The sequence below is a fragment of the Lissotriton helveticus genome, chromosome 7 (assembly GCF_964261635.1).
Source record: "Lissotriton helveticus chromosome 7, aLisHel1.1, whole genome shotgun sequence".
In the NCBI taxonomy this organism is placed as follows: domain Eukaryota; kingdom Metazoa; phylum Chordata; class Amphibia; order Caudata; family Salamandridae; genus Lissotriton; species Lissotriton helveticus.
Window position 1 is genome coordinate 340,580,470 of NC_136068.1, and position 144,179 is coordinate 340,724,648.

The following is a 144,179-nucleotide window of genomic DNA, read 5'->3' on the forward strand; positions in this document are numbered from 1 at the left end:
ATCCGTACAGGACTCTAACCTGTTTATAGATATAAAACATGTACCCCTACAGGACTCTAACCTGTTTATAGGTAATCATGCACCGACGCTACTCTGCCCTTCATTCAAGCTTGGATATAACTAATACTCTTATCACAGTGAGTTTTATGGAAGGCGCTTTGTCCCTATTCTCATGCTGCTCTAATTTCTTAGAAAACCCTCACTTTACAAGATTCACACCTAGCCCTAACACTGTGCTGCTCGGCGACAACACTATGGTACACGGCGATACCTCTTGTGATACTCGGCGATATCACTGCAAACAGAACAGATGACTTGCGTGACTAATTTCTCGCCACACAATCTATACCGGTATAGCTTACAGATAGCACGAAAAACAAACTCAACATGTGTTAAAACATCGATCCTATTTCCATACCATAACACTTTAGTAACCCTTAGCAACCAACATATTACCTTGGTTACCCTTAGCAACCATCAATTTCTGCTACCAGAGAATTGATCCAGCGGCCTACAGAAAATATATCATAAATAACGCTACCCAACTTCATAACCTATAAATAAAATTCTACACTAACTTATGGACCCATTTATAAACATGACATATTTGGGCCTACTGAATCAGGTGGTCAGATTAAATCTATATACACATTATTTACAAATAATATACAATTTTATACATCTGAACCATTTAAACGACCACCATTGGTGATGAGATCTAGCTAATAGTAACCTACACTTTTGAATAATCAAGACCAGCTTGTTTGTCAAAAGTAAGATTTTATTACTAAATTATGGTATTTCAAAATGAAAATTTATAAATGCAATGTTATTAGTATTAAAGTAAGCATGTATGAAAAGCTTCATGAGAATACAGTTTAAGTAAGAAATTCAAAATTTAAGTAAGGTTTTAATAGTTTAGCATTTCTAAGCCTAAGTCCCTAGCTAAGCTAATTAAATGGAAAATAAAGAAGAGTTCTTTGAGGATTCTTACGTGCTCCAAGCAAAGTCCAGCAGCACTTCACCCTCATCGGAAAGTCAGAAAGCAGCAGCCAGCCCATCCCTAAGGGCATGACTTTTTATACCTTTCTATGCTAACTAAACTAAGCGAAGGAAAGTTTTCAAAAATCCATGAAGTCCCATTGGTTGAGAGTGACAAGTAACATGTCACCCACATTTCAAAAGTTCCATTAGGTCACGTTTCTTAAAGACCATTGTCTTTTCCGAATCCAACCAGAAACTTCCTTGGTTTGCAACAATTGTAAATTAATGTTCTCACAGTGTTCGTTTCACTTCCGCGGGTGCCAAGTTAGAGCTGACAAAATTGTCCTTTATCACTTGCTTCCGACCTTGGCCACGTCCGACAAAATGGTGACAGCATGTCAGATTCGTATAATGAATACAGCTTTGACGAACACTTTTTTTTTTTTTTAGAATGGGCTTCTCATGACTTGTGCAGAAGTAAAATTCAGCTTTAGTAAACTCGAGCAAACTAGGCCCAAAAGTAGTCAACTTATGCTTTCTATTAATAAACAAAAACAAGAAAAGTATTAATGTAAGAAATAATGTTGATTCTGTATCCACCCTAGGTTTACTAATTAATTAACCCTCCCAATTAGTCTAATGTTACCTAGCAATTGCAAACATATAAAGCAGCGTTTATATCTACCAGTCTTCATGAATCCATATAATCTTATGTGCACCTAGAATAGTAGAAATGACATTACATAGACAAGGGAAAGCAAAATAAGCACATGCCTCTTTTATTTATGCTGCAGTTAATAATGACAAAAACAAAAACAATAAATTATTTTATTATTTTGCACGAACAAAAAGATGCAACATTTATGCACGTTTATGAGCACACATGTTAGTTCCCCCAAGTGTAAAGTTTAATCTAAGTTGTATTAGCACAATACATCACAAATTATTAATATTATTATTCATGTTATGGAAATGTGACTTTGCGAGTTTAAACAAAATTTTGTTTTCTATCTCGCTCCATCAATGACTTCTCTGTATTTTGCCCCAGACCCGTTCTGGACTCAAAGATCTGGGAGAATAAATCCCCTACTTCACCCACTTGTATCCACATGACGTTGCCATGCAATGTTTGTTCCAAAGAGATTTTCCATATGTGAAAACCACTTTTGTCTTGGTGTGAGGAAAAAAGGTCACTAAAATTCACTACTGTTTCAAAGTCACGCATAGAGGTCGGCGAGCCACTGGTTTGAGCCTGAAGCCTGGTTCTGGTTCAGGTCAAGGTCCTGTTGAATCCTCAAGCCAACAACAAGCTGTGCTTTCATGTGGCTTCTGCCTTCCTGCCTCCCTCTACCCAGGATCAGCCGCGGCCACTGCAGGTAAGAGCGTTGGGGCCAGGTGAGGGGGGATTTCCAGAGACGACCACGAGGGGAAATTAAAGAAATAATTCATTTTCCCTCGTTGTCGTCTCTTGAAATCCCCCCTCACCTGACCCCACTGCCCCACCACTCTTACCTGTGGCAGCTGCCCAGGATGTGGTGTTATGGCCAGAGCTGCTGTCTTTGGATCTAGGAAACCAGGAAGTCTCTTGACAACATACTGTTATTCTGGGCAAATCACCTAATCTCCCCAGTGCTGAAAAAATATATCTAAACTTGTGTAAAATAACCAGTGCTTGTGTAAAGTGCTCCAATACCTCAGGTAGAAATTGTGCTATAGAAAAACTACAGAAAAATGCACAGAGAGGTAAAAACAAAGCCTTTACATGAAAAGGAAAGACTAATAGATACTCATTTAGTGGCTAATTTGTACAAAGTGGAACCAGAACACCTTGATAAATTACGACTTCCCCGCTTAAACTGAGTGATCTTGGCAAATCTTTTATTTCACAATGACTCCTTTTTCTTCATTATTGCATTTGAAAGCACTTTCACATATGGGCGTTCAGAATACCAGTTATATAAAAATCTATTGTGTTAATTTAATCGACAATAATGTTGATCTATAATAATCTGGGCCAGTACAGGTTTTACATGACCACGGGCGTGCCTACGTAGTTCACCAATGGTTCATGTTTGAAAACTTTTAATAAGTATTTCTCAGAGAAGTGCTATTTTAAAGAAATACACATATTTTAATTTTGAAGGGACTTTATCATAATTTACATGATATTTGTCGTTTGATTTACATAGCAGACATTTTTAAGGCTCGTCTCGTGCACCAGCTCTAGGAGCCAACCCAGACACTTAGCTTGGCTCTCCCAGTTAATGTGTTGGCTCGCCCACCTTTATTACGAGGAAAACAGTTGTATATGAAATTTGCAAGTAAACAACACATTCATTTTCGATACCAATAATCCCTCATGAGGAAAGGTTGCAAAACGCTAAGGGGCATATTATCAAGCAGCAGCGATAATTATCGCTGGCCGCGCTTAGTGCGTATTTTCTTATCGTCGACTATCGCTGGAATTTATTGCATGCTAGCGCTGTATTAAAGGCGAGTAGCGCAATGGCGTTAAATAGTCCACCGATAGCGGGGTAAATGGGCCAACATCGCTGAAAAACCAGCGATGTTGCATGAAAAACGGCGACAACCTTGCTGATACAGCCCTGTGGTCGTATCACCATAATCCACCCCCATGTAATGTATACATAAGTCATGATTTTTGCAGACGTTAGAAAGCAGCATTAATGCAGAGTTAGCGTGAATATGATTATTGCTTCGCCAGACGGGGCCTTGTTGTAAATATCGCGATGCCCCATTAGCGATAGTATTCCATGAAGTTTTGTGAGGCATGCCTCCTTTGCATCTCATTAGTGATGCGATGCGAGGCATGCCGTAAACTGGCGCTAAGTTATTGAAACATGTGCTAGCATGTCCTTGTAAATAATGCGATAAAATTAGCGCCGCTTTACGCTCAAAAACTGACGCTAAAGCGGTGAAAATTGTATCGCCAGCCCTTGATAATATGCCCCACGGAAAAATAACACCAGTGGGGATATGTAAGAGAATTAGGAAACTCGGAGAACTGCAAGCATACCAATCGTGATGGATGCTATAACACTGTCCGAGTAATAAAAACTATGCACAGCCATGGTCTTTATATTGTTTTTACTTGGAAATATATATCTAAAATTCATAATGGCAAACATGCCTACCTACATCCCTATTCTATAGAAACAGCTTCCTCATAAGGGTGGAAGTACCCGTTTAATGTTTTCTTCACCTTCGTTTCTCTCATTCAATTAGACATGAACATTTTTGAATAAACTTATTAAGTTATTTTTTTAAATCAATATTCATTGTGACGCTTGCCTTGTTATGTTTTTAAGAGCTCTAATCCTTGACCCTTTCCCTACACCCCGGGGAGTGTCTGCCCGTGTGTGATATACAATCCGGTGCTAGGTGAGAGCTCACTTCTCCCCTTGTTTATTTACAAGAGGCCTTCGTTTATGTTGAACTTGACAGCCAATGGGCCTGCCTAATGCCAAGCTACTAATTCCAGGCTGCCCTGACAGGCCTGGCGTGCACACCTGAAAGTCGTTAGCGCTCGGGCCCATTTTCTTCTCACATTTCGAGGCAGTGACCCGCAGCCGTGTACAGCTTCAGCAGGCACTCTGTCAACCCCCTGTCATCAGCAGGAGCCTCGCGCCCGGGCACAGCTCTCAGCTTGCACGAGGGCTAATGAGGGCGCGCGGAGCCTGGCCGCGTGCGCACTGCTCTCCGCAGCTCTTGTTTTACCATCTCGGCAGCGAATCAGCTCTCTTAACTGGCAGAGGAGTAACTCTCATTGATATATCAGGCGCAGTGATACCAGGCCGACTGCTCTTCAACTTTGTTTTAATAAGCAGTAAGCGGCAAGTTGACCCAATTTTTAAATTTTATTTCTTGCTTTGGGGCTCCTTCCAACACACACTTGCTGTGCCAATGCCGACTGCCTACAGTTCTGTAGTTCGGTTTGAAATAGTGGTTTCAAAAACGTATCTTGCCAGAAATTGTGAATTAAATAGTTGCTGCAGGTTGTTAGGGGACGTTTCTCCCATGGCACTAAATTTTACCATCATGAAATGCGATTTGTAATCCCATTTACAGCAATATTAGTAAAGCCAATGGGGCTGGCGTTGGCCACCAGCATTTTGGCTATGTAAATGTTTGTTTTTTGTTTTCTCATATTTTTTGCAAAACTTCATTGCAGGAGAAGCTTCCTGGTCTTAATCCATCAAAAAAATGCATGGCCATTAGCTTTTAAGGGAACTACTTTGAGTGGGAATGTGCTTCTTCTAAGAGGGCAAAATGCTGTCACTCAAAGTGGGTAGTCAATGTCTGCACTTGGCTGACCCATTACTCCATGCTGTATGCCATTGTGGGACAAGAAAAATGTGAATGACACAATAACAGAACAATAGATGAAGAGATCTTGCTGAAACCCATAAATGTAATTTATATATTTCATTTCAGTAAAATCAAAAGGTCTTGGTTAACAACACACCTAAGACCCATAGGTATTTCTTTGATAAACATCTATGGAGTTTTTTTTATTAAATGTGATTTCTATGAGAGACCTTAAAGTGTATTCGTAATGTTTTTTGGGGTCCTAGGAAAGAAAGGTTTTGGGCCCTCTGTTCTGAACAAGTTTAAATTGTATTCAGGTTTGCTGCTAATTTATGCCTGCATGATGGAAAACAATATTGAATTATGTGTTAAACTTTTCAAAACGATCTCACACAAAAACTGCAGAAATGTGTCTCGCCCTGTGGTGTCTAAAAATCCTTAAGAGGACACTGGGTAGTAAGAGACATAGTCAAAGGTTGAGGTAGGATGAAAGAGGGAGAGAGGCTGAGGTAGAGAAATATACAGAGCTGAGATAGAGAGAAAGTGCACTAGTCTGAAGAAGGGGGTAGTTTGGGGCCCTGGGTATTTGCCCACTTTCCCATGCCTTAAAATGTCTTTGATCCTATAGGGGTCAGGTGACTAGATTCAAAGGGGCATAATGTAGCTACTTACAGCTCTTTTCGTGTGAGGGTACCAACTTGACGAGAAGCCTATATATTTCTGAGGAAAGGTGTGATTTAATCTATAGCAAGTACTCAGTATTTTACTGTGGCCCATTAAGTTTAGCTTCATGCCACTGAGGGTGTGGTACATATGTGCCACTTACCCCAGATTCATCATTGTCCTCTTTTACGAGTCCTTAATAGCGATTAAGGAATTGCTATTAGAGACTAGCAAAACGGGATGCATGTAGAAATCGCAATTTATTTTGCGATTTCTACTGCTTCCTTATTTGCGATTCGCTAATTGCGAATCGCAAATAAGGAATGGCTTGCCCATTCATTCCTATGGGCCTCAAGGCCCGTAGGAATGAATGGGGAGTCATTCCTTATTTGCAATTTGCAATTAGCGAATCGCAAATAAGGAAGCGATTTCAAGGGTGCCAGGGTGTCCAAAGGACACCCTGTAGCACCCCTGAAATTCAAATGTACACTGGTGTTGCGCACACACATGTCCAAAGGACATGTGTGTGTGTAACATACAACTTAAAAAAATGCACTAAAGTGCATTTTTCTAAGTTTTCGCTATTTACCATGAAGTTACACTTCGCGGTAAATAGCGGCCCCATATTGCGAATTCGCAATTTTAAAAAGGTTCATGAATAGCATTTAAAGAATCTCTAATTGAGATTCCTTAAATGCGATTCTTCGCAATATAGCGATTTCTAGTATAGCGATTTTTGCATTTGGGATGATGAATCCCAAATGCAAAAATAGCGCTCGCAAAGGGCCAGATTCTCAGAATCTGGCCCTTTGCGAGCCGATTTCAGTATGATGAATCTGGCCGCATATCTATTATTTATGATACCTTCAATAGAAATCTCAGGTTTTTACATGTAAGAGATAAATAGCTCATTTAGCAGGTGCTCTAAGGAAAATATTGGAGAAGTATTACAAGAAACTTACTCCTAGGCAAAAAGTTGCTATATGGAACATATATCATTGCTGTGTCAAAGGAGGGCTTCTGTTGGTCTACATGCACGGTAAAGTACCTATTTGGTGTAATGTAGGCCTATTGCCTTTGCAAATGGTTGCATGTCCCGAAGTAATATTCAGAGCAGCAGCTACCGAGGGGAGGAGGCCACCCTTGTTGAACTCCTCATCAGCATGTGTCACACTTCATGACAAATCATGGCTAATTACAAAGAGGGAAGATGGGAGAGGAACGCAAAAGTCCCACCTCCTGAATTCAGCTGTTGTACCTTGCACGATGCCTGTGCTCAAACAATTATGAACCATGGAGAGACTGCGCCAGTGTCAGCTTTAGTGAAGTGCAACTGGTGCAGCTGCACCTGGTGCTGAGGCGAGGGGGTAGGCTGTTATGAAAGAACTTATGAGTTTTAAAGCATTTCCTGCAGAGTTCCTTGTGTGTCAAGCAGTTTTCAGGCAAACATAAAAACGTCAACATAACACTGGTGATTAACCCCGTCGCTGCGGCGGCTATTCCGCCGCAGCGCTATGGGGGAGGCGGGGCCACGCGGCGCTCCCGTACTCGTGACGGAACTGCTCCGTCACGGCCCTCAGGTGAGCTGTGCTTGTGATGGAACGGTTCCGTCACAGCCCCACCCGCTCTTTAGAATGTCAGCGCAGGCGCGTAATTCGCGCCGCGCAAGCGCGGCGAGTGGGCCGTGACGGAACCATTCCGTCACCAGCACAGCCCACCCTAGGCTCGTGATGGAACCATTCCGTCACGAGCATGGGAGGGGTTAATGTTCCTATTGTAGGGAGATTGAGTTTTATCTATTGGCAGTTTTGACGCATCAAAAAGTCATGCAGCAGTTAATATGCCTGCTGCACAGAACATGTACCATGTAGATCACAGAACTGTATTTTTTGTGGATAGCTCATTGGGTTACTGCTTTATTTTACAGAGATCATTTTGTTACTTGCAGTTCATAAATTGCAAAACACAGTGACTTATGACCTGTCATCAAAGAACTGTATGCAAACTGCATAGTGTAGATTAGAAAGATTCCCCCCCCGAGTCTTTCATTATCCTAATGTTGTTAAAAAAAGGTTGGTTAGGATAGATATACATTCTTATTCGTAAAGACAATCCCAGACACTGTGGTATGTTTTAAATCCTAAATGTGTGCCTCTTTAGACCAAACACTCTTAAAATACACTCCCTACTAGTATTGGTGACATGTGATTCCATTACCTTGTAACCCTCGTTTTCTTATGCAACGTTTCTTTTACACTGATTTACATACTTATGAGTCATTATCTCTGTATAATGTGTATTTGATGGACAGTGCTCTGACACCCAACACTGGTATGAGTAGCACTAGTAAACAAATAAAATGCTTGTGAGAGAGAGGCAATGGAGACATGAGGGGCACTGTTGGATGGTGGTAACGAGGGAATCCGTGGCAAAGGTCATTGGGTTTGCGCGGTAAAGCATTGTTGCACCGGCCACCACTAGCGCTAAAGCAGACCCTGCTCTGAAGCTATAAGAACTCAGCATAAATAGTGAGCAACATGTGGAGCACAGAATGGCAGAATACATTTTGTAAGCAGTGGTGAACCAGGGTTGATAGTTGACAGTGGAGTGGTGCAATGTGGTTATTGATGTACACAGGGCCTGTGGTGTTGTGTAGCTTTGCATTATTCATATCTCCTTCGTCTACCAGTACTATACCACCTACGTGAGCAGCATGTGTTGCTCTCTTGTTGCAGCAGGGGGATGAGGAGCATACAGTAAGTGCTTTTAACAGTGACAGTACACAGCATATGCCCTTGTGTCTCCTGAAGAACCGGATTAACCCACTTACTGAGTCTCGGTGGCGGGGGAACCACCCAAGCCTTCCAAACCCTTCATAAGTAGTAAAAGGAGACACAGGAGCCTTCGTCTGCAGGAGGAACCCAGATTTATTCAAATAGCCCGGGCTATGGAACAGAGTCCCAAGCTCGTCAGAAACAAGACAGAGGAGGCTGCTGCTTTACTCCGCAGCTTACAAGCCTTTTATACTTTTTCATCTCAGTCTTTTGGCTGTTAGTTCATTGTTCAATCAGGGCAGTGTTTGCAGTTGATAACCAGATCCAGACGACGTTTGTTGATGGTGACCTGGTCAAGGCTTGGTACACAAATCATTGTTCACTCGGCTTGATCAAGGCTCAGTCTTTCAGGTCATTGTTTAATCACCTTGATCAAAGCCCGGTCTTTCAGGTCATTGTTTAATCACCCTGATCAAGGCCCAGCAGTCAGACCATTGTCCAGATAACCTGATCACGGTGTCAAGGATGTTTACCAAGCTGGGAGCAGGAGATGGAAAACAAATCATTTACACAGGGTGTGAGTGTCTCAGGCTTTCTGTTGAACTGCAAGAACAGGGGGGATTGGGTGTGCGACAGTTCCTGGGCAGAAAAGCAGACTGCAAGATGGCTGTTGTCGTGTTAGTTAGATTTTCCTCAGGCATCAGCAGAAACGACCAGGTGGGTCGTGTGGAAGCGTTTGACACGAGATGGCAATGAAAAAGCAATGGCATCTCAGTACAAATGATGCCGATCAGAAGAACACTTTTGCTCACTCCCACCCTACGCTGTACAGAGCAGATTATGGTTGATATGGGGGTCATGGGCCCTTTTCCGCCTCATCCTCACACATGGCCTAGCTGGGGCTCAATATCAGAAGGGGCTGCATGACCCCACAGGCAGTGTCAAGCACCCATAGCCTTTGCATGCAGAATTCCTAGTTTATTTTTATATTTACTTGAAATGTATCAAAGCTTTATTTCGATATAGAAATATCTTAAAAGCACAGAACAGTAAAAATACAATTCATGTTATTAGTTAAAACACTTAATAAATAATTAAAAAGACAAAATAAAACAGCATTAAACCATTTACAGCTTTGAATTAGTTAAAAAAAAAACAGGGGATCGCCTGAGCAAAAATTCATCACATAGCTTTGAATCTAATCACCCACGCTCAGCTAAGAAATTTAGCTACCCCACAGGCCAGTACTGTATTAGGATTCGATTGTAAGATTCTTAACGCTGGGGCATAGCCTTTAGTCTCAAGTAGGCGACAGACTGGTTTTAGCCATTTGGATCTGGGCTTGTTATAGGCACTGCAAGCAAAAAAGACATGTGGGATGGTTTCCAGTTCAGCGCTGCAGTGCGGGCAGGTAGCAAGCGTCTGATGGGGGGGGTTTCCATTTAGAGGTGCGTTCACGGACTGGTAGAGTTCCCATTCTAAACTGGATATATAAGGCCCTATCTTTAGGTTTTCTAATGAAGTCCATATAGGGTTCAAGCAAGGGTACTGTCTTGTGCAGACGAAACTCGTCTGTGAGTCTACCCAGATTATCCGCTCTAGATTCTTGGGCATCGACCCACAACCAGTATGTCCGCTTAACCTCCAGTTTAGATATTAAAGCACCGGACTCCCATACAACCCACAGGCCAATGGCCATTAGGAGCTCCTTCACTTTAGAGAGCCAAGCAATTTTGTGAGACCCCTGCAAGTTCATGACTTCTCTAAGGCCGTCTGCATAGCTCTCTAGCTCCGGTGTGCACCACAGGCGGGCCCAATAGAGAAGCGGACGCAGAATTATAAGATCTTTGATAGATCTGCGTCCAAGATCGTATTGAATGGGTTTGCTTGGGGTACTCCTAGGGACAGACAAGAGCTCCTTATAAAATTTATTCTCGGCCATTACGAGGGAATCAACATTATTAAAACCCCAGAGCTCTGCTCCGTACAGTCCACTGCCTACTGCTTTTGCAGAATAAATCTCCAAAGCAGGAGCTATGGGTCTTGATACTGAGGATCTATGCTCCCTGCCTATGGCGCCCACAACCCGTTTGTGGTTTAATGCCATTTTTTCAATATGAGAGTTCCATTTAAGTTGGTCGGATATCCTAATCCCAAGATAGTCAAACATTTTAACCCGCTCCAATGGCTCTTCATTAAGTGTGAGCGGGCGATTGGCTTTCCTACTGGGATTAAAATAGAGGAGCTTGGTTTTAGAAGTGTTAATAACCAAGCCCCTTAAATTACAAAAAACACAGAACCGATCCAGCTATTTTTGGAGCCCCATGGGCGTTTTGGAGACTAGTAGCGTATCATCAGCAAAAAGCATGACGGGGACTTTCACACCGGCCAAACTAGGGGCATCAGCATTAATATCAGATAAAAAGGAAACCACCCCATTAACAAATAAAGAAAAGAGGGTCTGCGCCAAGACACATCCTTGGCGGACACCTCTGTTCACTGGGATTTTTGCAGTTTTCTCCTCCTTCGTGCCCCACCGAATGCATGCATACGTTCCATCATGCATGCGGGCCAACAGGTTCAGAATGAGCAAAGGAAACCCCATCTCATGAAGAACCGCCCACAGGCGCCCTCGAGGGACCAGGTCGAACGCGGTCTTCAAATCGATAAAGGCCAAGTACAAACTGCCCTTACCGATTGAGACTGTCTTCCAATGGAGTAATAACAGCCTGAAAGCCTGGTCTACAGTGCTTGTACAAGCCCTAAAACCCGCCTGGAAGGGGGAGATAATATTGTTCTCCTCTGCCCAAGAGAGGATCCTTTCCAGAAGGACTCTGCCAACCACCTTCCGACCAGCGTCGATCAAGCTGATCGGAAGATAGTTGGCAGGGTCACCCCTTGGCCCCTTCTTGTAAATAGGTATCACTTCAGCCCCCTTCCATGAGCTTGGGACTATAGACCCAAGGAGGAGGGCATTAATCAAGAGGAAGAAGAACTTGGCCCATTGCTTAGGGCTGGCACAGAACAGAACACCAGGAATGCCATCCTGGCCCGGTGCCTTGCCTGGGACAATTTTGCTGATCGCAGACTCAACCTCGGTCTGCCCTATAGGATCAATAAATGAGGGTGTATCGTACAGGGGTAATATACATTCTGCTGTCAGTTCGCTGTTCTCGGGAGCCCCTACCCCGGCGTACAGTTTCCTAAAGTGATCGAACCATTCCCTGTCCGTGATATGATTGGGTAATAAATCTAAGCCACCATCATTAGTTTTACTTACTAAAGCCCAGAATCGTTCACCGTTCCTGTTCTGGCTAGCCAGTTTTAGCTCTTCCCAGTGGGAATCATCCCAAGCCCTCTTTGCCACTAATAGTGCGCGCCTGTACACAGCTCGGGCTAAACGAACCTCGGTTGGATCTCGGGTTTTGATGGCACAAATCAGTTTGGACTTAGCCCCTCTGCATTCGTGGTTATACCACCTAGCTGTGGGCTTCCTACGCTTCAATTGACTTGCCCCACGTCCGTCAAGGAAGAGAGCGGCCATCCTGTCAATTGTCTCCACATAGACCGTGTTAACCTGGACAGAACCTGGATCATCAGTACAGAGTGCAAAAAGCTTCTCGGTTTGATCTCTTACGATCTCCCCCAAGGCATTTGTCTTTTGCTCGTTAATGGCAAATTTATGCTATTTAATGAATCTTTTACAATTCGAGGATACTAATTCACTAGTCGCCATTGTTAATCTATTGCTGAGCGGGGGATTCCCCACGGTTATCAGGTTACACAAGCTAAGGGATAGTGGGTTATGGTCACTATGGATAGATGGAATAACTGCCATATCTGACACATATCTCCACAGTCTCTTATCAACCAAAATGTAGTCTATTCTGCTGGGGCAATTAACCCTATTATAGGTACAAGCACCCGAGAATTCAGAAGGCGTGCGACCATTCACTGCTACCAGAGCATGCTCCAACACCAAGGCATTCATTTGGATAATGACAGGTGTCCATTTTTTGATTGGCACAGTCGTCAATTGCGGGATTCCCCATCTCGCATCTTCCTCTAATAAACCTACCGCGCCATCAGCGGCCGACGGTTCGAAAGTGCAATTGAAGTCGCCAGCAATTAACAGCAGAGTGTCTGGGGAACAATTACAAAGTGAGTCTGCAAGTAAGGCAATGGTTGGAGATTTACCACCCCCTGGTATACCTCTAGCATAGATATTAAAAACTTCCTGAGTCACAGGGGCTTGGGGAACCCAGATCGTTAACCTCATCATATCGTGGGAGGTATTGGGAGAGTATGTGATCTTATAGTTTAAAGAGATTTTAACCCAGACGAGCAAGCCGCCAGACGGGCGACCCAGTCCAGAGGAAGTAGCTGAGACATGGAAGGTGGTATAACCAGGCTTGTACACCGGTTCCAAACATCATGTTTCTTGGAAGATGCACAGGTCATACCTTCCAATTAATTCATTCCAATCGGGAAGTGCTGTTTTATTCCCAAGACCTGCGACATTCCAAGAGATGACGCTCAAATCGCTATTCTGGCCGTTGGTATGTAATGTGACAGGTTCATTGCCATGACCATCGGTGGAAGTCGGAATGCTGGGATTAATGGGAACTATAAGCTGCTTATGCCCAAAATTACTAATATTCAGCGGGGCCGAGTAATCCACCTCAGTTCTCACACATGAGGTATGGTCAATACCCTGGGCCTTAGGATTATCATCCCCGCTTACCAAAGAAGAGGGCACTGGGAGTGGGTTACCACAATCTACATTTAACCTATGTGGGCTACTGGCTATATTTTCTGTAGTCGGGGTTGGAACTATAGGAGGCTGGGAGACTCCTGGGGATTCCAGGAGTCAATCGACGGCCTCCAGTGCACTGTACCGATTGTGACAAGGAATAAGGGGTGGAATAAACTGGGGGCCATACTATTCACCACTACACTGATTACCACCATAATTAGGCCTCCCTACTCTGCGCTGTATCAAGTTCCATCCTTCAGCTCCACCTCCACCTTGGGTAAAGTAGTTCAAGTCCCTACGCACCTCATGCCTCCTCCCTCCCCAGACATAATTGTTGTCCCTCATCCAACTCCAACCATTATCCAGCTGCTCCCCGGGCATGTAGAAATAGGACAATGGTCTGGCCACAATCGAAGTACCGTTAGTTCCAGGTTTCCCCATGAAAATGTACTCCACAGTTCGGGGATCCTCAAAAGTCACTACAACACAATCCCCCTGCAATACTTTTCTATTGGGGCCCACCCAAGGTGCTCTCTCGATCATCAAGATGTTACTACAGGTATTAGGTGGTAGTGGGTGATTGTTAGCTAGCCAGTGGCATACCTTGTTATTGAGCGCCCGGAAAGGTTCTAAGGATAACGGGGCCAATTCCGGTACCCCTGTCAAAACGATCACATAGCGACAGGCATCTGGCGGTAGGTTAATATTTCGACGTTTCTGGCTCTTTGTAGGGTGAGTTAAATCCGGATTTGGAGTGGGGGCAGCATGTCTATTCGGCTTTGTTTGGTTGGTAGACTCAGCTAGTGCGTGGGGCTGGACACTCCCTTTTTTGCACTCAGGGGTGGGGTGGTTCGGCAGTGGAGTCTTGGGTTGTGTTATTTTTTGCCACTGCTAAACGTTTGTTCACTTGCTGGGGATTACTAGCTGGGGCAGTTGCATGGGTTGCCCTATTAGCATGGTGAGTTTCCTGGGGTCTTAAGTCCTTATGTAGTTCCTGGAGCTGTTTTTCTATTCCATGAAGCCTAGCTTCTAGGGGGGCAAGTAAGATTTTAATAATATTTGTCAGGGCGTGGACTAAGGGCTCATCCCCACCAACTATACCTACTGGTCTACCGGCTCCCGACCTATCAACTATAGGGCTATCTTCAAGGATAACAGCCAGGGTGTTATCCAAAATGGTGTCATCGAGTATGCTCAAAGGTAATCGCAAAGTCTCAGGTCGGGCCTCTTCCATCCCAGTGTTGCTCACAACAGATTCACTGCTAAATTCCCTCACCTCTTCTATGCTGTCCCTCTCACTAGTGTTAATGCTAGTGCTTCCAGGTTTTACTACACTGGCATTCTTGGATTTGGGGATGATGGTATTGGGCTGCCTACATTTGGGAATAGCCCCCTCCCGCTTCCCCCTCTTTCGAATAATGGAATTCTCGGCTTTGGAATCGGCCAGGGTAGCTATAGGGCTAGAGTCAGTTTGGGTTTTGGCCTTGGCATCAGAAGATTTAAAGTCTAGTGCTGTTGGCTGACTACAGGTAACATTAAGGAGCTCAGGTTGAGTCAGCATAGAGTTAGTAATACTTAAGGAGGTGTCGGGAGTATGCACAGAACCAATATGGCCCAAAGAGGACCTTTTTGCTGATGCAAGTTCTTGGGAAACCCTTCTTTCCATTAGTACAATTCCTTGGTCTATTAAGGAATTAGTGCGAACAATAAAATCGTCAAGAGTTCCAGTCAATTTTTTAACGCCCGCTGCAGCCATACTTCTAGTTTCGCGGCATTCCATTGACTATGCAAGATACAGAAAAGGGTAAATCTAAAGATTAACAGAGACAGGACCCACTTTAAATACCCTACTGCGTTAGTAATGAACAACAATAAGGGTCCCATGCAGAAGCTACCATAGGGACATAGATATAACCAATGCGGGCTTACAGTTCTGATGAATAAAATTCGGTTGGCGACCAGGGGCTATGGCCCAGTCCAATCTCTTCAGGCCTCTGTGGGCCACAGAGGGCCCACCCTTTGCCCGGGCTTAGCCCGGCGCGACCCGCGTGCGATCCAGTGACGTGGGCGCGGAAGTTGTGGTGGCGGCTTCCGCCGCGAAGCCAAGCAGTCTGGGGGATGTAGTCTCCCTCCTCTCGGCGGCCGCTAGGTGTCAAGCTGCGGTGGCGGGAGGGAGACCGAGAGTGTGTAAAGGTGCCCAGTCGTCTGGTCTGGCCAGGAATGGTTCCCCACAATAGTTCTGGCAAGTATGAGACAGCGCCCGCTCCACCGGGGCTGTCGTTGGTTTAAAGCGCCTCCGGGTGCGGAAGTTGCGGTGGCGGCTTCCGCCGCGAAGCCAAGCAGTCTGGAGGATGTAGTCTCCCTCCTCTCGGCGGCCTCTAGGTGTCAAGCTGCGGCGGCGGGAGGGAGACCGAGAGTGTCTAAAGGTGCCCAGTTGTCTGGTCTGGCCAGGAATGGTCCCCCACAATAGTTCTGGCAAGTATGAGACAGCGCCCGCTCCACCGGGGCTGTCGTTGGTTTAAAGCGCCTCCGGGCGCGGAAGTTGCGGTGGCAGCTTCCGCCGCGAAGCCAAGCAGTCTGGGGGATGTAGTCTCCCTCCTCTCGGCGGCCGCTAGGTGTCAAGCTGCGGCGGCGGGAGAGAGACCGAGAGTGTGTAAAGGTGCCCAGTTGTCTGGTCTGGCCAGGAATGGTTCCCCACAATAGTTCCGGCAAGTATGAGACAGCGCCCGCTCCACCGGGGCTGTCGTTGGTTTAAAGCGCCTCCGGGTGCGGAAGTTGCGGTGGCGGCTTCCGCCGCGAAGCCAAGCAGTCTGGGGGATGTAGTCTCCCTCCTCTCGGCGGCCTCTAGGTGTCAAGCTGCGGCGGCGGGAGGGAGACCGAGAGTGTCTAAAGGTGCCCAGTTGTCTGGTCTGGCCAGGAATGGTCCCCCACAATAGTTCTGGCAAGTATGAGACAGCGAATATTTACTTATTTCAGTTTTATATAGCCAGAACTCGACCAGAAGGTATTGGAGCACTTTACATGACCACAAGTTTCATTACACAAGGTCACATTCATGTTTTAATGTTTTATTTTTGGGAGGCACAGGGAAGTCAAGTGATTTCTCCAGAATCACAGGATGTTGAACGGATGCCGAAACCTGAACCTGGTTACCCAATTCCAAAGTTGGAAGTTCTGGCAGAAACACAACAACTTCTCCCTAGTTGACCTGTTTCACACTGATCTTTGCTACAAGTACATATGAATGCAACTTTCTGTGACTCTGACTCATTGTTCTGTACACTGGAAGCGGCCCAGACACACTTGAGCATAATATTTTCTTTTTTAAGTCTTATTTCATCAAAGTCACTGGAGTAGGGTTTGAAATGAGAGAAGAAGTGTGGTGAGGGTTCTCTCAGTTTCTGGGTTCCAATTTTCTGGGAAAAAATACAAGAGGAACAAATTCAGTTTTGTTGTTAAATTGGAACTGTCAACATTAAATGTCATCTGATCTCATCCTTTAAAATGTGATCTATTATTCGTGAAGTATTATTTTTTATGTGTTTGTTCATCGAGGGTGCCAAAGATAATGGGCGGTGCAATCACTTAATCACTAAATATTTGCTTACTGCAGAAAGTTTCTGCTACCTTCTTGATTCAAGTATGTGTCTATTACAGTGCCTGAACTTTTCCAATTAAAGTAAAAGCGCCCTGTGAAGATGTGCCAATGCTCTCCATTGCTGGTATGCAGAACCAACGAAAGGTGTTGTACCATTCCCACAATAATTACAGCAGCCTCTTGAGTCATGCTGATGCCATCTATTACCAACATAACTACTGTGTCGAGAAATGTGGTACCGTACATTACTATTACAACAGCTCTGATGAAAAGTGCTGGTGATTAGGGGTGGGTGATGAATTCCACTCTGCTGGTGGAGTTCTCAGAGTTTTACCCACTTCGTGCAGAGTTCCACAAAACTCCGCTAAAGTGGCGCAGAGCGGAGTTTTTCCTCACACGCAGCTCACCAATATTAAGTTGGCGAGAAAGAAAAATTATACTCTAGACTCAACTAGGGTGGTCGTGGCAGGCCGCTACCTCTCATATTAAGAAACCTGCCGCTTGCATTGAGGAAGCTCTCAATTGAGTAGAGCATCTACTCGAGTGGCAGAAAGAAGCAGCACCCTCTTATCCTGCTTGTGGTGCAGTTTACGCTGATTTTACAGCATAGGACAAACTCCCAGCACTAAACATTCCGCATGAGCAGCGTGACTTACTGCACTCTGCTGCTCCCAGAACTCCGCTGAGCACGGCAGAGTGTTTTCGCCGCTTTGCGGTGTTCAACGTAGCAGAACTCCGTGAACTCTGCCCAGGCCTACTGGTGATATAATATTTAAACTATGCACAAGTTGAAATGTACCAGTACGTCTGTAGGAAAGTCATATGACACAATGACATACTAGCCCTGCAGTTAGTAAAGTTTCCATAATGGCTACTTGTTATAATGGCTCTGTTGCTTACTTTTATGTAAAGCCCCGGAGGGGGGTGAATTTTTCAGGAAGTAAAATTGTAAGCTGCTTATTTTTGTTTAGGGAAAATGTGTTTGTTCAGTAGAAAAATATTAAGAATGTTAAATGTAGGCTGGATTGATCTTACCGGTCTTGGGCTGTGGTTGTTGATCGGTTTGAATCATGCAAGGAGCCTCTCATGAGCCTGATTTCACACTGCCGTTGTTGATCATTTTTCAAACCCACAGGATCGTTTCCTGAGTTGAACAGCATTTGGTCTGCATCTTGTGCAGGGGCAGTCAGGATTTCTGCACGTCACGTGCATTAGAGGAAAGTACCTAGGCTGACATTTTATATGCTCAACACATTGACCATTTTGAAGAGTTGAGAATTTTGCTTCTATATTAGGTGAGTGCAGTAGAGCATTGATGAGGCTTACAAAGGGGAAGAGACTTTGTGGCAGGAGCTAGATCAATCACACCAATTAGGTTATTGCCAATTACAGAACAAAAAGAGCCACCAAGACAGAATGCACTGGATAGAAGCAAGGTTAAAACTTAAAGAAGGCAGTGAAGCTTTGAACATTTTCACCAACGTAATGTAATTGAGGGGTGTTATTGCCACCTTCCACAGAACGAGAGGGTTGGTTTGGAAGTGGCCTGACTACTTTAACACAGTGAATGTCCTAATCCATGTAACGCTAGAAATAATGTAGGGCATGCTCAAATATCGAGCCTTGCACAGGGGTAAGGAAGAGGCAGAACAGGGCATGTAATATAGCATCTGTGAACCTACAACTCCACACAACTTGTAAATTGATGATTTTATAGAGGTATTAATGTACTACTATAAAAATATACCTTTGCGTATTTGTCTATATCTTGGCTCACCTCTGCCAGCGATGATATGATTACAGAAAATTCAGAATGTTACTGCTAGACTCCTCCACGTAAAACCCGAAGCGCACATCTTCCATGCCTTGATGGTCATACATTGGCTACCAGTTGCCAGAAGAACCTCCTTCAAGATGCTTTGCATCACATGTAAATTGATACATGGAAAAGGACCTCTCTTCATCAGGAGGAAAATCAACAAATGTGTACAGCAAAGAAACCTACTCTTGAGAATGGCTCCCCACCACAATGTTCCTAGAGTCAAGAAATAAACATGGCTGGAAAACCTTTCTGTTCAAGCAGCCAAACTCTAAAATTCACTACCTTCACACATAAGATCAACTGACAACCATCTTAGATTCAGAAGATTACTCAACAGTCTACCACTACAGTATACTCAGACATGACAACTATGCTTCTCACATTATAGGCATGAAGTAATTGTTATACATGTATCACTGTACATTGTACTATGTTTCCTGTAACAAGCAGATAGGTTTGTATAAGGAAAACAATGTATTACACAACTAGAGACATGTGTACTAAAGACACTGTCATAATTGTTGCTTCTATGTATATATAGATGTACATATAAAATACTTTACACCTGCTACTAAAACGCTAAGAAATGTAATTGCAAAATTTGTAGACTTCACCAAAAAATAACTGTGCACTTCAGTCCATATTAAATATTCCCCCTTCTGTGCACATATGGGTAGTCATATAGAAGCTTCTCTTCACCAAATACAACAAGCGGCATGTGTGTGTATATGTTAAGTTAAGTTTTGTCTTAAATAAAATTGCTTCTTTCATCCTTTGTCCCATCCCTCCTCTCTCTGGCCCACCCCAAACCTTTCTGACTGCTATGAACCCTCAAACTTGCTTCTCAAAGTTCCCCTCCCTTCTTACCCATAACACCCACATTAGTTGGTTGTAAAAACTAACAGACTAAGACTACTTACAGTCATTCATTCTATCCCTTCTCTAAAGTCTACTTAACACACAAGAAATCAAGAGCACACACCTAACAGAACAAATGCACGGAGGAAAGAAGAAAAAAATGACCAATCTAATAACTATTAACCTCTAATCCTGGGCTCTGGTGTAGCGTGCTACTCACCACAAAATGTGTTAATGCCTCATCAGGGGTAGTAAGTGTTATATAAATAAGATTTACAATTACATGCTTCATAATACATTGAAATATTTTGAAAATCTGATTTATTTTATAGTTATTGAAGTCTCCTAATGTACTAAGTAATACATTAAATAGTAGTGAGATATTTGTATTGTGTGCTTGCTACAGTAAAGTCTGTACTGAGATATTTGTATTTCAAATGTCTAATTTACATGGAATTTTACTAAGCCCAATGATTTGCTGGGCCTCTGTGACACATTCCTGTTTAGAAGTGTTCCATGTAATACAGGAGCTGTTGGCTACAAAAACTCTGCCATGTAAACACACTGATCTAGTTGTAGAAGAGAAGCAGAGCAGGGAAGTGATTTCCTCCAGATGAACACAGACATGCCCATCACTGCTCCAAGACCTCAGAAAATATTTGTCTCCACTACTCAGTGGGGCTTGCACAACAGTTATTAGCAGTACTGGAACCTCTCAGTAGGTTCTACGATGTATGCATTTACAGGGAAAGGTGGAGATGACTGCAAACTGCAATCACACAAAAGGTGATGGGAGAAATGCTTGCAAATAGTCTAAACCACTGGAATTCTCCCTTGATAACATTCCACTTCAGCATATTTTACCCACGGTGCCACTCAAGAGCGAAGACTGCCTTATGCAAATTAGTACTGTCCATTCTCTTCATGGGAAAAGTCCACCCTGATCTTCCAGGCAAGGCCCCCTCCAGAAGGAAACACAATTGATTCCAGGCTGGTTTTGATCTTACGAGATCTTGTAGGTAGGTATAGCTTGGATCCTATGCAAAGAACAAGCAACTGGCCTACATCTAGAGATAACCTTAGCTGCTTAGAGTGCTACATCAGGCACACAAATGGTGATTGGAGTAAATCCTGCATAGAGTATAAACCCCTGGGGTAAGATTAATCAGGGGAATGCCTTGTCCTTTCATCAGCAGGGTGTTCCAAGGGTAACGCAATCCCTAAGTCAGATTTAGCAAGCAGTGCTAGGCCATCTTCAATCAATCAGAGTACTTGTAAAGCGCGCTACTTACCCGTGAGGATCTCAAGGCACTGAGGGGAGAGGGTGCCGCTACTGCTCGAAGAGACAGGTCTTGAGGAGTTTTCTGAAGGCGAGTAGGTCTTGGGTCTGCTGTAGGTGGGTAGGGAGGGTGTTCCAGGTCTTGGCGGCGATGTAGGAGAAGGATCTGCCACCGGAGGTTGTTCGTTGGATGCGGGGGACAGCAGCGAGGGCGAGGCTGGCGGAGCGGAGCTGGCAGGTGGGATGTAGAAGCTGAGTCTGCTGTTCAGGTAGGCTGGTCCGGCGTTGTGGAGTGCTTTGTGTGCGTGGGTGAGGAGCTTGAAGGTGATCCTCTTGTCGGTGGGGAGCCAGTGTAGGACTATCAGGTGGGGGTGATGTGGCTGCGGCGGGGGACGTTGACGATCAGTCGGGCGGAGTCGTTTTGGATGCGTTGTAGTCGTCGTAGGTGTTTGGCTGGGATTCCTGCATAGAGTGCATTGCCCTAGTCCAGTCTGCTGCTGACGAGGGCCTGTGTCACCGTTCTTCTTGTTTCGGTCGGGATCCACTTGTAGATCCTGCGGGCATGCAGAGGGTGTTGTAGCAGGAGAAGGAGATGGCGTTGACCTGTTTACACATGGAGAGGGAGGAGTCGAGGATAAATCCTAGGTTGCGTGCATGGTCGGTGGGTGTTGGTGCTGTTCCCAGTGTGGTCGGCCACCAGGAGTCGTCCCACGCTGAGGGGGTGGGTCCGAGGATGAGTACCTCCGTCTTGTCCGAGTTTAGCTTCAGACAGCTGTTGCTCATCCAGTCGGCGACGGCCTTCATTCCCTCGTGGAGGTTGGTTTTGGTTGTGTGTGGGTCCTTGATGAGGGAGAGGATGAGCTGGGTGTCATCAGCGTAGGAAATGATGTTGAGGTCGTGTTGGTGGGTAACTTGTGCGAGGGGGCCATGTAGATGTTGAACAGCGTCGGGCTGAGGGATGAGCCCTGGGGGATGCCGCAGGTGATGTCGGTAGCTTCGGATCGGAAGGGCGGGAGGTGGACGCTCTGGGTTCTGCCGGAGAGGAAGGACGTGGTCCAGTCAAGGGCCTTCTCTTGGATTCCGGCTTTTAGGAGGCGTGTCTTTAGAGTGCAATGGCAGACTGTGTCGAAGGCGGCTGACAGGTCCAGGAGTATGAGGGCTGATGTTTTGCTGTTGTCTAATTGGCGCCTGATGTCATCTGTGGCGGCGATGAGGGCTGTCTCGGTGCTGTGGTTTTGTCTGAACCCGGACTGGGACGTGTCAAAGATGTTGTTGTCTTCCAGGTGGCAGGCCAGTTGCATGTTGATGATTTTCTCGATGACCTTTGCTGGGAACGGGAGCAGGGAGATGGGCCGGAAGTTCAGGAGGTCTTTGGGGTCCGCCTTGGGCTTCTTGAGAAAGGCGTTGATTTCGGCGTGTTTCCAGCTTTCCGGTAATGTCGCTGTTTCATAGGAGATGTTGATGACCTTCCGTAGTTGGGGTGCGATGGCTGCGTCTGCTTTGTTGAATACTTGGAGTGGACACGGGTCTGACGGAGATCCTGAGTGGATGGAGTTCATGACCTTGCGTGTCTCTTCGTCGTTGACATTGGACCAGGAGGTCAGGCGGTTGGCGCTAGTGGTGTTCACAGGGGAGGTGGGGTCTGGTGTAGTCGGGGCGGTCATGGTGTTAAAGCTGTCATGGATGTCAGCGATCTTGCGGTGGAAGAAGATGGCTAGTGAGTCGCACAGTTCTTGTGAGGGCGGTATGTCGTTGGCGTTGCATTTGGAGAGTTCCTTTACGATGCTAAAGAGCTCTTTGCTGTCGTGTGCGTTGTTATCCAGGAGGTATTTGAAGGAGGATCTCTTGGGTAATCTGATGAGGTGGTGATGTTTGCGGGTGGCGTCCTTGTGGGCTGCGTGGTTGTCCTTAGTGCGTTCGTGGAGCCATATCTTCTCCAGTTTCCGGCATGCGCGTTTGGAGGTCTGAAGCTCGTCGTTGAACCAGGTGACTCTCTTGCTGGCATGGTTGTTGGAGGATTTCTTGAGTGGGGCGAGGGTGTTGGCACAGTCGTCGATCCACTGTCTGAGGTTGCGGGCTGCGGTGTCTGAGTTGGTGGGGTCGGTGGGTGGGTTTTGGGCGAGGGTGGTGATCAGCTGGTCTTCTGTGACTTTTCTCCAGCAGCGGCGAGGTAGCTGTTGGGTGCGGTGGTGCGTGGTTGGTTTCTTGAAGGTGAAATGGATGAAGCGGTGGTCGGTCCAGTGGAGTTTGGTGGTGTGGTTGAAGGCGACGTGGGTGCCTGTGGAGAAGATGGGGTCCAGCGTGTGGCTGGCGGTGTCAGTGGGTGCGCTGATGAGTTGTCTGAGGCTGAGGTTGGCGAGGTTGTCGATCAGGGTGGCGGAGTTGGCGTCGTTGTTGTTCTTGAGGTGGAAATTCAGGACCCAGAGGAGGATTTAGTCCGTGGAGGCGAGTGCATGGGTGCTGGCGAGGTCGGAAATGGAGTCGATGAACTGAGCTCGGGGTCCAGGGGTCTGTAGATGAGTGTTCCTCTGAGGGTCGGGTTGGGGTCGGTGTGGATACGGAAGTGCAGGTGTTCGGCGGTGTTGAGGGTGTCATATGCGTGGGTGGTGACCTTGAGGGTAGATTTGTGGACGATGGCTATTCCTCCTCCGATTCCGTTGGCGCAATCCCTGCGGGTGATCTTGTAGCCATCCGGGATGGCTGTGGTGATGTCGGGCGCCGAGGAGTCGCTACACCAGGTCTCGGTCAGGAAGGCCACGTCTGGGGCGGAGGTGTCGAGCAGATCCCAGAGCTCGATGGCGTGTTTGCGTGTAGAGCGGATGTTGAGGAGTATGCACCAGAGGTGGTTGGGTCCAGTCCTTGGAGGTTTGGTGGCTCTGTCGCAGGTGAAGCTGCAGGTGTGGCAGGAGAAAGTTCCGTGAGTCCATTTCGGGCGGCCTGGAAGCAGGTGTGGTGTCGGCCGGTGTTGAGTGCGCAGAGGGTGCTGGCATCGCAGCGCAGTCTGGTGTTGTGGCATTCGTGGGGTCCAGGGGTTTTGGAGCTGGGCGCGGTCCAGGCGCGGACTGGCACAGACGGGCTTGCCTTTGGCGCGCTTTTGGCGCACCAGGGGTGCGCCCGCTGCGCGCGTCTGCTGCGCCGCCTCCATAAGAGAGGGAGAGGGAGGAGCAGCTGGGAGGCGGGAGCGGGGTGGCCAATGGGAAAGCAGGGGTGCGGGGCCACAGAGACGCAGCGGCGGGAGGAGCTGGAACGGTGGGAAAAGGCAGGCAGAATCAGGCACGAAGCAGCTGGCAGCCGTGTGGTGGCGTGGGGAGCGACCTGCCTGCGAGCAGGGTCAGAGGTCGCCCTGTGCTGCTTGGTAAATCTGGAGTAACGCAATGCAGCACACATCACTGCCTTATGATAATCTGCCGTAGGAAGGCGTTCCATGGGTGGAGAATGGGTGTTCCAACGCATCCACCCATGGATTTTGGCGAATCCCCAGATTTACAAAGACAGGTAAACCTGGGATGCGGCAAAATACTACACCTCCCCAGGAGTAGCACAGTGAGGAGAAATCTTAATTTCTTCTCATTGTTTCCTCTTTCTAATTGAGCAGCCTTCTACAACACACTTAGAAAGAGGAAACCACCTCTAAGTATTGCTTTTGTGCTGGAAGGTTCTGCATCCGGGGAAAAAACAATCCTGCCTGCAGGACAGGCACTCTTTCACCACAGCGCAAGGATGCTGGTATTGGAGCAAGGCATCACATTGTGCACCAGTGCAAGGAGAGGACAGGAATGCACCATATAATGTTGAATATAGTACAGCCCTGCCCTTTCCCTTTCACGTAGCACAGCAAGGTGACTTGCTTTGTTGCACAAAAGTATGATAAATATGTCCCTGGATCATTAAAAAAAGAGAACAATGTGAAAATATTTAGGGGAGGCAACATGGGACAGAAGCAACACAGAAGACGCAGGTGGGAGAGGGACTGCATTAGGATGCGGGTATCGGTTAAGCAACACAGGGGCCTGGAAGATGGTATCAAATGTTCAAAAGACAGCAACCAGCAAGTAGTATGCAAAAAAGAACATGCACCAAAAGGCACTACAGGGAGAGCGGGGGAGAAGCACAAAGGTGAGAGAGAGGCATACAGTGCGCCAAAGAGGGGGGGGAAGAAGCACACAAAGGCGGCAGTGGAAAGCCACATACTCTCACATAGTAATTAAACCAAAGAAAAACGTAGTACTTGAGAACAAAGTAAGGACACAGTAATACCTCTGTGCTCCAGGAGTGGGACAAACATAAGAAGAGGAGGGAAAGCCCACACAGCTAATGAATTAAATGGAAGCAAATAATATTGACAATGAAGCCAACTGATGGTTAGTAACCGGGAGCCACTGTAAGGTAACAAATTGTCTCACAGTGCATTTAGACTAGACCTAAAGGGGGGCTTGTTGTTATTGGTTTTTCTTGGCAATCTTTACACAGGATTCCTGATGTGGCTTACAGAACAAAATATAATATGGAAAATGTTTCCTCCAGAACCGAACATAGAGCCTACAAAATGGCCCACATTACCCCCTTTGTGGAAACCAAACTAAAGAGTAGGTCTCTCAAAGCACTCCAAATGATATCTTCTGAAATAAATACAGTACTCCAGATATGATCTCCAGAACTGGACACAGAACATGTGAGACTGACAAAAATGGACATATGTTGCTGCCAGATATGGACAGTCAGAGGCTTTCACAATACACCCCAGCTTGCATTTTGAACGAATGAAATACAACAGTCTAAATATGATCATCAGAAGTTAACACCATACCCAGGAAATGAAATACTTTTACCACTGAAAAATGTAAATACCGCCAAAGCAAACATGCTGACATTGTATGACCAATACTGGCCAGAATGTCAGAGGAAGGAGATGGGTCCTAATGGCCTGTTGCTAACTTTGGAACTGGTCTTGGAACTGGGGAACCATGTTTGAGTCCTTGCATCAGCTCAATATCCTAGGCAAATCCCTTAGTCTCCACATGCCAAAAAAAAAAAAAAGATGTGACCCTGTGTAATGAAACCAGGTGCTCATTTAAAGCACCCTGATGCCTTTGGGTCAAGTTCGTACAAAATAAAACTGCAAATAAATACTGCTGAAAATGTATATACCGCTGAAACAAAACTGTTTATGTAATAAGGCAGTTCTGTATTAAAACATTATCCACTGTGTTGAGTTTGTGAGCAAACCTAAACCTAAGACATAGAGCTGCATGCTAATACAGAAGTGTAAAATGTTGATAGGAAAATTATCTTCTGTGTGCCTTCTGCATATCTACCAAAATTGGTGGAAAAATCCAGCACTGGTCTATGGTGATACTGCTCCAGTTTAGCAAAATCTACATAGGTCTTTGGCTACCTCTATAAACTGTACCTGCACTGTAAGGAAAACGTTCTGTAATTCATCCAGAAAATCAAAATAATTGAGGTTATGAAAGAAAGAAACAAAAACTCCCTCTAGTCACTCCATATCAGGTGATACCTTTTAACTCTCTGTCCTAACTCGTAAGCTCAAATCATTATGTATGCTGGCTATTGAAAGCCAAAATCTTAGAGAACATACGAGAAATGTTACTGCAAAGCTCAGTAAGTAAAAAGATATTTTTTTCCCTCTAGACACCTAGGCGGAGATTTACTAGAAATTTTACGCTGTATTTGCGTCACAAAAGTGGCACAAATAGGCACAAAATCTTTTTTTTTAAATTTACTTTCCAGTGCAAAACTTGTATAGCACTGAAAATAATGTGAAAGTAACGTGATAGCACTGCTTTGCATTACTTAACGCCAAGGGGACGTACCATGGGGGGTGAATGTGCATTCCCATGCAACCACCCAAGGTTTCTGACACTAAACCCTAATTACTAAATACAAAAGACAAGGTTTATCATCAGAAAACAGCGCACTTTTGAAGTAGGCGGAAGGAAGGAGAAATTCTTTCATTTCTCCTTCCTTTTCCGACTTTGTAAGTGTGCTGCACTTTACAGCACACATACAAAGAGGGAAATGGTTGAAGTTAGTCTAAGCATGGTATTTTGTACTGAAACATTATCCGTCCAGTACAAAACCTATGCTACACTCACAGAGATATTCCTTTCACTATGATGCAAAGGTGTCTTTGTGGCACACGGCAGCTGATTTCAGCCCCAGTGCTAGGGTAAGGGGAGGTGAGTGCCATATTTAAAAATATGGCACTCTTCTTCTCTTTCCTTTTCACACAGCGCAGCATTTGCGGCTGCTGCACTGTGCTGTGTGAATAAGTGTTACATCTCGCCCCCAGTTTCTGGAACAAAATCAATTTTTCCATCAGGACCACCCCAAAAATGCTTTAATATAGGAAAGAGGTAAAGACAAAAAATATTATGTAACAATGTATTATCAGTTCACAAAGCACCGACCTCTCCTACAGATGTTGACTTTATGCCAGGCCTTTGAGGTTATACAGCACTCTGCTACCTTTTGGCTAGGTTCACTTAATAGAAATTCTAGATACATTTCTACACACATACATACATAAACGCAAAGACTGGCTGAAGGTACGGTTCATGGCACTTCAGTTATGATACATCTAAATTACTAGAAGCATTGTTCAAGCTGGAAAACAAAAGTGTTGAAAGTGGAAAGAAAACAGGACAGGTGTCAAGGATCCCCCAAAAATGTGACAATTAATCAAAGATCTCCCTGGTAAGGTTTATAAAACGAGTACTTCTGTGAATTTCCTGGACATATATAGGAATAAGCGAGCAAGTAAGTAATTAATTCAACCTAAATTCCGTGAAGAAAATTTTCTATCTGAAGGTGTGTACTCACTCGGTTCTACCTTTAGCATAGATGTCGCCAGAACTTTAGATATAAAATAAAGTAAGCACATTATTTTAGTTAATGTCAAGTCATACTCAGGCTGTAAAAACCAACCTCGCTAGATTTTTCAAAATTAATAATAAAATGAGGCTGTACAGAACAAGCCTTCTCTGCAGACAACAGGGAGGAAAGGGACATGGATGGATGAACTTTATTCAGTTCTTACCCATTCTAATAAAGTTGCATGCATTTACTAATATTCTGCATCTTTTATAGAGATGTTTAATATCGCTGGCCAAGAGAACACCCACCCATAGCAAGAGGGATCCCGTGGAGACACATATTAGGCTATTTAAGGGTCTGTGAAAATCAAATATGGAAACGATTTAGAAGCCTAATTTTCCAATAAATTTTGATGAAGAGATCTTAAGTTGACCTTTGTTAGGAGGGAATATTTCACCAAATCGAATTGTAATCACATTCTGGACCTTGATGTTTGGATTTCATCCTTATTAATATTGGACTAAAAAACATAAGGATGAAAGAGAGAAGCATTATTTAAAAAGCTATAAAATCTTGCTGAAGGACGGCATGAAAGCTCTGCAGCTTGGGGTAAAGTCTCTCACTGCATTGGAAGTGTCTGAGGGGCATATTAACAAGGAACAGGTAAAATTAACGTGAAGGACGCTTAGCGTTAATTTTTTTAACACCCCCTATCGTTGGATAATATCGCCTGGTTATCGCGTTATTAACAACGCTAACCGCCTAGGAGATAAAAAATCCAGCGAAAGCAGCATTTTGGGAGATTATCGCTGGTAATGTAGCGATAAAACTACAAGGTTCGGGATATCCTTGTTGTTAGCCCATGGTGGATTTAGCTATGTAATCCACCTCCCATTGGATTAAATGGCTAAATCTGAAAATTAGCAGACGTAAAAAGGCAGCGTTAACCTTCATTAGCACTGCTTTTTTTGTCTCTAACAGGGTTAGCGTGAAGCTTGATAATAGGAGAAATTTCGCTTAGCGACATTTCTCCTATTATTTTGCACTGGAACGCTCACTTTGCATCTCATTAGAGATGCAAAGGGAAGCGTAGTGAAAAAGGGTGCTAACATGCGATTTTGCATGTTAGCACCCTGTTTTTGATAGGGCGATATTTTTATCTCTGCTGCTTTGGCTTTTAAAGCCAAAAAAGCGGAGATAAAGCCCAGGAGTGACCACTGTGCATTTAACTAGGCCGGGTCACCCCTCCTACTGCCGCCACCTTTCTGCCTGCTGCCACCGCTGTACCGAGCGACCCAGCCGCCGCTGAGCCGCCCGGCTGTGCAGATTTCCCGCCGCTGCCTCTCTGCGGCCCCGCCCACCACCAGGCCATTGGACGACCCGCTCCCGCCTCCCAGCTGACCCACCCTCCCGGCTCCAGATTTATGACGCCCCCAAAGCGACCGCGCAGCGGACGCGCGCAGCGGGAGCACCGATTGAGCGCTGAAGGTGCGCCAAAGGTAAGCCCGTCTGCGCCCGTCCGCGCCTGGACCGCGCCCAGTGCCAGGACCCCTGGCCCCCGCAGACTCCAGCCCTCCCGACGGACCTACGCCGCTGCCGAACTCTACGCACTCAACGCCGGCCGAACACCGGGTTGCTACCGAGCCACCCCGAGACGCACCCACGGACCCTTCATCTGCCACTCCTGCAAGTTCACCTGCAACCGGACCCACGCTACACCAGCACCCACCAAGCCGAACTCCAGCAGCACCCACCTGAAGTGCATCCTGCTCAACACCCGCTCCGTCCACAGACACGCCGTCGAGCTCTGGAACCTGCTCGACACCACAGCCCCAGACGTCGCCTTCCTCACGGAAACCTGGATGAACGCCTCCTCAGCGCCCGACATCGCCATTCCGGACGGCTACAAGATCATCCGGAGGGACCGCGTCAACCAGACAGGAGGAGGCATCGCCATCATCCACAGGAACACCATCCGCATCACGACCAACGCCGACGACACCATCGCACCCACCGAACACCTGCACTTCCAGATCCACATCAACCCCAAGACCACCCTCAGAGGCACCCTCATCTACAGACCCCCGGGACCACGCACACAATTCAGCGAGGACATCGCCAACTTCATCAGCCCGCATGCCCTCCCCTCCGCGGACTACATCCTCCTCGGGGACCTCAACTTCCACCTGGAGAACAACAACGACCGCAACACCACCACCCTGCTGGACAACCTCGCCAACCTCGGACTCAAGCAACTGGTGACCTCCCCCACCCACTACGCCGGACACACACTCGACTCCGTCTTCTCATCCAGCAAGGACATCACCTTCAGCCACGCCACCGGACTCCACTGGACGGACCACAGCTGCGTCCACTTCAGCTTCAGAAGGACCACGCTCCACCATCACCAGCAACAGGTTCCCCGCAGAAGCTGGAACAAGATCACTGCAGACCAGCTCGCTACATCCCTGAGCAAGAACCCTCCCACCAGCACAACGAACCCCAGCCAAGCGGCCACCAACCTCACGAAATGGATCAGCGACTGCGCAGACGACCTCGCACCCCTGAAGACCCCGCCGAGCAGACCCGGAAGCAAGAAAGCCCCATGGTTCAACGACGAACTCAAGAGCTCCAAGAAGAACTGCAGAGCACTCGAGAAATACTGGCGCAGAGACCCAACACCGGACAACATGACTACCCTCAAGCTCGCCACCCGAAGACACCACCATCTGATCCGCGCCACCAAGAAAACTGCATTCAAGGAACGACTGGACAACAACGCACACAACAGCAAGGAACTCTTCAACATCGTGAAAGAGCTCTCCAACCCCAACGCCGGTAACAACGACATCACCCCTTCGCAAGACCTCTGCAACTCCCTCGCCTCCTACTTCCACAACAAGATCGCGGACATCCACAACAGCTTCAGCACTCAACCGACGTACGCCACGACCGAACCACCGCCCCCCACCACCACCCTCCGCGCCTGGACCCCGATCAGCACCGAAGACACCATCCGCACGATGAACTCCACCCACTCCGGATCTCCGACAGACCCCTGCCCTCACCACGTCTTCAACAAGGCCGACGCTGTCATCGCACCCCACCTGCGGGACATCATCAACACCTCCTTCGACTTCGCCACCTTCCCGGAGAGCTGGAAGCACGCCGAACTCAGCGCTCTTCTCAAAAAACCATCAGCCGACCCCACCGACCTCAAGAACTACCGCCCCATCTCGCTGCTCCCGTTCCCGGCAAAAGTCATCGAGAAGACCGTCAACAAGCAACTGGCCGCCTTCCTCGAGACGAACGGCTCCCTCGACCTCTCGCAGTCTGGCTTCCGGGCCAACCACAGCACCGAGACCGCCCTGATCGCAGCTACCGATGACATCCGAGCCCTGCTCGACAACGGAGAAACAGCGGCCCTCATCCTCCTGGACCTCTCCGCGGCCTTCGACACTGTCTGCCACCGTACCCTAGTACAGCGCCTCAGCAACGTCGGAATCCAGGAGAAGGCACTGGAGTGGATCATGTCCTTCCTCGCCGGAAGGACACAGAGAGTCCGCCTCCCCCCGTTCAGATCAGAGGCCACCGAAGTCATCTGCGGCGTTCCTCAAGGCTCCTCGCTCAGCCCAACACTCTTCAACGTCTACATGAGCCCCCTCGCAGCCATCGCACGCCAGCACAACCTCAACATCATCTCCTACGCCAACGACACCCAGCTGATCCTCTCCCTCACCAACGACCCCACCACCACCAGAGCCAACCTGCACGAAGGGATGACAGAAGTAGCCAAATGGATGTCGAACAGCCGCCTGTAACTGAACTCGGACAAGACGGAAGTCCTCATCCTAGGATCCTCACCCTCCGCCTGGGACGACTCCTGGTGGCCCCCCGCCCTGGGCAGCGCACCCAAACCAACAGACCACGCACGCAACCTGGGCTTCATCCTGGACTCCTCCCTCTCCATGACCAGACAAGTCAACGCCGTCTCCTCGTCGTGCTTCAACATCCTACGCATGCTACGCAAGATCTTCCGATGGATCCCCTCCGAGACCAGGAAGACGGTCACCCAGGCCCTCGTCACCAGCCGTCTGGACTACGGCAACTCCCTCTATGCCGGAACCACCGCAAAACTCCAGAAGAGACTCCAGCGGATCCAGAACACCTCAGCACGACTCATCCTGGACATCCCCCGCCGCATCCACATCTCCGGACACCTGAGAGACCTTCACTGGCTCCCGGTCAACAAGAGAATCACCTTCCGGCTCCTCACCCACGCACACAAAGCCCTGCACAACCAAGGCCCAGGATACCTCAACAGCCGCCTCAACTTCTACGCTCCCAAACGCCAGCTTCAATCGGCCAGCCACGCCCTCGCCATCGTCCCCCGAATCCGAAGAGCCACCACAGGAGGAAGGTCCTTCTCCTACCTGGCCGCCAAGACTTGGAACTCCCTCCCGACCCACCTCCGCCTGACCCAGGACCACCTCGCCTTCAGGAAGCAGCTCAAGACCTGGCTGTTCGAGCAGTAGCGGACCCCCCCCCAGCGCCTTGAGACCCTCCGGGTGAGTAGTGCGCTATATAAATGTGTTGATTGATTGATTGATTGATTGATTGTTAATATGCCCCCAAATGTCTACCAATCTCTTTTCTGAAAACAGCACTTGCGGATAATGTATACTACCAGTGGACTCCACCTTTTGCAGGTAAAAGGTGAGACTGAAGGACTATGGGCCCTTCTCCTGTAGACACTGCACTACAGACAGAGGACACGCACTCCCTGAATGTTATGTTATGTTATGTTAACTCCATTTTTTAAGCGCACAGCTGCCCCAGCTAAGGGGCGTCCCGGCGCTGCGTCTGGAAAGGAACACAACACAATCAGAACAAAGAAGGAATCAATCCAAAAATAAAGAGAAGTTAACAACTGTTTGGGAAGATATAAGTTTTTACAGCTTTCCTAAATGTCAGGAGGTCATCAAGGGCACGAACATGGGGAGGAAGAGAGTTCCAAAGTTTAGGGGCAAGCACTCTAAAAGAGCGACCGCCGGACCTACTTCTCAGAAAGCGAGGGACTACAGCTACATTTTGTCCACAGGATTTCAACTGACGGGAAGGAATGTAAGGGAGATTAAGATGCTCTAATATCTGAGGAGAGACAGATTTTAGTATTTTCAAAGAAAGACATAAAGTCTTAAATTCGATCCTCTGAAGCCCAGGCAGCCAGTGAAGCTTGACAATAGTACTTCTAGCAGAGCAGAATCTGGGGAGACCAACTAAAGCCCTAGCTGTAGCGTTCTGAACACGCTGCAATCTCGTAGTTTCGGCCTGATTGGCTCCAAGCAACAGCGAGCTCGCATAGTCATGCCTAGACAATATACCTGCGTTGATGATCAATTGTCGAGTCGGAGCGTCAAAGAATTTCAACACCGGCCTAAGTCCACGTAAGATGCCAAAGCAGGTCACGGCTACTTTTTTGGTGTGGCAGGAAAAACTAAGCGTGGAGTCCAGCCAAACGCCCAGATTTTTCACCTCAGCAACAGAAGTAGGGGTAGGGCCAAGATGAACTGGCCACCACTTATCACACCAAAGATTACTCCGTTTGCCGACAATCAATACCTCGTTTTTTTTCGCATTGAGCAGCAGGCAATTAGCCGTCATCCATCCAGCCACCGCACTGAGACCCTCACGAAAATTGGAGGCCTCAGGGTCAGAGTCTCCACTGAGTGCAACCGCAAGCTGCGTGTCGTCAGCGTAGGACACCATTGTAAGGTCCCAACGCTTGGCGACAGCAGCCAACGGCTGCACATAAAGATTGAAAAGCGTGGGGCTCAACGCTGATCCCTGCAGAACTCCCTGTTCGATGATGTGGGATTTAGACTCGAAAGGGGGTGTAGAAACCCGAAAGGTACGATCAGTAAGAAACGATCGAAACCATTCCAGCGCCAAACCCTTGACACCCGCCTCTCCCAGCCGCTGCAGAAGTATTGCATGGGAAACAGTGTCAAAGGCGACACTGAGATCAAGAAGTACCACAGCCGCCGTTTGACCCGCATCCAGCACAGCGCGCAGATGTTCGACCATGGAGAGAAGAGCTGCCTCAGTGCTGTGCCCAGCACGGAAGCCATTCTGCAAAGGTTCTAGAATGTTAGCAGATTGAAAATGATTGGACAGAATGCCGTTTACATGGGCTTCTGTCACCTTCGCCGCCCACGGGAGGAGGGAGATAGGACGGTAATTTTCGAGTATTAGAGGGTCCAGTGACGGTTTTTTCAGGATGGGAGTAACGTGAGCTTGTTTCCATCTCAAGGGGACTTTACCCGATGAGAGGGATAGATTTATAAGATGACAAATAGGGGGCAAGCAGAAGGCAGCTGAGTCTTTAAATTGGGCAGGTCAAAGTGGATCCACAGGAGGTCCAGATTTCACTTTAACTGCTAATTTCTCAAACTCCTCCTCCGAAAGTGCTGGAAGTGTCGATAGAATCAAATTGTTACAAGAAGTGGAAACCAGATCCTCACTTGCCAGCATAGTACTAGGGAAGGAGCGGTAAATATTAGTCACTTTTTCCACAAAGAAAGCTGCAAGAGCCTCACAGTGAGATGATGAACAGACCTCAGGCATTGAGACTCTATTAGCAGTGAGATCTTTCAAAACTTTGAAGATCAACTTTGTGGGATTAAGGCTAACATTAAATTCGTGTGAATAATAAGCTGCACGAGCCCTGCATACAGCTCGGTGATAGAATTTAACTTTCGCAAGATAGAGAGTTTTCAGTCCCACCTCATAAGTCTTGCGCCAAGCTCTCTCTGCTTGTCTGCAAGAAGCTTTCAGAAGCCGTAGGGAGTCATTATACCATGGACTGGATCCTGACCGGCGGCTCTTACTCCACGCCGCAGGTATCAAAACATCAAGGGCTTTAGTGATCCAATCACAAAAGACGGTATATCCAGACTCAACGTCGTCAAATGGGGCCAAAGGAGAGGACTCCAGATAATGGTGAAATTCCTCAAGTTAAAATTTTTTCCAAGGACGTCTAAAAATTGTTCTGTCAGATGTTTTAAACAAAAGGTCCTTAGTAATGACCTGAAACTCGATCAGATGGTGATCACTCCAAGCTATAGGTCTCGGCAGACTGACCTTGACCGCGCTCAAATTGGTAAACAGTGGGTCCAGGATATGGCCACACTCATGTGTGGGGTAGAGGATCAGCTGCGAGAGCTGAAGAGCCTCAAGGTCTGCAAGAATGCCACTTATCACTGGAGTATCACTCTCATTGGAGTAGAATGCACCTATTTAGATGTGTGGTGCCGCTTCACCCTAGGCGCTACAGTGGCACGCTTCTGCACCTGTGTCTGAATGATGTTTGATCCATTTATTTTTCATTCAGAGACAGTCCTGTGATGAGAATGGAGAGGCATATGGGTTACCCGTAGCACATCATCAAATCCTTGTGGCATGTGTCCATGTCATCGCAGAATAAACCACAAATACAGTTAATAGTTCAGAGCTCAGACATCAATCCCTCCGTGAGACACGTTTTCCTTTCTGCCTTTGCAAAGGCAAGCAGTGAGGTCATAATTTTGTGTGTGCTAATATATGCTAAATATAAATATCTGGAAACAAGAAATGGCAACCCAGGGAAAAACAAAATCTAATCTCCGCAGCTGATGTTTTAGTTAAAAGAGAGCACTCCGTAGATAGTAAGGTTGTGCTACTGAATTTATCGCAATGAATGTACCTGAAAGCACACTTTGTCATTTGGCATTCATAATCGGTTTTGTTTCGCAGAACAAACATCTTATTTATAGATGAAAATAATTAAACAATCAGATATTTTAAAGTGTATAAAAAGATAAATATAACTGATTAAATTGTAAACCATTCAGATTTAAGCAAATAGTTTAATGCAATGACACAGAATAGGTTTTAGTCACTTATATATTATGCAACCGGCCAATATTGATGCTCAGATGGGAAGCGTCTCAGCTTCTTAGCTGCTCAGGTCTAATGATTTTTAGGGGCCTGAGCATGAACGCAAAAGTGTGAGGGCCCTTTCATTTGCATATGAACAAGCATCACAGTAGGTGACATCGCTTGAACTTTCAAATAGGTTGTGCCTTAACTCAAAGGCCTAATACTAAAAATATGTGACAAAACTAAAGTTTCTACTTACAATACATTATGGAACTGTGGATGCCTGTGTACATGTTGATGTTAAACAGTTGCCATCTAGTTCTATTTATATTTTCTCTAAAAACTGGAGATTTTGAAAGAGTTGCCATATAGTCCTATAGACAATTTCTATTGAAAAACTGGAGATTTAGGAAGTGCAGATATTTATTTCCAAAAGTTAATTGAAAATTTGGAGACATACATTGTCATACAATATATAATTGCTGGGCGACTCACATATGGTTCAAATAACAGTATGATTGTATGCATTGTCAAAATTGTGTACACTATTCTACTCATTTCAGGAATATGTGTAAGGTTTTTTACATACTACGGAGTGTTGTCCATAGGGCATGTTAATTCATGCACTATAATTGGCTAATGCATTGAAATGAAGCTGTGGAATTTAATTAGTTGCCTTAAAAGTCTGTGTCAAATGAGGTATTTCACAGACATATCTCATTAAGGTAAATAATATCCAAACACTATTCTTGAATTGCATTCAAGGTTTAATAAGATGCTGATGCCATTAATATCTACACGGCCATCACATTTCTTAAACACTTAATGGCAATTCAAAAAAGCATAATATGTACTTAATGTGGATTATGTCACAGATATGCTTCATGGACTGCTTGTTCTACTTGGTGTGAAGGGATACTCACATTAATACTACAGATGTTATGGAAAACTACATCTTCGTGTACCTTGCTGAATACCTTCCAGTATGAAAAGCTTATAGCAAACTGTCATATCCATTAATGATGTCATTTAGCATGTTATGAGTGATGTAACATGTGAAGTCATAAGCAGTGCCTTTAGGGGTACAAATTATAGTTTGCGCAGTAAAGCATAAGATGAATTTCAGGGTTTTTTGGTTTTTAGAATTTTTTTTTATACTATTACAAGACCTAACTATAATTTCACTTTAACCTTTCTTTTTACAGTGCATTTTTAGTTTTTTATAAATAAAAAAGCATAAGCCTAAATCTTGTTGCCTTACCTAACTATAACATCACTTTCATTTTTGTTTTTTCAGTGCATTTCTGAGGTTTATTTCAATGTAAAGTACGATCTTATAACCATACTTAACTATACCACCTCTATAACCTTTGTTTTTTCAGTGAATGACTGTTTTTAAAAAAAATCAAATTCACCTAACCCACTGTGCATAGATTTAGGCCTGTGGTGAGGCCCTGCGCTCAACCCCCCATCAGTGGCCAAAACTCTAGCTGCTCACAGCCTTTGGCCGTGAACAGAGTGGGTTTAGGCCACTGGGCCTGGCCTGTTGCCAAGCTCTGCATTCAACCCCTCCAGCGTGCAACCGCCCGCAAAACCCACCCAACATTTTTCTTGTTTATTTTTTTGGGTGGAACATCGGTACAGCTGAGATACCGCTGCTGAAGCACCAACAGTGGTACCACACGACCATGTAAGCAGCACTTGTTTTAGCTTGAGTTGTCTCCTGATACCACGACTACTGCAGGAGTTCCAAATAATACATGGAGGATGTGCTGTGTCCGATAGGAGTACTGCTGCCCATCGGCACAGAGAAAAAATGCTCACCAAACCCTTCCCCTTTGTATACCTGAGTCCTCAAATGGCAGCTGCAACATTTTTCTTCATGTTGAGCCAGCCAATCAGATTGATTGATCCTGTGGGACCAGTAAGGCGGCAAAGGACAAAAAGCCCTCTCGGCCAATCAGAACGCTCTATTTTTAAAATTCGCAAATCCATGTGAGTAGGGCGGGACCCCTAAAGGGCCAAAAGTCTAAATATCATCATAATTTAAACACAGATTTCTCGGGAAAGGCTGAATGGATTTAAACAATGTCACAAAAGGCACAAATTCTCAGTAAAGCTCTACCTATCTGCCAAATTTGGTGTAATTCTGTTCAACCGTTTTTTTCTGCATCGATTTAAAACATTCCGGTGGAAATGAACATGAGAATCAGATGCTTTAGGACCCCTGAAGCGGAAGAACGTTTTGGAGAAAGTTTTGTGACATACTGCTGCTTTCTAAGCAATCACGCTCTGAAACAGTTGCCAATGAATTAAGACATCTACAGCAGTCGTAAATTTAATTTAGTAAAATGATGCATGACAATCTGATTGGATATTGTTTTAATTCACAAATTAATTGTGTTTGTGTTTATTGAAGCCGAGTGGAATTTGATGCTAAACCCACTCCAAAATGTCGCTCATCGTTAGTCTATGCCATGTACAGCTAAGTCCGCTGTTTATTCTCATGATGAAATGCATATGCGCATGCGTGGATGTATAATAAAATGGCGCTATGTTTTCGGTAAACATTGTGGTCGAGGAAGGCCAGAGCCGAAACGCGTTCCGCTTTTGTGTTGTAATAAATGGATGAATTCACCCGTGTGTGCAGCATCTTCTTTTTCTTGGAATTAGAAGCGCGAGCTGATATTGACTTGTGGTCCCGCTGCCACGCTACAAGCCGCACCCATTCCAGAGTGCTGATTGCGCATCCCGGTGGACCGGAGCTTAAATAAATAAATATATACATATATATATATATACTAGCAGCCCGTCCCGACGTTGTCCGGGTATGAAATAGAATGTGTGTAATGTGTGCATTTGGCAAGGGCAATTTATTTTAAAATCTCGCGGTAGACAACATTTTTTGTTTCATTAGAATAGGGACGGAGAAGGCCCAGCTGCAGCCCTGGTTGATGTTAGCAGGCACGTGTAATTGGTGTAGTGATCCGCCGCCTGAGCCCCGGTACAGCCCTGGTTGATGTTAGCAGGCGCGTGTAATGTCATTGAATGAGAGAGTTATCAGCCGCGGGTAAATCCGTTTAATGAGAGAGTTGAGTGACAGCGAGTAGGAGAGGCTGCAGTAATTGTCCCCGCAGACACGCTCATTTGCACGTTCCCCCGCTTGAGGCCCAGATGCAGAGCTGTGTGATGTTAGCAGGCGCGTGTTCCCCTACTTGAGGCCCAGCTGCAGCCCTGGTTGATGTTATCAGGCGCGTGTAATTAGTGTACTGATCTGCCGCCTGAGCCCGGCTAGAGCCCTGGTTGATGGTAGCAGGCGCGTGTAATTTCGTTGAATGAGAGAGTTCAGTAACAGCGCGCAGGAGAGGCTGCAGTAACTTTACTTACCAGGCCTCCAGGTGAACGCTTTTGTCACGCCCCCAGCACACGGCCACAGCAGACGATCTTCTGATTAATATATGACCCACATGGCATGAAGGGCGGAACGTAGCACACGCCCCCAGCGTTTCTCACGCCCCCAGCATGCCCCTTGATGCTGCGCAATTGCGTTCACATGGCATGAAGTCTACACACACGCCCCCAGCGTTTCTCAGGCCCCCAGCGTGCCCCTTGATGCTGCGCAGCAACGTAATTGGCGCTTGTATGTACGACTCACATGGCATGAAGGACGGACACACGCCCCCAGCATTTGTCACACCCCCAGCGTTTGTCACGCCCCCAGCACACGCCCACCGCCCACGATGTGATGGCCGTACCACACGCCCCCAGCGTTAGTCACGCCCCAAGCCCACGCCCACAGCACAGCCCAGACACGCCCACAAGGGACTACTTTGCTGGCACAGTTCTTTTACCTTTTAAATGTATAGAGGAGTTGGCCTAACGGCTAAGGCGCTCGACCTCGGACCTGGGGATCTGGGTTAGAGTCTTGGTAACGACGCCAAACATCCTGTGATTCTGGGCAAATCACTTAATCTCCCCGTGCCTAACAAAAATGAATGTGTGTCCTCATGTTACGTAATTGGTGCTATATAAAGCGCTCTGATACCTGATTCAGTTCGGGTCAAGTTTGTGCTATATAAAACTCTACAAAAAAATATATATATATGGTGGCCGTCTGCATAGCCTATGTCCTTCTACTGCAACTGCTCTTTCCAACACTGTATTGGGTGTTGTGATTGGTGCTGTGGTTACTGATATTACCCGCCTCAAAGATTTGGGCTCTCTCTTTATAATATTAGTATGGATATGAGCAAGGGTACTAGGTACCCGAAATGCATCAAGTTCGAGGTTTGTGCACATAAATAAACAACTTGCCTCTCATTGCTGGCTCCGTGTCTCTGTTCACCAGCAAGCCCGGAAGTGCAGAGATTTAGGAACATGTTGATATATATATATATTGTGTTGGGTCACTCGTAATAAACAAGATTTTTGCCCACATGAAAACCTCGGAGGTCTGTGTCTCTTTCCTCGCCTAATCCACCGTGGGTGGAATCAGGAAGTGATTCAGAAAAGGGGGTGGTGATGAACAGAGTGCCTGAATTAAGCAGACCACTCTTACCCAGTCCAAAGATCAGGGCTTGATCCATCACCGTTTTTTAGCTCACTGCACCATCCCAGCTCAGAACTTGGCTATATGCAAATTAGTCTGTTCCTGTCCCAGTGCATGATGGGAACAGGGCAAACCAAACTACCAAGCCAATTCTTATACTGGGAAGGAAACAAGCTTCCGGGGACCAGTTTCTGCCATTTCAGGCGTCGTCGGCCCGGCTTGCTTGAATCCTGATGGTGCAATGAGCAAGGGACTCACATCTGAGTATACCCTTCCACGCTTATGGTGGACAAAATGATTCAGAAAAGGGGGTGGTGATGAACCGAGTGCCTGAATTAAGCAGACCACTCTTACCCAGTCCAAAGATCAGGGCTTGATCCATCACCGTTTTTTAGCTCACTGCACCATCCCAGCTCAGAACTTGGCTATATGCAAATTAGTCTGTTCCTGTCCCAGTGCATGATGGGAACAGGGCAAACCAAACTACCAAGCCAATTCTTATACTGGGAAGGAAACAAGCTTCCGGGGACCGGTTTCTGCCATTTCAGGCGTCGTCGGCCCGGCTTGCTTGAATCCTGATGGTGCAATGAGCAAGGGACTCACATCTGAGTATACCCTTCCACGCTTATGGTGGACAAAATGATTCAGAAAAGGGGGTGGTGATGAACAGAGTGCCTGAATTAAGCAGACCACTCTTACCCAGTCCAAAGATCAGGGCTTGATCCATCACCGTTTTTTAGCTCACTGCACCATCCCAGCTCAGAACTTGGCTATATGCAAATTAGTCTGTTCCTGTCCCAGTGCATGATGGGAACAGGGCAAACCAAACTACCAAGCCAATTCTTATACTGGGAAGGAAACAAGCTTCCGGGGACCGGTTTCTGCCATTTCAGGCGTCGTCGGCCCGGCTTGCTTGAATCCTGATGGTGCAATGAGCAAGGGACTCACATCTGAGTATACCCTTCCACGCTTATGGTGGACAAAATGATTCAGAAAAGGGGGTGGTGATGAACAGAGTGCCTGAATTAAGCAGACCACTCTTACCCAGTCCAAAGATCAGGGCTTGATCCATCACCGTTTTTTAGCTCACTGCACCATCCCAGCTCAGAACTTGGCTATATGCAAATTAGTCTGTTCCTGTCCCAGTGCATGATGGGAACAGGGCAAACCAAACTACCAAGACAATTCTTATACTGGGAAGGAAACAAGCTTCCGGGGACCGGTTTCTGCCATTTCAGGCGTCGTCGGCCCGGCTTGCTTGAATCCTGATGGTGCAATGAGCAAGGGACTCACATCTGAGTATACCCTTCCACGCTTATGGTGGACAAAATGATTCAGAAAAGGGGGTGGTGATGAACAGAGTGCCTGAATTAAGCAGACCACTCTTACCCAGTCCAAAGATCAGGGCTTTATCCATCACCGTTTTTTAGCTCACTGCACCATACCAGCTCAGAACTTGGCTATATGCAAATTAGTCTGTTCCTGTCCCAGTGCATGATGGGAACAGGGCAAACCAAACTACCAAGCCAATTCTTATACTGGGAAGGAAACAAGCTTCCGGGGACCGGTTTCTGCCATTTCAGGCGTCGTCGGCCCGGCTTGCTTGAATCCTGATGGTGCAATGAGCAAGGGACTCACATCTGAGTATACCCTTCCACGCTTATGGTGGACAAAATGATTCAGAAAAGGGGGTGGTGATGAACAGAGTGCCTGAATTAAGCAGACCACTCTTACCCAGTCCAAAGATCAGGGCTTGATCCATCACAGTTTTTTAGCTCACTGCACCATCCCAGCTCAGAACTTGGCTATATGCAAATTAGTCTGTTCCTGTCCCAGTGCATGATGGGAACAGGGCAAACCAAACTACCAAGCCAATTCTTATACTGGGAAGGAAACAAGCTTCCGGGGACCGGTTTCTGCCATTTCAGGTGTCGTCGGCCCGGCTTGCTTGAATCCTGATGGTGCAATGAGCAAGGGACTCACATCTGAGTATACCCTTCCACGCTTATGGTGGACAAAATGATTCAGAAAAGGGGGTGGTGATGAACAGAGTGCCTGAATTAAGCAGACCACTCTTACCCAGTGCAAAGATCAGGGCTTGATCCATCACCGTTTTTTAGCTCACTGCACCATCCCAGCTCAGAACTTGGCTATATGCAAATTAGTCTGTTCCTGTCTCAGTGCATGATGGGAACAGGGCAAACCAAACTACCAAGCCAATTCTTATACTGGGAAGGAAATAAGCTTCCGGGGACCGGTTTCTGCCATTTCAGGCGTCGTCGGCCCGGCTTGCTTGAATCCTGATGGTGCAATGAGCAAGGAACTCACATCTGAGTATACCCTTCCACGCTTATGGTGGACAAAATGATTCAGAAAAGGGGGTGGTGATGAACAGAGTGCCTGAATTAAGCAGACCACTCTTACCCAGTCCAAAGATCAGGACTTGATCCATCACCGTTTTTTAGCTCACTGCACCATCCCAGCTCAGAACTTGGCTATATGCAAATTAGTCTGTTCCTGTCTTAGTGCATGATGGGAACAGGGCAAACCAAACTACCAAGCCAATTCTTATACTGGGAAGGAAACAAGCTTCCGGGGACCGGTTTCTGCCATTTCAGGCGTCGTCAGCCCGGCTTGCTTGAATCCTGATGGTGCAATGAGCAAGGGACTCACATCTGAGTATACCCTTCCACGCTTATGGTGGACAAAATGATTCAGAAAAGGGAGTGGTGATGAACAGAGTGCCTGAATTAAGCAGACCACTCTTACCCAGTCCAAAGATCAGGGTTTGATCCATCACCGTTTTTTAGCTCACTGCACCATCCCAGCTCAGAACTTGGCTATATGCAAATTAGTCTGTTCCTGTACAAGTGCATGATGGGAACAGGGCAAACCAAACTACCAAGCCAATTCTTATACTGGGAAGGAAACAAGCTTCCGGGGACCGGTTTCTGCCATTTCAGGCGTCGTCGGCCCGGCTTGCTTGAATCCTGATGGTGCAATGAGCAAGGGACTCACATCTGAGTATACCCTTCCACGCTTATGGTGGACAAAATGATTCAGAAAAGGGGGTGGTGATGAACAGAGTGCCTGAATTAAGCAGACCACTCTTACCCAGTCCAAAGATCAGGGCTTGATCCATCACCGTTTTTTAGCTCACTGCACCATCCCAGCTCAGAACTTGGCTATATGCAAATTAGTCTGTTCATCACCACCCCCTTTTCTGAATCATTTTGTTCACCATAAGCGTGGAAGGGTATACTCAGACATGAGTCCCTTGCTCACTGCTCCATCAGGATTCAAGCAAGCCGGGCCGACGACGCCTGGAATGGCAGAAACCGGTCCCCGGAAGCTTGTCTCCTTTCTGGTGAAGAATTGGCTTGGTAGTTTGGTCTGCCCTGTTCCCATGATGCACTGGGCCAGGGACAGCCTAATTTGAATATAGCCAGGTTCTGAGCTGGGATGGGGCAGTGAGCTAAATAACGGTGATGGATCAAGCCCTGATCTTTGGACTGGGTAAGAGTGGTCTGCTTAATTCAGACACTCTGTTCATCACCACCCCCTTTTCTGAATCATTTTGTCCACCATAAGCGTGGAAGGGTATACTCAGACATGAGTCCCTTGCTCACTGCTCCATCAGGATTCAAGCAAGCCGGGCCGACGACGCCTGGAATGGCAGAAACCGGTCCCCGGAAGCTTGTCTCCTTTCTATTGAACAATTGGCTTGGTAGTTTGGTCTGCCCTGTTCCCATGATGCACTGGGCCAGGGACAGACTAATTTGCATATAGCCAGGTTCTGAGCTGGGATGGGGCAGTGAGCTAAATAACGGTGATGGATCAAGCCCTGATCTTTGGACTGGGTAAGAGTGGTCTGCTTAATTCAGACACTCTGTTCATCACCACCCCCTTTTCTGAATCATTTTGTCCACCATAAGCGTGGAAGGGTATACTCAGACATGAGTCCCTTGCTCACTGCTCCATCAGGATTCAAGCAAGCCGGGCCGACGACGCCTGGAATGGCAGAAACATGTCCCCGGAAGCTTGTCTCCTTTCTGGTGAAGAATTGGCTTGGTAGTTTGGTCTGCCCTGTTCCCATGATGCACTGGGCCAGGGACAGACTAATTTGCATATAGCCAGGTTCTGAGCTGGGATGGGGCAGTGAGCTAAATAACGGTGATGGATCAAGCCCTGATCTTTGGACTGGGTAAGAGTGGTCTGCTTAATTCAGACACTCTGTTCATCACCACCCCCTTTTCTGAATCATTTTGTCCACCATAAGCGTGGAAGGGTATACTCAGACATGAGTCCCTTGCTCACTGCTCCATCAGGATTCAAGCAAGCCGGGCCGACGACGCCTGGAATGGCAGAAACCGGTCCCCGGAAGCTTGTCTCCTTTCTGGTGAAGATTTGGCTTGGTAGTTTGGTCTGCAATGTTCCCAAGATGCACTGGGCCAGGGACAGACTAATTTGCATATAGCCAGGTTCTGAGCTGGGATGGGGCAGTGAGCTAAATAACGGTGATGGATCAAGCCCTGATCTTTGGACTGGGTAAGAGTGGTCTGCTTAATTCAGACACTCTGTTCATCACCACCCCCTTTTCTGAATCATTTTGTCCACCATAAGCGTGGAAGGGTATACTCAGACATGAGTCCCTTGCTCACTGCTCCATCAGGATTCAAGCAAGCCGGGCCGACGACGCCTGGAATGGCAGAAACCGGTCCCCGGAAGCTTGTCTCCTTTCTGGTGAAGAATTGGCTTGGTAGTTTGGTCTGCCCTGTTCCCATGATGCACTGGGCCAGGGACAGACTAATTTGCATATAGCCAGGTTCTGAGCTTGGATGGGGCAGTGAGCTAAATAACGGTGATGGATCAAGCCCTGATCTTTGGACTGGGTAAGAGTGGTCTGCTTAATTCAGACACTCTGTTCATCACCACCCCCTTTTCTGAATCATTTTGTCCACCATAAGCGTGGAAGGGTATACTCAGACACGAGTCCCTTGCTCACTGCTCCATCAGGATTCAAGCAAGCCGGGCCGACGACGCCTGGAATGGCAGAAACCGGTCCCCGGAAGCTTGTCTCCTTTCTGGTGAAGAATTGGCTTGGTAGTTTGGTCTGCCCTGTTCCCATGATGCACTGGGCCAGGGACAGACTAATTTGCATATAGCCAGGTTCTGAGCTGGGATGGGGCAGTGAGCTAAATAACGGTGATGGATGAAGCCCTGATCTTTGGACTGGGTAAGAGTGGTCTGCTTAATTCAGACACTCTGTTCATCACCACCCCCTTTTCTGACTCATTTTGTCCACCATAAGCGTGGAAGGGTATACTCAGACATGAGTCCCTTGCTCACTGCTCCATCAGGATTCAAGCAAGCCGGGCCGACGACGCCTGGAATGGCAGAAACCGGTCCCCGGAAGCTTGTCTCCTTTCTGGTGAAGAATTGGCTTGGTAGTTTGGTCTGCCCTGTTCCCATGATGCACTGGGCCAGGGACAGACTAATTTGCATATAGCCAGGTTCTGAGCTGGGATCGGGCAGTGAGCTAAATAACGGTGATGGATCAAGCCCTGATCTTTGGACTGGGTAAGAGTGGTCTGCTTAATTCAGACACTCTGTTCATCACCACCCCCTTTTCTGAATCATTTTGTCCACCATAAGCGTGGAAGGGTATACTCAGACATGAGTCCCTTGCTCACTGCTCCATCAGGATTCAAGCAAGCCGGGCCTACGACACCTGGAATGGCAGAAACCGGTCCCCGGAAGCTTGTCTCCTTTCTGGTGAAGAATTGGCTTGGTAGTTTGGTCTGCCCTGTTCCCATGATGCACTGGGCCAGGGACAGACTAATTTGCATTTAGCCAGGTTCTGAGCTGGGATGGGGCAGTGAGCTAAATAACGGTGATGGATCAAGCCCTGATCTTTGGACTGGGTAAGAGTGGTCTGCTTAATTCAGACACTCTGTTCATCACCACCCCCTTTTCTGAATCATTTTGTCCACCATAAGCGTGGAAGGGTATTCTCAGACATGAGTCCCTTGCTCACTGCTCCATCAGGATTCAAGCAAACCGGGCCGACGACGCCTGGAATGGCAGAAACCGGTCCCCGGAAGCTTGTCTCCTTTCTGGTGAAGAATTGGCTTGGTAGTTTGGTCTGCCCTGTTCCCATGATGCACTGGGCCAGGGACAGACTAATTTGCATATAGCCAGGTTCTGAGCTTGGATGGGGCAGTGAGCTAAATAACGGTGATGGATCAAGCCCTGATCTTTGGACTGGGTAAGAGTGGTCTGCTTAATTCAGACACTCTGTTCATCACCACCCCCTTTTCTGAATCATTTTGTCCACCATAAGCGTGGAAGGGTATACTCAGACACGAGTCCCTTGCTCACTGCTCCATCAGGATTCAAGCAAGCCGGGCCGACGACGCCTGGAATGGCAGAAACCGGTCCCCGGAAGCTTGTCTCCTTTCTGGTGAAGAATTGGCTTGGTAGTTTGGTCTGCCCTGTTCCCATGATGCACTGGGCCAGGGACAGACTAATTTGCATATAGCCAGGTTCTGAGCTGGGATGGGGCAGTGAGCTAAATAACGGTGATGGATCAAGCCCTGATCTTTGGACTGGGTAAGAGTGGTCTGCTTAATTCAGACACTCTGTTCATCACCACCCCCTTTTCTGAATCATTTTGTCCACCATAAGCGTGGACGGGTATACTCAGACATGAGTCCCTTGCTCACTGCTCCATCAGGATTCAAGCAAGCCGGGCCGACGACGCCTGGAATGGCAGAAACCGGTCCCCGGAAGCTTGTCTCCTTTCTGGTGAAGAATTGGCTTGGTAGTTTGGTCTGCCCTGTTCCCATGATGCACTGGGCCAGGGACAGACTAATTTGCATATAGCCAGGTTCTGAGCTGGGATGGGGCAGTGAGCTAAATAACGGTGATGGATCAAGCCCTGATCTTTGGACTGGGTAAGAGTGGTCTGCTTAATTCAGACACTCTGTTCATCACCACCCCCTTTTCGGAATCAGGAAGTGGTTCAAGTTTCCAGGATACATATATATATATATCCAAAGAAGCAAAACAGGGTCCTTCGGGGATCCTACTCCCTAGTCAGGTGGCGCAAACGATTTGGCGGACCACTCACAGCCAAATTAAAGTATTAGTCCAAGGTTCGCTTCAAAGCAAAGAATTGCGCACTCGGGAAATATGCAGCAAAGATGGTTTATTTTCAGTTACACGCTACGCATTTCGACACTCCTTGTGTCTTGATCACACGTGAACCACACTGGTAAGTCGGGCATGTTTATACAAATTAGTAAACATAAAAGAGGTAACATAAAGATAAACATGTGAAACTCGTTACATAATGCCTGTAAACGATATCGCCATCTTGTAATGGAGTGCCAAACATATATTCTGTACAGATAAATAAGCCACTGATGGCAAACCACAGAAAACCAATGACTAAGGAGTACACAGTCACGGAATTACGGACAGGTGTCCGTGATCATTCCAAAGGTATCACGTCTAGCCCATAATATATGGTAACGTTGCATGATGTTGTAAACATGCAAGCTGAAATGGCTAGACATCATCACAAAAACGAAAATGGAATCCATTCGGTCTAGTGCCTAATAGTACCTAAGTGATGTGATGCCATGCAAAGGAATAACATTTGCGGAAATGTCATATTACCTCTTAAAGGAAACTTCAGTAAAAGACAGGCCCTACAAACACAGTATAGAGTGCATATTCAAGTGAGGTGAAGCTCTGCTTTCATACAGGTGAAGGTGTCTTACATCCAGGTGATGGGAAAAGAAAAGGTCAAAAGACCGTGAAGTAAACGTGACAAAAGTGACATCTTTCTTCCGTTTCTCCTACAAAAAAGCATAAACATACAATTAACATCTCTTCAATACAAATGGCTTATAAAGAGTTTCCACAATTATAAAGCTTATAAACACTCATGAGCATTATATTTTTTAATGATGCATGAACCAGTTAGCATTTCATCTTTGAGGAGTGAGAGCGTGAGTGGGCCAAAAGGACCACAATAGTCAGAGTTATGATCAGGGAACACAACAGATCTCATCAAAAAAGAGAGGGCCTAATCCTCGTGAAGATGTGTTGCAAGTTCTTCATCGAGGTTATGTCCCCCAGGAAACTTAGTTTCGAGCTCCATTATCCATCTTGATTCTTTCTTCCTAGGGGCTAATTCCCGATTCCCACCCCTCCTTCCTACATTCACTTGTTCTACAGCGTAGTATCTCAGAAGGGAATTGTTGGATTGGTGGTACTCCTGAAAATGTCGCGCAATAGGGTATCTGTTGTCTACATGTGTGATGGCTCTAAGATGTTCTTGAACTCGTTTTTTGGCCATACAGGTAGTGGTCCCCACATACTTGAGTTTGCAGGGGCACTCAAGGACATAGATGACAAAGGTAGTATTACATGTCAAGAATTGTTTTATCACTCTCTGTTCGTTTCTGCCTGGGATATCTATCTCCTTGACCATTACACTGGCTTTACAAGCCTTGCAATGGCCACAGGGATAAAAGCCTTTAAGGCCTTGTAAATGTTGTTTCTTTTCAGTGATATCTCCCTTGACCAGAATGTCCCGTAGGTTTCTGCCTCTTCTGTAGGTAATTTGCGGTCTGTCCTTCAGGAGGGAACCCACTATGTTGTCTGCTTTTAGGATTTTCCAATTGTTAGCTAGAATTTTCTGGACCTTACTGGATTTGCAGTTGAAAGTGGTTATGACACGAGTCGCATTGTTAGCGTCGGTCTCAGTGGCTTTGGGTTTGAGCGTATCAGTTCTATTGACATCTGCTATTTTCAGAACTGCTTTCGACAGAACCCCTTCAGGGTAACTCCTTTCTCTGAATCTGTCCAGCATCTTCTCTTGTTCTATTGCAAACCCTTCGTCACTGCTGCAGTTCCTCCTTGCCCTCAGTAGCTCACCGTATGGAATACTCCATTTGAGAGGGTAATGGTGAGCACTGAGGGCATGGAGTAAGCTGTTGCCGGCTGTGTCCTTCCTGTGAAGTTTGGAGACTAAGTTGCCCTCAACCACTTTGATTTCTGTATCGAAGAATTCAACACACTCAGGACTGATATTGTATGTCAGGTGGATATTGTAGTTATTGATGTTGAGTTTCTCGATGAACAGAATGGCTTCTTCTTCTGTTCCTTGCCATACTAGGAACAGATCATCGATATACCTCAACCATGTGGTGACCTTGACAAACTCTTTCGCTAGGTTGGCATCCTTTCTGGAATTAGAAGCGTGAGCTGATATTGACTTGTGGACCCGTTGCCACGCTACAAGACGCACGCATTACAGAGTGCTGATTGCGCATCCCGGTGGACCGGAGCTTATATATATATATATATATATATATATATATATATATATATATATATATATATATTACCTACTGGCGGTCACCAGTAGGTAGTTATAGTTAGGATTGTTTTCCATAGGGAAATCGCAACATTCTATTGGGAATAACTTTGGCGCCGGTTGAGGAATCTGCCTGAAATTTTCCTCAACTTTGCCTCGCGGCGCTCCGCTCCTTCCCTGAAAGTTTGGGGGGCATTCGTCAAGCCTGGGCCGAGATAAAAGGGGGGTCCCAAAACGTGTTTTCCCCATGTTAATTTCCATAGGGCGGTCGAACTCACTTTCAGCCCGAACGGCTGAATGGATTTTCACCAAACTTGGCAAAATTATAGGGACTGGTAGCCCGATGTGCCTTTGCTATGTCTCAAGATATGTGCTCCAGAGGATTTTGAGTAATTTAGGTTCAAATAAATATATATCTATAGCTGCGCCCCAGTACGCGCACCGGGGAGCGCTCCGGGCGCGCCACCCGACTTGCACACGGAAAGCTGATTAGCTCTCGGGTGTCTGTAAACATTCCAAACAGTCCGGAGCGGCCGCCATCTTGTGTCTCGGTAGGATCAAGACACAAGAGGTGGCAAAAACAAAGGGGGAAATGACCAAAAGGGGGCAGGGTAGACCCCCCTGACCCCCTAGGTTTGATGTGGGGGCCACAAAAGGGTCCAGCGGGTGGAAACATTTTTTAATTTTTTTTCGATTTTCGCGGGGGGAGCGCCCGGTACGCGCACCGGGGAGCGTACCAGGGAGCGTACTTTGGTGAAAAATAGTGAAAATAATAGTGTAAAATAATCATTTTGAGTGATTACAGGTAGGGTAGCTCTGAAAAGAGCTTTTGGGTTCTGTGGCTGTTTTAGGTACCTACAAGTACGTCCCACACACACCCACACGCACACAACCCCACACCTCCACACCCACACACTCCCTACACATACCTCACACACGCACACCTCCACCCACACGCAAACACCCCACACCCCCACACCGATACCTTACACATCCACACCCACACCCACACATCCCACAGTCACACACACACCTCACCCCCCAACACACACACACATGCACACACAGATACCTCACAGACATACCCCACACATCCCACACACACACCTCCCCCCAGACACACACACACACACACACACCTCACAGACACACTCACACATCCCACACATACACACACATCCTACACACATACCCCCACACCCACACACACCCCACACACACCTCACACACCCACACCTCCACCTACACCCAAACACCCCCCATACCCACACACACACCTTACACACACACATCCCCACCCACACCCACATACCCCACACACCTATACACACCTATACACCTCACCCCCCCCAGACACACACACACACACACACACACACACACCTCACAGACACACCCCACACATCCCCCACACACTGCCCCCCCACACAAGGGGGAAAACTCAGTGAAACAGGAAAATAATAATTTAAAGTGATTAGAGGTGGGTAGCTCTGCATAGAGTTGTTGTGTTGTTTGGGTGTTTTAAGTACCAACATGTAGGTACCAATGCTGAGTCTTAAATTTAATGTACACCGTTTCCTCTGAAGATATCTTGCATGTTGTTACAGAAGTTATTGTGGTATATGGAATCCATATCATAGTCTGTCAGGAAAGCAGAAAGAACATGGAGGCAGGAGATGAAAAAGAGATGTCAAATACACATTGGAGATAATATAGTGGGAGAAAGGAAGTAACTATGAGCAAAATTACTATGTAACATAAATAAGTTGCACAGTATACTATAAGTCTGAATTTACATTATAATCAATTTGGTACCAGTTTATGAATTACATATAAAAATGAATAATGTCTCGAACAATTTTTGGTTATTAAATATAAATTTATTTTTCTGATTCTTTTTCCAAATTTAACAGAACTTCTAACAACACATTGTCGGAAATGTCCTCATTTTCAATTAGCGAATCTACTGCTTCTACACATTGAACTAATTCATAGTCCCGTGATTCATCCATGAAATCTAAGTCTTCATTATCTACAAAAAAAAATTCACCATTGTTCTCCAGAACAATTTTGAAGGAAATATTCTGCTCTCCTTCCATTTTCTTGCTGTAATTTGCATAAAAAATAAATATATCAGTAGAGATAGGGCACTGTTGGGTTTAAGTTCAGACAGGTAGTTTTGATTTTTTAACAGTGAAGTTATCTTTGGGCAGTGTATGGTATCAGGCTGGAAGTAGAAATATAAAAAAGTGTATATCATAAAGCCTAAGTAAATTCATAATTATACAAGACAAGCCTAAGTCCATCCATAACTATAACAGAGAAGCCTATCTCAATCTATAACTATTACAGAGGGACAGTATATAACTATCAGAAAATGTTTTCCAAATTAACTTAAAGTGCACAACATATTTCCGTTTTCAAAATAACATCTTACCTTTGAAAAAGAAGTTTAAGTTCTCAGTGAAAATCCTTTTGAAATGTACTTTAGAAAGTATTATTCAAAATGGCTGTGTTTCCCTCTCTTTCTTTATATATATTCATGTGCATAACCAATCAAATGTCATGAAATAATAGTAGAAAATGAAAGTAACATTTTAATTGGTTGTAAACACTTCAGATGTGTTTTTGTCAAGTAATTCACCTCAGGATATTTAGAGAGGGCTACAGGCCAAATGGCTCAATGGAATTCCACGAAATTTGGGAAAATGGTAGGGACTGGTATGTAGTATGGCCTATTCTATATTTGGTGAAAGTGTCTCCAGTGGTTTTTATGTAAATTAACTTTTTGAATTTTTGGGAGCGCTTCCTGGTGCGCGCCCCGGTACGCGTACCGGCAGCGCTACGGGAGTCCTCCATTTTGTGTTTCGGTAGATTTGAGACAGAAAATGGAGGACAAACAACGTTGGGAATGGGTATAAGGGGGCATGGTAGGCACTCCCTGACCCTCTAGGTTTTCTGAGGGGGTCTTAGGAGGTCCATATAGGCGAGGACATTTTTTTTTACTTTTTCGCGGGGGTAGCGCCCGGTACGCGCACCGGGGAGCGTACCGGGGAGCGTACTTTGGTGAAAAATAGTGAAAAAAGTTAGAAAAAGAAAATCATTAGAGTGATCAGAGGTAGGGTAGCCCTGAAAAGAGCTTTTGGGTTCTGTGGCTGATTTAGGTACCTACAAGTAGGTACCAATGCACAGTCTTAAATTCAGGAGGAATATTCTATTATTATTATTATTTTAATTTAAAATACATGTTTTACTAATTATAACTTATTTTTTCTTCTCTCTTTCACAGATACAAAGTATAGTAAAAACATGTAATTACGTTTACATTAATTATATGGTAAGTGTCTCTAAAAAAATGTAGTTTGTCATCACCCTTTGCTTTAACCTCACTAATATTTTCTCAACAAACCTCACTCCTGTTTCTTTACTCTGCTTCCCTCACTTATTCTCCATGTTTACTCCCCTTTCCCTATTTCCCCTCTCATATTCAACTTCTTTCAGTTCCCATTCTTTACCTCACTTACCCTCTGTTCCCTTCCTTTACTTCACTCATTCTCTTTTTCTTAATTATTTACTTCACTCCTACACACACACCTCATCCCCCTCCCAACACATAGACACACGTCTGACATACACCCCACACACACAGCACACACACACCTCATACACACACACACACCCCCACACACACTCTTCACACACACACACACATTCCATATACACACATACATCCACACACATACACGCCACACCCACACACCCCTCACAGATATCTCACACACCCTCACCTCCACCCACACCGAAACACCCCACACACCCACACCCACAGACACACCTTACACACCCATACCCCGAACCAAAACCCACTGACTCCCTATAAGTCACACACACTGCATTACTTACCTTTCTTTGCTGTTTCACTCAAACCCATTCAGGCAGTGTTTTCTTTACTCTCTTTGTCCTTTCTCTTTGTCATTCCCCATGTGTTATCCTAATTCAATTTTTCACCCTCTTTCACACCTCTTTACTTACACTAACTGGTCTTTTCTCACCCTCCTTCACCGTTCTTCATTTATCTCGGTTCCGCCACTACCCTTCATTCTCCATTTTTTACTGTTCTTTTTTTTTCTTTCAACACCCACTCACATTCTCCCACTATCTCTACTTTAGTCTTCTTCCTCTCTCTTCCTTTCTTTCGCTCCTTTAGTCATTTTACTTTTCTCACTTTCACCCTATTACACCTTCTCTGTTTTTTACTATGTAATAAACAATCCCTGTGTTTCTCCCTGTAGCTCTCTTTCTCTTAACATTACTCTCTTTGTGTTCTTCCCTCATGCTAACTCCTTCATTAATTTTTTTTTCTTTTTTTTTGGGTGCACGCCCCGGTACACGTACCCTAAGGAAAAAAAATTGACAGAGATTCTTCAAAAATATAGGTTTATTTTTATAAATTAAAGGTAGTTCTAAAAAGAACAGTTTTTTTTCTTCTTTTTGTTGTTTTATATTTTTTCTATTGTTTTTTTGAACATTTTGTACTTTTTTTGGCTTTTCAAAACAGTTTTATATTGTTTTGTATTTTTTATGGGGAGAAACAAAAAAAGGGAATTGAAAATGGCTCAACTGGAGCAAAAAACAAAAAACGGAAAAAATTAGGGTTTTTTGGGGCAATTGTGGTTGTCAGCAGCAAAGACGATGAGCTTTACGCTCTTTTCACCATACGACATGAGCTTACCACAGTAAAAACATGTTACTCTAAAATCTGCAAATCGTTGTTGTATGCAAGGCATCGTCTCCGTTGTTTCTGGTCCCGATGGAGTGGGTTGCTTTCTTTTGGAGGTGGTCCTTATAGAGTGGGGGAGGTTTCTGGCCAGTTCCCTCATCTCTGCACGAGAATAGTTGTTTGGATGCTTGCGGGTCATATGTCTAATCATGGTATTATTACCAAAGGAATATTTAATGTTTGGGTTGCCCCTTGAGAGTTCTTCGCCACAGATTAGGCAAGTTACCTTGGCCGCATTCACTTTTTTCTTGCCCTCTGGGATTGAAAAAACTCCCATACAATGTGTGGCCTTGGCTGGTATGGGGTATTGTCTTCAGCCAGCCATCTTCTCCCCTCCTCCTCTTCCTCTCCCTCCTCCTCCTCTTCTTGACCACCAATGTACTGTTGTGGAGGTCCTCTTGGTGGTGGTGGTGGTGGTGGTGGTGGTGCAGATGCTCCAGCTGCTGCTGCTACTGTAGCCATTTTAAAGTACAACATTATTCTCTTTGTTGTTGTAACAGGTCTTTCCCAGTCAAAGGACAAAGTCAGAATAAGGAAAAAAGGTGGAGTCTTTCATCATTTGGAAAACAGAACTGTTCTTGACCAATGAAAAGTGTTATTTTCAAGTCACATGATCCGGGCTTACATCATTTGGAAACCAAAACTGATCTGCACCAATGAAAAGTGTTATTTTCAGATCACATGACCCGACGCGCTTACGCTACGCGCCCCGGGGCGCACCCGTAGTCGTGCTCCGGGGCGCGCCCGGGGGTGCGTAGCGTAAGCGCGTCAAGACGTTGCGCGATCGTATGCGCTCCCGTGCTTCTGGGTGCGCTTACGCAGTGCGTCATATGACGCATCACGCGGCTACGCCAAACGTCACAATGTTGTTTTCGTTCGCAAGAATAGCGCTAACGGGACGCTCCCCGGTTCGCACCCCGGGGCGCGCCGTAACATTGCGCTTACCCGTGCGTTCACCGGTACGCGCCCCGGGAGCGCCCCAAGGCAAAAAAAAAAAACATAATTATACAATATAAAACTCGTTATAACATTTTTTACTTTTTATACCTATAGAAATTTGCTATTAAAAAAACATTGAAATTCACTGAAAAAACCATAGGTTTCACACCAGTTATAGTTAGGAATTAGCATTTAAAAAACCTATTAAATTCACTGAAAAAAACATAGGTTTCACTCCAGTTATAGTTAGCTGGAAATTTTACTCGCATAAAACCATTGAAATTCCCACGTTATAGTTAGTTGGACTCACTATAACTTGCGCGTGCAATGCACTGCTGATGACGTCACATATTACATCACTCATGACATCACTGATGACACCATCCTTGTGACAGAGTGACAGACCTCCTTTCACTGTAATGTAACCTTTGAAACACATATTCAAAAATAGAAACTAAAATGTTCAAAAAAACTGGAGATACCCATACCAGTTACAACAACCAATTCAGTAATTCCACCATCTATATACACATCCACTCATTCACCAACAGTTCTATGTAGTCACTCATACATATACTCACTCATCATATATAGTGATACACCTATATATCCTGTTACACAACGACAGTCATCCAAAAGTTACTCACACACATACTCACATATGCAAAAAAACTATTGAACATCCATTTATTTGCATATACAGCTATACACACACTACCACCTTACTTCTAAGAAAACATACACATATTTACTCTGTTAAACAATCACTTATAGAAAAACATACTTATTTAAACAGGAACTCTTACAATCCCTCACTCTCACATATACTCATTTATATACATCAATATTCACATATACTAGATTAAAACATATGTAGTGTCTGATAAAGACACTAGTGAGACAGTCAGTCACTCACTAACACACACATATACACACTCATCCACCCATACAGTCCTGCACATATGCTGTCTTTAAAACACATACAAAGAGAGAGTCAGTCATTCATGCATCTATGTGCTAGGTAATACCCCCACCAAACCATACAAACACTCATACTGATACTAAGAAAAATATGTAATAACCCATATACATACACATGTAGCTACTCACCAACCCATGCAGCCACTTATACACAAAGTGAAACACTAATACATATATTTAAATATTGAAACATTACTCACTAATATATGTATTCACTAAGATACACTTAATAAGCCAGTTAACCAATCAACATGTAAACACTTATTTAAACATTTATTCTTCCATCAACTTTTACATATACATATATAAAACATATTTATTTTTCAGAAAGACACACATTCACTGGATGGTGTCATCAGTGATGTCATGAGTGATGTCACTGACCATGTCATGAGTGATGTAATATGTGACGTCATCAGCAGTGCATTGCACGCGCAAGTTATAGTGAGTCCAACTAACTATCACGTGGGAATTTCAATGGTTTTATGCGAGTATAATTTCCAGCTAACTATAACTGGAGTGAAACCTATGGTTTTTTCAGTGAATATATATATATATATATGAGCAAGGGTACTAGGTACCCGAAATGCATCAAGTTCGAGGTTTGTGCACATAAATAAACAACTTGCCTCTCATTGCTGGCTCCTTGTCTCTGTTCGCCAGCAAGCCCGGAAGTGCAGAGATTTTGGAACATGTTGATATATATATATTACCTACTGGCGGTCGCCAGTAGGTATATATAGTTAGGATTTTTTCCCTATGGGATTTTTGAAAATTCTATGTCTAATAACTTTGGTGTTTGTGGACGGAATTGGCTGAAATTTTCTGGAAAATTGAACATATTGTTTCTGAGCAGCCCTTGAAAATTTGGGGGGGGTTCGTCAAGGGGGGGCCGAGAAAAAAGGGGGGTCCCAAAACGTGTTTTTAACATTGAGTTTTCCATAGGGCGGTTGGCCTCACTTTTAGCCCGAACGGCTGAATGGATTTGCACGAAACTTGGCAAAATTGTAGGGACTGGTAGCCCGATGTGCCTTTTGTAGGTCTCAATATATGTGCTCCAGTGGATTTTGAGAAATTAACGTTTAAAAAAAGATATATATCTGTAAGCGCGCTCCGGTCCGCGCCCCGGTTCGCGGACCGGGGCGCGTACCGGAACTTCGCGAAGCGAAGCTGATTGGCTTTCTGGTGTCTGTCAACATTCTAAACAGTCCGGAGCGGCCGCCATCTTGTCTCTCGGTAGGATCGAGAGACAAGATGCGGTGAAAAACGAAGGGGGAAATGAAGGAAAGGGGGCAAGGTAGACCCCTCCTGACACCCTAGGATTGATGAGGGGGATATTAAAGTGCCCCGCGGGGCAAAAATTTTTTTTTGCGATTTTTCGCCATAGAGGCGCGGCCCGGTACTCGAACCGGGCAGCTAACTGGCAGCGAAACGGGAGTCCGCCATCTTGTGTTTTTGGAGCGTCCGGTTCGCGTACCGGGTAGCGTCCCGGTAAGCGTAACAAGAGAAACAGTAAAAAAAAAAAATTAATGGAATAGATTATCAAGAAAACTTTGAAAAATTGTAGGGACTGTTTGTTTGATGTGCCTTTGCAAGGCCTCAAGATATGTGCACGTGTGGATTTTGTCTAATTAAGGTTAAAAAAAATATATATATCTGTAAGCGTGCTCCGGCGCGCTTACGTTACGGGTTTTGTTTGCGCTGCAGAGCCGATATCTCACGGTTATGCGACGCGTCATGAGGCCTCTCACGTGGCTACGTGATACGTCACGTAATAAAGAATATATTTTACAGATACAGATATTAGCTTTTGAAAAACCATTGAAATTCACTGAAAAAACCATAGGTTATAGACCATATATAGTTAGGAATTAGCATTTACAAAACCTTGAAAATTCACTGAAAAAACCATAGGTTATAGACCATATATAGTTAGGAATTAGCATTTACAAAACCTTATTTTACTCACACAAAACCATTGAAATTCCATATATAGTTAGTTGCACTAACTATATATCGCGCACCCGCAATCCACTGCTGATGATGTCACATATTACATCATTCATGACATGGTCAGTGACATCACTGATGACATCACTGATGATATGGTCTATAACCTATGTTTTTTTCAGTGAATATATATATATATGAACCAAACAATCCACCTCCCACAGTAACACCATGGAAGGAAGCACGGACACGAAGTGGTTAAGGATTGGCATCTATTTATTCGTTGATGTCGCCCTCAATCCCGAGCACAAGGAGAGACGCGTTTCAGCCACTAAATGGCCTTTGTCAATCTAGTTTGGTAGAGATTTTCACAGGTATTATATAGCCCCACCCACTGGATTTATAAATAAACATGGAAAACATACTATCATGTATGCACTCCTGTTTCACCAAAGTTACGTCGTGTGCAAACTCTTTACAGCCAAGCTAATAATAATAATAATGCAGGTACATCACAACATCACAAAATATTGCGCGAATATCAGATTATAATTCTACATTTGTAACATACCTAAAATGCAGACCGCACAGACGATTAAGTCAAAAAATCAATTCAAACATTGAACACAGTGGGAATACGTGTGGGCATTATACCTCCATAGCCAAACTCTACGTCCTGTGTTGCCTTAATGAAATTAACAATTTAAAATAAACAATTTATATATATATATATATATATATATATATATATATATATATATATATATATATATCTCAACATGTTCCAAAATAATATATATATATATATTTATATATATTTATATATATTCAATTGATCCTCAACAATCCTGTGGTAGGCAAAGAATTTCCAAACAGACCACAAATGACATACAGGAAAGCAAGGTCCATGAGAGACCTGCTAGTTAAAAACTAAGTGGTGACATCAGTACCAACATAATTGAAACCACAACCAGGGTTTAAGAAGTGCAATAAATGCAAAGCATGTGAAAATGGAAAGAATCTTACAGAAGTAAGAACTCCATTTGGCAAAACACTGAGCATAAAACAGAATCTGACTTCTAAAACAGAATTTGCCGTATATACCCTGTGCTGCCCATGTACCAAGTATTATGTTGGGAGTACCATCCTTTTGGTACATAAATGCATACTACAACACCTAAGATCAATTAAGAATAATTACTCGAGCTAACCAGTGGCCCGTCATTTTCACAAGAAACATGGGGGTGACCACAGAGTAATGCAACATAGTGTTATTGACTGTGTACTAAAGAGAAATGGAGATGGGAACAGGGAGACTAAGCGTAGAAGATTGGAGTCCCTGTAATCCTAGAAATGGACAGTAAGGAGCCACAGGGCTTAAACATGGATCAAGAACTTTTCATACATCTCTAGCCTAGACTGCTGCCTGATCAGTGATCATGTTTGTTTTTAAAATATCAGTATAGATTAGTGCTTTTATAATAGGTCTTTGATGTAGTGTTCTAACATGTGATAGATATGTCCTAACCAGATTCCTGTTCTGTGTTTATTTACAGGAGGACAACAACCTAATGGAATGGAAAGATAATAGCTAATAGTGGAAAGCAGCTTAGTGGAGAGCAGATTTATCTCTACTTGGATAAATAATGTTGAGCAATGATGGAAGAAAAAGAAAATTAAGACTTGCACGATGTATTCAGTGTGGATAAATGGTAATCTTTTGTTTGGACTGTTATCTGTTTAAGCCCACAGGGGCTATATTGAATATTATAACTATCAGCAAAATGTATGCCCACCGGGGTGGGATTATGACATAATTTTAAAACCACACTATAAGTATTCAAGTATTTTAGATGTTATGTTATGTTATGTTATGTTATAAAAGTTTTATATAGCGTACGGCTACTCAGAAGAGTGTCCCGACGCTTTGAATTGCACATGTGCATTTAAATCTAGATTAATTGTGCATTGATTATTCTGACAGTAAATCGCTATCATTTTCTGTAATTTGCTTGCCTAAAAGGTATCTTAAGTGCTGTTTCCGCAATATAGAGTGTCATACCGGAACCAGCGGAGCCTGATGTGTACTAGATAAAAACCTAAGCTATAGGTTTACGGTATTATTTATATCGAATCAAAACTTGATATATTGCATTTTTATGCCATTTGATGTATTATGGTAAAGATGTATATTCCGTAGATAAATTAAAGTTGCAGTAATTTACCGATGCTGTTACAACATAACTAATTTGGTTTGTTTTCTTACTAGTATTTAACTGTTCCAATATGGCCGCGAAGTATAGACAGTAGGTTGAAGTTCTCTGTCCATGTTACTGTTTATTGAACACAAACTCATTGACAAAAAAGAAAGAGAAAAAAAGTATAAAACTGGTTGTTGTTAATGTGATCAGCGTGGTGACAAAGGTGCGAGTTAGCACTGAAATGCATTGACGCATGTGTGACTCTGCAACAAGATTAAAAATTAATTGGCAACTTATACTGGAGTGCTGAGGTTTCTTGTGATTGTCACAAGAAACGTTCAAATTATATATAATATATATATATAAATATATATATATATTTATATTTACATCGGAACTTCAGGGATGGAGTGAAAATGGGATACTTAGCCATGAGGAATTTATGTTTCTAAACAGGGAGCACCTAATAACACCTGTAATGTTACTCATCTCTAAAGTTTACAAAGCCCTTGTAAATCCCCTGGGTCACCCTATCATTTCAGCGATAGGGGGCACTTTTGTGAATACAGCAAAATATGTCAATCAATTTTTGGGTGAAATTGTTTGAAATCTCCCATCCTACATGCAAGATACAGGAGAGTTTCTGCGTAGGATATATGATCTCCCAGGGGAAAAGGATTATGTTTTGATAACGGTAGATGTTGCAACATTATATATAAGTATCAAACACAAAGATGGCTTGAGAGTGGTAGGTCATTTTTTTCGGGGCCAAGCCATTAAATATGTGGCAACATACCCAGATGTTACTATCTATGATTGATAGCTGTTTAAACAAAAACTATTTCATGTTCAATGCCAAGTACTACCATCAGATAAGAGGAACAGCAATGAGTACCTGCTTCGCCCCCAGTTTTGCGAATCTGCCTGTGAGATTTTGGGAGGAGCAGGTAGTCCGAACCCGTTATCATGATGTATGGGAGAAAAACAGAGTGCATTGGTGTTGTTTTATCGACGATCTCTTTATAGTTTGGAAAGGCTCAGAGAAATCTGCAAAGATATTTCTAAATCAAATCGAAACTAATGATCTCAATTTACCCTTTACTAGTTTAATTAGTAAAACTGAGGTCAATTTTTTTGATTTAATGGCTTATATTAAAGATAGTAAACTACAAACCAAACTGTATTGAAAACCCACAGCTTGAAATACAATCCTTCATGCTACAAGTTCCCATCAAAGTAATTTCGTATATAGTATTCCCTATGGAAAGACTTTAAGGATAAGGCGCAATTGTAGTGAGCCTATAGAAGAAGAAACTGCCATACACCAAATAAAGTCTACATTTTTAAGGCGAGGGTATCCATTAACTTACTTTGATACAGCGATTGGGAAAACTAAGCAGTGATCAAGGGAGCAAATATTATTTCAAAAATCCAAATCTAAGACTCGGGCTAGAAAAAAACACAATTTTAAACTTATCACCTCCTTCAATAAACAGGAAAGATCAATTAATGGTATGCTCCACATATATTGGCATTTAGTACGCAATTACCTGTTAATAAGGAAGATTGTACCACCTAGACCAGGAATCATTTTTCGAAGAGCCATAGCTATGAGACAAGAATTGCTCAAAAATTACATTGAAAGTAGTAAGCCAAGCAGAACTACATGGCTAACAAAAAGAAGTATAGCCGGATTCAGTAAATGCAGTAGATGTAAGGCCTGCCAATATGGTAAAACCACAAGAGAATATAAACTACCGCTAACCTCTCAGATGAGAAGTATTAGAGGCAATTATAGTTGCTAGACAGATTTTGCTGTATATATTTTGCAATTTCCCTGTGGCCTATCCTATATAGGAAGTACAACTTTGGCAGTACACAAACGGATTCTGCAACATTTGTGGGCAATCAAAAACTGTGGTAGAAGTTATCCAGTAGCCTAACATTTTGAATCAATGCATATAGGTGATGTGAGTGATTTATTATATTTTGTCCTGGATGCGGTGCCCCCCAAATTAAGAGGAGGAGACAGAGAGAAACAGCTTAGACAGTAAGAGTCTAAATACATCATACTGTTGAATACCAAACAACCATGGGGTCTGAACAATGAAGAAGATTTACATACACATTTATGATGAAGTAGAAAGCAACCACTTCCTTTAATTCCAAAATGTTAAAGATTTTTTTAATCAAGTATTCAAGCACATACACATTATTCAGAGCACTTTATGTTTGTATTTTTGCACACTCCTCGCCACGTTTCAATAAGTGTTGAGCCGAAAAGTTATTTGAAGAGATCTATTGCCCACTTGGGCTTTATTATAAGAATGTAGTTATGAGGATTAATTTAGTGACTCTCAATGAAAAGAAAAAAGAATATTCTTGGCACAACTATGGTCACTGTGACCAAAATCAGTTGACAAGCACTTACACTTTATATGGTTATGAAGATTAATATTGCCACCCTCAAGGAAAAGAAAGAAAAAATAATATGCTTAGTATAATTGTGTATATTGTAGCTGACGTTTGGTGTCAAGCACATGCACTTTAATTCCATAGAGAAGTTACAAGGTTTTGACAAAGCATTGTAAGTGGGGTTCGCGAATAGAAATAATGTGATATTGTCACGGCTAATTTGAAATTATTTTATCATTTTTAACAGTAGAAACAAGTCTAACAAATTGCCATTTCTTTTTCATTGTTGATAAGTTTTAAATGTTCTAAATAACCATACAAAATTGTTGGTCACTTGACATTAATAAATAGCGAGAAATACACAGTATGTTTTCACTTGTTATTCATGTCATGTGGTTTGTGCTTTAAAGACTAAAGTAAAATACTGCCTCATTATAAGTGAACAAGGCTGGTTACAGCCAAAAAGCATTTGATGTAGAACGACTAAATATTTAAAAGCTCCCACACACGGTTGTCATCCCCTTTCTTTGAAGTGGATATTAGTCATATATATACTGACACTGACGAAGGCAAGTGCTGAAACGCGTCTGTTTCATTGTTTTTTTGTGCAATAAAACTAATTAGGTTTAACCTACTGCGAGTGCTGGTGTGTCAAGTTGTTTTGACAGTGGAGCAAGAGTATATATATATATATATATATATATATATATATATATATATATATATATATATATATATATATATATATATATATATATATATTTTACCGTTTCACAAGTGTCCACACTTAGGATGCACTCCCCTATGGCAACTTTCGTTTATCCAGGCAGCAGCGAGGACTGTCAATTCATAGGCAAAATCACAACAAGCCTTACGCGTTTCAGATATTCCATATATCCTTGTTCACAGGCAGCGAGCAGCAAAATAATGAAGGGCACAAAGACTGCTGTTTAAATTGGATTACTCCCATTTCTTTATTGGTATCAGGTGTGGCCACAATACTGCAATGCCTCATGGGAACAGTAGTCTTAGATTTACGCCATTATTCATAATACAATCCAATTTGCTGCTCGCACATATTTCATGATAATCTCGCCATTAGTGGGCCTTCTATGAAAAACATACCACACTGCCAAATATCTTAGCCATACCAAAGGTCCGTTGTTGGCTCGTATTTCGTCGAGCCACCGGTCCGCTTTCCGTGCGGTGGTGCAGCCCCACGGCTGGACTGCCGTGTTCAATTTTACCGTTTCACAAGTGTCCACACTTAGGATGCACTCCCCTATGGCAACTTTCGTTTATCCAGGCAGCAGCGAGGACTGTCAATTCATAGGCAAAATCACAACAAGCCTTACGCGTTTCAGATATTCCATATATCCTTGTTCACAGGCAGCGAGCAGCAAAATAATGAAGGGCACAAAGACTGCTGTTTAAATTGGATTACTCCCATTTCTTTATTGGCCTCAGGTGTGGCCACAATACTGCAATGCCTCATGGGAACAGTAGTCTTAGATTTACGCCATGATTCATAATACAATCCAATTTGCTGCTCGCACATATTTCATGATAATCTCGCCATTAGTGGGCCTTCTATGAAAAACATACCACACTGCCAAATATCTTAGCCATACCAAAGGTCCGTTGTTGGCTCGTATTTCGTCGAGCCACCGGTCCGCTTTCCGTGCGGTGGTGCATCCCCACGGCTGGACTGCCGTGTTCAATTTTACCGTTTCACAAGTGTCCACACTTAGGATGCACTCCCCTATGGCAACTTTCGTTTATCCAGGCAGCAGCGAGGACTGTCAATTCATAGGCAAAATCACAACAAGCCTTACGCGTTTCAGATATTCCATATATCCTTGTTCACAGGCAGCGAGCAGCAAAATAATGAAGGGCACAAAGACTGCTGTTTAAATTGGATTACTCCCATTTCTTTATTGGCCTCAGGTGTGGCCACAATACTGCAATGCCTCATGGGAACAGTAGTCTTAGATTTACGCCATGATTCATAATACAATCCAATTTGCTGCTCGCACATATTTCATGATAATCTCGCCATTAGTGGGCCTTCTATGAAAAACATACCACACTGCCAAATATCTTAGCCATACCAAAGGTCCGTTGTTGGCATTGAACAAGGACCTTTGGAAATGGGAGTAATCCAATTTAAACAGCAGTCTTTGTGCCCTTCATTATTTTGCTGCTCGCTGCCTGTGAACAAGGATATATGGAATATCTGAAACGCGTAAGGCTTGTTGTGATTTTGCCTATGAATTGACAGTCCTCGCTGCTGCCTGGATAAACGAAAGTTGCCATAGGGGAGTGCATCCTAAGTGTGGACACTTGTGAAACGGTAAAATTGAACACGGCAGTCCAGCCGTGGGGATGCACCACCGCACGGAAAGCGGACCGGTGGCTCGACGAAATACGAGCCAACAACGGACCTTTGGTATGGCTAAGATATTTGGCAGTGTGGTATGTTTTAGATAGAAGGCCCACTAATGGCGAGATTATCATGAAATATGTGCGAGCAGCAAATTGGATTGTATTATGAATCATGGCGTAAATCTAAGACTACTGTTCCCATGAGGCATTGCAGTATTGTGGCCACACCTGAGGCCAATAAAGAAATGGGAGTAATCCAATTTAAACAGCAGTCTTTGTGCCCTTCATTATTTTGCTGCTCGCTGCCTGTGAACAAGGATATATGGAATATCTGAAACGCGTAAGGCTTATTGTGATTTTGCCTATGAATTGACAGTCCTCGCTGCTGCCTGGATAAACGAAAGTTGCCATAGGGGAGTGCATCCTAAGTGTGGACACTTGTGAAACGGTAAAATTGAACACGGCAGTCCAGCCGTGGGGATGCACCACCGCACGGAAAGCGGACCGGTGGCTCGACGAAATACGAGCCAACAACGGACCTTTGGTATGGCTAAGATATTTGGCAGTGTGGTATGTTTTTCATAGAAGGCCCACTAATGGCGAGATTATCATGAAATATGTGCGAGCAGCAAATTGGATTGTATTATGAATCATGGCGTAAATCTAAGACTACTGTTCCCATGAGGCATTGCAGTATTGTGGCCACACCTGAGGCCAATAAAGAAATGGGAGTAATCCAATTTAAACAGCAGTCTTTGTGCCCTTCATTATTTTGCTGCTCGCTGCCTGTGAACAAGGATATATGGAATATCTGAAACGCGTAAGGCTTGTTGTGATTTTGCCTATGAAATGACAGTCCTCGCTGCTGCCTGGATAAACGAAAGTTGCCATAGGGGAGTGCATCCTAAGTGTGGACACTTGTGAAACGGTAAAATTGAACACGGCAGTCCAGCCGTGGGGATGCACCACCGCACGGAAAGCGGACCGGTGGCTCGACGAAATACGAGCCAACAACGGACCTTTGGTATGGCTAAGATATTTGGCAGTGTGGTATGTTTTTCATAGAAGGCCCACTAATGGCGAGATTATCATGAAATATGTGCGAGCAGCAAATTGGATTGTATTATGAATCATGGCGTAAATCTAAGACTACTGTTCCCATGAGGCATTGCAGTATTGTGGCCACACCTGAGGCCAATAAAGAAATGGGAGTAATCCAATTTAAACAGCAGTCTTTGTGCCCTTCATTATTTTGCTGCTCGCTGCCTGTGAACAAGGATATATGGAATATCTGAAACGCGTAAGGCTTGTTGTGATTTTGCCTATGAATTGACAGTCCTCGCTGCTGCCTGGATAAACGAAAGTTGCCATAGGGGAGTGCATCCTAAGTGTGGACACTTGTGAAATGGTAAAATTGAACACGGCAGTCCAGCCGTGGGGATGCACCACCGCACGGAAAGCGGACCGGTGGCTCGACGAAATACGAGCCAACAACGGACCTTTGGTATGGCTAAGATATTTGGCAGTGTGGTATGTTTTTGATAGAAGGCCCACTAATGGCGAGATTATCATGAAATATGTGCGAGCAGCAAATTGGATTGTATTATGAATCATGGCGTAAATCTAAGACTACTGTTCCCATGAGGCATTGCAGTATTGTGGCCACACCTGAGGCCAATAAAGAAATGGGAGTAATCCAATTTAAACAGCAGTCTTTGTGCCCTTCATTATTTTGCTGCTCGCTGCCTGTGAACAAGGATATATGGAATATCTGAAACGCGTAAGGCTTGTTGTGATTTTGCCTATGAATTGACAGTCCTCGCTGCTGCCTGGATAAACGAAAGTTGCCATAGGGGAGTGCATCCTAAGTGTGGACACTTGTGAAACGGTATAATATATATATATATATATACATATATATATATATATATATTACCTACTGGCGGTCGCCAGTAGGTATATATAGTTAGGATTTTTTCTCTATGGGATTTTTGAAAATTCTATGTCTAATAACTTTGGCGTTTGTGGACGGAATTGGCTAAAATTTTCAGGAAAATGGCACATTTTGTTTCTGAGCAGCCCTTGAAAATTTGGGGGGGGTTCGTCAAGGGGGGGCCGAGAAAAAAGGGGGGTCCCAAAACGCGTTTTTCCCATGTTAATTTCCATAGGGCGGTTGGCCTCACTTTTAGCCCGAACGGCTGAATGGATTTGCACGAAACTTGGCAAAATTGTAGGGACTGGTAGCCCGATGTGCCTTTTGTAGGTCTCAATATATGTGCTCCAGTGGATTTTGAGAAATTAACGTTTAAAAAAAGATATATATCTGTAATAGCGGACCGGGCAGCGCTCCAGGACGCGTACTTTTCGCGCAACGGAGCTTTGTGAAGCGAAGCTGATTGGTTCTCCCGCGTCTGTCAACATTCCAAACAGTCCGTAGCGGCCGCCATCTTGTCTCTCGGTAGGATCGAGAGACAAGAGGAGGCCAAAGCGAAGGGGCAAATGACCATAAGGGGGCATAGTACATTGTCGCTGACCCCCTAGGTTTGATGTGGAGGTTTTAAAAGGGTCCCGCGGGGCAAAAAAAAATAAAATAATAATAATCGAACGGCTGAATGGATTTGCACGAAACTTGGCAAAATTGTAGGGACTGGTAGCCCGATGTGCCTTTGCTAGGTCTCAATATATGTGCTCCAGTGGATTTTGAGAAATTAACGTTCAAAAAAAGATATATATATCTGTAACAGCGCTCCGCTTCGCGTACTTTTCGCGTTACGGAGGTTTGCGAAGCTGATTGGTTTTTCGGCGTCTGTAAACATTCCAAACAGTCCGTAGCGGCCGCCATCTTGTCTCTCGGTAGGATCGAGAGACAAGAGGAGGCCAAAGCGAAGGGGCAAATGACCATAAGGGGGCATAGTAGATCGTCCCTGACCCCCTAGGTTTGATGTGGAGGCTTTGAAAGGGTCTCACAGGGCAAAAAAAAAAAATACCGTTTTTTTAGTTTTTTTGCGTGGAGTGCGCCCGGTTCGCGTACCGGGTAGCGCTCCGGGGAGCGTACTTTCTTGAAAATTAGTGAAAAAAGTTAGAGTAAAATAATAATTGTGAGTGATCAGATGTAGGGTAGCTCTGAGAAGAGCTTTTGGGTTTATGGTACATTTAGGTACTTATAAGTAGGTACCAATGCACAGTCTTAAATTCAGAGTGAAAACTCTGTTGCCCTCATCTGAGAAGTGAACTCCATCTCCTCTTTAGATATCTTGCATGTAGTAACGCAAGTTATTGTTGTACAGGGAGCCCATTCCATGGTCTCTCATGTAAGCTGAAACAGATTTGTTTACATGCTTCCTCGACTTCTCAATTTGTGGACAAAATTGGTTCGACCACCTCCATTTCTGTCTTTGGCATATATTTGAATATACCAAGGCAGTCTGAGGAAAAAGTGCCATCAATTGCTCAAAGGTGTCCTTTAAAAGCATTTCCAGACCTACCCCAGTCAAAGTGCCCAAATCATTACCTCCACAGTGCACAATTAACAGGTCAGGTTTTGGCAAATGCATAAAGGTTTTCACCAATGGTATCAATTGGTGACATTTTAATCCTCTGTGGCCAAACCACTTAATTTCCACATCTTGTAAATTGAGGTTAGGTAAATTCCTGTTTTCAGCGTACCTTTGAGCCTAATAGATGTAACTATGTCACACAATCCAGACAGAAAACATGGTGAGAGAAGGTTCTGCTGCAGTCAGATGAAGTGTGGCAATGAAATGGCAGTTGAAAAAATGAGAGTGTAAAATGAAAAAAACTGTGGAGTTTCTGTGTTAATGAAGCAGTAAGAGTGATTGGTGGATTTTGATTACTGAAAACAGAAAGTTAGTGTGCATGGATGAGTTCGTTGAAAGATGTATTTTGAGTGGCGAAGAAAAAATCATTAAATGAAAGAATGCTCTGGATATGCAGGTGCACTGAGAGTTCAGAGTTCAATTGCAACATTGTTGTGTGAGAGGTCTTGCAAGAGGTGGTTGCTATGCAGAAAAAGCAGAGAGGGGGCAGAGGGGGGAAGGGTTTTGCTTTGAAAAAAAGTGAGGGAAGAGTTTTGATTGGGTGACATGAGAGATATGTGTGAGGAATTACAGCATTTCTGTGCTTTTGATAGCTGCAGACTCTGGAGTGCATACCTTTTGCTCTGCTGAAGACAAATTGGTGTGTTTCTGAGACTGTTTTGAAACTCAAAGTATTTGCTAAGGTGAGAAAAGATTTCTTTAATTTAAATAGAAAATAGTGTGCTTTAAGGAGAAAATTATGAAGAAAGTTGTGTTTTTCAAATGTTGCTTTGTCTCAAGTGTTTCACAAATAGATTTTGTTTCTTTGAGAAATTGTAATTGGAGAAAATGTGAAGTATTAGTACTTACAGGGCTTTTATGTGCATAGGAGCTGTGGAGTGTTTTCAAATTATGACTTGTAAATCGTTTTTGAGAAAAAGCAATGGTTTTAATATTGATGAGAAGGACATAATGGTGTCTGCTTCTTTATAAGGTAATTGAGAGTCTCTGATGTTATTTTTCCCATTTCAATGTAAGAAGTTTGTCTGTGGAGCAAATTGCTTGTAAATATGCTCCCACCTGTGCATGGCAAATTTAGATTTTGAATGTTTCCGTTACATAGGCATGTTAAAGGTGACTGAAACATGCTGCAAAGGCAATCAAAAAATGCTTTTATGTGTCTTAAGGACATTTTAAGTCATTTCCCCATGTGCAGTGTTTTCAAATTATGAGTTGAAAATCGTTTTTGAGGTAAAGGAATGTTTTCAAAATTTATGTGCGCCATATGACCCCAAATTTCTTTTTCAGGGGTGCAGCAGGGTGTTCTTGAGACACCCCTGCACCGTCGGAAAAATTCGTAATTTGCGATGAGGTAATTGCTAATCGCAAATTGCACCTTCATTCCTATGGGCCTCCTGCTGCATGGAAATGAATGGGTAATTTGTAATTAGCAAATAGGTCATCGCAAACTAGGAATGGTAAAGAATCGCTATTTATTCCTTAAAGTTCGCTATTTAGGAAATGCAAAAAACTTTGATGATACATATGGCGGTTCATCTCTAACAAAATAAGAAGCATAGGGATAGATTTATGATGACTGGCGCATCACCAGGGATGTGTTAGTCATTCTATGCCGCTGTTCCGTCACCTATGGTGTGCTGCATTTACAATGCGGCGCATCATGGGGCAAAAACAGCACAGATGCGTGACGTATTTGTGCCGTAAAGTTGGCGCATTGCTGGAGTTGTATCGCAAGTGTGATGAAGCTCCAGCAAGGGTCGGGGGTGCCCCTGTCGCAGGGTTTCTGTTCTCACACAGAACTGTGGACAGAGGATTGGAACCTCGGCGAATTAGGGTGTCCCAAAACTCACCTTAGTAATCAAAACCCCTTAGCAAGCTAGGTACAGTGTCACATTGGATATAACAAACTCTCAATGTTTAGACAATCCAGAATATGAACTTATAGTACCTCAGGATACGTGGAACTCATGAACAGTCGGTCGTTATATATTTCTTAGAAACCAGAACATGGAGTTAAGAAGAACACATGTGTATTTGAAATGTTTATTTACTAATGCCGTCTTCTCAGGCGTAGTATCTTAGATTATACAAGTACACATATTATCAGTAGCAAAATTACCAGCATAGTCAGTAGTACATAAAAAGCGAATGGTGACAGTATGTTAACATGCTGTAAATGAATAAGAGTTAGCAACACTTATAAGCAGCTGCGGGCCGTGGAGGGAGTTACGGTGGGGCAGGGAGGCGGGGAGGGGGAGGGGCAGGGTGGAGAGGGCTCCACCCTGCCCCTCCCCCTCCCCGCCTCCCTGCCCCACCGTAACTCCCTCCACGGCCCGCGGCTGCTTATATCTCACCCTCCCTAATACACATAATATATTATTTGCTAAGAAGGTCTCTTTGTGTTGGTTTAGGGCGTGCCGATACTTTAGTGTCTTAGATTTGATGGACTCACATCAGCATACACCAGCTCTCTCTTCATGTGAACCGCATCAAGTGTTGTGTATGTGTGTTCGGCAAAGCAATATAAAACCCGCCTCATGCCCAGAATTGGGAGAAGCTGCACTTATGTTATGAGTATGAAGTCGTGGAGATCAGACCTCATAACAATTCTGTATCGTGTTGTTCTTGAAACTTCAGCACTCGCTGTACAGATATAGTTTAAGAAGTAAAGTAGATAGTAGAGCAATAACATATTATTCTCATGTAAATCACGATGAACTATTAGGTTGAAAGCTAAAGCAACAACTAAGTGTCTTGTGCAGAAGTTGCAAAAAAGGAAAAAATGGCGTTTAAACCGGTAATGAGTCCATGCTAACTTAACACGGTGTAAAGATATCCAGGACCTAGATGATACCTCCCCATGATCCGGAAACGAACTGAATAAGATAATAGAAGTGCCATCTCATGAGAGCAGATTGCAACTTTATATGTGGACGGTCCGCAAGGTAAAACATTAAAAACTAGGAAAATTTAATGCTAAAGAAAAATAAAACAGCCAAGTACTTTATCGAGTCTTAAGCCAATAGGCAAGCTAAATAATAAAAACTTGACAAATAAGTCAATGAATTGTCAATGAAATGCTAGTACTCAGCATATCAAACATGAAAAAGGTCTATGACATAACTGTGTATGCAAAATAAGCTGCAACAGCCTCCAATAGGAAGTCACCGTCTTCATCCGAAAAGAGTTCAGCCATCCAATTTAAAAGCGGAAAAGAACATAAGTGCTCTCCCAGCACCGGATCCTCTATCAACATCAGAGGAAAGCTCGGTGGGTTTTCAAGAAAGCTCTGTTCCAAGAAAGACTGTGTTGCCGCCACTAAATTCCAGGGACCAATTAGTCCATGCATCAATGCCACAGTCATAATCCTTTCGCCAGGACAAACCAACTCGTGAGTAATGATAGGAGTCATCAGCTGATTAAAGTCGACGTCAGGAGAAACCGGTCCGCAGAGACACAAATCAATGGCCCAATCGAAATCACAGGTCAGGCAGTGAAATACAGCCTGGACACAGGTGAAGTAGGAGAATCGAAAAGATAATCCATATGCCGTGCTTAATATCGCCAACGGCATTGTGCCATAATATTCTAGCATGCGATTGCGGAACAGTGTCAGCAGCTGCAGGGCGGGAGCTTACACAGGAGGGACATCCATATTTAAAAATGTAAAAAAGCACAAGAGCGTCCGCTGGTAATGCAAGTAAAAATGGGAATCCACGAAGCAGAGTGGAAAAAATAGAATGAAAGAAAGGAGGGATGACTCCAAAGATTTTCTCAAATGAAGTCACGAGACCACTGGTAACAACTTTAAAAAAGTGCGCCAGGCCCTTTGTGGAGGACGCGTTAGAGATAGTCCGAACCATCTTGCTGAAATGGAAAGGCGAATCTGTATTTAAAAGGGTCTGCACCTCTGTACGGGTGTTCGCTATGTGAAGCACGAAAGTTTCACGGGCCGAACTCAAGGCCACCTCTCTCTGAGACAAAAGAGCTCTTATTCTTGCCATGCCGTTGAAATGTGCTCCCAAGGTTGGTATTTGTGGCCAGATTGAAAACTCCCTATGTTCATGTGTGGGAGGAAATAGAACATTTCTGCAGCAAATAACCCGTTCATTTACTGTTACGATAAAATGAATACTTTTAATTAACCCAGAACAATCTTCATTATTGAGCATCAAATAACTACCATTTTCCAAGAACTTGAACGTGGGGATGATAGCAGGAACTGGTGTGCCTTGCAACACGCAAGCCATATTTGGTCGGTGTTTGTTGCATGAACCGTGTAACTGTATGTGCCTACACATTAGTGAATGATCTGGCGTCTCAGTGCATTTCTCTCCATTCAGATAAAGTTCTTGATCATCTTTGAAAATCTGTATGTGTATGGAAGCGACCAGACCTCATGAAGAAAACCACTACCTAAAGGTTAATAACGACCTATTGGTATATATTTCATACAATTTGAAAACTTATATAAAGCAAAAGGCAGCGTTATTAAACCGTGGATAAGGCACGTTGCCAAAGCAGTCAACCTTTTGGATTTATACTGGAAATGTTAAAGGAAGAATTACGGAGTAGGGCCTGTAAATCTTTAATGGACAACGAGTAAAATTACTCCAACCATCATATTTCTCTAACTCCGGGATAGTAGGGGTGTTTAATTTTTTAGAAGTAGCCAATCCAAAGCATTTGGTCTGGGAAATTGTTTCATTCACAAACAACATATGATTTGGGATGAGACATGCACGGTGGAAAGCCTCAGTGCCTTGTATCTGCCAGGTTCGTGAACCCCAAACTGATGTAGATCCTGGATATTTTTACTCTGTGTTACGTTAGCATGGTCTCATTACTGGTTTAAACGCCATTTTTCCTTTTTTGTAACTTCTGCACACGACACTTAGTTGTTGCTTTAGCTTTCAGCCTACCTGCGTCAAGATCTATGCCTGCTTCAAGCAGGCGCAGGGTTTTGATGTAGCTTTGTCCTATCTGATTGTAAATGCGGCACACCGTGGGTGGCAGAGCAGCGGTGCACGTTAACTGGTGCATCCCTGGGGATGTGCTAGTTAATATAAATCTGCCCCTTTACATTTAATTATGTGCAGGGGACACAGAGTAGGTGAGGTTTATCCAAGGTTAAGAAGAGATGAGTCCTGTTCCGTGAAAAATTGGAGATAGGCTTCAGTATATTATATACTTAAGTAGTGTGTTAAGTTTTTGATGACTGTTATTAATTTACTGTTGGGTAATAGTGGTTAATAACATTTTTTATTATATTTTACCACAGATTCAACTGCAGATTATTTCAAGATTTTAGGATGCCTAGCAAAGAAAGAGTGAGAAAGGCTGCAAAACGTCAAAGACAGCAGGACCATGGAATAATGCAGCAGTCCTCTAACAAAAAGATTTGTCAAGTCACCAAGAAAGCACCGGGTAAGAGTCGAAAAACAGTCATAAGAAATATGTGTAGTAAAAAAAATATTACTACAGAAAATGTTTCAGTCCAGAAAAGGAGAAACAATTCAAATGGTAAGGAAAGGCCAATGAGAAATGTTACTGCTAGAGTAAGAGATAACTCTATGCATGAAAGTAGAAGGAAACAACAGTTTAGGGATATTCGTAAACGAATGTTCCGCAACAGGATAATTGGGAATTTGTTAAAAAATATTAAGAAAGGTCAACAGAAAGTGGTTTTTTATAAGAGAAAAAAAATAGTTGAGAAAGTTATTGATCAGGCATTTGAAATTAAACGTAAGTTATTTATTTTGACAATCAATAGAATTAGGAAGGTAAACAAGGTAATTTATGATTTCAAAAGAAATAGTAGATGGAAGAGAATAGTTAATCGTAGTAATTTTTGTGAAGTTTTTTCTGGAGAATGGATGCATAGTTCAAGCTCTGAGGCATTTTTTAATGAGGAGAGTTATTTCCAGGATAATGATTTGGTGCATGCAGTTGACACCAGTGGTCGAGCTTATGAAGTAAAAGATGGTTGTCCAGTTGAAAAAGAAAAAGTTGTGAGAACAGAGATAGAACAGGTGTTAGGTAATGAGGTTTTAGGGAGACGTCCTAAGGGTCCTGTGTACACCTGGAAGTGTAGTAGTATTTGCAGTGTACGACAGGATTCCATCAATTTGCTTTGTGATTTTATACGGTCATTTAATAAGAAAAGTTTGAAGCAGAAAATGAAGTTGTTGCAAGAATTAGATCCTTGCAGAGTGAGAGAAGTGATAGGTTTGCATGGTCATTCACTGGCTTGTCTTTCCAGGAGAGTATGCCAGAGTGTTTTTCATCATTTCAGGATGCTAGCAGTGCATCATAATAAAGTGAGGAAATTAGTTAGAATGTTGTATTATGCTAAGAGTCCAGCAATTATGCTTAAACAATTATGCGCTGCTCTTTTGCATGGTTCTGAAATAGATGTGAAGAATATATGTGAAGAAATTGAGTTTTGTTACTTTGGAAGTAAAGAGGAGAATGTTGAAATTGACCAAGAAGAAGAGAGTAATGTGGAAGATAGTGTACAGGTTTCCAGTACAGATAATTTCCAGAGGGAAATTGCGACGTTTGAGGTGAAATCAAGTGAGAGGCCAAATTTCACTTGTGTGTGTTGTCGACGCACTTATTATAAGAATCAGACTAAGTTAGTGGATTTATATGGAAAAAGTGAAAGGGAAAATAATAGTGAATGGAAGGATTTTACAACATACTTGATGGTAGAAAATTGTTTTGATTTGGGATTGGATCAACGTGTGTGTACTTATTGTTGTAACAAATTAAATCAAAACCAGATGCCTGCTAGAGCAGTTCATAATAATCTGGAATTGGTTGAGATTCCTTCTGAATTGAAGGATTTAAATACTTATGAATCTATTTTGATTCAAAGTATCCATCCCTTTCAGGCTATTGTAAGAATGGAGCCAAAGACAGGGAAATTGCCTCCATCAGATTTACAGAGAGGATTAAAGGGAAGAGTTGTTTATTTGCCTCTAGATTTGAAGAAAAACATTAACACAATTGGAGTAGAAAAAGTGGAAGAGGAACCTCTTGTTATCTTAGTTAATGGGGTTCCGACAAAGAATAAGAAAATATGGCAAGATTTAGTAGATGTTAGGAAAGTCAAAAGGGCAACATTGTATTTGAAAAAAAATAATAAATACTATAAAAATGTATATGTTGCAGAAGAGGAAGTAAGTGAGGAAGAGGATAGCGATTTGTGTGCTGGTCAAATTGAGAAAGTAGAACCCTGTACTAGTGAAGAAATATATGAACATTATAGTGTTCATCCTTTGCATTCCAAGGAAGTCATGGGGAATGCTATTGAGTTGTTTCAAATGAAACAAGCGAAAGGGAGTCCCATTAGTGTTTGGGAGGAAAGTTTGGAAGCTCGGTGTTTCCCACAGATTTTTCCAACAGGTCAGGGAGGAAGATGTGATGAGCGACCTCATCAAATTCCTGCTTCTGAATACCGGACTTTGCGATTGTATGCAGGAGATCCTAGGTTTCGACAATGCATTCCTTATTTGTTTCATCTCCTGTTTGAAAGCGATCTGTCTGGACTGTCATATGCAGTGAACCACATCTTGAAAAGTGGTATACACATGCAAAACATCTCGGCAAGTGACTTTATGGATAAAGTCAATGTCCAAGACAGTATTTTGGATTCTCACCTGATTAATCTCATGGCGTGTCAGCGTGGTACTAATGAGTACTGGTACCGTCGTCATGGTGATTTAAAATGTATGCTGAGGAACTTAGGAACTCCCACATGGTTCCTCACTTTGAGCTGTGCTGAGTATGGCTGGGAAGACTTACTTGAATTTCTACGAGAGGCAAATGCTAACGTAGAAAACATCGAATTCAAGACACCCGGAGAACTGTGCTCTTTGGATCCAGTCAATGTATGTAGGTACTTCAATCATAGATTTGAAGGTATGATGTCTTTCATCATGAATAAGAAGAATCCACCTCTTGGAGAGGTGTTGGATTTCTTCTGGAGGAAGGAGTACCAAGCAAGAGGTGCTCCTCATATACATATGTTGCTGTGGATCAAGGATGCACCTAAATTTGGAACGGATGCAGACGACTCAGTGATGAGTTTCATAGAACAGTATTCTACGTGTGCTGTTCCAAACGCAAAGGAGAAAAAAAGCCTAAGAGAAAAAGTTCTACGTTTCCAAAGCCATCGATGTGGAAAGTACTGTCGTCGTAAATTCCGGAACAAAGACAAGTTCTACACCAAATGTCGTTTCGGCTTTCCACGATCAGTGATTTCTAAAGGAAGAGTGAACAGTTTGATGTCTTCGCTGCGACATAATGTGATGAAGAAATCACCTAAAAACACATACAATTTGAAGAGGAACGAAGAGTCTAAGTACATCAACGACTACAACCCGGTGATTTTGTCCATGTGGAATGCTAACATGGATATACAGTTTGTGGCTGATAACTGTATGGCTGTGGCTCGGTATGTGACATCTTACATCACCAAAAAAGAGAAGACAGAATTGAAGGATATGTGGGAGGACATTTCCCATGAAAAGAGCCTCAGCAAGAAGTTGTACAGTTTCAGTCTGAAGATGTTGTCGCATCGAGAAATCGGAGCTTACGAATGTTCTGACCGGTTGTCTTCAGCAAGTCTCTATGCCAAGTCCAGGAATATCGTTTGGGCGAGTGTTGGTCTTGCTGCAACGCGTAATCGAGTTCTGAAACCTGTGCGGGAAATTGAGTATTTGGCGGAAAAGGAGCCAAACAGTACCGACATTTTGAAGAGCAACATGTTGGATACATATTATCCAAATCGAAGCAGTCACCTCGAGAATGTTTGTCTGTATGAGGTTCTGCAAAATTACATATTCAAGAGGAACATCAAAGAAGATACTGAGAAAGGAGTGTATGCTGTAATAGGAAGTGAGGGATGTCTGGTCAAGCAAAGAAAATGCCACTTGATAAACCATCGAAAATTGAGTGGCGAATCTCCTGAAAAAAAGGAGTTTTTCTATTTAGCACTTTTGCAACTTTTTAAGCCTTGGCGTGCAGAAGAGGAACTGCTTGGAGATTTCCTTTGTTACGAAGACTCATTCAATGCTGCCAAGGAGACCATAGAATGTCTTGCTTTTCCCAAATATGTAGAAATGTTGAATGTGGAAATTGAGCAGGAAGCAACGATTGCAGCCGAGATTGCCAGAGACAGTTCTCAGGACAGTCAGAGTTCTGCTTCATTGAGTCAGGATCCACTAGGAGCACCTCTTATCGAAAATGAAGCTGCCACTGCTATGAATGAAGTGGAAAGAGCCATGGCACATGCTCAGGAGGATGCGGTTAACTTAGAAGAGTTGGAAAGACAACTCAACGTTGAGCAGAGGAAAATATATGACGAGATTACCATGCAAATTGATCATGGATTAAGTCATGACAAGAAAGAGTGCTCATGTACGTCGTTGAAGCCTGTCCGACTGTACGTGAGTGGAGAAGCGGGAACTGGAAAAAGTTTCCTTATTAAAGCAATTTCATGTTATTTGCAGGAAAGGACAGAGTCATCGCTGTCTTGTGTTGTCACCGCTCCAACTGGACTGGCAGCACATAACATTAAAGGGATTACTTTACATCGTTTACTGATGCTGCCAGTGGAGCATGACAACAAATTAGAATATCACAAGCTATCTGGAGATGCTTGTTTTGAAGTTTCAAGAGTCTTGAGGAAAATGAAACTTCTTATCATTGACGAAGTAAGCATGGTTTCCAATGTCATGCTTGCCTTTGTGCATTTGAGAATGCAAGAAGTTCTCAAAACAGAGTATGATGTGTTATTTGGTGGCAAACACATCATTGTTTTCGGAGATCTTCTGCAGCTGACACCAGTGAAAGGGCAACCTGTGTTCAAAATGCTCACGCATGAAGATACCAGGAAGTGCTTAGGGAGTATTGGCAACGTCAATATATGGTTAAACTTCAATTATGCTGAACTGCATGAAAATATGCGTCAGGCAAAGGATGAAGTTTACAAGACTATTCTACAAGATGTTAGAATTGGAAAAGTGACCGAGCATGGGAAAGAAGCTTTACATGCACGATTACTGACAAATTTAAATCCAGACGAAGATGTTGTGCCTGAGAATATTTTTCAGAAAGTTACTGAAAAAAAATCTGGAATATGTTTGATGCCAACTCTTGCAGAATGTGCCAAATTCAACAAAATGTTGCATTTAGAAAAGCAAGAGATTGTGAAATTGGAAGCTATTGACAGAGTAGAGCATATGGGATCAACAATTATTTTGTCTGAGAATCTGAAAACAAAATTGGATTCATTAGAGAAGAGTATATCTAAAACTGCGGGTTTTGAAAAGACTCTGAATGTGTGCTTGAACTGCCGTATAATTTTAAGAAGGAATTTACATGTTGAAAGAGGTCTGGTAAATGGATCAATGGGTAATGTTGTTGATTTTGTGAAATACAGAAATAGAGATGGAATTGAATTTTTAAAAATTAAATTTGATGGCATTGAGGAAGTACAGCTAATTGCTCGTTGTTCTGCTAGATTTTTGCTTGTAAAAGACTTATATGTTCGTCGTAAGCAGTTTCCTGTTTGCTTGGCATATGCGGTGACAATCCATAAATCGCAAGGTTTAAGTGTAGACTGTGCATTGGTGAATATTGGCAGTTCTGTGTTCAAGGAGGGTATGGCATATGTGGCATTGTCACGAGTTAGGACTTTATCGGGATTGTACTTGATTGAGTGTGATGTCACAAACATTTGTGCGGATCTAGATTGTGTTAAGGAATACAATAGGTTGAGAAGAGAGTATGCGCCACATTTGCCTCAGTATCCTTTGTTTGAGAAACGTGTGGTAGGCCGGAAACGAAGAAATGTGACCAATACTGGGGAGGTTGTAGCAAAAAGACGAAAAGTCGATGAACCTGAAATTATAAGCAGAAACAAAAAGGATTCTGTTGAAGATGTTGTTGGTTTTCAATTTGAAAACAGTTCTGGTGTCAACTGCTATGCTAATGTAGTGGTTAATGTTTTGTTTTCTCTAGAAAATGTAAAAGAAGAGATTGTGGTCAATTCTGATCAAAGATTTTGCAGTTTGTTAAATTCTGTGTTAGAGAAATGTAGCACTGATAGAACAAACATAGAAAGTGTGTCTGAAATTCGAAATCTGTTAGACAGATGTTCAGGCCAAACACAATTCTCTCAAAATAGTCAGCAAGATTGTCAGGAGTTTTTAATGTATATGCTTGATGTATTGCATGATGAAGGTGTAGATGTAGATCACCTGTTTGGGCTTTCTTATCAATGGCAGCATGACTGCGAGAACTGTAGGGTATCAAGTACTACTAGTGTAGACTCAGAAAGATTTATATATTTAACTTTGCCAGACAGTAAATCAGTCTCTTTTAATAAGCTAGTAAAAGCAGCTGATCACAATATGGAGTGTAGCCAATGTAAATCTGAAATGATGTCCACATTATTTATACGAACATATGGCCAGTATGTCATTTTAATGTTCCAACGATGTAGGCCTGATGGAACAAAATTGACAACTTTAATTACAAATTTTGTGGCTTCACAGTTGTCAATATCAGGAAGGACTTTTGTAACTGTAGCAATTATATATCATGATGGTCCTTCAATAACATCAGGACATTATACAGCTTATTTAAAGTGTAGAAATGGCTGGTCATTCTGCAATGATTCTGTTTTAATTTTCAAAAAAAAATTGCCATATGACCTTAAAAACTCTTACCTGGTGTTTTTAAAACCAAAATTTTAGGGAAAGAATCTCGGGATGTGCTCTGAGGAATTTCAAGAAGTTCTCATGGCTCCTACACTATTTGGCCTTGAGGATAAGTGTAGTACAGAGACATAACTTTTTACCATAACACTGGACGTCATTGAGAAATACGTGCACTTTGAATGAGTTCAGAAAAACTATTTCTTTTTATAAGCTAATTGAAGCAGCCAATCAAAACATGGAGTAGAGGGAATGTAAGTCTGCAATGCTGTCTACTGTTTTACATTGCTTTGTGATTAAAAGTGATGTAGAGAATTAAATAATTGTACTAGTCATAAAGGTAGTGTAAGTCTGCTTCATAGTAAGCAGTATCAGTGTGATAGGAAATGTAGAACATGATTGAGCAAGAAGGGGAAGATATTACTAGTCCAGGATTGTGTAAATGATCTTCAACATTTTAATTCTGAAAGTTGCGGAAATGCGAAAAGACGGGATTGGCTTACAAGAAATCCAAGAGTTATAAATGGCTTTGACAAGATTTGGCCTTGTGGAAACTTGTGGTAGAGAGCAAGAAGTCATTTATTGTATGTAACATGTTTTTGAAAACGATGGAGGTTTTCTTTCAGAAAGTGGCGGGTTGAAAGTAATAACAGCACAACAGAGTGTAAGCTGTTCATAGGACATCCTTGGCCGTCATGGAAAGTAAGTTAACTTTAAGGAGTTCTGAATTCTGATTTGTTATGTTGTATGGGTTTTTTAAACACAATCATTTTGATTGTGTTTTTTTTTCCCCGCTGTTATATGATGAATACCTTCAAGTCACTGTTTTTAGTGAAATTTGATACATTCTGAGAACAGCAAAAATAAACCATTTAACATGTATAATTAATTCTGTTCTGTTTGCATTTATGATGTACATGTAGAACTGTGTAGGAGGCATGGAGAAGGTGAGGCTTCTGTAAGTGTCAAAGTTGTTGCATACAGTGAACACATTCACACATCGGTCCACTCTTCCTTGGATGTGGTGGAGGTGGTGGGGAAGCACCAGCTGAAGCTACTAAAGAAGCCATTGCTCACTGGTAACAAAGGGTCTTTCTCTCACAATGATGAAAGTCAGAGTGAGGAAAGAAAGAGGGATTTTCATCATTTGGGAAAAACAATAGTTCTCAACCAATGAAAAGTGTTCATTTTAGATTATATGACCTAGTCTTACATCATTAGGAAACCAAAAGTGAAATGAACCAATGAAAAGTGTTATTACCAAGTCACATGACCTGCTGTGTTTATGTTACACGCTTTGCAGGGCCTTCCGGTTTGCTTCCAGAAACCTGTGCTTTGCGACTCGGTAAGCGTACCAGTTCGCTAACGTAGTACGTCATATGACGTATCACGCGACAACGCGAAACGTCATGCGGACGGGAGGCGTCACGATGTTGTTTTCTAACGCGGCAGTTGCGGTAAAGAAACGTTTACTGGCTCGCGGTCTATTTCGCGGCATCAAGGTCAGCTAACGGGAAGCTTCCCGATTCGCGAAGTGGGAACGAAGAAAAAATTTTTTTTTTAAAAAAGTTATTAATAAACATATAAAATATATTTTGGGATTTAAAGAAGAATACATTTTACAGCTACAGATATTTGCTATTAAAAAACCATTGAAATTCACTGAAAAAACCATAGGTTATAGATTATATATAGTTAGGAATTAGCATTTACAAAACCTTGAAAATTCACTGAAAAAACCATAGGTTATAGACCATATATAGTTAGGAATTAGCATTTAAAAAACCTTATTTTACTCACACAAAACCATTGAAATTCCATATATAGTTAGTTGCACTAACTATATATCGCGCACCCGCAATCCACTGCTGATGATGTCACATATTACATCATTCATGACATGGTCAGTGACATCACTGATGACATCACTGATGACATCTCAAATGACATCACTGATGACAACATCCAGTGATTATGTGTTTCTGTAAAGTTTAAATATGTTTTACATATTGAAGAATGAGTGGATGTATAAGTGTCTGAATGAAGGTTTTAGTAGGTGCGTGATTGACTGTATGAGTGAGTGATTAAATGCGTCTTACTAAATGCACGGGTTAGTGACTAAACTGTCTGAAAGTGTGCATCAGTATGTCTGTTGTTGTGCAAGCTGCTGCATGTGTTGATCAGTAGCTATATAAGTAGCTATATGGGTTATTGATTGGTTGCACAAGTATTTGTATGGGAGACTGAGTGTGTGTATGGCTGGCTGGGAGGTGTGTGACTCTGTGCAGATCAATGTGTACTTGTATCAGTGATTCTATAAGAGAGTAAGTATGTGTTAGTATATGTTTGAAAATGTAAGGTACTCTATATTTAACTGTGTAGATTAGAAAATGGAAGTGTGATTGATTCTTTACAGGACTGACTAGGTGTGTGAGTAACTCCATGGATGAGTGGCAGAGTGTGAGTGTCTGTATAGGTGTATGAGTGCATATGATAGTGTTGTAAACATGAGTGATTGTATGTATGAATGATTGTATGGGTGAATGAGTGAATGTGTGTGTAGACGTAGGAATCAGTGAGTGCGTATGTAGTAACTAGTATTGGTGTGTCAATGGTTTCAAAAATTATACTCTGTATTTAACACTGGGTTGTAACAGAGGTTATATTAAAGTGTGAGGAGATGCATTGTATTGTCACATTAATGATATCATCATTGATGTGACCATTGATGTCAAATGAGATATCATCAGTGATGTCATTTGAGATGTCATCAGTGATGTCATCAGTGATGTCACTGACCATGTCATGAATGATGTAATATGTGACATCATCAGCAGTGGATTGCGGGTGCGCGATATATAGTTAGTGCAACTAACTATATATGGAATTTCAATGGTTTTGTGTGAGTAAAATAAGGTTTTTTAAATGCTAATTCCTAACTATATATGGTCTATAACCTATGGTTTTTTCAGTGAATTTTCAAGGTTTTGTAAATGCTAATTCCTAACTATATATAATCTATAACCTATGGTTTTTTCAGTGAATTATATATATATATATATATATATATATATATATATATATATATATATATATATATATATATATATATATATATATATATATATTCACTGAAAAAACCATAGGTTATAGACCATATATAGTTAGGAATTAGCATTTACAAAACCTTGAAAATTCACTGAAAAAACCATAGGTTATAGACCATATATAGTTAGGAATTAGCATTTACAAAACCTTGAAAATTCACTGAAAAAACCATAGGTTAGAGACCATATATAGTTAGCTGGACATTTTATTGACATAAAACCAATGAAATTCCATATATAGTTAGTTGCACTAACTATATATCGCGCACCCGCAATCCACTGCTGATGATGTCACATATTACATCATTCATGACATGGTCAGTGACATCACTGATGACATCACTGATGACATCTCAAATGACATCACTGATGACATCACTGATAACAACAGTTTGTAATTTTGTAACTTTGTAATCTTGTACATTCTTTTGGACATCTCATTTAATCACTCACTCATACAGTCAGTCATGCACCTACTAAATCCTTCGTCCAGACACTTACACATCCACTCATTCTTCAATATGTAAGACATATTTAAACTTTACAGAAACAAAAAATCACTGGATGTTGTTATCAGTGATGTCATCAGTGATGTCATTTGAGATGTCATCAGTGATGTCATCAGTGATGTCACTGACCATGTCATGAATGATGTAATATGTGACATCATCAGCAGTGGATTGCGGGTGCGCGATATATAGTTAGTGCAACTAACTATATATGGAATTTCATTGGTTTTATGTCAATAAAATGTCCAGCTAACTATATATGGTCTCTAACCTATGGTTTTTTCAGTGAATTTTCAAGGTTTTGCAAATGCTAATTCCTAACTATATATGGTCTATAACCTATGGTTTTTTCAGTGAATTTTCAAGGTTTTGTAAATGCTAATTCCTAACTATATATGGTCTATAACCTATGGTTTTTTCAGTGAATTTCAATGGTTTTTTAATAGCAAATATCATAAGCTGTCGAATGTCAAGTACGTGGTAAGTAAAAACATTTTCGTGTTTATGCACACTGATCTGCTTTGAATGCTGCCCCCCACCCCTCATTTCTATTAGGAGTACTCTCTCTTTGCAGATAGTGAAGGGTAGTTAACGCAGGCCTTTGCCCCCGTTGTAATCCGTCGTGCCTGCTTCTCTCTCCATTTGATTGATTGTTCTCTTTGGTTCATTCTCTATTTACAAACAAGCACAGAGTCGCAATACTCTGTTTAGTCTTTGGAGATAGCGAAAAATCGTGTAAAAAAACAAAAGGAATCGAGCAAAATCAGTAGGCCACAAATGGGATCTCTTTTTGACCTCGCTAAAATAGAAACATTAGGAACAACCTGTTGAAAATAGCAATGTGTATGTACATAAGCGGCGTTCATTTGTGTTCACAGTACCCCTTGTTGATTGTTTGAATCGAGCATTGAATTGTTCGAAGTTGGTTCTCTTAAGGATCTTCTCTGCCTGCAAACGAGGAAGAATAGGAATATTCTCTCTCCCTTTGCAGATAGTGAAGGGTAGGTAACGCAAGCCTTTAACACGTCGTACCTATTTCATTCCTCATTGATTGATTGATTGTCCGAACATTGACTCTTTGGGAATTAGTTCTTTTTGGAGGTATTCCCTGTTTGCAAATAAACGTAGGAAAATCTTTGCAAGTAGTGAAAGGGTAGGTAATGCGGACCTTTCTCCCCCGTTGTAATCTGTCATGCCTATCTACTCCCCACTGATTGATGCACCTGTTTCACCCGGACCATTTACTAGAGATACGTCATCTGGCCCGACCAGAGAGCACCCCTAGTGAAAAGGACATATGCAATAATAACGAAGTGATCACTGTATCCTGTTAACAGAAACTTTAGCATGAAACAACCTGGAAAGAAAAGAATAGGAAAACGAAAATCAGTAGGCCACTGATGAACATGAACTTTTATTAAACAACGAACAAAGAAACGATAACATAACGTAATGATAAAACCTATTAATGTCCTAGAAACAAGAAAACGTTAAAATATGCCAGTGGTGAGAGACCAGAAAAACAGTAAGAGAAACCAAATCACCCCTCGCTGTCCCACCGCCTGCCACGCCAAAAAAATCGATAGACTAGGGAAAATGCAAGTCAGTAGAACATCCGCCCCCACTCTGGAAACTTCCAAGGTGGGGCAGGGTTGCGGCTACGCCCAGCCGGGAGCAGCCCATATAAGGCAGGTCCTGCTGCCACGCCTCGGCCAGGAGATCCTAACGTAGGGTGTAGCCGGAGGAGAGGCCCAGGCCAGCGGGACCCGGCCAGGGGATTGCCTTTACAACGCTGAACAGTTGCAGGGGGGGGAATGTCTCCTCGACCCTCCCCTCTCTCTCCCAGTCCGGCCGCGGTGGCCCTTGAGAGTTGCAGGTACTCCCGCCACATGCTCTTCCGGTCCGGCCACCAACGGTCAGGGGGCCGAGGCCGACGGGATCCGGCTGCAGCCGATAAACCAAGAAACCCGTTCATGGGGCCAGAGCCAGGGGCGTCCGGCCGACATCTACCGGAAGCCCGGCCCGAAGACGGACGGGACACTTCTTTCTTTTATAATGGCTTCGACAACACTGGGGGGGATGTCTTGCACATGCCTCCGACCCCCCCCCCCCTCGTCCTCATCGCCTGGTCCGGCCATAACAAATCTCAAGCGAGACGCCGTGGGGTGCACTGGGAGGGAGAGACGGTGCGAACAGGCCTCTCCCGCCTCCCCAGGTGGAGGCTTCCCAGCTGCACCCTCAGCGCTCCAGGCGCCCGGAAAAGGGTTCTTCCACTGTGGCCATGCTGCAACGTCTCGCCCGGCAGGGTGGAGCCCGTCCGCTCATTTGACCCCGCGATCGCCAGTAGCTACCGAACTCTCAAAATGGCGGTCGACCTGGCAAGAGCGGGCCCAGCATAAAGAAATGGCCCGGTCACTGCTTGACTCCACCACCGTAGTCCTCCACGACCTTGAAGATTCTAGAGGAGCCGCGGAAGTCTCCGACCCCCGATGGGGAATGACTGCCATGATCGCCCGTGGAGTGACGAAACTGTATCCGCGGGACGTCGGCGCTCCCATGCTGGCGCCAGCCTCACTTTGAATTACTAGAATCCTGCAGACCTCAGTTCCGGTGAAAGCACAGTGTGACCCGGTAGGAAAAATTGTTGCACCCCCTCCCCTTTTTCACTGATAGTTCAAACCACCGATCCTTTCCTTTGCCCTTTTAACGGAACTTTGGACTGCCTCCCCCTCTTTTACATTTTCTAGAGAAAACAAAACATTAACCACTACATTAGCATAGCAGTTGACACCAGAACTGTTTTCAAATTTAAAACCAACAACATCTTCAACAAAATCCTTTTTGTTTCTGCTGTGACCCTGCTACAGCACAGGCATTGTCCCCAGCAGTAATTCTGCGATGCCGGTAAGAATAGCTGTGGTGCCTACTGGACTCACTCACCCCCGCGGCGCCCCACGCCGTTATTTGCTGGGCGGCAACTTACTAGACATCACTTTCGTGCCATCTAGATTTCAGCGCGTTCTGCTGCCTTGTAACTATTCGCACAACAGACCGCTACTGACAAGAATATTTCATTATTGGTGCTGTCAATTTCAATAAATCTATTGGATAATTCAAAAGAAATTGCCACGGTCTCTTCGTTGTTTAAATGTTTTTACTGTTTTTGTTTTGTTGTATATATTTATATGTTATTAAAGTTTTATATTCCTACTACTTTGTTGGAGTGCTACATATTTTTAATGTGACACATAATTGTAAAAACTTTGATGTACCAAGAGTCATTCCTGGAATCTTCCGCTTCAGGCTCGGTCCCCTCCCCAATCACAATACAGGATGGTTTTCAGATAGTAGGAACGCGTGTGGTGTGACGGATCTCATCGGGTGTGGGCCTTGATCTACTATAACTCCTTTGAAGAGGGGTGATTCTTTACAGCTGGGGTCATAAACTACATCTGCAGGGCTAGCTGATAGCCTGGACAATCGGACACAGAGGAAGAGGAGTGTCAGAGGGTACGGTAGTGAATAGGGCGAAAGGGAGGTGTCGGGCGGGCACAGAGTGTGATTTTCAGGGAAGAGCAGCGCAGATGGGGGGAGGTTTATTGCCCATGCATAAGACAGAGAGCGGGGGTGACCAGTGCCTGGGGAAGATGCTTGCGAGGGTGAGGAGCCATGCTACGAATCGACAGCGTGCAGAGAGTGGGTCTGGTCAAGACATCTAAAATGGCTGCCGTGCACCACAAAAGTGTGGCATTTCAAAAAAGGCAAGATGGCGCAAACAATGTTTTTCAACACTTCCTCATTTCCTTCGAATCGAACGTTAACAGACGTTGGGGCATATTACCAAAGTTAAGCGATATTTATCGCTAACGATGCTTACCAACGAATTTTTTACCGCTAAGCATCGTCAGAAATTATCGAAGATAAACCTTGCTATTATCAAGGTTTATCGCAAATGCGATAATAAACGGCCGCAATGCATCAATATCGCTAAAAACTCAGCGATATTCATGCATTACCGAGCTAATGCTCTTAGCCATGTTATCCACCTCCCATTGGATAACATGGCTAAGAACTGCTCAGGGCAGGTGTTACTTTTTGGAGATATTCGCGCTTAGCGCGAATATCTCCAAAAGGAGATAGATATCTTGCATGTTGTAATGCAAGTTATTGTGGTATATGGAACTCATACCATAATCTCTCAGGAAAGCAGAAACTGATCCTTTTGGGACCGCCTAAAAAGGCCTAGGGGGTGAGGAGTACTCTACTTTGCCCCCTTTTCACGTTCCGAACTATTTTATTTTACTCTCTTCTGTAATTACACAAAATAGCAGCGATAAGATGCATCGGAGACACAGTGAGAGAAAGGAGGCCGGAGATGAAGAAGAGATGTCAAATACACATTGGAGATAATATAGTGGCAGAAGGGAAGTAAATATGAGTAAACTTACCATGTAACATAAAAATGTTGCACTCTATACTATAAGTCTCATTTTATACTACAATCACTTCGCTACAACCTCATAAATTAAAAATAAAAATGAATAATGTCTCAAACAATTTTTGATTTCTAAATATAAATTTATTCTTCAGAATTTTCTAAATTTGAAAGAACTAGTAACATGTCCTCATCAGCAATGTCCTCATGAAAAGTCTGCAATGATGATTCTTGTAACTCTATGGTCTCCAAACATTCGATAAATTCGCCATCAAGAGATTGATCAAAAAAATCATTCAAGTCATCTCCTCCTTGTGACAATATTTCATTATTGGTGCTGTCAATTTCAATCAATGTAGTGGAATCATTCAAGTCATCTCCTCGTGACAATATTTCATTATTGGTGCTCTCAATTTCAATCAATGTAGTGGAATCATTCAAGTCATCTCCTCCTTGTGACAATATTTCATTATTGGTGCTGTCCATTTCAATCAATCTAATGGAATCATACAAGCCATCTCCTCCTTGTGACAATATTTCATTATTGGTGCTCTCAATTTCAATCAATGTAGTGGAATCATTCAAGTCATCTCCTTGTGACAATATTTCATTATTGGTGCTGTCCATTTCAATCAATCTAATGGAATCATACAAGTCATCTCCTCCTTGTGACAATATTTCATTATTGGTGCTCTCAATTTCAATCAATGTAGTGGACAATTCAAAAGAAATTGCCACGGTCTCTTCATTGTGAGCCATTTTATTTTGAAATTGCTTGCTGTAAATTGCAGAAAAAAATAATCACTTTCATTTATCGTTTTTAGTAATACATAATATAAAACTAACTTTATCAAGTATTTAGTATAACAGAAGGACTCCAAATAAATAACAGAAAACATTTTTCAAATTATCTTCAAGTGTACAACATAGTTCCCCTTACAAATTAACAACTCACCTTTTTAAAAGTAGGAGAAGTGTTAGTACTGTGTAAATCAAACACCAGAAATTCACCACCAAAAATTCCTCACAAATGTACCTCAGACAGTAGTATCACAAAATGGCTGTGGTTTCCTCTCATTTGACATATATACATAACCAATTAACTTTCATCACACACAAATACAAAACCAAAGTAACATTTTAATTGGTTCTAAATTTCAACACTTTCAAATGTGTTTTCCCCATGCAATTTTCCATAGGACATTTACATACGTCTGCAGCCTGAATGGCTGAACGGAATTACACCAAACTTGGCAAAATGGTACATCAAACCTAAGAGGTCAGGAAGGATCTACTATGCCCCCTTATGGTCATTTCCCCCTTCGCTTTGGCCTCCTCTTGTCTCTCAATCCTACCGAGAGACAAGATGGCGGCCGCTACGGACTGTTTGGAATGTTGACAGACGCCGGAGAACCAATCAGCTTCGCAAAGCTCCGTAACGCGAAAAGTACGCGAAGCGGAGCGCTGTTACAGATATATATCTTTTTTTGAACGTTAATTTCTCAAAATCCACTGGAGCACATATATTGAGACCTAGCAAAGGCACATCGGGCTACCAGTCCCTAATATTTTGCCAAGTTTCGTGCAAATCCATTCAGCCGTTCGATTATTATTATTATTTTTTTTTTGCCCCGCGGGGCCCTTTTAAAACCTCCACATCAAACGTAGGGGGTCAGCGAGGATCTACTATTCCCCCTTATGGTCATTTGCCCCTTCGCTTTGGCCTTCTCTTGTCTCTCGATCCTACCGAGAGACAAGATGGCGGCCGCTACGGACTGTTTGGAATGTTGACAGACGCCGGAGAACCAATCAGCTTCGCTTCACAAAGCTCCGTTGCGCGAAAAGTACGCGTCCTGGAGCGCTGCCCGGTCCGCTGTTACAGATATATATCTTTTTTTAAACGTTAATTTCTCAAAATCCACTGTAGCACATATATTGAGACCTACAAAAGGCACATCGGGCTACCAGTCCCTACAATTTTGCCAAGTTTCGTGCAAATCCATTCAGCCGTTCGGGCTAAAAGTGAGGCCAACCGCCCCATGGAAAACTCAATGTTAAAAACACGTTTTGGGACCCCCCTTTTTTCTCAGCCCCCCCTTGATGAACCCCCCCCAAATTTTCAAGGGCTGCTCAGAAACAAAATGTGCCATTTTCCTGAAAATTTCAGCCAATTCCGTCCACAAACGCCAAAGTTATTAGACATAGAATTTTCAAAAAACCCATAGAGAAAAAATCCTAACTATATATACCTACTGGCGACCGCCAGTAGGTAATATATACATATATATACACGAACATATATACACACACATACATATATATATATATATATATATATATATACACACACGTACATATATATATATATATAAATATCTCCTCCGCTTCCAAACACCAGCCAGGTGCACACGTGAGCGGGTGCACACAGAACGGGGGTGTACCCGTTAAGTAATCAAAGCTCCAAACTTCCAAGGATCCTTACTCCGTAAAGAAAGTAGCACTCACAGGGGGTAGTTCCAACAAAGATTTATTCCGGGAACTTCACAGCAACGACGCGTTTCGCCATAGGTCTTTGTCAAATTGTGCAGAGAGCCAAGGCGCCCGTCTGCCTTAAAAAACGTCATGCAATTCATCAAGTGCAAAGAAGGACTATCACACACATCAGAAATAGACCTGGAAATGAGGCCGCCATCTTATCACGGAGTGATAAACTAAATAGATGTCACAACGGAATGGTTTGCATTTCTAAATACAAATGTACATACATATAATAACGATTTTGTTGAATAAAATAATCATTACGCCCAAGATGGGCTCATACAGTCCAAATGATTGCACGTGATATTCATCACGCCCATGATGGGCATTTTTAAGGCATATTTCATCATATCAAAATATCAATCTCGCCCTGGATGGGCAGCTCAAGAATCACATGTTCAAAATTCCATTACAAATAAAAAGATATAAATTCATTTAAAATTCTAGCATACGCAATCGTAATATCATCAAGGATGGTTACACATGGAAGAAAATTAAAGGTACAGTCAAAGAATATACTCATTACAGAAAATATAAGTTGCATAAGGCGATGTCGACTGCCCTCAACCTAAATGTACTGATAACTCTTCATGCATGTTGAGACCGTTGGGATTTTTGCTTTGTAAATCAATAATATACTTGGATTCCAGCCTTCTGAGTTTCAGCAGGCGATCACCCCCCCTGATATTGGCCGGTACACTATCGAGGCAAACATAGGATAACAGGTCCCTGTTACTTCTATGCATCCTTTCAAAATGCCTTGCTACAGGGTAGGATTCGTCTTTCTTGGCAATGGCACGCATATGCTCTAAAATACGCAGCTTCATTGCGTTGGTAGTGCTGCCAATGTAATTCAAGCCACACGGGCAAGTAAGGCAGTAAATAGCATAAGGCGTGGAACATGTGAGGAATTTCGTAATCCGTTTAGGATTTGTCAACCCAGGTATCTTATATGTGAGTGTCCGCTTGCTATATTTACAAGCCTTACAGCGGCCACAGGGGTAAAACCCATTGAGGACAGGCAATATAGGGGTTCTCTCTGGTGCTTGGAAATGACTGGAGACCAAATGATCCCTCAGTGATCTGGCCTTTCTAAAGGTAACTAAGGGATTAGTGGGTAGATCAGCTCTGATGACATTATCGGACAATAAAATATTCCAATTTTTCTTTAATATTTTCTTAACTTGTCCAGCATTCTGTGAGAAAGTGGTGATGAGACGGAACGACCCATTATTGGATTTCACATTCCTTTTCGGTTTTAACAAATCATGTCTTTTCATCTTTTTAACTTTCTCGTAAGCACGTATTAATACAACATCACTATAACCCCTTATTCTGAATCTTCTCAAGCTGGCGTCCGCCGCCTTCTCAAAATCCACATCACTAGAATTGTTCCGCCTTAACCTTAATAGTTCCCCATAAGGGATGCTATCAATAAGTTGGCGAGGATGACTGCTCTCAGCACAGAGCGTAGAATTCCCCGCAGTCTCTTTTCTATACAGTTTTGTCTGCATTTTGCCGTCCTTATCAATGTATACTGTAAGATCTAAATAATTGACAGTGGTCCTACTAATTTGACCAGAAAACTTAAGATTCACATCATTGTTGCTAAGTGCATCAACATAAGTTTTAGCTGTTTCTATAGGGGATTCTAAGATAATAAAGAGATCATCGATGTAACGATGCCACCCTATAATCCGGTTGTTCCACTCCCGATTTACACTGCTCCAGGCCACCTGCTCCTCCCACCACCCTACGAAAAGATTCGCAAAGCTGGGGGCGGAGCAGGCTCCCATAGCAACTCCGGACCTTTGTCTGTACAGCTGTTTGGCGAATAAAAATATGTTATTATTCAAGCGTTATGTCATAAATTCTAATAACATTTTGTTGTGCTCATAGAATCGTACAGGACGTTTATCTAAGAAACTGGCCATTGCTTGCAAGCCATCACCATGTACTATGCACGTGTATAGACTGGTGATGTCAAGCACCATCATGCAGTATGTATCTTTCCAAATAACTTCATCAATACAATTCAGGAAATGCTTGGTATCTCTTAAATAAGAATTTAAAGACATGACCAAAGGGGAAAGAAATGAGTCCACATAAATAGAGAGATTCTCTGTAAGACTACCATTGGAAGCTACAATGGGTCGACCTGGTGGGTTGCATATATCTTTATGAACCTTGGGGAGGTAATAGAAAGTAGGAATAACGGGACTGAGGCAACGTAAAAATAAGTATTCATCAGTATTCAGCATATTTGCATGGTACCATTTTAATATCATATTGTGATATTCAATAACACTCTGATTATATACTCTTTCACTCACAATTTCATAGGTATTAGTATCTCCCAATAGACGTAAAGCCTCCGTTTCATATTGGGTAGTAGTGAGGAGAACAATGTTTCCCCCTTTATCAGAGGGCTTGCATACCAAACCTGAGTCCTCGCACAAAGTTTTTAATGCCATCTGTTGTTGTTTGGAAAAATTACCCTTAGATGGCACATATTTTTTCGTATTCCTAAGCCTGGCGAGATCCCTCACCACAGCATCAGAAAAGGTGTCTATAGCATCAGTTGCCATCATAGGCATAAAGGTAGAGGCCGGTTTGAAAACACTGGCTCCACCTTTTTGTTGTACATCACAATTTTCCAACATTTGAGTATTGGTTACTTCACCACCACCTCCTATGTTGATTTCCTGATGTAGACCCTCTATAGCTCTAAGGCCCCCCAAGTCACCACATCTCAATTCCGCAACCCCAATATCTATGGTCGGCGTTATGTTTTCACAATGTGGTTTCAGTTTGAAAAACTTGTGAAGTTTAAGTTTACGTGTAAATTTAAAAACGTCAATTCTAGTCTGCGCGAATTCAAAGTTTCTGCGTGGGCAAAAGGATAAACCCAATTTCAGTATGGAATTTTCTTCTTTGGTCAGCTCTTTATTTGTCAGATTAATAATTGTCAAATTGTCCTGATCCAATCTCAGTTCTTCTTCCTGTAGAAGTTCTTCCTGCTGCGTGTGACGGGTGGAGATCCTAATGGATTTCTTCCCACAGCCCCCCTGCCGCGTCTTCCTCTTGCCGCTTGATTGTCCGGAGGCTTTCCCCTGCCTCCCTCTAACTGTTGTTTTCGCATAACTTTGTACTCTACGTGAAAAGAAGAAGCATCTACAATGCCATCCTCACTGGTCGCCTCATCAGCGGTGGCATCTGATTCTGATGTAACAGGTTCTGCAATTACCGGTCCACTAGCTTTCGTTTTTAATTGTTTCCTAGTATGTTCATACTTTTTAGCGAAGGTCAGGACTCTTCCCGTTTGGTAATCGTTTTCGTCCCTTTCAAATTTTTCTTCTTTGCGCTGTTTAATTTTTTGTTCATATTTCTTTAGACGTTTTTTAATCTGTTCACGTTTTTCTTCCAAGTTTACCTGGTCTTCCTCCTTTAATAATTCATTCTCAAGATCCTTGATCTGTACCAATGCTTTTTCTCTATCACTCCAGGCAAAGCGTACTAGTATTATTAAGCTCCCTTTGCATGACGCTGCAGTGTGTTCAGCCCAAGCATCCAGCAACTGGGGATCAGGGTTCCCGTACGCTGGGATGGTATAAATCCTCAGGCCTCTAGGGACACGATCAACATCGATATAGTTTTGTAAGGATGTTGCCTCCCACCACTTCCTAATCTCACGTTCGTACAAACGCTCCAGTGAGATCAGTTTGGTGTTCAAACTCGTATTGCCCCCATTCGTTTGGCTTGTGCCTGCCTTTTGTGTCCCATCCACTTCGCGTCGTTGCTGTGAAGTTCCCGGAATAAATCTTTGTTGGAACTACCCCATGTGAGTGCTACTTTCTTTACGGAGTAAGGATCCTTGGAAGTTTGGAGCTTTGATTACTTAACGGGTACACCCCCGTTCTGTGTGCACCCGCTCACGTGTGCACCTGGCTGGTGTTTGGAAGCGGAGGAATTATTTACTGGCTGCACCGACTTTGCTCTGGAAGAAGTCCCTCATTGCCGTAACCCGGAGGATTTCCGTCATTGGTTTATCAGACTTGGACAGGCATTTTTACTAATCCGGCTAAGGCGCGGTGAGCGCATCAGAGACTTTACATTCTAGACTTTGTAACTTTGGGCATTAACTCAGAGCGAAGGGGGATACAGCATTTACATTCTTGGTAGTTGCGGCTGCGCTACCATTAAAGCATGTTCAGCGAGGCGGAGAGACGAGAGGCCGAACAAGGCATGTTCAAAAACAAGAAAAAAGTGGATGGGACACAAAAGGCAGGCACAAGCCAAACGAATGGGGGCAATACGAGTTTGAACACCAAACTGATCTCACTGGAGCATTTGTACGAACGTGAGATTAGGAAGTGGTGGGAGGCAACATCCTTACAAAACTATATCGATGTTGATCGTGTCCCTAGAGGCCTGAGGATTTATACCATCCCAGCGTACGAGAACCCTGATCCCCAGTTGCTGGATGCTTGGGCTGAACACACTGCAGCGTCATGCAAAGGGAGCTTAATAATACTAGTACGCTTTGCCTGGAGTGATAGAGAAAAAGCATCGGTACAGATCAAGGATCTTGAGAATGAATTATTAAAGGAGGAAGACCAGGTAAACTTGGAAGAAAAACGTGAACAGATTAAAAAACGTCTAAAGAAATATGAACAAAAAATTAAACAGCGCAAAGAAGAAAAATTTGAAAGGGATGAAAACGATTACCAAACGGGAAGAGTCCTGACCTTCGCTAAAAAGTATGAACATACTAGGAAACAATTAAAAACGAAGGCTAGTGGACCGGTAATTGCCGAACCTGTTACATCAGAATCAGATGCCACCGCTGATGAGGCGACCAGTGAGGATGGCATTGTAGATGCTTCTTCTTTTCACGTAGAGTACAAAGTTATGCGAAAACAACAGTTAGAGGGAGGCAGGGGAAAGCCTCCGGACACTCAAGCGGCAAGAGGAAGACGCGGCGGGGGGGCTGTGGGAAGAAATCCATTAGGATCCCCACCCGTCACACGCAGCAGGAAGAACTTCTACAGGAAGAAGAACTGAGATTGGATCAGGACAATTTGACAATTATTAATCTGACAAATAAAGAGCTGACCAAAGAAGAAAATTCCATACTGAAATTGGGTTTATCCTTTTGCCCACGCAGAAACTTTGAATTCGCGCAGACTAGAATTGACGTTTTTAAATTTACACGTAAACTTAAACTTCACAAGTTTTTCAAACTGAAACCACATTGTGAAAACATAACGCCGACCATAGATATTGGGGTTGCGGAATTGAGATGTGGTGACTTGGGGGGCCTTAGAGCTATAGAAGGTCTACATCAGGAAATCAACATAGAAGGTGAAGGTGAAGTAACCAATACTCAAATGTTGGAAAATTGTGATGTACAACAAAAAGGTGGAGCCAGTGTTTTCAAACCGGCCTCTACCTTTATGCCTATGATGGCAACTGATGCTATAGATACCTTTTCTGATGCTGTGGTGAGGGATCTCGCCAGGCTTAGGAATACGAAAAAATATGTGCCATCTAAGGGTAATTTTTCCAAACAACAACAGATGGCATTAAAAACTTTGTGCAAGGACTCAGGTTTGGTTTGCAAGCCCTCTGATAAAGGGGGAAACATTGTTCTCCTCACTACTACCCAATATGAAACGGAGGCTTTACGTCTATTGGGAGATACTAATACCTATGAAATTGTGAGTGAAAGAGTATATAATCAGAGTGTTATTGAATATCACGATATGATATTAAAATGGTACCATGCAAATATGCTGAATACTGATGAATACTTATTTTTACGTTGCCTCAGTCCCGTTATTCCTACTTTCTATTGCCTCCCCAAGGTTCATAAAGATATATGCAACCCACCAGGTCGACCCATTGTAGCTTCCAATGGTAGTCTTACAGAGAATCTCTCTATTTATGTGGACTCATTTCTTTCCCCTTTGGTCATGTCTTTAAATTCTTATTTAAGAGATACCAAGCATTTCCTGAATTGTATTGATGAAGTTATTTGGAAAGATACATACTGCATGATGGTGCTTGACATCACCAGTCTATACACGTGCATAGTACATGGTGATGGCTTGCAAGCAATGGCCAGTTTCTTAGATAAACGTCCTGTACGATTCTATGAGCACAACAAAATGGTATTAGAATTTATGACATTCAGCTTGAATAATAACATATTTTTATTCGGCAAACAGCTGTACAGACAAAGGTCCGGAGTTGCTATGGGAGCCTGCTCCGCCCCCAGCTTTGCGAATCTTTACGTAGGGTGGTGGGAGGAGCAGGTGGCCTGGAGCAGTGTAAATAGGGAGTGGAACAACCGGATTATAGGGTGGCATCGTTACATCGATGATCTCTTTATTATCTTAGAATCCCCTATAGAAACAGCTAAAACTTATGTTGATGCACTTAACAACAATGATGTGAATCTTAAGTTTTCGGGTCAAATTAGTAGGACCACTGTCAATTATTTAGATCTTACAGTATACATTGATAAGGACGGCAAAATGCAGACAAAACTGTATAGAAAAGAGACTGCGGGGAATTCTACGCTCTGTGCTGAGAGCAGTCATCCTCGCCAACTTATTGATAGCATCCCTTATGGGGAACTATTAAGGTTAAGGCGGAACAATTCTAGTGATGTGGATTTTGAGAAGGCGGTGGACGCCAGCTTGAGAAGATTCAGAATAAGGGGTTATAGTGATGTTGTATTAATACGTGCTTACGAGAAAGTTAAAAAGATGAAAAGACATGATTTGTTAAAACCGAAAAGGAATGTGAAATCCAATAATGGGTCGTTCCGTCTCATCACCACTTTCTCACAGAATGCTGGACAAGTTAAGAAAATATTAAAGAAAAATTGGAATATTTTATTGTCCGATAATGTCATCAGAGCTGATCTACCCACTAATCCCTTAGTTACCTGTAGAAAGGCCAGATCACTGAGGGATCATTTGGTCTCCAGTCATTTCCAAGCACCAGAGAGAACCCCTATATTGCCTGTCCTCAATGGGTTTTACCCCTGTGGCCGCTGTAAGGCTTGTAAATATAGCAAGCGGACACTCACATATAAGATACCTGGGTTGACAAATCCTAAACGGATTACGAAATTCCTCACATGTTCCACGCCTTATGCTATTTACTGCCTTACTTGCCCGTGTGGCTTGAATTACATTGGCAGCACTACCAACGCAGTGAAGCTGCGTATTTTAGAGCATATGCGTGCCATTGCCAAGAAAGACGAATCCTACCCTGTAGCAAGGCATTTTGAAAGGATGCATAGAAGTAACAGGGACCTGTTATCCTATGTTTGCCTCGATAGTGTACCGGCCAATATCAGGGGGGTTGATCGCCTGCTTAAACTCAGTAGGCTGGAATCCAGGTATATTATTGATTTACAAAGCAAAAATCCCAACGGTCTCAACATGCATGAAGAGTTTTCAGTACATTTAGGTTGAGGGCAGTCGACATCGCCTTATGCAACTTATATTTTCTGTAATGAGTATATTCTTTGACTGCACCTTTAATTTTCTTCCATGTGTAACCATCCTTGATGATATTACGATTGCGTATGCTAGAATTTTAAATGAATTTATATCTTTTTATTTGTAATGGAATTTTGAACATGTGATTCTTGAGCTGCCCATCCAGGGCGAGATTGATATTTTGATATGATGAAATATGCCTTAAAAATGCCCATCATGGGCGTGATGAATATCACGTGCAATCATTTGGACTGTATGAGCCCATCTTGGGCGTAATGATTATTTTATTCAACATATTCGTTATTATATGTATGTACATTTGTATTTAGAAATGCAAACCATTCCATTGTGACATCTATTTAGTTTATCACTCCGTGATAAGATGGCGGCCTCATTTCCAGGTCTCTTTCTGATGTGTGTGATAGTCCTTCTTTGCACTTGATGAATTGCATGACGTTTTTTAAGGCAGACGGGCGCCTTGGCTCTCTGCACAATTTGACAAAGCCCTATGGCGAAACGCGTCGTTGCTGTGAATTTCCCGGAATAAATCTTTGTTGAAACTACCCCCTGTGAGTGCTACTTTCTTTACGGAGTAAGGATCCTTGGAAGTTTGGAGCTTTGATATATATAAATATATATATATATATATATATTTTAGTAGCAAACGTCCCTTTCGGGAGGAGTGGCTTTTCAGCTGGTGCCGGCAACGAGACAAGGACTCCGCTCGTAAATGTTTAGTAGCAAGTTTTTTTCCCCTTTTTCACAAAAGATGCCGCACTCTTCTCGGGTGGTTTAAACAAAGTTTATTTCAGCTCCAAATCTCTTCCTTCTCCTACGCGTTTCGAACTAAACAGTTCTTGATCACGGTAGTCAATATATATAGATATATATATATATATATATGTCAAAATGTCAGTTAGAAATACAATTTCTTATTTTAAAAACCACTGAAATTCACCTGTTGTAGTTTACTGAGAAAACTATAACATGTGCCCCTCTATGCACTGCTTATGACCTCACATATCACTCATGACATGTTCAATGACATCACTGATGAGATCTCAAATGACATCCTTGATGACATCACTAATGAAATGACTCTTTTTTTTACAGTGATTTACTTGTTTTTTTTTTACGTAAAGTTAGATTTTGGAATACCCAAATATAACACCACTTTAATCTTTGCTTTTCAGGTACTTTCTGGGGGAGGGGGGTAAATGTTAAGTAACATTGTGTTACCTTATCTAACTATGTTTCTTTAACCTTGGTTTTTTTCTGTGAATTCTAAGGTGAACATAAAGTAAGATATTATTACAACAACTTATCCTTTTGAGAGGCAAACCACCCGATACACATTTTCCTTTTTTTAAATAGTTTTTTTTTCTCCCCTGGATTTCCGCCAAGTCCACAGTTTTCTCATTGGAGCCCTTGACAGCAGACTTTTCCTGTAGGTAAGTGCTTGTACAAACCGGTGTGGAATCGTGTTTGCATATCCAGTTCCCAATTATTTTGCATACAGGTTTAATTAAATGCAAAAACATATCCAATACCTATAGTAAATGTACTTGAGTTCTTTTTTTGCACCTGTGAATACGACATAGGTGGACATCACCTCATTAGAGTTAAGGCATTAGATTTCTCTACCTGAAATTCAGACAAGAATGAACATTTTTTTTTGTGAACCCTGATTTTTTATTTCCATGTTGCAACGTCCATCAAGAAACATGCAGGGTGCGTGCACAAGTGGCAGGAACTGTGACTTCAGAACTCAACTATAATAAGTTATTACAGTTGAGCAACTATGTAATTTCTTTATTACAGGTAACCAGATGTCACAACTCACCTGTAATAAGTAAATTAAAGATATCTGTTATAAAGGGATTTCAGATGCCCATGAATATTAGAAGTAATTTAATCTGTGGAATAGTTCATATGTCTAAGTCATCAGATTGTCAGAGCTATGTGACTCGAAAGATGGCTCTTCACCTGAGGCCTGACACTGTAATGTAAGTCACACGAGGGTTAACAATGCTTTCAGTGGGAGGAGCTTCGCGCGCAACCGAGATGGCCGCGTGAGCAAAGGGCTCTCGAGACCTTCGCCACCTCCCGCATCTATCGTGAACATTATCCTGATTATGACGACTGGTTGATGAAGACGCAACCCAGCTGATATAATAGCTGCTTTCAGAAATCGATTTGGACTCCGGGAACCGTAACTACGGCACTTCGAACTTTCATGGCCTGCTCCATGACACTGCCTGGGGCTCGAGTCAATGTGGTGCCCAGGTAGTAATTGAACAACAACGGCCTACGGGGCCCTGCTCACAACCCCGGAGTTAACTTTCGGTTTCGTTTTTGGCTCCTCGGCCTTCTCCTGCCTCGAGACCGCTCTAACAACCCGGGATGCAATGTGACCCCCCAACTCCACTGTTTGATTGCCATCGAGTGTCTCTGGTCATGTGACATTGGGCTGGAACTTGTTTCTGGTGATCCCGGTGGGTGAATCGAGAGGAGTCATTTTCATCAGGTCTCGAGGGCCCCTCAGGGGCGCAACACCTAATATGGCGGGCAAACCCGAAAGCGAGAAACGGAAGACCAAGACCGTTCACCGGGGGGGCGCTATTCAATCGAATATCATGGATCGTTACACTCATCCCAAGGGGTCCCCCGGTGTTACGAGTAGGTCCCTGGGAGATGCGGGAGACGACTCAACGGCGGTGGACGACTTGACCCTGCATGATGTCAAGGGCGCCATTGCTAGCATGAAGACATCTACCGGCCAACAATATGAGGCTCTGGCCCTAAAGCTTGACACTGTGGCAATCGATGTCAACTTGATCAGGGCGGATATATCAAAGACTAACGAAAAAGTTAAATCCTTAGATTTGAAGACCTCCAGCCTTACGACTGATGTGTCCGATTTACAGACAGAGGTTCGCAAACTGCGATCCTCTAATGATCCCTTTTCTCGCCGGCTGGAGGATTTTGAAGGTCGGGCCAGACGCAACAACGTGGGTATTATTGGGGTCCCTGAAAAACCAGAAGACCCAGCCGTAGATCTCCTTGTCGAGGACCTCATCCTAAACCATCTTGCTCCCAAAGGCCTGAGCAACTTCTTTGCAGTGGAACGCGCACACAGAGTGCCGGGTGGGAAGCCAAAGCTGGGCGCCCCTCCGCGTCCCATCATCGCCAGAATTTTTAACTTTAGAGATAGAGATGCTATCCTGCAGGCATCACGGGTGGGCGGCCCTACGAAGTTCAAAAACACTACGGTGAGCTTCTACCCAGATTTCACCCAGTTCGTTCAGAAACAAAGGATGGGATTTCAGGGGGTGAAGCGACGATTGATTGACATGGGTATGAAGTATGCGATGCTCTTTCCATCTCGGCTGCGTGAAGAATACGAAGATCGGACGTTTTTCTTTGACTGCCCTGAGAATGTGAGTGACTGGCTCGATACGTTGCCCATGCAGCGGGATCACCCTGAACATTCTGAAGGAGCTGTAGGCGGCCCGTTGGAACAGGAGTGAGCAGTGGTTTCGGATTTCTGGATATTGTACACAACTGGCAGCTGTGGTTCGATGACTTTTACAATTGCACTATTTGTGGTGGAATACCCAGAGGTGGCGGGGGGGTGAGACTCTTTCCTCCTCCGGGTTTCTTTTCGTAGACTAGTTTAATGTTAGGGCGACAGGCACACTGCAAGTTGGGGTGGCTTTTGAGTCTAACGCAGGGGTGCAGGGTGGGGGGGTATGTTTTGGGTTTTTGTTGGAGGGTGGTGGGGGGTTTGTGTGTGTTTCACTTTGTTTCAAGGCAACGCATTGTTTAACTTCTAGACCTGGGTGTTGTGCTCGCTGTGGGGTGGATTCTGCATTTCTTTCCTGGGATGGGGGGTAGGGGGCTGAAGTTATTGTGCTGGAATGTTAACGGGTTGGGGGACAGGATAAAACGTGGTGTTGTGCTGCAGCTACTGAGGCGCCTCTCCCCTGATATAGTGTTAATGCAAGAGACACATCTGATCGGAAATACATGCCACGCCATGAATAGGCGAGGCTATCGCCTCCTGGCACATTCTGGATTTACTACTGGTTCTAGGGGGGTGGGTATCCTAGTTAGGGGTTCCCTCCCCCTGGAGGTCGACGATATAATCCTTGATGACAGGGGGCGCTACACTGCTCTTACTGGTAGATGGGAGGGGAAGACTGTCTCTCTGCTTTCCGTTTATGTTCCTCCTGGCCTGCAGACTGCGACCTTCGCTGATTTGGGGAGAGTAAATCTGGGGCTTCCGGAAGGCATTCTGGTGATGGGTGGAGATTTTAATTCTGTCGTTTCCGGTGGGGAGGACCGTTACCCCCCAGAGAACTCATGAGATCGCAGTCTGTTGGAGGCTACTGCATCCGGGAAAGTCGCAATACACCTTCCATTCTGGTGCTCACAGCAGTCTCTCTAGACTTGATTATGTTCTGATGCCGGCAGCGCAGGCCTCTTCAATCAGGGAAGTCAGACATCTGGCTAGGGGTATCTCAGATCATTCCCCACTGTGGCTTATGATGGATACGAAGATGGGAGCCGAGGGTCGTGTGGCCCCGATTAATCCTTGGTATCTTCGTGACTCCAAAACCCGGGCGGAGTTGATCAGGTCTCTGGATCATTATTTTGCCGAGAATGTAGGGTCTGTGTCCTCTTCTGTTTCGCTGTGGGAGGCTTTCAAGATGGTTATCCGTGGCCAGGCGCTGTCGTTGATTGCTGGCGCCAAGAAAAACAAAAACGAAGCGGTAGTCCGCCTTGAGACCGAAAGCGCTGAGTTGGAAAGGGATTTGGAATTGGGTATCACCCATGACAAGATTCATCTCCTCAGTCTCAAACAACTTGACTATAGGGCGTTGGTAACGGATGCTGCTAAAGTCATGAGTAGAGAGCAGCAGGGACGTTTATATGATGTGGGAGATAAGGCGGGGAAATTGATTGCTTGGTTGGATAGAAAGGAGAGGGCGAGTCGTGTGATCCCTGTGGTTGAGAGAATGGATGGAGTGAAAGTGACTGATCCTGCCGAGATTGTGGAGTGTTTTGCGGAATATTTTCAAAAAGTGTATTCCCCAGTATCCGACAGACCAGAGGAAGACTCACATTGGCAAACCGTTTGATGAAGGTGATTAGCGACCTGATCCATCCGGATCAGTCAGGTTTTATTCCACATCGTAACACAGCATTGAACTTGCGGCGCTTGCATGGCGTTCTCGCGAGAGCAGCGTCACTGTGTGAACCGGCCATCTTGGCTTCCTTAGATGCTATGATGACCTTTGATACGTTGGAATGGCCGTATCTCTGGGCTGCTCTTGCAAAGTTCGGTTTTGGTCCTGGTTTCATCGGCTGGGTGAGGCTTTTGTATGAGGAACCATTGGCTCAGATTGTGGTGAATGGTCGGGTTTCTAAATCCTTTCTTCTTGGAAGAGGCACGCGGCAGGGGTGTCCGCTGTCCCCGCTTCTTTTTGCCCTCACCTTAGAACCCCTGGCTGCTTGGCTGCGGTGGGAGCCATCGATGAGGGGTATTCGGTGGACCCCGGATTTTGAGGACCGAGTGTCACTCTATGCGGATGATATCTTGTTGTATCTTACTTCGCCTCGAAAGTCGCTGATTGTGTTGTTTGATGTGTTGAACTCGTTCGGGAGAAACTCCGGTCTTGTGAGTAACTGGTCCAAGTCCTGTATCTATGTACTCTCAGGTGACTCTCCTTCTTTGCCGCGCGGTTGTCCCATACAAGTGGTGCAGACGTGATTTAAATATCTGGGGGTCTTTATCACCTTGGACCCCGTGGTCCATTATGATCGTAATCTTCCCCCACTCCAACGATTAAAATCCGACGTTGTGGCCTGGCGCAGACTGCCATTGTCCCCCATCGGGCGTGCAGCTCTTTTCAAAATGATGTATTTGCCGCGGTTTTTATACGCGCTGCAGAACACACTTGTTGTCATTCTGGCGAGCTACTTTCGGGAGGTGGAGAGTTTGCAGAGACAATTGATATGGGGCGGACATTCGTGTATCGCCCTCGCCAAACTGACGCTTCCCTGGTATGATGGTGGTATTGCACTTCCGGATATAAGGCGATACTATTGGGCTTCTCAATTGAGCGCAATTAATCATGGAATGTACGGTCCTGCGTCAAATCCTGCGTTTGAAATGGACAAATGGCTGTTGCCAGGTGGCGATTATAACAGGGCGCTTTACACCAAATCTGCTTTTAAAGAAACTTTCGGGACCCACTAAGATAGCGGTGCGGGTGTGGCAATGTGCTAATGCGGCACTGGGGTGGAGGGATCGACTGACTCGAGCAACTCCGCTCTCTGCATCTGAAAGATTGGGCAGCCTGTGGAAGACGAAAGGTTTCGAGAAGTGGGATATGATTGGTATCTGCAGGGTGAGTGATGTCTGGGCCAAAGACAGGGTTAAGACTTTTGAGGTGTTGAAAGTAGAGTATGAGTTGAGTGACAAGGAATTCTTCCATTAGGTGCAGATTCGCCACACGCTGAGTTCGGTTTTTTCCTGCAGGTACTGTTATCCCGGAATCATCCCCACTTGAAAATCGAGTGCTTGATGGATACGTTCCCGACAGCACTATTTCCTTGATATATAAGAAATTGATTAATGATTGAGTTGATTTGTTGGTCCAACTTAGAGAGGTTTGGACTAGGGATGGTCTGGAGTTGGATGACGAGGACTGGCAATCGGCGATATCCTCACCGAAGGAGGTCGCGATTCCGTCTCGTCTCCGACTCGTACAGCTTAAGATCCTGCACCGGATCTATGTGACCGGTCCTCGCCTGATTCGTATGGGATATTCTGTGGATGGGTTGTGTAGGCGTGGATGCGGTTTAACCGGTACCTTTCTCCACATAATTTGGGAATGTCCGGAAGTGGTGCGGTTCTGGAGTTGAGTGCATGATGTGATGGAGGAGGTCACGGGCATCGCGCTGTTGCCTGGAGCAAGGCTTTGCTTACTGAATGTTTGGGAGCCGACTGATTATGATGTGGCGCAGACTCAGTGGGGGACCCTCGGGAATATGGTTGCCAAGAGAGACATCGCGCAGTTGTGGGGCTCCCAGAGACCGCCCACGGTTCTGGTGTGGAAGGAGAATATGGACTGGTGTATGTTTAGAGAGAAGGCGGTGTATGTGGCGCGCGGCAGACCTAAAAAGTGGGGTAAAATCTGGGGCCAATGGAACTCCTACCGGGGTGATATATGTACACCTCCCCTTGCGGATGCTCCGGATGTTCCATCTTCCCCCTGACCTGACATTCCTAATGATGTTTTAGCTTTAATGTTTTATGATTTTGAATTTCCCCCCTGCTCCCCCCTCCTGTACTGATGATTTGTATCAAATTGTAATGCACTTCCTCCCTCGCTGAGCGCTTCTCAATTTGTATCAAATTGTAATGCACTTCCTCCCTCGCTGAGCGCTTCTCCATCTATACTGACTTTTATTGCCTTGTTTGTTTATGTTTAGGTGATAATAAAAAGAAATATTTAAAAAAAACAATGCTTTCAGTGACCTAAACCTGCATCTTATGCATAATCTGAGTGTAGCTCTGAGGTATAAAAATAAACAACAAAAATATTCAGTTCAAGCAGGGATAAGGTTTTGGCATCCTATAAATTGCGCAGTGAAATCTTGTAGATTTCCCTGCGTCACTTTACAAGGCTTTCCAGCGTGGGGACGCCCACCCTGCATACATTATATATAATGTTATGCAGGGCTTTAACACGTGACGCATCTCCCTAGATGGGTCATGTTGTAAATTGGCTGCATTGTTTACGCCACTGCTGCATCACAAAAGTGACGCAACAGCAGTGCAAAAGTGTCGCAAGGGGCTTGTAAATCTTCCCCCTGCAGATATAATTCTTCTGTCGAAAGTTTAACATCAATCAAATTTGTGAGGGATGAAGTATTTCTTTGCTGTTTTACACTAATCCCTGCAAGATCTATGTAACCTGTTGGATACATGTGGTTTTGAAGGTGGAAAACAGACAAGTAACACAAGGGCAGTGGTTTAAGTGACGCGGTCTCAGCCTTTTGCTGACACTGGGTGTGATCCCTGGCAACTCAAACAGTTAATCCACGTTATTTTAAATCGGTCATGTAATGGGAGTTGCGTAACATCAGGCATAACTCTGCTGTCTGATAAGCAGGCCTCTGTGACCGGGACAGTTGTGGCACTGACTGAGGGCTGATCTTGTAATTTCTGTGTGAACTGAGGGAGTGCTCTGATGTTTATGGCAAATACCTCTGAGATCAGTGTAAACTGAGCGATATCTCTGTTATCTAAAGCCAAGGCATGTACGTGATATGCACTGCTACCTTTGAGTTCTGTGCCTCTTGAGAGATTGGTCTGCTGCCTAAAACCAGAGCCTGTTAGTCTGTGTAAATTAAAATATAACGCTTCTGTCTAAGGTCTCAGACAGTCAGTTCTAGGTGAACTACGTGATAGATTTGCTGAGGCCTGCGCCTCTGAGGTAGTTCTGCTGTCTGTGCATTGAGCTTGACCGTTATCTATCAGCTGACGGATAACTAAGTTTGAGGCCTAAAACTGAAACTTATGTGTTCCCTCAGAAATAGCTGTGCTGTGTTTGTGCAGAAGTCCTTAAGTTCTATATCACACAAGAGATAGCTCAACTGTCTATATCGAAATCCTGGGGCTTATTTACAAGCCCCTTGCGCCGCAGGTACTCACTTTCCCATATTAAAAGTGACGCACCGCCGGAGCAAGGGTTTTTTAAATAGTGTTTAATGTTAGAAGTGTGGAAAAGTGAAACCACTATTCCCTACTTTCACAGAAGGTGTAAGGAAAGTAAAATATCTTTATGGAAAATATTTTTCTTTAAAACCGAATAAAAGAACACAAATGCTAAGTCTAACATGTTCTTATTGTCCCACCCTCTCTAACCATATAATTGTAAGCGCATTAAGAGGCAGAAGGTGCATACATTATCTGCTTTTTCACAAAAGTGGTACAGAAAGGGTTTTGACTAAAAAGCATATTCACTTAGCATAAATTGGAGCATTCGTGTAAGAGCCATAAGAATGGTAGTGTATCTCTGGGCTGTGAGTTGTGAATGTCAATTTTGGTTAACTTACCTTACGAATAGAGTCAAAAATTATTAAGCCAAGCACACAAAACATCAAGCATTGGCAAGGCCAATAGGTTTCAACTATGGGAGAGCTCTAGGCTTTGTCAATTTCTTTTAGCCATGTTGTACACTGGCACAACTGCGGTGTGGCCTAACTACAAGTAAGAAAAAAAGCACAATAATGTGACCAGTGCTGACAGTGTGGGACAGCGATTCCTTTTCTTAGTATGGGATTAATATCTGCCTTCACAAAAAAATGGTTTATTATCTCACATCTGAGCTGAAGTTCACCGATTTGCCCCGCCCGCCCCTCCCTCCATGAAGACAGCCCCAAAAAGGCTATGCAGAGCAGGGAGCATAGTGCCTTTTGCATCTTTGTAGCAAATTGACACCGATTCATGTCACTTTTGGGTATTGTTTTCTGGTAGGCAAGGAGGGGACAATCAACGAAGAGGGAAGAGGTGGGGTGGATGGGGCAAGCAACATCGAGGGAGAGGCGGAGCAGACAAGCAACTATGTAGGAGAAGGATGGAGCTTAGGGCAAGTAACAATGCTGGAGGGGGACGAAAAAGGCGGTACAAGTAAAAAGAAAAATAGTACCTCTGGAACTGGCGAGCAGTTTAAGGATACTGGGCAAGGGAAGCAGTACTTTGGCCATGCTCCAGGGTAGAGACAAGTACATGAAGATGTAGTAAACAAAAGCCGACCAAAGGAGAAGCAAGGAAATAAGAGTGATGATTAAGTCAACCTTTGGAAAGCAATAGGGGGCTCTAAGCACCTTAAGTGAAGACAATGTCTTGCAAGCAAAAGCACATGCTCTGCTTCAGGTAAGACCTAAAGTATAGAGTGTGAGGGGGAGGGAATTGACAAACTGTCAAAGAAGTGGAGATGCCCTCCACACATACTGAAGGGCATAAAATAACCGACAGCGCCCCCAAACCATTTCTGTCCTGCCAAATAGGAAACAACCTTTATCTCACAGCCTTTATTCCTCAGGACTTTTACCATGCAGTCTTTACACACAGGTAAGTAACACACAAGTAAGTACTTGTATATTTGCCACATACTACTTTACCACAGGCAAGTATTTCTTTTTATATAAAGACTTTTTATGTTATTTTTAAAAAGCGAGTTTAGGGTTTATGAGGTAAAGGGTGGTTAGGGTCACTTGAGGGTTCAGGTGAGGGAAGAGGTAAAAGGAGGTGAGGGTGAGACTGACTTGATGGCTATGGGATGAGTAGAAGTAAAGGGAGGTGATGGTCACTTGAGGGTTTAGGGCGGGTAAAGGTAAAAGGAAGGTGAGGGTGACTTAGGGGTTGATAAAGGTAAACAGAGACGAGGGTGACTTGAGTACTCAGTTATGGGTAGACGTAAAGGGAGGTCAGGATGACAAGAAGGTTGCGAGGTGGGAAGAAGTGAAGGGATGTGAGGGTGACTTGAGGGTTGATGGGGTAGAGGTAAAGGTAGGATGGGTTATTTCAGGGTTGAGTGGTAGGTAGATGTATGGGATGGTATGGTATTTGATGGTATGGTATTGTATGATATGTTATAGTAATGAAATGAAAGACATTTTAATAGCACATGGCTACTCCAACAGGAGTATCCCAGTGTTAATCAGTCCACAAAACTCCCAATAAATCGCAGCAGCTCAGAACCAAGGCCAGCCTATCTAAAATGGCAGGTTTTAAGGCCCAAACAGAGCAAAAGTTCAAGAGAGTTTCACAACTTCAGTGTGAGGAAGCCAAAAGAGGTCCACCAGATCTGAACTCATTTCACTCTGGGAACCTGTGCTAATAAAGCATCAGAGGACCTATGACATCTAGAAGGAGAATAGGAAGAAATAAGAGAATGCAAGTAAGCTGTGCCTGTCTTCCCAAAAATCCTGTGACAAAAGACCAGGGCTTTAAAAACAAGCTGTTTCTTCACCGGAAGCTAATGAAGTTTAGAAAGTGTGGCCTCTATTGACGCCCATTTAGGACATTTTAACAAGACCCAGGCTGCAGCATTCTGGACCCGTTGAAGCCGCCTGAACTGATAGACCCCAAGATAAACAATGTTGCAGTAACTCAGCCGTGAAATCGCTGCAGCTTGGATCACTGTTTTCTGGGCAGATGCAGGGAGCAGATTGAAGATGCTCTTAAGAGACTTCAGGATGCCAAAACATTTACCTGCTAAAGCCGTAATTTGGCTATCAAAGTTCATGTGTCCGTCAAACTAAATGCCCACATTTTTATTTTAAGATTTGGCGAAGGGAAGGAACCACGTGATGCAGGCCACCGATCAGGAGACTGAATTGAGGGCTGTCTTCTGTGGATGAGGACTTGCATTCAATTTCAAGCTGTTGAGGGCCATGCCTTACGCTACCTCAGAGAGGCAGGCCCTCAACGAGACTGAGAATAGCTGCAGCATGCTTTCAAGATTTGTTTCAGATAAGGTAGCATCTATTTATTCTTCCTTTCCGGAGGCTGCTAGGAATTTGTCTTGCTTGGATGTTTGGTTTGAGCCTTCATTTGACTGCAACAGATTACTCCAGTTCAAGCCTATTGAGCTGGACAAGTTACAGTCTTGTATATCTGTGGTTAATTCTGGCTCCCCCCTTGATGCTACCTCTCCTGGCATCTTGGCGTGGGGAATGGTGGAACAGCTGTCAATATTTAGAGACCTTCTTAATAATTCTCCTGTGGTGGCCCACATCTGTTGAGATGGAAACACGCCTCTTTGGTTCAGTTGCTAAATAAACCTTCCCTCGGCTCTACCAAACCTGAGAACTATAGACTGATCTTGCTGCTTCCTTTTCTTGCAAAGGTTGCAGAAAAATACATCAATGGACAGCTCTCTGGGTTTATTGAGGATAAAAATCTTGTACATGCCATGCAGTTGGAGTTTCGTCCTCGTACAGATTTGGCCCTAGTGTTAACTTTGGAGTCCATGTGTCAGGTTATGAATAGAGGTGACACCGCAGCTCTGTTGCTGCTGGATCTGAGTGTGGCCTTCAACACTGTATCCCACGGCCTCTTACTAGAGCGGGTGTGAGATTACAGGGTCCGTTACAAGGTCTGAGGATGACTGGGTTCTTTTCTGCTGGGCCGCATCTTTCAGGTCCTGGAGAAGCCTTTCCGCTCTCAGACTCTGCCACTGGCTCTGGGGATGCCACAGGGCTCTTCATTGAGCCCTACCCTTTTCAATCTGTACATGCACCCCCTAGCTGATAATATCGTGTGTCATGCTTTTCAAATTCTTTCATACGCAGATGATACACAGCTGGTTCTTACTCTGTCACAGGATTCTGTGGCATGACCTGTTACTGTATAGTATGGAATGATATCACATGGACTGTCATTGTATTGTATGTGTGTTACTGTATAGTACGGTATGTTACAATATTGTATGGTTTGTTATCGTTTAATATGATATTTTATGGTGTGTTTTTGTATAGTATGGTAAGGTGTGGTGTGTCATGACCTGTTATCTTATAGTATATTATGGTATAGTGTATCATTGAGGAGTAAACATCTAACAGCAAGCATATACATGCATTTAGGCTAGAGTGAATATCAACAGTTGGTACAATTTAAAAACATGTAACCTATGTTGACCATCCCTAATTGAGAAGGAAGATGGCATTATAGAGAAAGTAACCAAAACGAGGACAAGTCATAATTAATTGCAACCTTAGTAAATGTTGCATCATGTAATTGTATTAAAATGTAATAAATTGTGTTGTTGTGTTGTTATGCAGCGCGGACAAAACTTGCAGGACTAAAGCAGTTTACTAGAAAATTAAGTTTTGAAAAATCTGGGTGAGGGGAGCGGTGGGCCCAAGACCAAAAAGCAAGAATCAAGGGAGAATACAAGCAGCTAAGAACCAAGATAGAGCAGCATAGGAGAGTGCAAAAATGAGCATACAAACAAACAATATACACTCACAAAAAAGTACCACAATCTGAGAGCAAGCAGGCAGAAAAACACTAATCAAGAAATCAATCAGGACATTGCCCATGCTTCAACGGAGAAAATAAAAACACTTAGACGAAGTGAAGCTGATGTGCAGACCAATGAAAAGGATGAAAATAAGAGTGACAATGGAGCAAATCAATGGAAAGTAATTGGCGAGCTAGCAGCCCCATTTTTAGATGTTTTTTTAGAAACAGGGGCATAACATAGACCCCTGCAGCCCCCACGGTGTGGGCGGGGGCAAGTTCCAGGGGGGCCCCCTCAACATAGTACCGTGGCCTGAGAGCTCCTGAATGACTACAGAAGGGGGCACTCTCCATGTACTTTGAATGGGGCCCCATCAAGTTTCGTTACGCCGCTGTTTAGAAACTAAGGGCCATATTATCAAGAAACAGCGATAACATTATCGCCGCTTTAGCAGCAGGAAACTGCAGCTAAAACAACGATAAGGGGTTTGATAATATGCCCTAGAGAATTCCCATAGAAGCACCGGTTCTGGTGTGAACCTGGGCTTCTATTGGAATTCTCTAGGGCATATTATCAAGCCCATTATCACCGCTTTAACTGCAGTTTCCTGCCGCTAAAGCGGCGAAAATGTTATCGCCGTTCCTTGATAATATGGCGCTATAGGTCCTCGCAAACTATAGCGCAGGTCTCAGGAAAGACCTGAAAAGTCTCCAGCTAGAAAATCCTTTTTGAACTTTTGATGAATGCCCATGGATTGTCCTCTAACACTGTAGAAATAACTGTATTAATGATGTATTCATGATTGTTTAGCCTCCATATTTTCTATTAAATCTTTAAAAAGAGATCAGCCTTATTCCCACCATTTGTGAATGCTCAAAAAATGGTCTTACATCGGCAGACACAGCTCTATAAATTCTTGTCTCATGGTATGTTTTTTTGTTGCAGGACAACAACAGTTTTCTGTTGTCTCATACATTACATGCACTGGTGGGTTACAAATGAGCCCGTCTTCATTGTTACCCATTGATTTGTGTCTTGATCGGCCCCATGTAATACACTTAATAATTGTATTTTTTAAAAAAAAAAAAATTTTTATCCTCATTAGCCAACTCGCCACCCAGTTTACTAACTGTTCCACCTGCTGGGTTTTTTGTATCTCATACGCTAGTGTGTCGAGGAAGAGGCATTGGGCTCACCTCCACAGAGTCCGGCCAGCGAATTATCCAGACCCTTAATGCCATTTGACCCATCCGGTGTGCCCATATCATCCTCATTCCTGGAGCCTGAGTGTCAACCCAAATACTAGCGAGATAGGCGTAGGGCTTAATCATAGGATTGATGTTGCTTTGTTCGATAAACAATTCAAAATTTCCCACATGCCCAATCACCCAAAACGTAGAAGAAACGGTATCCAAAATACTAGTTTTTTTTTTTGCTGGTGTGATTCAACATATCTAATTTGGCTGTATATCTCATTGACTTTATCCAGTCCAAAACATTTGGAGAGATGAGAGAGACCCACAGCTTACAAAGTTCTCTACGTGCCAGTAGTATAGCATAAAAAATCAATTTCACATTGTCATTAATTCTATCTTACTCTAGGTCGTTCCTCCCAGTAATTATAAGTTCGGGGCTTACCTCTATTTGCAGGTTCAGAGCTTGAGATAAACAGTTACTCACATCTTGCCAAAAGCCTCTTATCTTCGAGCAAAAGACAAACATATGGAGGTCATCGGCGTTGGGGGTCTTACATTTTGCGCACTCCACCACTCCGCTTGATTTAAGTTTCGTCAATCTGCGCGGAGTCCAGTAGGCCCTGTGGATTGTGAACAGAAGGTTTCTCCTTAAATTCGCAGGTTTAACCACTCTGTATAGTATAGCCATAGATACTTGCCATTGGTTTTCCGTTGCAATCTTTGGCAAGCTTTGCTCCCACAGGACCTCCGGAAGTAAGAAGGGGCCATCTTCCATCTCCAACATTGACCAATACCACAAGGCCACCTCCTTCTTAAAAGACTCCTCCATCGCCAATTTTTCCTCAAAGTCATTTTGTGTTCCAATTCGATTTTCGAAGCCCTTCGCCCAGCTCTGAATCTGCAAGTATTTATACCTTGAGAAGACTTGCCCCCACCTTTGTTGGCATTCACTCCATGCTAACAAATTCCCCTCCTGAAACAGGTCATTCCATCTCCGAACTGAGCCCTCTCTCTTTAGTGGAATTGCCAATAAATCCTTTGTCCACGGCGGAGAACCTGGTGAATCCCATATTGGAGCCATACAACTCAAATATGGTATCTTTAAGAATTTCCTAATCTTGTACCACATCTCCGCCAGATCATATAGAAATTTCAACCTAACCTTTTTAGAAAACTTAGGATCTGAGAACTTATACAAAAAACCAAAGTCTGTATAACCACCATTCTTTAACATCACACCAAATAAGTCTCCTATTGGTGACTGAAAGTGGGTACCCAATAGCATCCTACAATTTTTCAACCCAAAAGCCCATGCATAAATTTGCAAGTCCGGGGCAGCCAATCCTCCTTTACTAAGCCTCCTTCTTATTTTTTTCCACGAAAGTCGTGACCCCTTTGATGACCAAATAAAAGAAGCTATCTCGCTCTGGAGCTTGGCTAACCACTCCTTTCGAAATCCAAGCGGAATAACCTCAAACAGAAAAGTTACCTTTGGCAGGATCATCATCTTCACTAAATTGGTTCTGCCATATAACGACAAAGGTAAATTCATCCATCCTTTAAGCATGGCCGAAACTTCTTGTTTAACTCTAAAGAAATTTGTTTTCGCCAAATCCGCAATATTGTGAGTAACCCTCACTCCCAGGTATCTCATATCCGCCTTAGTGACTAACCCCTCTGAGGACAAGTTCCAAGCCATAATCTCAGTTTTTCCTGGTTGATCTTGTAACCAGAGACAGCTCCAAAGTCCTTGGTGATACCTGTCAGGGCATGCAAAGAGTCATGCAGATTTGAGGAGAAAATAACAATATCATCTCCATAAAGGCCTATTTTTTTTTACCAATTTGCCACCCCAAAAGGCGGAATCCCGTTTGAGCTCCTTATTCTGCCAGCCAGTGGTTCTATATATAAATTAAACAGTAGTGGTGACAGAGGACACCCTTGTCTCGTCCCGCGCATAATTTGCACGGGTGGAGTTAATAATCCATTAACCAGAACCCTGGATGTTGGAGAGTCATAGAGCGAAAAGATAGAGTCAGTAAATCTCTTTCCCAAATTAAGATGTTGTAAAAGAGTTTTTAGAAAAACAAAATTAACTCGATCAAAAGCCTTGGCGGCATCTAAAGCGATTACCGCCAAGGGAAGATCGTTTGTGACTGCCATGTCTATAATGCCAATGAGAGCAAAAGTTAGTTCTTTTAGATAACGACCCCTAATGAAGCCTTTTTGATCTTGATCTATCAGCTTAGGAATCACTAGACTTAACCTATCAGCGAGAATCTTTGTGAAGAACTTATAATCACAATTAAGGAGTGATATAGGTCTGTACGAATCTAACGATCTAGGGGACATGCCAGGTTTAAGTAGCAAAGAAATAATAGCCTCATTCCATGTACTCGGTATAGCTGCTCCGCCCATAAAGATTTGATTAAATAAGTTACACAATACCGGAGCCACTTCTTCTACTAGGGTCTTATAGACTTCAGAGGGGAGGCCATCTGGTCCGGATGCCTTCCCCCTTTTACTCTCCTTAATGACCTTGACCACCTCTTCTATCGTTATGTCGTTATTTAGCACCACCTTCAGATCCTCAGCAAGTGACTCTACCTCCAGCAGCCATCCCTCTATCTCCTCTAGCCTCGGGTGTAAATCCTCCCTATATATCCTCAAAAAATGTGTGGAAGGCTTCTGCTATCCCTTTGCTATCAGTAATCAGAGACCCCGTGGCTAAAGTCTTAACCCCCTTACTTTGATTCCGAAGCAAGTCCTTTTTAGCTTTCCAAGCTAACAATTTACTGCACCCTTCACCATAGGAAAAATGCGCTAGCTGACTAGCCTCCCATTTTTCCTTAACTCTTTGTGACAATATAGATGTTAATTCTAACTTTAACTCAAACAACTTGTTCTTTACCTCCTCCTCACCCAGTGTTTCCCCCCCTGAACCTACACCTGCCTCCTCCCATGTGCGAATTTCCATCTCCAAATCCAGAACTTTCCTCCGGTATAATCTTCTCCACTTGGCGCCCTGTGCTCCCAACCTCCCTCTCAAAACAGCCTTACAGGTGTCCCAAACAACTTCCGCTTTAGCCGAACCCTCATTAACCTCAAAAAATGCTTGTATCTCACTCCTCAAGATACCTACATATTCCATATCTAAGAGGACTGTCCGATCCAGCCTCCAAGTTGAAGTCGAACCCTCCGCTCCTAATATTAACTTCAAAGCCACAGCCGAATGGTCAGAGAGGTGCGCTCCCAGATGTTCCACTTCTGCAACCTCATCCTTCAATCTTATGTCAAGCAAAAAATAGTCTATACGGGACTTGTGGTTATATTTCTTATTATGAAAGTCTACCCTACCTTCTGCCCTGCTTTTATTCTCTAAATATCACAAAGGCCCTGCTGAGCAATAAGAAGTTTTATCCTAGCTGCCATCTTGCTATTTACTATTGCCCTGCTATTATTCGACCTGTCTAATTTATGATCTAACACAACATTGAAATCCCCCGCCATGATTATTTTACCAGAGAAATCCAACAGTTCTGCAGCTAACTCATCCAGAGGGGTTTCATCATCTACATTTGGCCCATAATAACCAACCACTACTAGCTGTTCCCCGGCCACCCTCAATTTCACTATTGCCCATCTTCCACTCTTATCCGCCACCTTTTCTTCCATAGAGATATTAACCCCCTTTCTAACCAATATTGCGACACCTTTTGTCACTATCTCTTGCGGAGTATAGAAAGCATTAGCAATCCACCGCTGAGAAGAAAAGATATCCTTACTCTCACTTGCAGACAGGTGCGTCTCCTGTAAAATTATCACATGTGCTGGGGAATCCTCAAGATACTTCAAAATCAGCTGCCTCCTAGACTTCACTCCCAGACCATTAATATTCCATGTAAGGAACCTTAGCTCCACAGGCTTAACCCCATTCATCCCTGCTATCCCATCTTTTCCTTAGACTGGTGACAAGAATGCTCCTGAGGATGTTTTTTCGTTTTTCTCCCACCCCGCCCTCTCCTCCCCCTCCCAACCCCAACCCCAACCCCCAACCCCCCCTCCATCCCTCAACCAAAGCCTAACCCCTCCCCTGGAAAAACCCAACCAAAACATCCAAGGCCAGTAGGCCCATTGGATGCCCTCGAGTGGTGGTGCATCATCACCAACTAAAATTCTAGTATATCAACAGTGCTGAGCTCGCTATTCTCCTTGGCACTGCTCCAAAAAATCAACTACCTCCTCAGTACTCCGAAATGTAAACCTTTTATTCTGCCACATAACTTTCAAAAAAGCTGGGAATTTCAATTGAACTGTGGCCCCCAATGCTCTAAGCGGTTCCATGCGCTTTCCTAACTCCCATTGTCTATTTGCTGTAGCAGGTGATAGGTCTGATCTGATATCTACAGAAATTCCATCTATTGTTATACTTTTCCTTTTTAGAGCCAATGTTAAGATCTTTTCCTTCAAATTGTAAGTCAAAAAATTAACCAAGATCTTCCTGTGTTTGGATCGGTTCGGGTTCAACCGGAAGGGATCTCGGTGAATCCTCTGTATATCTTTAAGTAAAATTTCTTCTGTCTCTTCCAGCTCTAACTCTGTTTTTAACAAGTGTACTATGTAAGTCTTGATATCTGAGCCCTCCTTTCCTTCGGGTAATTTTAAGATTTTCAGATTATTCCTTCTCTGCATATTTTCTAGCCTTTCAACCCTATCTTCTGTCTCACATTCTTTAGACTTAATAGCAAGAATCTCCTTGTGATTATCAAAAACCCTCTCCCGCATCACTTTTACCTCTGACTCCAGAACTTCTGTGCGGGCACTCAAAATATCAAACTTAGTCTCAAGTAGGCTGCAAGAGGTTCTAATACTTTCCTGATTTTTCTTTGAGTCTTCAAAACTTCTATTCGACGCCTCAAACCCCTCATGAATATCCCTCTCCAGCTTCCTGAGAAGCGCCACTACCGAGAGATCCGAGGTATCGAGTTCAGGATCCACATGACTCTTCTCTGACTCTGTGTAGATTAGATCAACACCCCCTCCCGCTACCTCACCCTGTGAACTTGCTCCGGCAGTTAATCCCACACTTAACTGCGGTGAGATATCAATTCTATCCGCTACTGAGACTACGCTTGACTGTATTAACATATCCAGGTTGTCCGTGCCAACTGCTTGCACCATCTCTCCTTCATCCTCCATAGTGAAGACCTGAAATCTATTGGGAGTTGTATGTCGTGACCAGTCTTGAGCTACAATATTCTCTAAGTTATTTGCTAAACTAAAGTCCTCTTCTGAGTCTAGTTGGGATTTTTGCTGATTATTTTGAGTGTCTTGCGGTTTTAAAACCAGAATTTTTGGAACAGGTTTAAAGAAAGTAGTGAGGGAAGGTGTCGTTACTAACTGATGATTAAGCCTCTTTTTCCAGCTCCTTTTTTTAACTGGCACCACCCTATTCTCCTCTCCCCGGTCAACCACCTTCTGCGGATTCTTTAGCTTATCTGAGGAAATTTCCAACTCTACTTTCTTAATGCTTCTTAACGGGTACCGGGAGGACTCTGCTTTGTTTGTTACTTTATTCTTCCCACTATCTGCTTTCTGTTCCACCTCGAGCTCCCTTTCAGCTGACCCCGTCTTGCCTGCCAACTTCCTAGTGTCAGCTAACTTAAATGACAGCCCTTCCAGGGATTCCACACCTCTCCCTCGCCCACCAACTCCTCTCGGAGAAGACCTAGCCGCAGCTCGCCGACCTCTATTCAGCTCTAATGCTGCTCTTCTCCAAGTAGCAGTCCGTGTAGATGTTACAGGGCGCTGCACACTTTCATCTTCATCCAGCTCCTCCCAAAGCTGTGCAGATCCTTCAGCCTCCGCCATGCGACACACGGCAGAGAGTCTGAACCACTGGATCACAACGGTAACGGCAATAACAAAAACAATATGAGATACGTACTGAACAGCAGGGAGAGGAAAGTGAGAACCCAGTCACATCCCTTCCTCCACTGCCTTCCGGCTGGTGCCCAATTCCTCACCCCCCCGTCACAGTACTTCTTTAGAGAAACGCTGTAGTCACAGAATAAACCACATCCAATTTATCAAACAGCGTGCTCCGTATGTTCATACATCCTCCCAGTGCCTCTAATACCTCCAAGTAAGTCCTCCGCCACCGCTGAAAATCCAACAACCAAGCAGCTACAAACTGCTACTCCTTTCTTTCCAAGCCCCCATTACAGGGGTAACAATACTGTGGCTGTTTTTCTAAGCAACGGCCATTAATCGGTCAGCCACAACCAGCAACCGGCACTTGCCGAACAAGAAAACAAGAAATCAGCACAGCTTGCAGAGCCGATCCGATCCGATCCGTGTCGAGCAGTTCACAGGCTCCTCCTCTCCTCCTCTCCTCTCCTCGGGACCTCTGCAGCGGCTGCCGGTGTTCGGCAGCAGAACAAACAAGCACGATAACCGAGCCGAATCCAAGCCCCAGGCGAGACCACTGCTGCCCAACCCTCGACAGGCAGTCCGCGGCCGATTTCTCTCTCCCACTGCCTCCTAGCGGGAGCAATACATGGCGGCCAAACAAACAAGATATCGGAGCCGCAGCCGCAGCCGAGCTTCAGCAGGGCTGTTTTAAGTCTCCAACATGACAAAGAAACCGCTCAGCAGCACCAAGGTAAGAGGTTCAAAAGAAAAATATCTACCAGCACCAAACGCCCAGCACTTTTCAAAAGCACCGCCACTCTCCTGACACCCGCGACCCGCTACCTAGCCGGCCGCCATGTTTTTCCCTTTAGTACCTAATATTTGTATTTTGACTTTTATTCCACCTATCTGTATATGTCCTACTTTTATTATTATGTTTTGTTACTGTTGTTTTAATATATGTATTTTTCTGTAAAGCACTCTGATACCATAGTGCCTTTTGCATATGCAGTACATACTAAATAGATATCTATAAGTGAAAATCTCTCATTAGCCATTCAGAGTTATTTAATGCATAGAGGAAACCCATGTTTTAATCACAGCACACTAAATACTTAATAAAAATTAGGCGCACAGAAGAAAATATGTAGGGTCTCATTTATGAGGGTTTACCCTAGGGCAGCGCTGCAGGCCTTCCTGCAGTGCCGTTTTACGGTAAAAAGGAAAGGGTAGGAATGCGCCATATCTATTGGCTACGGCGTATTCCTGTCCTTTTCACCTGCGCTGGCGCACAATGGGCTGCTGTGCGCCAACACAGGCACCTTTGCACCATGGTGCAAGGGTGCCTGCTTTGAGGGGATAATTGTTTTTGTGCAGGAAGGGAAACCTTCCTGCACAGCAACAATCAGAAGAGGCTTTTTCCTCTTTCTATGTGTGCTGCTGCGGCACACATAGAAAAAGGATAACTAAGGAGAAATAACAAGGAAAAATAAAGATATTTCTCCTCGTTGTGCCTCCCTTACGCTTCCCTTATGGAGGCGTAAGGTTTTGGAGCTGCCTCAGATTTATGATTTCTCGTAAATCTAGGGCAGTGTCAAAAAGCCAAGGATTATGCTGGGAACGTCCCCAGCAACACCCATTGCACATCCCTTTAATGCGTTAAATGGAGCCATATTTACAAGGCAGCATTAAGCCAAAAAAAGTGGCTTAGTGCTGCCACATAAATATGGAGCAAGCTCCTGCGCCACGGAACGTCACAAAAAGTGATATTCCAGTGGCACAAGGGGCCTCATAAATGAGGCCCGTAGTGTCTACTTATAATTATTGTTTTTGAGTTATGACCACAAACAGATGCTGTAAAGGTGAAGACTGGTGACTGTCTAAAACTGGTAAGAAATTTTTAGAATTGTGTTTTATTTAGCATGTCATGAAATGTGAATGGATTTAAAGGATACTTCCTTTACAAAGTAAATAGTAAAGGTCTCACATAATGCCCAGGGAACAGTATGTTGCCTGAGTCAAACCTATATTTTATGATTTGAACCATGGTTTCTTATTCATTGGTATCTTCTTCCATCAATATACTCATGACAAGTGCTTAGGTGACTGACGGAAAGTGCTTTGCGCTTTGATGTCACCGACAAGTCAAATCTGAAACCAAACAGTTTAACCCTGTTTTACATGGGGTCACTTAACATTTGGCAGCTGCACTTAAGGTGACAAATTGCAGCAAAGTCCAACAAAATAAAAAAACAGGTTGAAAGGCACTCAGTTGAACAAAGGTGACATTTTTCCCAGATGAAAACGCAAAAAACAAATATAAATAAAGACATACAAATAAAGTATCGCATTACGTATGTAAGCAATTGAACATCAGTGGGAATACCTTGCCAACAAGCCGCTAACTGTCGGCATAAAAAGCAGTCTAATGTCATGCGTGTCACCTTCAAAAATGTCTCTTTTTAAGCAACCCAACCATGAGAGTGCCGGCATTAAAAGCTATGTTGGAAAAAAACAAACAAGTGCTGACTGAGGGATTGACACATTGTTTTTCCACTTAGATTTTTATTATTTTTCTTTGCTTTCCTGAGTTTGCCCTTTTGCTTTTAGCGTTAAAAATACAGGACTGTAAGTCCCATAATGCAAAGTAAAAACCTAAACCAGATTATCTACTCATGCCTCATACTTGAAGTCTAAGATCTCTGCAGATTCTGCCATAGCACAGTAGAGTCCATCACAAACAATTTTACAAAGTCCCTGCCTTACTAGTAAACTGTAAACAAGCATTGCCAAAGGCAATAGGTCTGACATTAGGTAACTAGATTATGGCTTTTCCAGTGCTTCTTTGTTTTGTCATGATTTTGATACACTTTATTTTTGTTGTTAGGGGAGCTGCTGGGCTCTCACCAACATTAAAAAAAATTGACAGAAATCAAAAATATTTTTTTGATATCAAAAAGCACACATTGCCACAGTAGTGCCTAACACAGAAGGGAAATAATTTCCTAGGCGAAGAGCACCTTGTGAAAGAGCAGAATGCCCTCAATCACAGTGTAGTTAGCCAGTGACAAAACTGGCCTGTCCTACTGCCCTGTGCTGCATGCTGCAGGTGGTGGAAAAATGATGTCAATGACACATGAGACCAAGGGACAGTGCTTAATTTGAGCCGGTGGTTTCTGGTGCTCGTCAGCGGCATCTAGGAGCTTATTAAAGTCTGTCACATGGTGGCACTGTCTGGTTTATTTAGTTATGAGCATCACAAAAGCTGTTTATTAGTTGGATTTGCATTTATAATGACTAATACCTGCCTCCAAAGCCATTCTTATAGCTTTGGGGGCCTGGAATATTACGATTTGTAGCTGTGTTTGTACTGTCATTGGCAGGTGAAATGTGTGGTGCAAGCTGCAGTGGCCTCCCAACAAGAGCCCCGACACTTATTCTTTTACAAATTAAGCACTGCCAACGGATGAAGATGTCTGGCTGAAAGCACTTATAAGTAAGCATTATATAAACATATCATTGTAATGAAATCGAAAGGTTTTGTCTAACGCAAGACTGAAAAAATTGCTGTACAGAACAATGGCCAATAAAAACACTAACAATTAGTATTCAAATAGCTGTACATTGCCTCCTAGCAAAAATGTGTACTGCAGCAACCAGTCACAAAAGGCATTCTCACTTCCCTAACAATAATAGTGACACTGCTAGCTTTACTTTACCCAAATGAGCACGTCGTTCATGTTCAATCATGCAGCATGTTTCCTTCATTGGCACTTGGCGTTAAACTTTAGGTTGTCCTTTCCTACAGACTGGTCTGAGACACAATCCTTTATACCAGTGAGTGAAGTGTTCTGAACTTGACAGAGCTGCAAGGAAATACTAAGGGAAATAAAGGATTTTATAAATCTCTGATAACACATAACAACACATCATACTACAATAATCTCCCGTCATAACTGTGGAAGACTTCAAAAATCATTTCTGCGAGATGAAAAGGGTGACATCATAAATTTTTTTTAGACTTCAGCGAAGATACATTTTGGGGCCCACTGTTTGGAACAACTTTGAACTTAATACCTCTTTTTGGTTCATTTAAGCTCTCCTGATGTGAAGCGATATTTTAATTTTATGTAAACAGCCAAAAGCTCAAGCTGCCTGACAAACGACAGAAGAAAAGAAAGCTTGAATAAGCATTGATCAACCCATTTAATTTTGTTTTTGTTCAGATATTTTACAAGCAATGACCACATTGTATGTGGAATTTAGGGGCTTATTCACAAGAGGCCTGTGCCTCTGGAGCATCAATTTCCTTGTATGATGCATTCTACAGCACACATAAACGAGGAAAATGCCTCTCTGAATTGTTTTTGTGTAGGAAGTTGCCCCTTCCTGTCAACAATGCAGACACCGTTGCACCATGGTGCAAGGGTGCTGGCATTGGCGCAGGCACCAAACTATGCACAGGTGCTGGCTGCTGAAAAAACAGGAATGCTCTGTTTCTCATAAATACAGTGAATTCCTGCCCTTTCAAATTAGAATAGGGCAGCGCAGCAAAAAAAACTTACAGCGCTGCCCTACGCCAATTTTTGGTAACTGTGGCCCTTAGTGTCTAACCAGCTTGTTGCTTGCATTGTAGCACAACATGCTTTGGGTGACTTGTTAGATGTTTAGTGGACTAGTGGCACATATTAAAATAAGACATATGCATAAAATGCTTGAAATGATGGCTTTAGTTGGCACATATATCCCCCTTCACTGCTGGCATTCTTGCAACAAAAATTAAAATTAAAATTAAAGAGCTGCTCTAAGGATTTTCACCAGTCCATTGCTGCCGTTGCTGAGTAAGAGAAATGGGACAGAGCAGGATACAGGTGCGGGACAGAGACATAAGCAGAAAAGTGCAGCAAGAGATGTGAAGTAGATAAAAAAGGGGGTAGAGATAGAGATGATGTAGAAATATATGTGAGGTAGGGAGAGAAGTAAAGTAAATAGTGAAAGTGGAGGTAACCAGAAGGAAAAATAAATAGATGTAGGGAGATATAAAGAAAGAGAGGTAGAGAAATAGGTACAGTTTTAGAGGGCAGTAGGCAAATAACAAGACACAGAGACAGAAGGAAATGTAGAAAATGGCAGAGGAGTAGAGGACTGCAAGGGTGATGCAGCAAGAGAGCTAATGCAGAAAAATAAGTGAATTAGACGGGTAAAGCAAATGAGAGATAGAGATAGACAGATATACTTGATCAATAATAAAGAGATGTAAGTTAGAGAGAGAGCAAAATGAGAAGAGGTTTAGAAAATGGGCTCAGATACAGAGAGTAGTAGATAAAATGGAAAGGTAGACAAAGGGGAGAGGGGTAGAAAGAGAATTTTGGTACACTGCGAGAAGAGAAAGTTGAGAGACGTATATGAAATAGAAAAAGAGAGGTGAGGTTTATACCAAGGTGAAGTGTTGTGAGAGGGAGAGATGGTGAGGTAGAGAGATCTCTAAAGAAAGAATTTAAAATATATAGTGAGATGAAGGGATTGGGTTGAAATGAAGATGGTGGTCCGGAGAGAAATTAGGTAGAAAGAGTTGGGAGAAAAAATACTAGCAGTAGAGAAATAGAGATTGCAGAAAGGATTAAGACATTGGGAGAGGTGAAGGAAAGGGAACAAGGTGGAACAAGAAAAAGGGATGTGGGGAGATAAAGTAGTAAATGGATGGTGAGGTATAATAAGAGGTTAGGTAGTGATAGAGAAAAATGGTGGGTATAAAGAGGTACGATAGAGATGGAGATGTGAGGAAAGGTGGGAAATGAGATAGAAAGGTGACGAAGAGTGGTGAGGTAGAGAAAAGGCTGATATAGAGGTAGGTACTAAACACATGGAGAGAGAGACAGAAACGAGAATTAAAGTTAAAGATGAGGTTGTGTGATAAATTAAGTAGATGGAGGTGAGATACAGGGAGGTCGGTTGGAAAAAAGCAATAAAGTATGGACAGAGGAATGGAGTAGAGTGACTTGAGATAAAGAGAGGGGATCGAGAATGATATCTATTGATATAGGTGCCGAATCACACTTATTAGGTCTACAAAAAGACTCACCAAATTCTATACAGAAAGTCCAACTTCCATACCAGATCCCAGTTGCTTTAGACTATTGGTTCTTAACCTTTTGACTTCTGTGTACCCCCCATTTAATCCTTACTGGTTTCAGAGGAACGCCACAGAATCATTACAGTAATCCAGGGATCCCACTGAGTACAGGAAACTGGGGACCCTGGCCTAAGCAGTTTTAGTGATTTTAACCACAAAACAATGCACAGAAATACAGAATCAAACATTCATCAAATACACAAATGGATAAATATTTTATTTAATTCACAGATTAAAAAAACACATTTTGATTTAAATGGGAAGGTTAGGGCTTTTCTAAATTCAATTGAGGGACCCAACCATATTGTATTCTGTTTGATGCACTGGACTGTTCCCATGAATCAATCTGAAGATACAAATTCATTTTTAACTTTCAATTTTACATTCTTTCACATTTGCAGAACATTTTAAACATTTTAATTTTATGTTTTGCTTTTTTATTTATATACACTTTATTAATCTATTAATATTATTTCATTTTCTAAGCAGTCGCTGACCCCCGGAGTAGGAGTCTCAGACGCCCAGAGTTCCCTGGACCATAGGTTAAGAACCTCTGCCTTAGAATTAAGAAAAAATAATTAAGGCATAAATTACTATTTCAATTTAACATATAATTCTTTAATATAACCTCATAAGACAGCACCATAACACAACACCACATGACAGCTCAACCCCATAGCACAACAGTATAACACAAAATAACATCATACCATAACATGACAGATTACCAACACAACACCATAACATAAAACGCTATTACACAACACAACACTTCAGCACAACACAAAACCATAACACAACACCATAACATGGCAACATAATGCCATAACACAATAATCACACATAACAACAAAACGCAGCAACACAACATAACAACATATCAACACATAACAAAAAACCTTAACCCCTTCCCTGCGCCACGAATTCCGCCGTGGAGCGGGGGACTAGGGGGTGGGCATGGCGCTTCGGTGCTCATGACGGCTCCACGTCATCATGAGTCACGGGCGGCGTGTGCTCATGACAGTGTGGTGCCGTCATGACCCCGCCCGCTCATTAATTCGCCCACACAGGCGGGGAATTAGTGCCGCATGGGCGGAGCGGCAGCGGCATGACGGCCCCACACTGTCATGAGCACATGCCTACCGTGACTCATGGCGGCGTGGAGCCATCATGAGCACCCAAGGGGATAATACAACACCATATTTCAAAACACAACATAGCACAACACTATAACACAACAAGTACCATTACACAACACCATGACACACCATAATGTAACAACATGCACAATAACTACATAACAGAACCCAATAATACAACATAACACAACACAGTGTCACAACACAAAACTATAATACAACTCACCATAACACACTCCAACAACATCCCATAACACAGAATACAACACTATGACAGAGCACACCACAGCACCATAACACAACATAACACAATAACAACATAACATGAAAATGCAACACCACAACACTACACCACAACGAAAAACACACTATATTACAACAAAACATGATTAAACACACAAAACCATAAATCAACACAACAAATATATATTAACACAATAACATAGCAGCATAACAACACCATAACACAAAAAAAACAATTCAAAACAACACTATAGCATGCCATAAAACAACACCGTTATACAACACAACACCCTAACATAACATCACATAACATAACACACAACACAAACCCATGGAACAACACCATAGCACAAAATCACGACACAACAGCACAGCTCAACACAACACTGTATCACAATACCACAAAACAACACAATAATATGAAACAGCGAAATAACACAAAAAAGCTTCTTAACACAATACCATAATACAACACCAGAACACACCTCAACACAACACCACACAATAACACTGCAAAAGAACATAAAACACTCCATAACACACTGTAGCATGTCACTATAACAGAACATGTCATCATAAATCAGCAAAATAACACAACACCATAATGTAACACAGCACAACACTGTAACACAACTCAATGCTATAACACAACTCAACACTATAACACAACACCATTACATAACACATAATCGTAACACACCACCATAACAATAAACAACACCATAACATAACTCAACACTATAGCACAATAACAATCTAACGTATCAATGTAACACAATATACCAGTATAGCACAGCACAAACCATAACATAACAAAACAAAACCATCACACAACATTATAAGACAACACTATAACACAACACCATAATACAATACCCTAACACTACAAAACACCATAAAACAGCAAAATACCATGCCACACCACCATAACACAATAAACATAACAATGCAACGCAACACTATAGCACACCATAGAACAACACTGTTATACAACACAACACCCTAACATAACTTCACATAATATAACAACACACAACACAAAACCATGGCACAACACCATGTCACAAAAGCACAACACAACAGCACAGATCAACACAACACAGTAACACAATACCATAACACAACACAATAACATAAAACAGTGAAATAACACAACACAGCTCCTTAACACAATACCATAATACAACAGCAGAACACACCATAGTACAACACCTTCACAATAACGCTGCAGAAGAACATAAAACACTTCATAACACACCATAGCATATCACCATAACAGAACATGTCATCATAAGTCAACACAATAACACAACACCATGACGTAAAACAGCACAACACTGTAACACAATTCAACACTATAACACCACAATGCAACACATAATCATAACAAACCACCATAATAACACTAAAGAACACCGTAACATAAAACAACACTATAGCACAATAACAATCTAACATATCAATGTAACACAACATAACAGTATAACACTGTATAAAACCATAACAAAATAACACAACACTATAACACAATACTAGAGCACAACACCATAACACAATATCATAACTCTTCAAAACACCATAACACAGGAAAACACCATGTTACACCTCCATAACATAACATGATAGCATAACACCATAACATAACAACATGTCAAGCTAACACAACACAATAACACATCATAACATAACAAAATAACGTAACACATCACAACACAATAACACAACTCAACACTATAACACAACACCATAATGCTACACAACACCACACACCACCATAACACAAAACAACACCATAACATAACACAACACTATAACACAACACCATAAAAATATGGCATAACAATGGAACACTTTGGTATGACTGCGCACTACTTTTATTTAAACAATCTTAATGAAAGTTGGATCGTGCTCCTCAGGTGTACTCCCTGTGTTGGAGTAAAGACTATAAACATGAAGGTTGCACCTACACAAACGGTGTGAGTGTCTCCTGGGGCACAGAAATGTGCGATATATCATCAACTGTTTTTCCAAATTTAAACGGATAACACTATGGAGTGTATCTTCAAAGTATTTTAATCATACTTCATTTCTGTTTATCTTCAATTCCATGAATCAACAAAATTTCAAAACAATCAGCTTCGGTGATTTTCATTCAACAATTTCCATATTACCATTTCTTTTCGTTCCAATGCATTTCGGCAATCGATTTGCCTTCATCAGGGAAATCTGCAAAAAACAATAAACCATTCTAATATTTCACCTCTAAACTCAATGATAGCACTATGTACTAACTTTCAACAAATGATCCAACAATAGACTAGTTATCTCTATATTCAATGATATCGAAAACTCACAGTCTTTAAATGTATACAGTTTGTGGTTATAAACACTTAAAAATAAACGTAACGTGACGAAAACAGACAGTAATTCTAATGTTGACTATATCAAACTGGTTGCTGTATCGGGTAATTAAATGCTCTTTTACAACGTACTAAATGGTGTAACATATGTAGCTAGTACCTCTCATGCACAATGTTAATAAATGAGATCAAAAGTAATGAGGCAATTATAAACACAAGCAGAAAAGAAATTATATACATCATCACGGTATAACGTGCATTATATCAAACCTGTTAAACAACGCTGGGAATAATAAAGTGTCAGCACGCGATAATGAGTTAACGCGTGTATGTGGTATATCGAGCTGTATCAATGCAACAATGTATCAGGGTGCGTTATACGCTACTCGTGAGTGTGTATATAGTTAGCTAATGTTACACGTATAATATTATGCCGTCCTGCCGTGTACGCGGCTGAACAAATATCTAAATATGCCAAATTAGCGCTTACCGTTCAAATACTGGAAATTTAACAAGACGTCAGGCTTCGTGTATAACGTAGCTGAAACCGGAGTGCACAAGTAACCGTTACGGGTTCACTCGTCGTTTGGAGTTGGCGTGTGACGTGCGGTAGGGGGAGGGTTATAGCGAATGGCTGCTGAATGCAAAATAAGTTAAAGGGGAATGCGCAAAGCTAGTGTGAACAAATAAAGTTCGAACAAAGTAGGGAAAAAACAACTCTGTTAGCGCTAAACATGTGGGTTTGAATGCAGAGTGTCGAAATTCATTATAGAATGCGTGATGCATTAATGTATACGATCATTAAATACAGAATGTTCCAACATAGGGAGTAATGGAGAGTTAATTCAATTGAGTCTTATGGTTGGTAAAGCGATCAACTACAGCGCTGAAAATGTCAATAGTTACACACATTAAATATGAAGCTACTATGCAATAAAGTTCAAGTAAAGAAGGTATCATTATAAGTAGCAATTAAATTCGGTCCTGTCATTCATCCCTTTGGGCTTCAATGTCTGTAAATTATATATCCAATAAATTTCTCTTTGAAGCAAGGTTTTTTTTGTTGTCTCTATCAATTCTTTTCTCAATTATCTCCAAAACACAGGTTTTGATCTGACTTATCTGATGGTTAGCTTCAATGAAATGTGTTGCCACGACTGATTTCAAAGCTTTAGTCTGATGTTACTTTTGTGTTCATTCAACCGTATTTTTAATTTACGTTCAGTTTGTCCGATATAGGCTTTGCCACATGGTCATTTGATCATGTAGATGATATTAGTAGTATCACAGGTCGCATTTACTTTCAAACTGATTTTGTTACCCCTTATCGGGTGAGTGATAGTATTACCTTGTAAGATATTGTTGCAGTTCCCGCAATTTCTACATGGGATGGTTCCTTTGAATTTTTGTACATCAGGTGGTTTCAATGGTCGTTTGATTAATTCACCCAAGTTTCTACCTCTGTTGAAGGCAAAGATAGGCGGATCATTGAAAATGTCTTTGAAATCTGGTTCTGTTTGTAGAATATGCCAATGCTTTTTAATGATCCTTTTACATTGAGGAGATATTGTAGAAAATTTACTGACACATATAATTTTTGGCTCTTTAACTGTTGTTTTTGATACCAACAAGCTCTGTCTGTCCCGACTATTGACTCGTTCAATGGCTTGTTTCAAAATCCTTTCTGGGTATCCTCTTTGCTCAAAACGCTGTACCATTTTTTCTGATTGCTTAATGAATTCCTCGGGGTCAGAAACGATCCTTTTTACTCATAACAGTTGTGAGTAAGGTAAATGTTGTCTGAGTGCTTGAGGATGGAAGTTCTTGAAAGCCAGCAGGTTGTTGCGATCAGTTTTTTTGGTGAATAAAGTAGTTTCAAATTTGTTGGAATTTCTCCTTACTGTGACATCTAAGTAGTTAATACAATTTTCGTGCATCTCGAAAGTAAACTGTATCCTGGAATCAATTGTATTTAGTTCCTTGATGTTTTCAGTCAACTCATTTTTAGCACCTGTCCATAAGATGAATATATCATCAATGAATCTAAGATACAAACGTAGTTGATTCTGCCATTTGATGTTATGTAAAATGTGATCATGTTTGAATTGATGCATAAAGATATTGGCGTACGCGGGCGCCGCCGAATTACCCATGGATGTTCCACTCTTTTGGAGGTACCAACAATTTTCCCAGGTGAAGTAGCTATGCATTAAGGTGAAATTCAGCAATTCTAATATGAATATCTTCATGGGTTCCTCATAGTTCATGGTTAGTAGTGCCTTCTCTACTGCCTCAATTCCAGCTAGATGGGGTTTGGAAGTATACAGTGCCTGTACATCTATGGTACACATGATCAATTCTTCTTCTTCAGACAGTTTGACAGCTTCCAATTTGTTTAAAAAATCTGTGGTGTCTTTCACAAATGAATCCATAGTACTGACAAACGGCTTCAAATATTTATCAATTAGTTTGCCAACAGGTTCGTGTATGCTGCCGCATGTGGACACAATCGGTCTGCAGGGTGGTTTCTTCAGATCTTTATGAATTTTCGGCGTCATATAAAATGATGGTGGTTTAGGATAGTCTGTGGTGAAATATCTTTTCATTTTTTCATCAATTACTCCTTTATCCATAGCATCTTTGATGATCTTATTTAAGGTCATTTGAATTTCAGTAGTTGGATTAAAGTCCAATTCCATGTACGTATTTTCATCTTGGAGATGTGACTTTATCTGAGATTTATAGTATTCTGTGTTTAGAATCACAAGAGCTCCCCCTTTATCCGCCTTTTGACAAGTGATGTTGTCATTATTTGCAATAGATTTTAAAATCGCTAGTTCTTTTTCTGTCATGTTTTTAGTTTTGGTTGATTTGCGATAATTGATTTTGGCTATGTCTTTTTTCACCAGAAGTTCGAATAGATCAAGTGTTTTATGGCTAATAGGGGCCATATAGGAACTTTTACTGGATAAACCTTTGAGAGTGTCTTCTTTAGGTTCTGTCGGTTCGGTAATGACATTTTCGAAAAAATGACGGAGTCTAAGTTTTCGCATAAGTTTAAAGAAACTTATATCTAACTCTAGATGGCTAGTACTTGAAGTTGGAACAAAAGATGTTCCTTTCTGTAATGTAGCAATCTGGAATTTAGACAATTTAACATCCGAGATGTTAATGACCAAATTATTGATTATCTGTTCTTCTTTTTGTCCTTCTTGGATGTAACATTCCTCGTTTGTGGTAGGTCCTTCTCTTTCTCTGCTACTACTTCTTCTCTTTGACCTCCTGGGTCGTCCCCGCCTGGAGGGCCTGATTCTAAAAAAGGCTGTGATGTCGTATTCGTGTTGAATTGCGTTCTCGAGGAGGTTGCAGTCCTTCTTGTGGTTTCTGACATGTCAGTATCTGTAGAGGAGGTATCAGTTTGACTTGTGTAAGGGCGATTCTGACGTTTCTTAGCATATACTTCAGCCCAGTGTAGACTTCTCCCAGTTTGTAGTCAATAGTGTCTCTACGATACTTTCGTAATTTCCTTTCATTCACCTCTTCTGTGTGTTTATTTAGTTGGGTTTTTATGTCTTCCAGTATTTTGTTCAACTCTTCTGTTGTCATTGATTTTTCTAATTCTTCGATGACGACTATGATTTCTCTTTTCAGTTCTTCTAAAATTTGTGATAGTTCCTGTATAATCAGCAAAATAGGGTCGAGTGAACACTTGTTCAATATTGCGAACCATCTGTCTGAATTTTCTTTTGAATTTTTACACAAGGAAGGTTTCAAAGAGATCCTTAGGCCTCGAGGGATTCGAGATGCTTTATGGTATCTAACCATTGTAGTCGCGTGCAGGCGTTGGTGAAAACAACAATGCAATACGAAGAAATTACACAACTAACGGAAAGTAGAGCGGATATGTTTGCATATGCTAACGAAGAAATCACTAGAATATATACTTTGATCAATGAAGAAACCACACAATATTCAACCTCTAAAACCAAAGAACAGTACATTAACAGTACATTAAACAACTGCTATACTTATCACGTAAAGTGATCAACCAACGCCTGCACGCGACATCAAGGAAGAATTAGAAAAATCAATGACAACAGAAGAGTTAAACAAAATACTGGAAGACATAAAAACCCAACTAAATAAACACACAGAAGAGGTGAATGAAAGGAAATTACGAAAGTATCGTAGAGACACTATTGACTACAAACTGGGAGAAGTCTACACTTGGGCTGAAGTATATGCTAAGAAACGTCAGAATCGCCCTTACACAAGTCAAACTGATACCTCCTCTACAGATACTGACATGTCAGAAACCACAAGAAGGACTGCAACCTCCTCGAGAACGCAATCCAACACGAATACCACATCACAGCCTTTTTTAGAATCAGGCCCCCCAGGCGGGGACGACCCAGGAGGTCAAAGAGAAGAAGTAAGAGCAGAGAAAGAGAAGGACCTACCACAAACGAGGAATGTTACATCCAAGAAGGACAAAAAGAAGAACAGATAATCAATAATTTGGTCATTAACATCTCGGATGTTAAATTGTCTAAATTCCAGATTTCTACATTACAGAAAGGAACATCTTTTGTTCCAACTTCCAGTACCAAACATCTAGAGTTAGATATAAGTTTCTTTAAACTTATGCGAAAACTTAGACTCCGTCATTTTTTCGAAAATGTCATTACCAAACCGACAGAACCTAAAGAAGACACTCTCAAAGGTTTATCCAGTAAAAGTTCCTATATGGCCCCTATTAGCCATAAAACACTTGATCTATTCGAACTTCTGGTGAAAAAAGACATAGCCAAAATCAATTATCGCAAATCAACCAAAACTAAAAACATGACAGAAAAAGAACTAGCGATTTTAAAATCTATTGCAAATAATGACAACATCACTTGTCAAAAGGCGGATAAAGGGGGAGCTCTTGTGATTCTAAACACAGAATACTATAAATCTCAGATAAAGTTACATCTCCAAGATGAAAATACGTACATGGAATTGGACTTTAATCCAACTACTGAAATTCAAATCACCTTACATAAGATCATCAAAGATGCTATGGATAAAGGAGTAATTGATGAAAAAATGAAAAGATATCTCACCACAGACTATCCTAAACCACCATCATTTTATTTGATGCCGAAAATTCATAAAGATCTGAAGAAACCACCCTGCAGACCGATTGTGTCCACATGCGGCAGCATACACGAACCTGTTGGCAAACTAATTGATAAATATTTGCAGCCGTTTGTCAATATTATGGATTCATTTGTGAACGACACCACAGATTTTTTAAACAAATTGGAAGCTGTCAAACTGTCTGAAGAAGAATTGATCATGTGTACCATAGATGTACAGGCACTGTATACTTCCATACCCCATTTAGCAGGAATTTAGGCAGTAGAGAAGGCACTACTAACCATGAACTATGAGGAACCCATGAAGATATTCATATTAGAATGGCTAAATTTCACCTTAATGCATAGCTACTTCACCTGGGAAAATCGTTGGTACCTCCAAAAGAGTGGAACATCCATGGGTAATTCGGCGGCGCCCGCGTACGCCAATATCTTTATGCATCAATTCGAACATGATCACATGCTACATAACATCAAATGGCAGAATCAACTACGTTTGTATCTCAGATTCATTGATGATATATTCATCTTATGGAAAGGTGCTAAATATGAGTTGACTGAAAACATCAAGGAACTAAATACAATTGATTCCAGGATACAGTTAACTTTCGAGATGCACGAACATTGTATTAACTACTTAGATGTCACAGTAAGGAGAAATTCCAACAAATTTGAAACTACTTTATTCACCAAAAAAACTGATCGCAACAACCTGCTGGCTTTCAAGAGCTTCCATCCTCAAGCACTCAGACAACATTTACCTTACTCACAACTGTTACGAGTAAAAAGGATCGTTTCTGACCCCGAGGAATTCATTAAGCAATCAGAAAAAATGGTACAGCGTTTTGAGCAAAGAGGATACCCAGAAAGGATTTTGAAACAAGCCATTGAACGAGTCAATAGTCGGGACAGACAGAGCTTGCTGGTATCAAAAACAACAGTTAAAGAGCCAAAAATAACATGTGTCAGTAAATTTTCTACAATATCTCCTCAATATAAAAGGATCATTAAAAAGCATTGGCATATTCTACAAACAGAACCAGATTTCAAAGACATTTTCAATGATCCGCCTATCTTTGCCTTCAACAGAGGTAGAAACTTGGGTGAATTAATCAAACGACCATTGAAACCACCTGATGTACAAAAATTCAAAGGAACCATCCCATGTAGAAATTGCGGGAACTGCAACAATATCTTACAAGGTAATACTATCACTCACCCGATGAGGGGTAACAAAATCAGTTTGAAAGTAAATGCGACCTGTGATACTACTAATATCATCTACATGATCAAATGCCCATGCGGCAAAGCCTATATCGGACAAACTGAACGTAAATTAAAAATACGGTTGAATGAACACAAAAGTAACATCAGGACTAAAGCTTTGAAATCAGTCGTGGCAACCCATTTCATTGAAGCTAACCATCAGATAAGTCAGATCAAAACCTGTGTTTTGGAGATAATTGAGAAAAGAATTGATAGAGACAACAAAAAAACCTTGCTTCAAAGAGAAAATTATTGGATATATAATTTACAGACATTGAAGCCCAAAGGGAAGAATGACAGCACCGAATTGAATTGCTACTTATAATGATACCTTCTTTACTTGAACTTTATTGCATAGTAGCTTCATATTTAATGTGTGTAACTATTGACATTTTCAGCGCTGTAGTTGATCGCTTTACCAACCATAAGACTCAATTGAATTAACTCTACATTACTCCCTATGTTGGAACATTCTGTATTTAATGATCGTATACATTAATGCATCACGCATTCTATAATGAATTTCGACACTGTGCATTCAAACCCACATGTTTAGCGCTAACAGAGTTGTTTTTCCCTACTTTGTTCGAACTTTATTTGTTCACACTAGCTTTGCACATTCCCCTTAAACTTATTTTGCATTCAGCAGCCATTTGCTATAACCCTACCCCTACCGCACGTCACACGCCAACTCCAAACGACGAGTGAACCCGTAACGGTTACTTGTGCACTCCGGTTTCAGCTACGTTATACACGAAGCCTGACGTCTTGTTAAATTTCCAGTATTTGAACGGTAAGCGCTAATTTGGCATATTTAGATATTCGTTCAGCCGCGTACACGGCAGGACAGCATAATATTATGTGTGTAACATTAGCTAACTATATACACACTCGCGAGTAGCGTATAACGCACCCTGATACATTGTTGCATTGATATAGCTCGATATACCACATACACGCGTTAACTCATTATCGCGTGCTGACACTTTATTATTCCCAGCGTTGTTTAACAGGTTTGACATAATGCACGTTATACCGTGATGATGTATATCATTTCTTTTCTGCTTGTGTTTATAATTGCCTCATTACTTTTGATCTGATTTATTAACATTGTGCATGAGAGGTACTAGCTACATATGTTACACCATTTAGTACGTTGTAAAAGATCACTTAATTACCCGATACAGCAACCAGTTTGATGTAGTCAACATTAGAATTACTGTCTGTTTTCGTCACGTTACGTTTATTTTTAAGTGTTTATAACCACAAACTGTATACATTTAAAGACTATGAGTTTTCGATATCATTGAATACAGAGATAACTAGTCTATTGTTGGATCATTTGTTGAAAGTTAGTACATAGTGCTATCATTGAGTTTAGAGGTGAAATATTAGAATGGTTTATTGTTTTTTGCAGATTTCCCTGATGAAGGCAAATCAATTGCCGAAATACATTGGAACGAAAAGGAATGTTAATATGGAAATTGTTGAATGAAAATCACCGAAGCTGATTGTTTTGAAATTTTGTTGATTCATGGAATTGAAGATAAACAGAAATGAAGTATGATTAAAATACTTTGAAGATACACTCCATAGTGTTATCCGTTTAAATTTGAAAAAACAGTCGCAGATATATCGCACATTTCTGTGCCCCAGGAGACACTCACACCGTTTGTGTAGGTGCAACCTTCATGTTTATAACAATGGAACACACCATAACAACAAAACACCATAGCATAACAACACAAAAACATCACACAACACCTCAACATAACAACATAGCTACACAACATAACATTAGAACACACCATAAGTACACAACATGACAACAAAGCATAACATGGCATAAAATAAGGTAACCTGTGTGTTTTTTTCTGGGCTCTGACTCCTTTTACCCGCACCTTCTAATTGCTGCATTCACAGGACTTATTCCCTTGTTTTTTTTCGTGATGAACTCCAACATGTATACACCTTCGAATTGAAACAATGGAGCGGTAATTGTGAAAAGCAGACAAGAATAAGAAAATTAATAATCTGTAAGGAATTGTCTCATATTTCTTCGAATGCGGAATTTTTTATGGGGAGCAAAATTCCTGGCGACAAGTTACAGCACGTGAAAATGGGGATGTGTGGATTAACAGTAGTATTGATGTAAAGAACAACCTAAAAGCAGGAGAGGCAGAAGTCTCACGTGCAATCTAATACATTTGAAAAGATGCTGCATTTTGGCAACAGTGACTTCTTTATCAGCTTTTCCAAGCAAATCATGTTTTGACATTTATTTCAAATAAAACATATGAGAAGCCGAGATCCCGATCCAGCCACGAACAGGTGTCCTTCCAAGATAAAGACTGTTGATAAAAAAAAATATTCCATGATCACTTTTTTGGTTCCAACTCTCTTGGCTGTTCCTACTTTCACCTGAAGGAAACCGGTTTTGCGAACCCATTAGCTGTGCACTTTGGCATGTAAAATCTTGCCTCACCAGGCTCCAAAGTATTCATGCGATACAATAATGCATGTTAAAAATAAATCCGCGCTGGAAACCCCTTGTCTGCCGCAGTGAAATTCAATAAACATGATGGATTTTGCAGGCAGGTCAATGCAAGGTTGTACAGAGGTTTTCAGACGGGTGTACTTCATGTTCCTCCTCTGGCTCCTGGCATCATAGCATCCATAGCCTGGGTTTTCTGGCAAGGAATGAGGTTTATTGAGGTTGCACGCCACTTGGTGATAGATGCAGTTCTAGACAATAAATTGCAGTATATGGAGGCAAATTATGGCCCCCAGAAACATGAGCTGGATGCAACACACAGCAGAAGCATTGGGGCATATTTACAAGGTCCTTGCGCCACTGGAGCGTCACTTTATTCGATGCTCCGGTGGCACATAAATGTGAGCTATTTTTACAAGGCCATGCAACGCTACCCTACGTGGCTTTTCATGCCCCCCTTTGACCCATGACTCTACATGAAAGGGGCATTCCATGGCCGTTGTTGTGGGTGTTCCCACACAACACCCATGGATTCTGATGCATTCCCAGATTTACAAGGTTTGGAAAAACCTAGAAATGCATCAGATTATGCTTACTCCTCCTTCTGCATTTGTCTGTACTCAGGTGCAGACCTTGGGCTGCTCCCTTTCTAATTTGCCCCTAATTTGTTTCAGTCTTAGTTGTTGTATATAAACTCCCTCGTCTCCTCATTTCTACTCAATCTTTATGTGCTACTTCTTTGTGTTTGCCCTTGCAGTCTCGAGTTTCCTGTTACTTGCTTCAGCTCCTAGAATCCTTGGCTTGTTCTGGCTTGTTTGTTCTTCAGTTTTTCCTTGATTCCTTCCTCTAGTATGACTCTTTTGTCTTTTTAGTCCTATGCTTGCTTTCCAGTTTCCTCTGTTTATCTGTTCTTGTTTATGGACAGCAGTTTACTCTGTGCTGCTTCCCTTTTACTTCTCTTGGATCTTCGTGTCTGGTAAGAGTACTGTATTGTTTCCACCTGTGTATATGTGTATAGGTGGAGAAGTGTGGCTCAATGGTTAGAGCGGGAGACCCCGATGCAGAGGTCTGGCCTGGGACCAGGGTTCAATTCCTGCCTCGGTGGCTCTTGGACTCAATCACCCCGGACCTGATATTCTCGCCTCGGTGCCTAGTCTAATCATGGGTCCCACGCTGTGACTCTGGGCAATAGCTTGCTTAATCTCCACAACGGCCCCAGCAGCGCTTGGATGCCTGGCTTCACCTTGGGGGTTCCCAGGAGTGGACATTTCACATGGAAAAGCCAGGAAGGGTTCCACAGCGGTATGAGTGCAGCGCCGGGACACCCCGTCGCGTGGGCAGCCGTGCGCTTTACAAAATACAACATTTACATTTTTTCCTTTTGCACAGGGATTGGTTCCTAGATTTTAGGCAGCAATTCTTGCCATATTCTTTGCTTTGTTTTCATGTATGATATTGCTGTTTTTGGAGGAATTCCCACAGTATCTCCAGCTGATCCCTGATGGGCTCGACTGGTGTATGTGTATGGGATTTGCAGGGTGATTGTCTGTAAGAGTAATCTGTACAGAAATGGTGGAGTTCCCTACAAGAGTGGGAAGTCTGAGCCTTACCTGTATACAACCCTCGTGGTAACCCGTTTTGTTTGTCCATTATTGATTAATTTCCCTGCTTGAGCACTTTAGGGTTGCTTTTCATTCTCTGTTCTGCCTTCTTCGTCCTGTACCTGTCCCTTACCCTGTTTGTCCTTTTCTTTTCCGGTGTATGTCATTTCCAGCCCCTTTGTATCAGTACACAGACTGTCAGCATTCAAGACTGTAAGCTAATGACCTTAAGAGGTGCTTCCCCTGAACCCTGTAACACAGACTAAAGGGAACTGCTCTAGGGTGCAGTCAACTAAATCCCTCCCTTCTCTGGGTAGAAACTGAAGAATCTTGGATGGGGACTCGCTATTCACGGATTAGAAACTAACACTACATCTTGCACCTCACTTATTTCTCTAAAGTGCCTGGAATAAGGCAGGTAGCACGGACATATAAATAAATAAATAAGCAAAAAATGGCACTGTCTACTGTTCTGAATACTGAAGCCAAAACAGTCACTTTGAAATATGAAATGTTGCAGTACTATCCAGCTAGCATTGCAGAAGACATTAAAATTCCTTTGTGTGATCTAAAAAGCTGTCCAAACTTTAGCCAAGTGAACTTAATTCAGAAACTGTCTGAAATCCTCCCCTCAAAGTTACAACGTGAGAAGAGCTGCCGGATCACAATTCTTAGGCCAACAAATAGACTGATTAGATACTATAGAAAGCCCAACTTCCATACCAGAACCTAGCTACATTAGACCTCAGAAAAATCACAAGTAATGCATAAGATTGTATTTGAACATCACACTCACAGTAAGTACAAAGATATTTGCACTGTGTGTATAGCTCTGTGATCCTGCCCTTTTTTCAATATTCTGGTAGACTCTGTGGTGTATATTCACAAGAACGTGTGATAACTTACGCAAGAGTAGCATAGCGCAACTTTCAACATCACAGCCTATCACGGGAAAATAACCCCGTGGCAACGTGGAAATCACACAGCGGCGGTAGCATGCGATAGTCTGCCGAATCCGCGGTACAACCACCTCGATGGAGACAAAAACACAAACCACAACACCAAAAAACCTGCGATGAGCCAAAGCGTGATGAGGAAATGAGTGATAAGCAGCGCCAGGCCTGTAATACACACCTGGCATGTGGGAAAAAACACCATAAAAGTAGAAAAAACACCCAAACACAAACTGACCAACACCCAAGCACAATGGAGGCAGCCGGAGCAGGCGCAGTGTACGAGCGCAACCCCAAAAGCACGCCGTACTACCAGCCTGGGACCTCAGGGACAGGGAAAGGCATGGACAAGAAGAAGAGGAAGATGAAGTTCAGTCCGCAGGCGAACAGGATCATAGTCACAGAGGTGATGGAACACCATCAACAACTGTTCGGCACCTCTAACGTGTCATTGAGCACCAAAAATGGAATCTGGCGGCACATCGTGGACACGGTGAATGCCGTCGGTGAGCACAAGAGGACAATGGACGAGGTCAAGAGGCGATGGAATGGCATAAAGCGGAGGACCAAGGAGAAACTCTCTGCCAACCAGAAGGCAGCAACGCAGACTGGAGGTGGGGGCCTAGCGCCACAGCTCTAGCTTGAGGACATGGAGGAGCTGGTGTTGACAGTGTGGACATTGTGGCCGGAGTCGGGGAATTGGACAATGCTCGACATGACACAACACAACCGCAACAGGGTAAGTGACCACCAGGTACTGGGGGGATGGATGGAGATGGGCACAATGGTACACATGCACAATCAAGCAGAGCACAGTGCACACCTACAATGACTCTGGGTCCTCGCCCAGATCTACAGAGTGTCACAATGTACAATGCCATGCTGTCTGAATGTCAACATGTACCATTCAGCTACATACATGTGGACACATTGTAATACACCATCTCCCCTTCACATCGCAGGGGCACTGAGAACACCTCCTGCAGAGCAGTCCCAGCCACTCTTCACTGATGACGAGGAGGACAACACCAGCATCGACACCCAAACCTTCCAAGACATCATTGACCTCATCCGCCACTCACCTGCAGGATCAGGGCAGCCCAGCTACATCTAGGAGACCCCACTGACTACCCAAAGAACCCAGCAGGAGGCACCCACAGCCCCGGCACTCCCCCAAGACCCCAGGCCTTCCAACGCCGTGTGCTGGAGTGCCAGAGGGAGACCGCAGAGCAGGTGCGGTTGGGCTGCGGCATCATGGCAACCAAACTTGATGCCATCCTTGGGTGTGTAGGCCCACTCCATGGTCTCCAACGAGCCCTGACTGACATCGCTGGAGTCATGACGTGGAGAGGAGAACACCTGTCCACTCAGAGCGGCTCCAGCAAAACCAACCGTGAGCTGGCACACATGTGGAGGCTCATGGAGGACATGGTGTGGATGTAGGCAGAACGGATGGCAGCCATCGCTGCACATCAGCGGGATGTAGCTGGGATCTACCATGCCCTGCAGATCCTCATCATTGCATTGCTGCCACAACGCGTGGCGATGATGAATGCTGCTGCCCCCACATCATCCACATCTCTGCCCCTGGTGTGTCTCTGCCTCCCAGTGCGGCAGGCCTAACCACTCAGGCACCTGATGTGTCAGTGGCACACAGTGCAGCCTACAATCCACCTCAGCCCCTGATGTATCAGTGGCACACAGTGCCGCAGCCGGTACAGCAACACCCTCAGGTGGGGTAGAGCACATATCCAGGGATGAGGACGTGGATGTGCATGTGATCAGAAGGACTCAGTAGCATTCATTTCCGCCAACTGGCCTGTTTCTGCTTGGTCCCGCACATGGCCGCATGACCTTCCACTGACCCCCGATTCACACAGATGCACTCACCTTGGACTACGACATGGACTGCCACATCCTGTTTGATAACCATTGACAGGGTGACCAGACTGCGGACTGCCTCACTCCTCTACTGCAATACTTGTCATTCCCGGATGGACTCTGGCTGACCCTCCACGGGCCCATATTGTGTAGTGTGTTCGGCATTGCCCTGTACCGCTCCAGCTCTAGAACTGCACTTTCACACATCAAACACTGCACATCAGCCACTTTCTTGTCCGGACATGGACTGAACCACGCCCGTAGACCCAGAGTCATTGTTGCAGGCCCTGCGCTGGTGTGGCGTATGCCAGGCCAGACTACTCCACTTATGCCCCGAGGGAAAGCATCATTGCTACCCGTCGCTGGCATACTTGCTGGTGATGTGCAAGTCACTGGTCTAGTTGTCAGCATGTCACAGCCACTCCCGGAGGGCAGGTTTGCATGCACATCACACCCATCTGGCACAGGCGTCACAGGCAATGTGACCCCGCAAATATAAGGGGTCGAAGATGTCACATACACCTCTGCCTTGCTGGACCACAGTGTAGGCCGAGCCAGCGGGCTGCACGGGCCAACTGCCACGTGGCTTCACTTCCGGGATCACAGCGTTAGAGGCACCCATTGGGCTGAGCAGCTATGCAGGCTGCGGTGTTGCCGGGTGCCCTGGTATGTCCTATGCCATGGTGTACTCAAGACCCAGCACCAGACGTGAGACCTGGTGGCCTGCGCAGTGTGGCTGCATGGTGTGGAGGGTGCCATGTCCACGGGCCCTGGGCTTGTGGCTTGCAGCGGCACGTGGTGGAACCTGCTGTCTACACGCTAGTGGCGGAAGGTGAGCAGTGAAGCCCGGGTGTGCATGGGCGGGCATGCTCCAATGGGCGTGGGAGGGGCTGTGATGCCTCTGCCTGGATGTGCAATGGGGGGTGGGGGGGGCGGGCGATGTTGTCTTGTGCAAGAGTGTGTACTGTGCCAGGCATGTGCCTGGATTCTGTTTCAGATGACCGCTCTGACTCTGATGTGTGACCTGGTGTACTCCTATACATAGTGGCAAGTGGTTGGAGACACACCGGTGGCAGCAGGTGAGCAGTGTGGCCTGGGTGCGCAGGGGCGGCACACTCTCTCTCCCCTCTCTTCTTCTCCTTCTCTCTCTCTCTCCCCCTCTCTTCTTCTCTATCACTCCCCTCTCTTTTTATCTCTCCTCTCTCTCCCCCTCTCTTCTTCTCTCTCGCTCCCCCTCTCTTCTTCTCTCTTGCTCCCCCTCTCTTCTCCTTCTCTCTCTCTCTCCCCCTCTCTTCTTCTCTCTCTCTCATTCGCTCTCTCTCTGTCCTTTGATGTGCGCAGGACACACCTTCTCATCATGTTTTTGTCTTGCACGTTGTGACCTATGGATTTGTCCCAAGGGGAGCAGCCATGTGTCTTTGTTTCAATTCAGTGTTAATTTCAATAAAGTTTTATTGGTTGCTTCGAAAGTGAATGTGTGATGCTCATTTCTGTGACGACACATGCATGTCACTAGTTGTGATTGTGCGACATCGGGCAGATTATTTCGTACACGTTTAGGTGTAGCTGATGTGGCATGTCTTTGGTCGGGGGTGCCAGGGAGGGGTGGTCGTGGGTGTGGTGTCAGTGGGTGTTGTGGACCTCTTGGGTGTCCGTGCTGCATGTTCAGTTGCTCCATGGCATCTGTTAGTCTTCAGGTGTAGCTGTGGGCTGGGCTCCCTTTTTTGGTGCAGGCTGTGGTCCGACTTTACACCAGGTCAGGGCAGGTGTTAATTTCCTGTTGCATACGCGCCTTATCGCATGTTTTGTGTTCTTATCGCCGATCTGGCTGGTTGTTGTGAACGTTGAGGTGTCTTCTTGTCGCGGCTATTTGCAGGGGAACGCCTACTCTGCATCTCATTAGCGATAGTTGCGGGGTTCCTCTGATGCAATGTTTTTTGGGGCTGCTATCACGGGAAAACTGGTGCTGTGGGCTGTTAGCACCAGCTTGTGAATGGGGGGCGGGTA